General features: G+C 25.3%; 6 protein-coding genes across 6 annotated transcripts; 4 read left to right on the top strand and 2 right to left on the bottom strand.

Annotated features, from left to right (window-relative positions):
* Positions 1–7,544: 7,544 nt before the first annotated feature.
* Positions 7,545–9,472, bottom strand: LOC145833781 (bromodomain-containing protein 7-like). Its single transcript, XM_082940960.1, has one exon. The coding sequence runs from the start codon at positions 9,329–9,331 to the stop codon at positions 7,943–7,945; it is 1,389 nt and encodes a 462-aa protein (XP_082797086.1). The 5' UTR covers positions 9,332–9,472; the 3' UTR covers positions 7,545–7,942.
* Positions 9,473–28,753: 19,281 nt separating this feature from the next.
* On the top strand, positions 28,754–49,755 carry LOC145834075 (uncharacterized). The gene is made up of 13 exons (XM_082941409.1): positions 28,754–28,871; positions 29,832–29,965; positions 30,122–30,201; positions 31,638–31,700; positions 31,805–31,901; positions 34,178–34,340; positions 34,615–34,779; positions 36,502–36,620; positions 37,188–37,373; positions 38,242–38,353; positions 38,866–39,509; positions 44,406–45,907; positions 48,715–49,755. Exons 4-13 carry the CDS (start codon positions 31,669–31,671, stop codon positions 49,082–49,084), a joined length of 3,390 nt encoding a protein of 1,129 aa, XP_082797535.1. The 5' UTR covers positions 28,754–28,871; positions 29,832–29,965; positions 30,122–30,201; positions 31,638–31,668; the 3' UTR covers positions 49,085–49,755.
* Positions 49,756–50,306: 551 nt separating this feature from the next.
* LOC145833747 (uncharacterized) lies at positions 50,307–65,342 on the top strand. Its single transcript, XM_082940915.1, has 12 exons — positions 50,307–50,576; positions 50,854–50,987; positions 51,186–51,250; positions 51,662–51,727; positions 52,019–52,109; positions 54,494–54,662; positions 55,684–55,845; positions 57,580–57,713; positions 58,455–58,649; positions 58,819–58,893; positions 59,808–61,446; positions 61,521–65,342. The coding sequence occupies exons 1-12, from the start codon at positions 50,426–50,428 to the stop codon at positions 64,679–64,681; spliced, it is 6,042 nt and encodes a 2,013-aa protein (XP_082797041.1). The 5' UTR covers positions 50,307–50,425; the 3' UTR covers positions 64,682–65,342.
* Positions 65,343–81,883: 16,541 nt separating this feature from the next.
* LOC145834139 (origin recognition complex subunit 2-like) lies at positions 81,884–84,097 on the top strand. Its single transcript, XM_082941497.1, has one exon. The coding sequence runs from the start codon at positions 82,316–82,318 to the stop codon at positions 83,783–83,785; it is 1,470 nt and encodes a 489-aa protein (XP_082797623.1). The 5' UTR covers positions 81,884–82,315; the 3' UTR covers positions 83,786–84,097.
* A 165-nt stretch (positions 84,098–84,262) lies between these two features.
* Positions 84,263–86,160, top strand: LOC145834912 (uncharacterized). Its single transcript, XM_082942444.1, has 3 exons — positions 84,263–84,543; positions 84,726–84,829; positions 85,730–86,160. The coding sequence occupies exons 1-3, from the start codon at positions 84,419–84,421 to the stop codon at positions 85,852–85,854; spliced, it is 354 nt and encodes a 117-aa protein (XP_082798570.1). The 5' UTR covers positions 84,263–84,418; the 3' UTR covers positions 85,855–86,160.
* Positions 86,161–91,284: 5,124 nt separating this feature from the next.
* On the bottom strand, positions 91,285–114,694 carry LOC145834382 (puromycin-sensitive aminopeptidase-like). The gene is made up of 21 exons (XM_082941799.1): positions 114,532–114,694; positions 113,935–114,094; positions 111,663–111,732; positions 110,835–110,991; positions 108,772–108,871; positions 108,580–108,659; positions 108,348–108,496; positions 107,075–107,189; positions 105,212–105,333; positions 104,792–104,931; positions 98,315–98,433; positions 98,067–98,190; positions 97,734–97,863; positions 95,550–95,694; positions 94,844–95,066; positions 94,683–94,774; positions 94,328–94,426; positions 94,097–94,204; positions 92,062–92,217; positions 91,877–91,924; positions 91,285–91,514 (listed from the first exon to the last, which is right to left on the bottom strand). The coding sequence occupies exons 1-21, from the start codon at positions 114,658–114,660 to the stop codon at positions 91,359–91,361; spliced, it is 2,622 nt and encodes an 873-aa protein (XP_082797925.1). The 5' UTR covers positions 114,661–114,694; the 3' UTR covers positions 91,285–91,358.
* Between the last annotated feature and the right edge of the window lie 7,202 nt (positions 114,695–121,896).

Here is a 121,896-nt window from a genome sequence, read left to right as displayed (position 1 = left end):
AATTTTTAACAATTTCAACATATTAAGTAGTAAAATTTCTATTTGACACAAAAAAGCTATCATATAGGTAAAACTATGGACAGGGTTCGTGCGCGTCAGGCTAAATCAGGCTAAGTCAGGCTAAATCAGTTTTTTTGATAAAAGTTGAAAAACGTCAGGCTAAATCAGTTTTTTATTTAAAAATTTGAGAATCTCAGTTTTTCTCAGTTCAAATGCTTGAAAATTTTTGATGAAAAAAATTTGAGAAATCTTTTTAAGGTCAAATTGAGATGTGAATTTATTTCTAAATAAATATTTAGTTATTAAAGATAAAATCAGTCAGTATTTGTAAAAATAAATGCTTAAAATCTTTTGATCTTTATTATTTTGTTTTGAGTAGAATATATATGCATAATTATGAAAATTCATAAAAAAAAGAGTTTAGTTCAACAACTTAGCTGTTTGTTCGAATTTGTTTACATCAGCTAAGTTTTTCAGAGCTTAGTTGGTTGAACTGTTTTAATTTCCAATTTAAAGGCTTTATACCAAATACTTCCAGATTAAAACTCTTAGCAGTTTGTTCATATATTTTACTGTTTGTTTAAAGTTATTAGAGATATTCACAACACTAAAACTTAGCTTTAACATATAAGTACTATGTTTTGTGGGAGTACAAATTTTAGGTACAATTCATTTTTCTATACAAGAACAAAATATTAAAGGTTTTTTTTTAAATTAAGTGTAAGCTTTTTAAATCTGATATGTCATCAACAATCACTATATTTATTAAGAGTTTAGAATTTATATTTATGTATCAATTTTAAGTATTAATAAAAATACTAGAAATTTTTTTTGTTCACTTATTTTAATACTTGTGTAAAAGTTTCATTTAAAATTTTAATAAAACACGACAATTCACGTTGTTTTATTATAAGTCTTCTGGTTTAATGTTTTTACTTAGTGCTTTATTGAATTGAACAATTGTGTTAAGTAATATATATTAAATTTTTACACTAGTAATAGATTAGATATAACACTTATTTTAAAACCTATCACTGAATTTGTTATATTAAGGGCATAGGGGGGTAATCACCTTTTTACAATTTAGTCTTAATTTATTGAGTTGTAACTAAGCTATGAGTTACTTTTTGCAGATTTTTAAAGCTAAAAATATTTTTGAGATAAAGCTGGTTGAAGTCGGAGACTACAATAGTACTAATCAATACCCCCCAATACCTAAAATGACTTCTAAAGAGAATTTTCGTTAATTTGGAAAAATGTCAGGCTAAATTGGTCTCAGTCAGGCTAAATGAAAAAAGATTTCGCGCACGAACCCTGTATGGATCTCTTCGAGGCAGTTCTTTTTGAAGTAAATGACTTACAGAAAACCTTCCCAGACTTAAAAACTGACCTTGAACTTAAAGTAAATTTTTCCAAAGAACGATATGAAAGCTTTTGGACTCAACAAAAACTAAGGCAAAAGTATCCAATCATTTGAGACGAATTTTGTTTATATTTTTCCTTCTAGCTATGTTGTTGAGAAAGCTTTCGGTTCAGTTATCAACATCTTGAGCAAAAGATCTAATCTAGATATTTGTAAAGGAGGTTTTATTTTACTGATTAAGAATCAGATTAGAAAAAACTTGCAAGCAGTCATTAACCTCATCCTTCACATTATATTAGACTTCAGTAGCAGACATTATTTTATGAAAGTTTTTTATTTTATTTGATCTTTTAAAATACTTTTTATTTAACCTGGTTTGTATTGTATTTCAGTAGTCTTTTTATATTAAGATTTAATTTTATTTTTATTAAGTTATTTATTCTACAACAGGTTTGCATAATGCCTAATAAATATTAATTACAGTAGACTTCCCCTTGAGTTCGTACTTTTTACCCAAAAAAAAGTGCAAATTTATATTTTCTAAAATTTAACTTAAGTAAGGTCTATTACTAACTAAATATTAACAAAACTATAAATACATAATTTTTAATAGCTTATATAGATATATTTTTTAAGTAATGTTTGTTTTATGTTTTAGTTGATTTCATGTTTATTCATAACGTTATTGCATATAACATATTTAAATTTATCATTTTGTAAAAAAAGGGTAATAGTTTTTGAGTTTGCACCTTTTGATTTTGTTCAAAGTGCGGAAGTCTACTGTAGTTAATAAATGGTTTATGTTTTAAATCTGTTAATAGTTTTATTTTGACCTTTTTAATTTTGTAGTTTATATTTGTTGTTTTACATTACACTAAAAGTTTTTATAGCATAGTGATTGAAGTATTTGTTTTGGTTTAAAAAGAATATAGATTTGAGGTCTCTATTTGAAATGACTTCAAATTTTTCATTTAAAAGATTCTTAAACTCAATTTTATTTCCTAACTTGATTTATTATTGTTAAAAAATCTATATAATAATGAATTTTAAACTATTAATACAACTGTTTTTTGTTTTATCTTAATTTTTAATATATTAGCAATTAGAATGTGTTGTTTATTTTAATAGTTCAACACTAGCTTTTAGTTTTTCATTATCTTCTTCCGGTAAATTATTATAGGCTAATAACTAAAAAAAAATTAAACAGTATTAAATAAGCCATCAACAAGACTGCTACAGTTACAAAACAAAATTTAAACCTAATTAAAACAATTTTTTAATAGATTACTTTCTGCTCACAGAATTAACTGTAAGACTTTTGATTTTTTTTTTAATTTAAATTAAGAGAAAAGAAAATGTTAAAATTAAGGTTTAGTTTCCTAAAGGTTATTCCAAATAAAATAATATTTAATGGTATTCTACTACAAAACATATAGTTAAAAAATTTAAAAATTAAGTTTTTAACTTTGCAACTAACTTGCTTATAATGTATCTTAGCATTGAAATTAATAATTTTATTGCATTAACTGAAGCTGTTGATGAAACCACTTTTCATGTGAGATAATCAACCAGTCGGTCAAACTTCCTATAACTAGATCAGAAATTATGTTCCAATATTATTTTATTATGTGTAAAATAAGCTGTTCATTCTTTTGTAGTTTTTTACTCTGGTATAGTAATTTTAGAATATGCCTATTTATAAAATAATTTTAGTATTTTATGTGGCTTAAATAAGTTACTTAGTACATATTAACTTCTAAATCTCCGAAATTCGTTTTATGAAAGATTATTTTAATGTCAGGTTTCAGTTAATATTTCAGATGGGTAATGTACGGTTAAGATCCAGTCAAATTTCGACCCGCTAAGTAACTTGAATACTACTTGTGCAAAATAAACAAAATTTAGTTTTTAGATACTTAATACTTTGAAATACACTTTCAATTTGGTTTTCAGTTCACAATAGTATTTCCTAGATCACAATAATACTAAATCATTTCATTACAGTTTTGCTCGAGTTTTTTAACTTCTTATATGTTATTTTTTTAAATTATGCAGCCCGCAATTACATTTTTTTAACAAGTTAAAACTAGAAAATATTTTTTAGTAAATATGAATTGCTGTCTTCAAAAGTTGTCTACCACTACCCTAAAAGTTCCATTAGTTTCTAAACATTTCATATCTAAACAGGATTGATTACAGATTACACAAGGCTTTTGGATAACTAAGTATTTTAATAAATTTTACTGGGCTTATAAGAAAACGGTTGTAACTTATTTTCTCAAGCCCTGAAAATTACTTTGAACACAGCTCAAAAGTGCGTGCATAAGAAGTACTAGACTAAATTAAATTTGAACGGAATTTTTTCGACTCAAAAGTTTGTACTAAAGAGAAAAACTACTTTGTAAAATCGTGGGGGCGATTATTTTTCAAATTTCTGAAAAGGGGGCGATTTAGGAAATGAGTTTGGGAAACCCTGATCTATACTAACATTTAAATCAAAATTGAAATTCTCTTTATAAAAGTTTATTCTAGTTTTAATCATTTTATAATATTGTTTCATGATAAAAAGGTTAAATTTTTATAGAGTAAGTTAGTTATGTCTGTAACAGTTAAAGAAATAAAAAACATTTGTTTTTAAAACCTTTCATTAATAGAAAAAAATTCAAATATTTTCATATACAATTTGTAAGTTCATAACTTTTTTCTAGTTCTTTTAGTTTTAATTTATCTAAATTTAATACAGTATAATAAATAAAAAAATATAATATTTTACTGTTACTACTCATATGTTTTTGTTTCTATGCAGAAAAAGGCATTTTAAACACAGAGCATTTCGGCTAAATATTGCGTAGTACGCACAATGCGTACTTAACTGGCAGTGCATACCTAATAAATGCGTACTTAAGCGGCAAATTAAGAACAAAAAAATTGTGAATCCCCTTTGGAAAATGTCTAGACACGCCCCTGGTATGTACTGTGCTATGTTATCACAAATAAAATATAATATCTGATTAAAAAGTTCGAACCAAACCTTTTAAAAATAAAACACTTTAGTATTAATTATATATAAATAGTTATAACTGTAAGTTAGTTTATAACTTTTTCCTAGTCCTTCAGAAAGATCTTGCAAGTCTGATTTCTACCTTTAATTTTAATTGATTTTATAGTGAATGTTCAACACTAGAAACAGCTGTTCTTATATTAAAAAAAAATTTAAGATAATGGTAGCCTTAAAATCGAGTTATACATTTTTTATAAGTTGGTGTATTTATTATAAAAACAAATGTTGTAAAATAAAATACACCAATAGTTTTAAACATAAAAGTTTTAATTATTTTTGTTCAGCAGAATACTAAACCAGCCTTTAATAATTTTAAAACTTTACTAACTTTGTTAAAATTCAACTTAAATTTTTACAGCTAGTTTTTTAAATAGCATTTTGATTAAGCTACATGCTTAAAATGTAGCAAAATCATTAAAAGACATTAAAGAGACTAGAAAATTTAACATAGTATTTCTAAAATTAACAATACATTTTAATTATCCGTAAAACATAGAATAACTGGTAAATTACTATTTATCATAAAACTTGTATATAATTCCAATACCATTTATTTACATCTGTTTGTTACCATAACTTTTTTAAAAATATAAAAATTTAATAATATTTTAGCCTAATCTCTATCAGTACATTAGTTTAAGCATTCTATTAAACTTATATCTAGTATTTTTATTTTAAATAATGTTTTATAAATTAATTAGAGATGGGCTATAACTTTTTTGTTTTATTTTTTGGAAGCCTCAAGAAAAAATGTTTAGAAAACCCTGTTTTATATATTTTTTTAAAGATCAATAAATACTAATACTTTAATTTAGATAAAACTTATTACAATGCAAACTTATTTTTAAGCTTTTGGAAGTTTACATTTTAAGACTCAAATAATTTTATTCTTAATTTAAGAACATAAAAACGATATCCAAATATGTTAGTATTTATTATAACTGTTTTTAAATCGATTCTATATTCCGTAGATTAACAACAATTTTCTATTTTCATAAGTTTGTCTGATTATAACTGGTCCTAAGTAATTCTAGTACAAAATATGGGTGGGTGTCACTTTTTCACGAGAGGACAATTCTGCACGAGGACACTTTTTTGCACGGCGTCACTTTTGCATGAGTGGACTATTTTGGACGGCGATTCTTTTCAAAGTTTGAAAAAAATGTTTTTTTTAACTTTAATTAACTTTATTTTTTACTATTTCTATTACTCCTAACCCTTACCCTCGGTTTGTAAACTTTTAATTTTTTTATAATTTATTTTACTCTATTTTGCTTTTGATTAATAATTTTTATTAGGTATATATACTTTTTTCTATCAGTGTTACCCCTAACACTTACCCTCGGTTGTTTTTTTTTTTTTTCCTTTTGGTTTTTTATTAGTTTTTTTTTTTAATTTTTACTATCACTCTTACCACTAACCCTCACCCTCGGTCAGTATTTTTTTTTTATAAAATAATTTCTTTATACTTTTTTCTTGTTTATTTTTTACAATTTTTTGTTTTATATATTTTTTTACTGTCGTGCGAAAATGACCCACCGTGCAAAAGTGTCCCCTCGTGCTTAAGTGACGCTCGTGCAAGTTTTCCACTCGTGCAAAAGTGACCCGTTCCCAGAAAATATAGCTAGGCTTGCTTTTACATATTTAAAAATTTTGGTCATAAATTTTAGAAGGAGCCTGAAATTAAGTCACTTTTGTACAAGTATTAATCAAACTTTAAACTACTTTGTTTCTCTTTAAACTTCTTTAATTAAAAACCTTAAGTAATGGTCAAAATCAAAGATAAGCAACCTACAGTTCGTCAAGGACAAATCTCTTACATATTAAAAGCTATAAAATAAGTTTGATTAATTTTGTATTTTAAGTAATTATAATTATGCTTTTTTTAGGCACAATTTGGTTGTTACCGTAAAACTAAATTAATAACTTAGCGTTTGAACTCGGGCAGGTTTCTGTTATCACATTGAGTTTCAAAAAATTTTTGACCGATGTTTTTCATAAATAGTTCGTTACCAATAAAACAATCCTGAACCTTGGTCTTAAATTCAATAAAAAAAACAGCTGTACTGAATTATGACTTTTTCATAGTGAATTAGTACGAATTTAAAATAAAAAGTACGTTTACTCATACTTTAGGATAAAAATAAGTTTTGTTTTATTTATAGTAAATTTAAAAACTTATTCTGATAAACTTAAGTAAACTTATGGTTGGACAATTTTAAGTATATAAGAATACCTAAACTGTTTATTTCATCGAACCAGTGTAATGAAATTCAAGTTAATTATTTATCAGTCACGTCTTAAAATTGTTTTTTACAACAAATAAGTGTTTTAGCTAGATTAATAAGAAATAAATACAATATTATGTATGCAGTTTTAGAAAATTCGAAATTGTTTTAAAATGGTTACGCCTGTTTTTATTGGCATACTAAAACTTTTGTGTAACAAAACTTCGGGTATAATATTTTTATTAAACAGTACATTTTATAAAAACTTTAGAATGGGGTCAAACAACATTATACATGTGACAAGACAGATCTTAAAGTTTTCTGAGATACAGAATTTTTTATATAAAATAAGTCTTTGATAGCCACCATTATTATGATAAATTTACTAAAAAGTATGAAAAAACTTTTAAGAAGCTAATTTTTGGTGAAATAATTTTGAACTAAGTCACACCAACTAATTAAAATTAAGTTAAGTTTATGGATGAAAATATTTTCTGATTGCTTGCTTAATTAACTTGCTTGTTTCGCACATGTTTTCAAACTTAAAAACAGTATGCAGATCCTTGCTTTAATTCTTACCAAATGTTTGTTTATGCTACAATTACCTCTTCATAGTGGCGCAAATGTTGCAATTATTATAACAACTAAGAAAAGGATTTTTTTTTATAAGAAAAATTTAGACTTAACAAAAAAAAAACTTAAATTGATTCTGAACAATAAGTTTTGATAACTAAAAAAACTTAAATTGAAACTATTAAATAAGTAGACTTATAACTTTCTATAGTTATAGAATAAAATACACTCAGTTTATTTTTTATAGTTAAAAATTTACATATCAAAAGTAAAAAATTAAATTTATACTTAAAATCATAAACTTTAAGTCAAACCCAAAATAAAAAAATTAACAAAATTAGTATACAAAGTAATAATAAAAAATTATTTGTTAGAAAAAATTAGACTAAAAACATCGTTATTTTTATTAAAAGAAAGATAATATATTTTAATTAATGGTTAATAGCTAATTTTATGATAAAAAAGTACCAGGAACATCTAAAACATTTTTTTACAAATATAACTTCAAAAAACAAACATTTATAAAAAATTAGCATTAAAAAAAAAACATTATGAACACTATCAGATAAATTGTGATAATTGAACATAAAGTGCATTTCCTTAAACTATGTTTACATTCAAAAGAATTATTTTAAAAAGTATTCTAATCACTCAAAATTACACTTTTTACCAAAGTTAAGCAAATATTTTTGTTAAATATTACACAAGCACTATTTTTCAGCCATAACATTTTTTTAATGAATCATCATTAACTAAACTTCCAGGAGCTGCAAAATGAGTTGCTTTGAGCAAATTATTCTGAAGGTCCTCAGCAATTTCTACTTCTTCTTTAGATGGGAACTGTAGCTTCATTTTGTTACTGTCTAGTTTTACATTCATTCGAGAGTTCTGCTTGCTTTGTAATTTTTGAAGCAAATTAGCATTAGCATTGAGAGTATTCGAAAGGTACTTGCTGTGTTTACCTTCTGTAGCTTCATCAAGTATCTCATCAACATAATTTTTTACACATGACGAAGCATTTGACACAAAATCTTGCATACTTGAAGCAAACATGTAGCCGTTTTGGTTCTGGTAGGCCTGCATCAGCATGTCTGTTGTTTCTTGTGACACATTTGCTCTTCTAGAGTCATAAGTCGGTGCAAATGATGTATAAGCTCCATAGCTTAGGTAATCCACACAAGTTATTTTGTTTCTCTTGTCTTCCTTAACAACTGGTAAGTTATTTACTCCATCTTTTCCTAAAGCTGCTGTCAAGTCAACTAATTTAAGTCCTCTAGATGGTTGATCACTATTGAGAATTTTTAATTCCAACTTATGTGGATCATTAGTTTGCAGTAAGCAACTCAAACTGTTGTGTGGTCGTTTTCTTTTGAGATTTAATCTAGCTAATTCAGCAGCCTGTTTGGAATCTGGTGCTACTGTGTGTTCACTATCATTATCTGTAAAACTAATAACATTGTTAGATAACTTGTCATTATCATCTTCAAGTGGTAAATTTTGATCAAAATTAATTTCATCTTGATCATTTTTTGATGGAGGACTAAGACCTATCAATGCATAATACTCTGCAATTGGACAATCTTTTAGCTTTGGTAATAACTGGCGGAGGCTAATTAACCTTTCCTTACCCATAATTTTTTTACCAGAGTACTTTATTTTTTTAGCCGCCTTGTAGTACACTGTATCTTCAGTATTATATTTTTTGCAATTCTCCACAATCAACTCAAAGTCTCTTTTAAACTCAGACAAACTTGAGTAGTCGTCATTATCAAGCTTCCTGTGCATTTTGCTGAAGTCCATAGGTTCTTTAACCATGTTCGAGTAGCCAGGGGCAATTATGTCATTTACAGGCCAAGCAAATATTTCTTGTGGATCTTTTTTTTCAAGTTCTTTTAACAAGTACTCAAGAATAGCATTGAGATAGATTTGCTCGTTTTTACTCAATAGAGAGTCTGAAGATGAACCACTAGGTGACTGAATATTTGACATAGTAACAAATGACATTCCATCTGTTGAATTTCTGTTCTTTTTTAAAACTAGCTTTATTGCTGGAGGGGGCCCTTCTTGTGATTTTTCCTTGCTATACTTTTTGTTTTTACCTCCCATATTGTATTAGTTTAGAAACTTATTTTGCTATTTTTAATTGATATGATTACAAACTTAATAATATAGTAATGCTGTACACAGAGTTATGACAATCAATCAATAATTTCTAATAACTATTAAAATGAAGCATTAAGGGCATATGGGGGGAAATCACTTTTTTCTTAATTTGATCTTATTTTGTTGAATCTTAACAGCTATAAGTTGCTTTTTACAGACTTTTAAAATTCAAAAAAAATGAGGTACAGCCAGTGAAAGTCAAAGAGTACAATAGGTTCCTTATGGGAGGTGAAAACTAAAACCAAAAATATTTAGACATCACTTAAGGCCATAGGGGAGGGGGGGTAAAACATGTTTTTACAAGTTGATCTTATTTTATAGAGTTTTTTCTAAGCTTTAAGATACTTTTTATTGTTTTAAAAAATTCAAATTATTTTTTGAGATATGACCAGTAAAAGTCGGGCCGCATAATAGGTTCCCTATGGGGAGGGAAAACTAAAACAGCGAAAAAAGACTATTTCATTTAAAATCTATCTCTCCTACATTTTTCAAGCAATTGTCTTCAAACTTTCACAGTCTAATCTTTATACAATATCAAAAAAACGTTACTTTGGAATTAAAAAAACTTTTGTAAAATTTTTTTTTTTGAAAAAAAAAACACTTTTATTTTAATTTTTGTGACAATTAATAATAATTTTTTTAATAACTAAAATTCTAAAGTAACGTTTTTTCCTTTTATTATAAGGAACCTTTCCTGAAAATTTAAAGAAGATTGCTTGAAAAATGAAGGAGGAGATAGATTTTTAATAAATTTTAAAATTTCCAAGAAAAATGAACCCAAAAAAATTGTGGTCTATACGTTTATATTGGAAAACTTTTACAAAAAATTAAATACCTCAAAAGTTAAATGATATTTTCCATTTCTATAAAAACTGGCTTGTAGTTTGTACTTAAAGCTTTAATATAAAAGCCAAAGTTAATTTTTGTAAAAAATTAGACACGGTGCGTCAACCTTGGCACGGCAACAAAATGACACGGTAGGTCACTCTGGCATGGTGCATCACTTTGGCACAGTGACAAAATAACACGGTACATCACTTTGGCGCAGTGACAAAATGACACAAAGGGTCACTTTAGCATAGCAACAAAATGACACAGTGGTTAATATGGGAGGGAACAATTTGTTGTGAAACTTCAATCTTCATTGGTATGGACAACGATCTTATTTTTCTAGGAAACTTTTTGGTTTCCTGTCTTCTAACCGGTTTTGTAGAATGAGCAACAATCACATTTAAACAACTTTAAAAACAAAGACCGCAGGAATTTTTGGTTGTGACTTCATAAAATAATTGAATGTTTTAAAACCCTTAAAACACAGTTTAATACTCAGAGAAAGCTGTTTTAGAATATTTATATTTAAAGGTGTTTAACTACTTTGAAATAAAATCAAAAGATACTTAAAAGTAGTAATGAGTGATTAAAAAAGACTTAAAATAAATCAATAAACAAATACAATTTCAAAAACATGTTGATTCTAGGCTGCAGCAGCAATGTTGTATGTATAACCTCTAGTGCTTAATTTTCTTAAAAGTGATAGATATATAAATGCGCATGAATGGTTGCATCAGACTCTTAATTTTCTCTCAACTGTTCATAATACTATTTTTAACTTTTTCATAAATTTAGGCTCCAGGACTGTTTATTTTAATTATTTGCTTTTAGACAAGTTTATTATATATTTTCAATACAGAGTTTTAAGTAAACATCCTAACTTATTAACTTTTGTTGAATATTTTTTTGTATGTTTTTGGAAATTTAGGACTTAACATTAAAAAAAAAATTTTTTAACTGCTTGTAATAGATTGTTAAAGCATGTGATTTACGACTCAATAACTGAAATATTCTTTGGTATAACTTTTTGAGCAATAACCTTGAGTCGTTTAAAAAACAGTAATAAAAAAATTTTATATTTAAACAAACTACTAGGTTAAAATATTAAACATATTTAATATAACTGGCTAGTTACTACAAAAGCAGCAAAACTTGGTATTTTAAAAAAATAAAGTTAAAACACGCATGACATAATCTTACAACGAAATAAGTCTGTATTAAATTAAATCTTAGTTATTTTTTAACAATTCCTGATAATTGTCAATTAAACGTACAAAATGTACTAAATTTTATTCATTACTAAAATATGAAAAGTTGTGAAACATAAAAAATAAAACTTAAGAATATTTTTTTTTTTATACTATGACTTAAATTTTAAAGCATTGTATCATATATAGTTTCAAATGTATCAAGCTACTATAGTTTGAAAAAAATACAATAAATCTTTTGTTTTACTAATTACTATCAAAATTTTACAATTAAAAGTTATATTACTAAAGAAGTTTAGTTTTGCTTATAAGTTTGTTAATCCATGCTTTAGTGACGCACCGTGTCATTTTGTGGCTGTGTCAAAGTGACGTATTGTGCCATTTTGTTGCTGTGCTAAAGTGACCCTCTGTGCCAATCTGACACTCACCCATTTTTTAACATGAAATTAGTATAATTAAGTGATATTGAAACTAGTATTCATTTAACTAACAAAACACCTTGCTTAATCAAATTAAGGGTGTAAGACTTTTTTTAGAAGTTGATTTCATTTTAAAGATATTTAAATTGGGTAGGAGTCTAAAATGCACGAAAGGACACAAAGGGTCAAATATGCACAAATCTGATTTTGCACAAAGACATTTTTGAAAAAAGGTCATTTTTGCACAAAGACAAACTTTTTCGCTGGTTGAATTTTTTTTTTTATTAACTCTAGTTAATTACCTTTTTTTACCATCACTTTTACCCCTAGCCCTTACCCTTGATCAGTAACTTTTTCTTCATTTTTGTTTTTTTATTATTTTATTTTTAATTTTTATTTTATCAATAATTTTTATTATGCTTTTTTTTTATATCACTGTTACCCCCTAACCCTTACCCTTGGTCAGTAACTTTTTTCTTTTTTTTTTTTAATTTTTTATTTGTTTTTTTTTAATTTTTACTATCACTGTTACCCCTAACCCTTACCCTTGGTTGGTAATCTTTTTTTTCTTCTTTTTAATTTTTTTAGTTTTACTATCATTGTTACCTCTAACCCTTACCCTTGGTTGGTAAGCATTTTTTTGTTTTCTTTCTTTTTTTTACTTTTGTGCAAATAAGACCTTTAGTTCAAAAAAGTCTCTTCGTGCAAAAATGTTCCTTTGTGCATATTTGATCCTTCCCACTTGAAATGACTATTCTTGGGACTATTATAAAAATCATAACTGTTCTGAGTCATCCTGAACTAAAAAAAATCAAAATATCCTGAGTTACCCTGAGATTTTCTAAAATTTTTAAATATCCGAGTTATCCTGAGTACCCTGAGTGTGTGGCAACCCTGTAAATTACTAAAAATATAGTAAATTGTTAATTAAAAGTATTTTTTAATAAATTAAAATAATAATGTATAATTTTTTAAAATAAAGCATTTAAATTCTATTTAGGCAACATAGAAAAATTTCAAATTTCAGAGGTTTTTTGACTATATTTTCAAACTTTAGATTTTTTTAGGTTTCCAAAAATAATCACTCTGAAATTGTAAGAAAAAATATTTATTTTGTTAACTTAATTAACAGTCTATATTTGCTTAGTAGTCAATAAAATAACAACACAGGATTAAATTTTCAATATATAACTTACATTATGTTATTTGGAAGGACCAATACTTTAGACAAGTTTCAATTAAATAAGTTTCAATTTTATGAATAGACAAACTTTTGGTTAGAAAAAAAAAGTGATAAAACGGAAATCTTTCAATTTAGTTACAATTTAAAAAATTGGAAAAACATATGTCAAAAAGGAAAGTTTTGCTTCACAAGTTGAGAAACTTTTCAACTCTACCGGTTGCTACAAAATTGTGGGTCCTTTTGTAAACTTATGTTTTTTTTTTCAAGTATTTATTTTCTATTTATATCTAGGTGATTGTTCATTAGATTAATCAAACTCAGTAACCTGCCAACTAGTTACGCAGTTCCTAGGTACAAACTGCTGGCATGGTACGCATTTTTGTGTTGTGTTTAAAGTGCGTACCTAGTTGGCAGGTTGTTGTATATAAATTTTTAGTTGACAGTTATAACAGAAATCCAAGACAATAAAAATTATGTTAAATTCAATAATTTTCAATGATTTTTAAAAAAAACTGTTCAAAATTTGAAGATTTTCTATAGTTTTTATACATAATTCCAGATTTCTTCAGGATTTTAGCAAAACATGTCAATTTCCAGATTAATTTTTTGCTTATATTTTTTAATTTTAAGTTTAACTTATCTGTAGACAAATATAAAAACAGTTTTCATACTTTTCTGTAAATTTGATCAAGCAATAGTTTTTTATTCATTTTCTCTGACATTGAAAAAGCTTTTGCTAAAATTAAATAATTTTAGAACATTTTAAAACATGTTTAAAACTTAAAAGCTCAATAAAAATTAAGTGATTTTGTAGTGTCAAAGTGGCCAATTACTTTTTTTAATTATTTACTAGGTCTTCTGAATTTCTTTTAGAATTTTAAAAGTACAAGTTTTTTCTTCTTTTTTAGTAAAAACTGAGTCTAAGATGAAAACCTATCTTGAATAGTATAAAAGTATTTCTAGATACTTTAATGATCCTTGAAATAAGTTTTATATTTAATAAAGTTCTAAAGGGTAGAAAAAAAGTTACTTTATTTGATACATTTTTGTATATAAACCAAGTTTCAATACTTGAAATGAAAATTGTTAAAAATTCCAAGTTTTTTAGTGATTTTTGTTCAAAGTTCCAGTTTTTTTTAAGTTTTATTTTTCTTAACCGTCAAGTTCCAGGATTCCAGGCTTTTTGGCAGACCTAGTAATGTCAAAATACATAAATTCCTACTTCTACATATAGCAGTAGTCTTCTGCTAATAACAATATGTGCACACTAAACTGATAAAAAACTGTGTACCTAAAGATGTAAAATAGCAAGCAGCTTAGCAGAAGAAAACATAAACAATTTTAATTTTATGCTTAAGGTAGATTGAACTTTTTACCTTTTCAACTACAAACCTTCAGTAGACTAAAGCTAGAATTATTAAATGTTTTAATTAGTTAATCCATCTTCCAATCAACCTTTTTATTTTATTGACTTGTTTTTGCAACAATATATAATTTATATCACCCTTATTTTGAACAAAAACATCTTCACAATTCTTAAACATAGTGCACCTAAAATAAGTTTTGTGCTTGTATGCATGGGTGTGCATTAAGAAGATCACTGATAAGGTTTGCAATTTTTTGAAGATAAACAAGCCAGCATAAGGATATGGGAACAACTAAAAATTATATAATACACTTTTTGTAAATTTTTAACTAAAAATTAATATTATATATAAGCGTTAAGATTTATGCATAAACTTATGCAATACTATAGAATTTTAATTTTTTTGATCTAGCAAACAGGACACTGAAAGAAATTAATACCCATAAAACTAAAAAACGCATAATTGAGATTTAAGACAAAAAATATGCCTGTTTTTTAACTGCAGATTAGTGAAGTAAAAAAACATTTTAAAATCTAAAACTATTTTATAATAATTGTGTACATTCTTGCAGTGTAGATACTTAAGTTCTAAAGTTAGTTTATTAATAAAATGACTTTTTTAACACATAGATTTGTCAATATACTTATTTTTTCTTTTAAAGGTTTCTCCTGGAGGAGATCGGTTTTAATGGTCAATATTGGCAGCAATAAGTTAAAAAATAGTACTTACTTTTTTTTTAATTCAATTTATAATTTGGTTTAAAAAACTTAAATAACAAATGTTAACTTTTTTTATTAAAAAGTTAGCTCAAAACAGTGTTTACAAGCAAATGGTGTACAGCTCAATAACCGAAAGATTTTCTCCCCACAAATCCATTGACCATACTTTTCTTTCTTTCTTTACCTGGGAACAAATAATATTCTTGGGCCTAAGTTTTTTTAAACATTAGAAAAAATTAATAAATTATATTGAGTTTTATACAGTGATATTCATTTAAAACCATATAAAGCATGACTGTAAAGCAACAGTTGCCAAGTCTATGCTTAAAAAAAATTGTTTGAAACATACTTTGACAATAGTGTAGAAATCTAGAACTACTATAATTCAAAAGGGTTTACTAAGATTTCGCTATTATTTTAGCTAATCAAAATACTCAAAATAGAAAATTCCCCTGTAAATAACAGTAAAAAAAAGTAAAATTAATGAACCTGGTCAAAAACAAAACCATATGCAGCAATTCTGTTTGGAAAACAGTACCAAGGGGCAGGAAAGTAGCAAGCTCAAAAAAGTTAAAAATCTGCAAAAAAGTAAAGTACATTAGATACAGATGTGTCATGACGTTATAGGGGATATAGTTAAAGTTAAACTATCTTGATTACTAAGTATTTTTTTTTTATTAAAGTATGCAATTATGTTAGCGCTCAAAAAGTTGGGTTTAAGGAGCTGGTGTACAAATTAACTTTTCAGTTATCGTTTTATTTACCACATAAACAGTTTAATATCTTGTCCATCTTAAAACATAAATGAAGTGTTGAGTGTTGACCTATGAGAGATAACTAAACATAAGTCAGTTTATGTTGATCAACACACACACTTATTTACCCCCATAGTATGGATTTTTATGTTTTGCTTTTTATCTACACTTACTAAAATGTGCACATTAAGTAAGAACAAAAAGAAAATTATTAAAATAAAATTAGTTATAATTAAAATTTATAGTTTTGATAAATTTCTTAACGTTTTTCAACTTATTTGCTTGAAGTTGTTGATTTTATCAAAACAAAATACTAATTTAGTCTGTAATAGTAAAGTAAGTAAAAACAAGGTTTAACATATTCGTTGATATTAATTTAGTTATAATAGTTTTTATCTGGATGTTTTAAGCAAAACTGTGTTTTAAAAAGTTACAACTGTTTTACTTGTACTAAAAGTTGTACTGTAAAAAAATTAAAAGTATATATTATATAATTAGTTATTTTATTTACCTATTTTTTTATTTGATTAGATAAAATAAAATTAATAAAAAACGTTTTACTTGTAACGAAGAAAATTAAAGCTGTTTTTTTCATGATATTTAGTAAAGTTTCTATATTTTATTTCAATAATTTTGTACACATTGAAAAAGCATAAACACAAAATACAATAAAAATATTCTAAAAGTGTATAATTAAACTATTGAGATTGAAACAAAATTGAACAGAGTAATCTATTTGCAGAGGAGATTGAAAATTAATAATCTATTATTTTAGAGAGAAAAAAATACAGTGATTCACCGCAAGCCGGAATATTTAATTATTAATTTTTCCAACAAAAAACTTAAAACACAAAAAATTTTATTTATTTGTTATTTCTAAAAAAAATTTAACAGGTTTTCAAATCCTTAAAACGTTGTCAAAAATACAAAATAAGTCGGCGGTTAATGTTTTTATTATAATTGAGTTGTTGTTGATTCTAAGCTGGTTTTTGAACAAATGTTGTACATATTGTTGTTTCTCATTGCTGTTATTAGATCATTAAAAAGAATTCACTAGTAGAGTTACTTATACGGTATAAAATTAAGAAGGAAAATATTTTTGAGCAGAACAAGTTTGGAATTTATAGAGACGATGGGCCATCGTCGATGGCTTAGCGATCGTAGAAAGTAAGTCAGGTCCAGTTATTTAGCGGCTTTCAAAAAGACTCAGAAAGGTCTTCATTAGATTTGTCTTACAAATAACTATAGATTCCAATCTAGTAAGAACTGATTTTTTGGATGTAGAGCTAGACCTTTGCAATAACACTTATGCAACGTACAGAAAACTAAAGTTCCAAGCGACATATGTCAATGTCCAATCAAACCACCCTCGATATGATGTCAACCAAGTACCTAAATCCATCAACAAAAGGTTGACAACTATATCTAAGAATGAGAGCTCCTTTAACAGAGTGAAACAACACTACCAGGAAGCGTTAGTTAAAGGAGGTCACAATCAAGATTTGAAATATAACGCTGGTAGCAAGAAAAAGACCAAAAGGAAAAGGAAAAATATCCTACACTTCACGCCACAATTTTGTTTGTCTGTAAAGACAAAAATCGGTAAACGGTACCTGGAAATCGTTACCTAAAAACTTTGGCCCAACACACCCGAACCATAAAACTTTCAATAGAAAGTTGTTGAAAATTTTGTACTCGTGTATGCCAAACATGAAGAGCCAGGTAATGTCTCATAATCGCAAAATGTTAGAAGATAGGGCAGAGGAACGAAAGCAATGCAACTGCAGAGATAAATGCATGGTGGATGGTAAGTGTTTATTAAGAAATGTTATCTTTAGAGCGACGGTAATAACATCATCAGAGAAAAGTATGCCGTAAGTTGGCTCATCAGATTTATCGTTTAAAAGTAGGTATACACGGCATAAATGTTCTTTCGAAATATATCTGGGATTTGAAGGATAGAAATAAAGATTTTAGCATTAACTGGGAAATTTTAGCACGAACAAAATACAAACTCAATTTAAAACATAGCTGCACTCTCTGCAATATAAAAAAACACGAGATCTCAAAATTAAACTCAAATATAGCTTTAAATAAACCAAATGAACTTTTTAGCAATTGTAAACATTTTTCAAGCTTTTATTTTAAATAATTTTGAACATTATACAAACTTAGTGTGTCTTATATCTTTTAATGACTTATTTAGTAATGTAACAATCCTTTAAGTTTTTGCTTAAATTCATGTACACTTCGACTTATGTTTTAAGACATTTTCACAATAAACAAACTGAAAATCTGTTTTTTAACAGAATAGTGAAACAATTGTATTTGAAAGCGTAGTTAGTGTTTTGATAGTATATATATAGTTTATGCAAGATAAAATAGTTAAATTCTTTAACAACTTTTACAGCCATTTTAACAAGAACTTAAAATATTTTTCAAGCAAACAATAACAAATAATAAAACGAGCTTTAGTTTAGTACCAATTTTAAAATGATCTTATTATAGTTTGCTTTTACTTGCATCCTCAAATAGTCTTGAAGTGTTTTTAATTTTTTGTAAAACTTTGAGAATACTTTTTAGTTTGTTTTTTTAGAAAAATTTAACCGGCCTCAGTCTACCGAGGGCTTGTGGTCTGATGATCGAATTGATATGATCAACCTTTTATTATACTTGAGCTTTGTCTCACGGCATACGAAAGTCCAGGCTTCTGCTTTGCAGACTTTCGCCGATGTATTTTTTGATTGTATTTAATACGAGCGTACCAGATTTCTTGCCTAGTGGACAATGTATTTAACGTTGCACGGCAAAAAAACAATGCTGACGTCACTGATCATTACTAGCAAATGGTTGCTTCATGCTTTCATGTATAAACCGTTTGTAGGTTAACGACTACAATTTCTTCGGTTGAGGCTAACTAATGAATCCTAACCAGGACGATACCGGTCTCAGTCTACCAAGGGCTTGTGGTTTGATGATCGAATCGATATGATCAACCCTTTTGTTTTTTAGTTGCTATCATTACACGTTAACACAGATCGAAAAAAAAGACTTATTATAAACAGTACTTTGGCGGCAACATTATTAATCAAAAATTATACTGATAGAATAATAACTAAACCGAAAGTGTAACTAAATAAACATAAAACAGGCAGCGGTTTACTGACAAGCAAAAAACTGTATGCTTTTCGGTGTAATTATAAAAAGCTTGTGCTCGATTTTACAGTCAAAGTAATTTTTTCAAAATAAAAGCACGGCGCAGATTTTTGCTTTGCGGTTTGCATTTTTTTCGCAGAAAACAGTTTGCCACCCCTGGTTGAAATCGTACAGCATTGAGTTCGAATTTCATTAGTGGTAAATAAAAGTTTTATATAAGTTATGAAGAGAATAATTATTTTCTTATTGTTTTTTTTCTAATGAATTTTAATATCTAGGCCTAGGATCGCTTATATATATTTTCAAGCTGATATTTAGATAAAATTCGATCTCTTATTTTCTTCGACTCAAAATCTATGCATTAAGTTGTTTTCAATCCGTTTAAATTTTTTTAATGTTTATACAATTATAGTTTATTTGACGACAAAAAAAGACGCTCAAAGTATTTGGTACTTGGACACGGTGCACGAAAAAACCTTTCGGTTGTCGAGTCGCACACAACGCACACCTTTTAAAGTCTTGTCCAGGACGTAAATAAATAAAACAATATATTGTTACACAAATTAGCTTCTATAAATTCATCAATTGTAACTTTTTCTATAACATTTGCAATGAAATAAATCTTTTTAAAAGTCATATAAATTTTTGTAAAAACAAATGTAGTTATTACTGTTAGTTAAAGCGTAAACAAATAATCAACAAAAAAGAAAACTTAATTAAATCTTTAATAGTAACAAAACTGACTTATCTCATAAAGAAGCAATATGAAGTTTTATTTTTATATATTAAGTATATATACAAATCTAGGTTATACATATGAATAAATACAGCTTTAACTACAATGTACAGTAACCTTCTAGTTAAATAAAAAGTGCAAAAGTGCGTACTCAGCCGGTAGTACGTACTCAAGAAATCGTGGTCTTTATTTCCCTACAATAAAAACAGTACAAACATAATAAAAGCCACTAAAGTTTACAGATGCCTATTACACAAAATCTCCCAAAACAAAACAAAAACTATCATTGTAAAACAAAACTTTTTTTTTGAGTTTTTTTGAAGTGTTGAGTGATCTTGAGTGCTACTTGATCCCGATGTAACAAGCTGGAAACATCCATGCGTTTTTTGAGTTATTGCAGCTGTCAAAAAGAGATATAAATTCCTGTTTTATTTATTTTTTGTCATTTTATGAGGTGGACAGTAGTAACTAATAATAACTAAAAAAAAAGGTTATAAACTTTATAGAGGATCTATTGGTGTCATTGAAAGACCTATAATTCTGCTACATCCAGATAATTTTTATAAAGAAGAATGGGAAAAAGTTACTGTTGAAACTACCTATACATTTTGATATACTAAAGTAAGAATAACCATAGCTATTTGCGAAAACTTGATTCTTAGCCAAAAGTTTGACTATTGGTTATCTATTTATATCATTCAATATTTCAAAGCTCAAACAAGTTGAATGTTTATTTATATGATTGATGCACTTTTTGTAATATTTTATTTAATTCTAGTTTCTAAGTGCCTCGAAGTTTTACCTATACAGTTGTTGGCTTATAATACAACAACACTTAAATGTGTTAACCACACAACTAATGTTTTTGTTACATATAAAACCTTTATCTTTTTGACTGAGAACATAATTAGTTAAAAAATACTTTAGATTTAGCTGCAAAGCATACTTTTTCAGTCAATGCTTTTATACCTTTTTCAACCTGCATTGATATAAAATCACTTATGGCAAAACTAATAATTACCTTTGTCACTTACCAGGCCGAAAAATCTTTAGTTGCTAGTTCTTATTGACTCCGTTTTTATTACAATATTTCTATATTATTAATAATTCTAGGTCCTGGGTATAACCTTAAACTGTTCTGGTGCATGACTAGATAACAGAAAGGTTTTTTGTACACCAGGTCCTTGGACTAAACGTTTTGAGCGTATTTTTATGTCGTTCAATAAACAATATACGCAGTTCTTATTGACTTGGTTTTTATCAAAATTTTGATCAAAGGGCTAAAACGTCTATTTTTATTATAACTTTTTTAATCATAAAAACTTCTGGTGAGCATATTTTTCAAATTCTGTGATAGAAAGTTTAAATTAGTTAAATTGTTTTTCTAAACTTGTTTGAAGTTCTAATATTTTGCAGCTCATTGCATTTATATAAAATTAAGAAAACTTTTAAAAACACATATATTTTAAAATGAAATATATTTCACCTGTATAGGTCAAATACTCTAGAAAATAGAAGCAGACTAAATGGGTGAAAGTTTAAAACAAAATCGTTATAGTTAATTTTTTTAATGAAAAGTATTACTTCTAGGTATTTGATAGTTTATATACTACATGAACTAAATAATTTGTAAAGTTCAAGCAATGTTCATCAAATTAGTTTAATTAAATAACATAGAAAAAAAAATATCTGCTAGATAAGTAATTAATACTTTTATCTTTTTAGCTTGGAATAAAAATACTGTATAAAGCTATTTAAGTTCAAAAAATGATTCTAAATGGTACGTCATCAATTGGTTAGTTTCTAACTATTAGTAAACATCTTAAAATAATTATCTGATTAAACTAATTATAAAATTTTCAACTAAAAATCATTACAAACTGTCTTTTATAGAAGATTATACTTTGTATATAATCCGTTTATTTGAGTAATAGCTAAACAGAGTAGCATTAGTCGTAAAAGAATAATCAGAACATACAGTTCATGTTTATAAATTTAGAAAATAAACAAAAACATCGAATTTTTAAATTTATGAAAGAAAAGCTTTTACAGCTACTTTTAATACCCATCGATTTCTAGCACAAACTCTTTGATCTTTAACGGTAGTATTATTATGTAGTAATTTTTTCTTTTTAAATTCAAATACTACATTCGATATTTGAAAAATACTAACTACTAATAAATTCTAAATTTTAAACAAAAATGCCTTTTACACAACATTGCTAACTTTTTTTTTAAAGTATACTTATTTACTTACACTTAATAAAACAAACCATAAAGTACATACTTTTACAAACTTTATGCATTTAATTTTCGTTCTATTTTGTTATAATAGACAAATATATTGTTTTTATATCATATAAATACTACTGCATTCATTGCTGTTTAAAAACACTAATTTTAATTCTTTTAAGCTAAATAAGTTTAAAATACAGTTTATAAAAACTTTTAAACTGTTAAATTAAAAATTGTCAGTGTTAAATTACTGTAATTTATTAGTTGTGTTGATAAATTTAAAACATAAAAGCAATAGAAAAATGTAAAACTTTGAAACTAATTTAAAAAGAACAAAAATGCAATAGTACAATTATTGGCTATAAATTTATGCTTTTTACAAGAAAAAATTAAGTTGTGAATTAAAAAACAAAAACATACTCAGCAGTAAAATTACAAAATTTAAATTCTGACTTACTTGTTTAAAATACAAAACTTAAACTTATTTTTGTAGTTAGAAACACTTTTTAGAATGTGTTTTTAAGCATAACTTGTATGTTTTTAAATACTGTTGTGAATGCAGATTACTGATATTGTCTGCTCGACAGCATGTTGCGCTACGGGACTGTTATTTTATTGGCATTATGTTCAGCTTTTTATTTTCAAAGTTTCCTTTGCTTTCTAATTACTCTGCTCTAGCAAAAAAAGTAATGCGTTTAGCTGACTCCCTTTTTAAATAAAAGCTTGCGCTCTTAGCTTATGCTCTTCAAAAACAGCAAGAGAAAACATCGATAAAGTTTTACATTGTGTTTTTACACTTCTTTATTTTAAGCTTAGTTTTTTTTGTAGTTTAAAATTGATAAAGTATAGTATATAAGCTGTATTCGTTTCTTAGCTATGAAAAATAAACAGAATAACATCGAAAAATCTATTCTTCTTAGAACAAAAATCAGCATTGTAAAAAAAATTGCTTACTTTAATTAATTTGTATTTTATAGTGAACACAACAATATTTTTTTTATAATATTTAATTATAAACATTTTCAATGGAGTTTATATCGTTTTAAACTCAATTTTTTTTTTTTTTTTTTAATATTTCCAATAAGCAGAAAATGAACTATTAATAATTTAATACATGTATTTTATTTGTTTAATACTTCTTTGATTATAGATTATCTAAAATATTTGTATAAACTTATTAAAAACAACAAATTATATATTTAACTTTTTAAACCAGCATTTAGTTTTAGATAAAGTGTTAACTTAAGTCTTAAACTATTTTACTCATCATAAAGTATATAAAATAAATTAAAAGTTATTCTCAGAAATGGTGTCATAAAACCTAAAGTCAATTAATTACACGTTAAAGATATCTTAAAGCCAGTGTGTCGCCTTAAGTACTAACTTAGAATAAAAATGCTAAAGCAAAACGTTTTAATAAAAAAAATCACAAATATTTTTTTATAACTTCCATTGTTTAATTTTTTTTATAGATAACTATATTATATGAACATAATAAAAAACTAACAAATTTATTGCATTTAAAAACTTTTGTAGTATAAATAAACTTAAGTAATAGAAATTATTAAAATAGGAAAAACTGTAAGTATAGTTTAAGTAAAGTTATTTTTAGTCTTCATAAATATTATTGAATGCTTTATTACTAACTGTAAAACAACTACAAAAAATAGTGTAGAAAAAACGTTTCTTTACTTATTATTTAATATAAAAGTATTATTAGTATAAGGCTATTGTTCAAATACAATTTCTAACGACAAATTTTAAAATTTACAAAAAAGTCTAGAGAGCAAACTTTAAAAAGACTAAATGAAATATTTATATGCAGAATGACAACAAACCAATAAGTAGTACTGCGTAATTTTTTATTTACCTTTAAAATTGGCTAAACTTTTTTTGACAGTTTTTTAATTTACGTCTAACATATGGTGCATAAATGTTTTTTTTTAATTTAAACTTTTCACAGTAACGGCATACACTTTATAATTTTACTCTAAAATATACTTTTATGCCAAACAAAACGTTCTTGAGTATTAAATTTTAATTTTTTATATCTAATTTAAAATTGAATTTTATCTAAAGTACTAATTTTTATTTTAACTTACTTGATTTCATTTTAATTACGTTATATAAATGCATTGATTAGTACTTTCTAATAGCTTATTTGAAATAGGTTATAAAAGTAGCTTCAGTCTTATTAGAAGAAAGAACAAAGTATTATTGATTTGATAGTTGCGTAATTATTTACTTTTTTGATAGTTAAGTTCAAAAGAGTTTTTACGACTTCTTTAATTTTTGTTTAAGACAACTTAAATAAGATAAGTCTAAATTTAAATCATTTAAATGTACTGAAAATTAAAAAAAAAGGCAATTTAAAAAGGTATTTAAAATCATCCAAATGTAAAAATTATTAGCTTTAGAAGTTATATAAAACGAGTGTGAAGTTAGCTTAGTAACGTTTTTCAAGAATTTTCAAAAAATGTCCAAATTTTAGATCCAATTATTTTCCTTATCTTTAAAGCTAAATAAAAACTTTATTTTTTATTTTAGAGAGCGGTCCTTTGTCTTTAATACACAAAAAACATCCATTGGATTGGGGCTTGACTTATAGTGTGGGGCCCCTTAGAAAAAATGAGTTTTTTTTATCAATTTTTACTTAGCTCGAATAAAAAAAAAAAAAAACAATTTTTTTTTTATTTAAATACTCATATTTATTGGCAAATAAATTTTATTTAACATTTTTTTTTCCAATTTTTATTATTTTGTACTATTTAGCCTTATCTAGATTTCCTAATTCCGAAATAAGGCCAAATAAAACAAAATATTAACAACTGAAAATAAAAATTGTTTAAAATTATTCACATATAAATATTAAAAAAAAAATAATTTAATTTAACCTATTTTTATTTGTTTTTAATTCGATAACAAAACTCATATTTCGTACTGTTTGGCCTTATTCAAGAATTAGGAAATATAGATAATAATAGTACAAAATATTAACAGTTGGAAAAAAAAAGTGTTATATAAAATTTATTTGCTAATAAATATGAATATTAAAAGAAAAAAAAATATGTTCTTTATTTTATTTTAATTCGAGCTAAGTAAAAAATATTTAAAAAAATTCTTTTTTTTCTAAGGGTCCCCACACTAAAAGTCAAGCCCCAATCGAATGAAGTTTTTTTGTATATTAAAGACAAAGGAACGTTCTCTAAAATAAAAGATTTTTTTTATTTAGCTATTAAGATAAGGAAAATAATTGGATCTAAAGTTTGAAAATTTTTATAAAAATTTATTCAAGCTTACTTCACACTCGTGTTATATAAATACTTCATTTGCAAATACTAAATTAGAAAAATGGTTAATTTTGTTTTGAATCATTTAGAATAGTAATGTTAAGTGTTACGAAAACTTAATTAAGGAAGTAAAATTTATCAAAAAAGTTTAAGCTTATGTTTTTATTTAGATAATTTATAAACGAAATACATTGTTGATTGTATAAAATTAACGTGTATATAAATAAATACATTACAAAAACGAAAAAAAAGTTCAACTACAAGTATTATTTATAAAAAAAAACAAGTTAATGAATTAATGAAGTTCTGACAAAAAATGTATTTAAATTTTTATAAAATAAATGTATAGGTATCTCAGAAACAAATGTTAGTTATGTTTTTAAGAAAAAGCAACTTTATGTCAAGGAAACTATTTTTACATTTCAGGTGTTTAATTTTTTTTTTTAGTTTAGGGTGCAACATGTAGTTTTAATAAAATATAATTTAGTTTATAAAAGACTTCTCTAAGTAGAATTTTATTTTTATTCAAATCTTTTTGAACTTTAACATTAATATTTTAACGAAAGTAGAACTCTTCTTGTAAGCAAGCTTTTTTTTGTTTGGAAACTATTTTCTTACAAAATATTCTAATATTTTGCTTAAGATAATGTTAATCCTTAAAATATAAATAGATTATATTTTCAAAGTATTGTAAAGGCAGTAATTAATTTAGTTTTATAGAAAAAACTGCAGACTTTTTTCTAACTAGTTGTAAATTATTTAAACTGTTTTGTTTTTGTTTTAAAGTTTTAGTAAATGTAAACAATTTGCTTTAGAAGTAAAATGAAAACTTATATTTTTGTAAATCATGATTAAATTTAATAACTTTTTTCCTAACTAAGTACTTATTTTGTCGTCTTTATAAAAAGGTTTTAAGCTCATCAAAACTTTGAAAAATTAATATGTTAATAGTATTTACAAGTACTAACTACAAAACTTAATACATATGCAGTTTTAAATTACTTTTAACTAAAATACTAAAAAACACAAGAAAAATAGTTTTAATTAATGAAATAAAAACGTAAAACTAAGAAAAATTTACTGGTAATATATATACCTTGTTATTAGATGTTGATGAAATTACTACTCTGTGAAACTGTTTTACAGTGTCCATATACCAACAATTATAACTTTTTAAATACGATAATAGATACATGTATAAGAGAAAACTTATCTTGTTATTGACCAAACAAGCTTCTCTAAGTTTGAAAAACAGATAGGTTTTAAAGTACTTTGTTTTGTTAAGCTTTTATTTTGTTTTTCAGTCTGTGTTTCTAAGACTAAAAAAAATTGATCATATTATCAAATTAGTAAAAATATGTAAAAAAAGATTTAACTCTAATCATAGTATGTATGTGCTTAAGTTATAATCTTTTTTTATTAATCATATATTTTTTTCGAAAGTTATGAAAACATAAAAAAATTAGCTTCACTTATATTTAGCTTAATAATGTAAAACAATATATTTATGATCTATTCATTAAATCTATCGTTGCTTTTTTATATACTAATAAATCTTATTGAAATAATATTTCATATGACAAACTATGTTAGTTTATTTTTAAATAATGTTTTTTATATATACCTACAATGATTTTTATGAATAGATATATTTTGGAGACCAAATTTTAGGAAAACTTTATCACAATATTTGTTTTTTAATTATATTTTTTATTAATATTTGTTAAAAGTAAGTCTTCCGTAAGAGTTCAAACTTTATGTTAGCAAAAAAAATTCTTGATAAATCAAATTTAGAATTACTGCTACAGCACAACTCAATAGTTTGCTAGTTTTAAAGGTTAATTAAAGCAATCATAAATAATATAACTAAAACTTTTTAGATCTGGTGGAGCATTTTTTTTCTAATTAACATTAAACTGATATTAAATTTGAAATACCAAAAATACAAGTGCTAAAATAGAAGCAAAGTATTCAAATTATTTTGATTTGTAAAAGCTTTTCTTGTTATTATTTAATTATATTTGGCTAGCCTACTTAAAGATCAGTCTTAGCTGAAAAAAAAGCTGAGCCAGCATAAATTTTTCTAAATGTTATTTTTGAATTTTAGTTAGTTTATTTTTTACTTTTTAATTAACTTTTACTATGTTTGAGTAAGGTGGTTTAAAGATAATTTTTTTTAGCATTTTTCAGCTCAGGATGACCTTTAAGTATACTTTAATGCTTTATTCTATAGAATATAACGAAGATTTTTATGTGTACGTAACGTACTTTATGGTCTTAAACAATTTGTTTTTATAATTTTTTAACTTGTATAAAACAAAAAGTTTTAAATTTTATATTTTTTGCTAAAAATTGTCCTGAAAAAGACGTTAAAAGGTAACCAAGTTGTTTGCGACTCAAAATACGAAATATTTTTTGTGCACCAGATCCTAGGACCAATTATTTTGAGCAATTTTTTGTCGTTCATTAAACAATACTTTTAAAGCATTGACTAGTTTTATAACTAAAACTTGTTTAAAGATACTTTTTTTAACTAATAAAGAAATGTTTTAACTTTGATTTTTTTTTGACAAAATAAAGTCAATAAGCGTAATAAAGATTGAATTTAACAATTGTTTTTTATTTATTCATTTATTATTTATAAAACTAATAGTTGATCTTTTAAAGTAGTGCAAATAATTTTATAGGCCACTTTAAAATTTATGTTCTAGAGTTGTATCAAAATTTTTATTTAAGTAACTTTAGTATTGTTTATGTACTTGAGCGTAATTTTTTTCTAATATGATATATGTTGTTTATTGAACGACAAAGAAAGCGCTCATAATAATTGGTCCTAGGGCCTGGTTCACCAAAAATCTTTCGGTTATCGAGTCGTAGACCACTTGGATACATTTTAACGTCTTGTCTAGGATAATAGACTAGACTTTATATAACAAATCTAGTCTGTAAAAGATTTGGAAAATAAGTCTGGTCAGTTATTTATAAAAAAGCTCTTGCTGCTTGTTTAAAGTTTGTTTCATTGGTTAACCTTAACCTTAGTGAACTATGAATTTATTTATTTTTTTGTAAACACCTTTCGTAGTAAAAGAATTACCATCTGTTTACTTACATACTATTGCTACCAAAAAAATCTTCTGGAAAATATTATAGAAAAGTATTCCTACATAAATAAATTGTTATCATTATTGTAATTTTTTTTACAATTTTAAATTTGATAACTAATAACTACTAATTAAATTTAAAGTATAAAGTTGTTCGAAATGATAACTTAAAATATATGTTTGTGAATTATAAAAAGTTAACTTTTTCACATTGTGTTCGGAACAATTTATTGAAACTAATGTTTTGCTTTTTCTACTTATTTTTATTTCTATTCAAATTTCTTCTATAACAGCTAAAGTTATTGTTTTTATTGCTTTTATTATGTTATATAATAATGGGAGCCAAAAGTTCTAAAACTGCAGATGTTTTTATAACTGAAGATGTGACATATACTAAGCTTACAGGAAATGAGTTAAGCATTTATGAAGGTAATTCTTATGAGTATGTTGCACTTGATGTATCATTATACCTACCAGATGAAGGTATGTTTTCTTTATATTTATTTATATTTATTTCTATCAACTTTTTATAAAAGTATAATATAAAAGTATTAAAAAAAAAAGATTGGAAATTATTGCAAAATTTAACTAATCCTTACAAATTACCACACTACTAAAAAAAATTATCCATTTTACAAAACTAGAAGTATTTTTTATTGATTAAAAATTAAGTCAAAATTTTTTTAAATTTAAGTCCATCATTTTATTATTTTCAAAATTTTTAGTTTAAATATAAATTAAAAACTAACATAATTAGTGTTGTTACACTTAATCAAAGTTAATTTTTTATATATGCTAGGTAAATGTAGTACCAAAATGTTGGTATTCTGCTTATTGCTGAGGGCATACAGGAAGGGGTTCAAACATTTTAATTTTTTATTAACATTACTTTTTATATTTAAGCTTAAAGTATAAGTTATAAGTCAGTTTTTATAGAATATAAAAGTTATAATCAACTTATAAAATATATAAGTTTTTGTAAAAAGTTTCCATTAGAAAGATATCAACCAATTTTTTTTTTTTATTATCAGTTTTCTTGGAAACCTATTGAGCTCACCAATTTTGATTGCTTATAACTCAAAGTTACTTTGAACTTTGTCAAACAGTTGAAAATACCTGATAGCCTAGATAAAGTTGTACAAAATAAGATCAATTTGTAAAAAAAAGGTTGAATCCCATGCCCTTAATTGTACAATAACAAGCAATTATTTATAGTGAAAGTTAACTTATACCAAATAACTAAAATTTACCATGAATTCAGGATATTTTATATTGACTTAAATTTTTTTTTTCTTGGAAGATTAATACCCATGAAATGTTAAAATTACTGTAAAAAATACATATTTATCTTAAATAAAATAATTTTAACAATTTAAAAAAATATTTCGTTTATATTTAGGTAAAAATCCATAATTTGTAATTAATTATAGTATTTTAATTTAGATAAAAACTCAAAAGCAATTTCTGTATCAAAAGTTTTAACTGATGCTCACAAGAAAAATTTTAGTGTTTGTTTTTTAACTGCTAAAAAATATGGAAGGACAGAAAATTTTGGAAGAAAAAGAATTTTGACTGAAGTTAGATTTTAACATATTTTAATTATTATATATTATTTATAAATTTTTAATTATACTAATCTTTGTTTTATAACAAAAAGTTTTTGGAATTTTAAAAGTCCAAGTTTTAGCTGATTAAGTAAATTAATAAGAGTTAATTAAAGAAGAAGTTTTTAGGAGGAAGAAAGAGAATATGCTTCAGTTAAATTTTGGAATGAAACTACTCACACTGTTATATTATGCAGACCAAAGCTGAGGTATGTTTATGTATTAGTTTAATTTTGTTCTTTTTAATCAAGTTAAAAAAAAAAGTTAATCCTGAAAAATATAGGCCTAACTAAAAATAAAAATAACTTAAATAAATTTATTGATAATTTATTCATACAATTTTTTTTAATACTTTATTTTCAACTTTTTTGATATTTAGGTTTATAAAAGTTCTTTGGTTTTATGCTAAGTGTTTTTTTACTACTTAAGAACATAAATCTTCAGCCTCAATTTTTTAAATCACAACAAATTTAGTTTGTTTTAAACTATCACATGTAACGTTTCTTATTGTATACTTTTCTAAAAGCTTAACCTGTTTTATTATGAAGTTAAATTTTTAGAAATACTAACTATGAGGCAAGATGATTAAATAAAGTTTTTTACACAAAATATTAAATTTTCTGAAAAAGTAACAAACTAAGCTCAAGTAACAATTCATGCAAAACTTTCATCTGAACAAACTTTGTATGCAAAACTTATGCTCAGTGAAAACCCCGTGCTTTTCACTTTTTAGTAACCCAAATAAGCTAATCGATATATAACTAAAGTTTGTTGTATAATATTAAATGTTAGTTTATTTTTATTCCAAAAGTAAAAACGTAAGAAAATTACTTACTGCAATATCAGGCAAACTACTTTTTAAATCAGCTATCAGCTGACTGTTTAATATATACTTATAATATAGACTTAATAAATATTAATATATTGTTACTGAAGACAAAAAACATTTTGGTTAACGAGTCACGCATCACTTGGATACCTTTTAATGTCTTGCCCAGGACAGTTTAAACCTACCCTATGTAGCTTTGAATAGTTATATATTAATATTATTTATTTAATTATTTGAATAGTTATATAATGTAATGAATATTATAAGTTACAATTCTTTATCTGTTGTTTAAAATAACATTCATATAAAAATAATTACACAAAGAAGGTGTTACAAAAACAAAATGTTTTTTATGATAGACAAACTTTTAGTTAGTTATTAAGATAAAAAAGTTATAAGCAAAAAAAAAAACAAAAAACAAAATAAGTCTTTTAAGTTGTGAAGTATTAAAAAAAAATGGAAAAACTTATTTATTTTATAAATTAAGCTTTTTGCACATTTTAATAAAATTCTAAATTAAGTGGTGTTCTAATCAGATAGTTTTTGATTGTTTATAATAAAAATGTTTGTTAAACTCATTTCAATTCAAAATAACTTTATAAAGTTATGATCGTTTTACTACTGTTAAACTTTTTCAAAACTTTTAGATATTTTACCAAAAAAAAAAGCTAGTATTACTCAATAGGAAGTCATTAAAAATTAAGATTTGCTTACTTTGTTATTTTTAAAAGCTAATTATATGTTTTAAAACTAACATGATTGTGTAGTTAATAAAGAAAAAACATTTATAGTTTAATGATAGTTTGGTTTTTTTAGCAACTCAATTAAACAGTCATCTCTTGAAAGAATGGAGGCACAGAAAACACTTCTTGGTATGATGTGAGAGAATTTTATCATCTATTCATAAAAGTTTTATAAAAAAACAGTAAATTCTCTACTTATTGTATCATTTTTACAACTTAGATGTATAATAAAATCAACAGGTTTGAAAGAAACAAGATAAGTGTTAAATTTTACATACGAGAATTAATAAAGAACAGCTGGGATATTGAAGAAATTATAGATGGTCTACAAAAAATTGTAATTTGACTCAATTAATATTTTAAAACATTTAATTTGAATAAAAAACTCAACTAAAAATGTTAATACATGGTGTATATTTAATTTTTATAATTTTAATCCTATTTTTAAATATTTGAATTAATTCATTCAAATATAAGGTCGTAAGAAGAGATTAAATCACTTTTTTTAATCTTACTTTTTTATTTTTAGGTTGATAACTAAGACAGTAATTGTTTTTTTTACCAACTAAAAAAATTCAAATTAACTTATGGTTTATAAGTTGAGAAGAATTAAGAGTTTCAAATATTCTTACTAAAAAATCTACATATATTTAACTGTCCTCCTACAATTTTTTAGCTATTGTTTTCAAACGTTTAGTCTTTTTTTAGTTAAAAAACCTTTGAAGGAATTGATACCTAAAATAAGTTTTCATAAAAATAAAATTTACTGCTTTTGATCATAAGTTTTTATTTCTAAACCAAAAAAAAGTTAACACACATGTTTCTAAACTCTAAAATAAAAATTTACTTAAATATATTAAGCTCAAAAAGCAAACAAGTTAATAGATTTTTGATAAGTTTATAAATTTATAAAAAAAAAAAAAAAAAATGTGGTCTTTCAGATTGTATTGGAAGCATTTTACAAAAATCAATATATCTCAAAAGTTAATAGAACTTTTATACTATAAAAACGGACTTGTAGTTAATACTTTAATCTTTTGTTTAAAATCAAATATCATTATTTTTGTATTTGACCCCTTCTTATGCCTAAAAACTTAAAAGAAGCTTTAGTTTTAGAAAATTTTGAATACTTAATAATAAATAAAGTAGATTAAATAGTATTTTGTTTAGACTAAATGTTAAATTTTTTTGACAATGTATTCTGAACATTATTTGTTTTCATTTAATCGATGTAATAAGTAAATCAGTTCTACAAATAGCTTAAAAAACTTACACAGGTAGATTAAACGACAAAAAAAACTTCTTGCAAGTATAAATAATTTAAACAAAAGTAAATCATTTTCTCTCACCCAAATTTTTTTTACTGAGTTTATGTATTTATTATGCAGTAGTCTTTTTTTATGCGTTTGCAAGAATTATAATTTAAAACTTTGTTTATGTTTAAAAAAATTTAAGTTGTATTTTCTTTAGTTATTTTATTAAACTTTTGTAACAATAGGATTTACTCTAAAATGTAATCTTTTAATTAAGTAAAGACGTTTTTTTGTATTATTTATTAAAACTAAGTTTATATCTAAAGCAATTTAAGAAAAGTTACATTAATAAAAACGAATTTAAAATCTGATGTAGAATAGAACAAATTAAATTCAAAAAAAATTAGTTTAATTTTTTTTCTAACTTACATATACAATACAGTTTATATTATAATTTTTTATCTTAAAAAGTAGTTTTGCATTACTAATAGCATATTGTTTTTATCATAATTCCTTTTTAATTCTCGGATAAATTGAAATGAAACTAGATTTTGAAAATTAATGCTTTAAGTAAACAAAGTTATATAGGTTTATCTGTTCTTCACTTTAAAGTATGTGTAAACCTTTTTTCTTTGTATATATTCATTAACTTGAAATTGTAGGTTGAAATACTATTTTAGTTTATTTTAAGGGAAGTTTGTTTTGCAGTTGTTATTTTTGTATAATGAGTTTTTTTAAACAAAGTTTGCTGTTACTTTAACCGCATTATAATGTGAACTCTTTTTCACGTAATAATTTATTAACAACTTAGTAATAATTTAGTATTAGTATGTTTGTTTTCTTAAAACTAGAAAAGTTTAATAAAAATGTTGTATTTTATTCTAAAATAAGTACAATAAGGTTTTTAAGTTTTTAACTTTATAATTTAAAAGTTTTAAAAAGAAGCTTTAGTTTTAATTAACAGCAGTTTTCTGCAGAAAGTTTTAGTTATTTGCTTTTTAAACTGGTTTGGTAGTAAATTAAAGTTTAATAAATTATTGGAATATTTAATAAGTAGTTGCCTTTTTTTTAAATGACAAGTTGTTTACATTGTGTTAATTAATATAGTAAATAGTTAAATTAACAGTAAATTTATAAAATTGTAAATTGTTTTTAATTTTTATTTTTTAACTTTTAGCTGATTCTTGTAAATTTGTTGTACATAACTCACTATTATATCTTTATTTTACAAATACACTGTTAAAGTATCAAGGAATTAGAGCTAGTTAAAACCTATTAAATCAAATAATTAATTTTGATTTTTAATTGTTATACTACAATTTTATTTTAAATAGTTTGTATTAATTACCAAAACGATTAGATTATTGAAGAGTCAAGCAGAGGATCACAACTTCAGAGTGTAGTTAAGTTGAACAGAGATGATGAATGCGTCGCTCATATTAAGCTGCTTTTTATTAAGACTGCTGACAAAAATACAGCTGCTGCCGAGTACATGTTTCAACGAGTGTCTATTCCATACACTGGTTAGTTGGTTGTCTTTTATGTACCTTTTCGATAATCTGTTATATCTAAATAAATTTTTTGAAAGTTAAAGGTTAAAAATGTAACTGTAATTTTGTAATGAAATCTTGATGCAAATCACATTTATTTTTAATAAAATGAGTATTTTAAGTTTTTTATATGCAAAATGTATCCAATTTACGCACTAAAGTAATTTGATCAATAATTGTCAACAGTTTGACAGAGTTATTTGTTTTTTGAAAAAAACTGAAAATTTTTTTTTTTTTTTATTTTCAGAAAAAAAGTTGAAAATTAATAAAAAAAAGCATCCTGTCTGTAAATCAAAGCGTACATTTAATACTTATTGCACTTACAAATGGCTTGACTTATTTCGAAAAAAACACAAAATTGTTGAAGTAATTTATTTTGACAGGCCTAAAGTTGACTCTTCTATAACTAAAAGTAAGTTTCAGAAAAATAACTTTGATAAGTTTTTGTTTGTATTCTAAATTTCTACGTTTGTGGTACATACTTGTATTTAACTTTTTTATCTTTTTGACACCTTCCTTTTGAGTACACCCATTTTAGGTTCGGACTTTTCGTTGTGTACGCAATTTTTTCTTTAAAAACATTGCGTTCAATATGCTAATTTAGAAAATTCCATTAGTAAGAAATGTAAATAAAGAAACAAAGTTTTATTTAAGTTTTTCCATATTTGAAAAAAAAAAAACGGAAAAAAATTTAAAAACAAGCTGCAGATTCCTGAAACAATAACGAAAATAATGATTAGTAGAATTGCATCTAAAACGCTAATGATTAAATATTAACTTTTTTTTCTTTCAAAACTTTAAAGGAGTTAGCCACCAAAAATTACTACTATAAAGTTTTTATTAAAATAATTTTAAAATTCCATATTAATCTCAAAATTAAATTGCGATTTTTCTGTTTTAAAAGAAGATGGGTTTTTACATAATTAAATGTATTCAAATAATAGTCAATGCTAGTTTTTATATTAGTAATTTACAAAGTAATTTACTAAACTTAAAATTAAATAGTACAACATATTATAAAAATTTGTTTACATATTCATATTACGCATTAGATTAACTCAGGCTAAAAACGAATATTTTTTTTGGACTAGCAAAATGTCAGTTCAAGTGCTGAAAGATTAGTGAATTATTAAAAAAATCAGATATTTAGGGTAGACTATCAAATTATGAATTTCTTCCTTAATAAAAAATAAATTTTCTACCGTATTTTTACATAGATTTATGCAAATTATATATTTTATTCGCGACCGGTTTCGGTGGCAAAAAATTGCGACCTTTTTAAGTAAATAAAATATATTTTATATAATATTTTATTTTTGCTTGGAAAGGTGGCAATTTTTTGCCACCGAAACTGGTCGCAATTAAAATATATAATTTGCATAAATCTATTTAAGTAACCTCTTTACATCCCAGTAAATTGAGCTTTCTTTTTTAGTTAAGGCAAATAAGTATATAGTGCCTTATTTTTACTAAAATCGAGGCAAAATTGTCAAAATGTCAAGATTTTTTGGCACAAATGCTTGAAAATTTTCTGAGATTCAATTTAATTTTTAATAAATTAATATGTTGTGAATTTATTTTTAAATAAGCATTTGATCTTTTATACCAGCACTCTATGAGTTAGCAGTCTAAACAAAGTTGTGTACAAACCCTAAAATTTATAACACTTAAAATAGTAACATTTGTTAATCCAACAGCTTTTAATAGCTTCATTTAAAATAGTTTTTTAAATGAATGTTTTTTTTTCGGGGATTTAAATTACTTCATAACACTAGAGACTTTTAATATACAAAGTTCCAGACCTTGACTTCTGAGCAAGCACTTCCCGTTGAGAACTTACTTTTGGGCTGTCTTCAAAACGCGTACTTAAGTGCAAGATTACTGTACTAAGTATATCTTTTTATATTAAGACAAAAATAGAAATTGGTAATATGTATACATATATATAGATTACTCTAAAATTTTTTTTTTTTTAATATAAAAGTAGTATTATATTATATGTCTACAAATACAGTATAAAGCTGGTACCTTAATAGCTTTAAAATATTGAAATAAAGTTATATAAAAACAGTTTATTTGTAATTAATCTTTAATTTTATCACATGAATAAACATTAATGAGTTAATATTTAAAGAAAAAAATAAAAAGAAGAAAAGCTACGAAGTAGTGTCTTTGTGGATTTACGAAAAACCTTTAGTTGGAAACCAACACTTTCATGGGTTGGTAAGAGAAGTATGGAATCCTGCAAATAAGGTTCTTTACTACGTTATAACAAACATATAATTGCTGAGTTTTAGATATTTTAATTATTCAATTTAGTTTCTGATAAAATGTGTTTAATTTTTATAAAGTGTACTATAATAATTAAATCAATTACTACTATTTTAATGGTTTAATTTTTTTCTAGTATGTATTTTAAGTATTTAAAATTACTATATTATAATTTTATCTTCATTAAAACAATTTTAGTGAAATTAGTACAATTTCAAACTAACCAAACATACATGAAAGTAGTAAAAGTTAAAATATATAAGAATTTATTTAAGCTATAATAATACTGTTTTAATTACTTGTCGTACTTTCTTATTTATTAAATTTAGAAAATTTTCTTTTTTTAATTTCTACGTTGTTTAAAAACTACTTTGTTTAAGTAAAAAAAAAGCTTTTGCACTTTTTTTGAAAGTTGTCTCTATGTGTCAAATAAATTCAACTGCAATTTTTGAAGAAATATTTATTCTTTTTAAGTATACAGGTAAATTTAAACTACCGTTTGTCCAAATAATAAATATGAAATTAATTATAAAATGTTGTTAAATATAGACGTTGCACGAAGTGATACGCAAGGAAGCAGTTAGTTTAGGAGAGGAAGGCTGGCAACTTTCAACAGTTCTGCCAACACACCAAGTTCGCATGAACCATGATGGTTCTGATCACAAAAAACACGTCTTCTTTTTTCAAAGACAGTATTCAATTAAGTATTCAGGCAATTCTTGCAGTGAATCAAGTGTTTGTTTTTAAACCATTTTTGTTATCAAAAAGTTCATTCTTTTTAAAAATTATTTACGGGATTGCCACAAAACCTGGAATCCTGGAAAAAATTTGAACAAAAATCACTAAAAAACCTTGAAAAACCTGGAATTTTAAACAAATTTTACATGTTAAGTAGTAAAACTTTGATTGAACATGATAAATATATCATATAGATAAAAAGGTTTTGTCATCATCAATTTTTTTTTTATTAAAATGCACATTTAAAGTAGCTTTACAGTATCTTTTCAATGTTGTTATACAACTTAACACATTTTTAAACCTTAAACTTAACTTTAAACTAAAAATAGACCCAAAAACATGTACTTTCAGAAACTTGGAAGAAATTCAGAAAACCTGGAAGAAATTTCCCAAAAACCAGTGGCAACCCTGTATTTATCTAATTTATAATTTTTTAAAATATGAAATGAAGTATTGACACAGTAATATATAAAAGGAAGTCTAATTAAGCGCTTAGTTCAAATTTTTAACTCAATAATTTAGTTTTTGATTTGCCAGTAAAAATGCTTGAATTATTAAACCATGTAATGTAGACTTAACTTCTGTTGTTAATAAATATTGTTTAAAAAAGTTTAGAACTCAATATGCAATTCTTTTGAAGTCAAAAATGTTTATGTCTAACTGACATAAAAATAAAGTTTAACTTTTTTATTTTATTGACAATTTTGTCTCTAATTTCTGTATTAGGTTTTTATCGGAAAACAATCTTTTTAATAATAGTAATTATACTATTTATGAACCTGTCTGTAACAGATTGATGTTAAAGTAAAAAAACTTCATGCTTGTTAAATCAAAAACACTTTTATCAGCTAAATAAATATTACAGTTTGCAAAATGGATAGAAAATAAAAGACAAGAGCCTACAGTTCTCACGGTAGCTCATAAACATATAGATAACAAAAGTTTAAGCGATCTACCAGACTCTGTTTTAGCTGAAGGTTTATTTGATTCTTTATCGACATGTTTTAATGTGTTTTAGAAGACAGGGGTCAATAAATAGTGTCTCGCCGGTCGTATTTGGCCCATCAAGCGAGAATACCCGAATCAAAACTTTTCTTTCTAATAAAAGATATATGCACGACAACCGAAATTAAATAATTTTTGTAATAATTGTGTACAATTTTTGTAAAGTTTAATGTAAGTTACTAGTAGTTATTATTTAATGACTTTTCTATACAGTTTTTTTGAAAAAAAAATATTTTTTTTAACTATACAAACCCAAAAAATAAGCAGTCTGCAAATTTTTTTTTTCTTAATCTGGCTCATGAAATGCTATGTCTTTAAATTCCGGCCCGTTACTGCTGCTGCGCTAGTGTAAAACTTGTGCTTGATTTTAATAAGTAAAATAAAAACTTTATTTTGTATAAACTTACGTTTATATCTTTTATTTAAATGTTCATCTAGCTCATATTATCAGTTACATTCAACATTAATTCGACTAACTTCGCAGGACAACTCACTTACGAAGAGGAAAAACCAGATTGTTCCCAAAACTTTCCCGCCACCATGATTAATCTCCAAGACTTCATTGCAGCTGATGACGTGTGTAGCGATTACGATATGATGACGTCGTCATCGTCATCTTCATCATCGGCATGTGCTTCAGTGTATGATGACCGCAATTTGCTTGTGAGCCAAATCGCCGAGATGGTTGTTTTAGGGGAGTATGCGTCAGGACATGCAGCACCAGATTCAGAAGATGTTGAAAATGTTTCACTGACTAAGGAAAGCGACAAAAGAAGTAGTAGGAATTCTGACAAAGACCAGAGGAGCGCGAGTCTTCAAGAGTACGTTGAGAAGATTGATAGTGGGATAAGTGAGGTTCTAAAAATAGAATCAAAACACCAAGAGCTTCAAAGCGAATTGAATGAAGTGCTTGACCAAAAAGTTCCAGTTTATTGTAGTGATGACGATGAAAATGTGACGTCATCTTCTTCCAACGATAATTATTTTCAACAAGTTGATGAAGACAAAATTTGTTCACAGAGAAGGTTCACGGTTGCAGGAGAAAATGTCGACAAGAGCTGCTTATCGTCCGATAACGAAGTCGCCGACGTCAAATCAGATATTGATTTTAGTGATAAATTTTGTAAGGTAAGCTTTATTTTTTGTTTTATAATAAAAGTATTAGTAATTAACATTTATACTTAATTAATTTTAAATCTTAATGTACAACGGTATTGGATCTATAGAGGGAAATATCGACCTTTAAGGGGAAATTTGGCTATCAGTTGGCGTTATTTAATAAGGTGGCGTAAAAGTAAATGAGTAATTTACTAGTAAATGGGCGATATCTTATAAATGGGGACGATTGTTTTTTAAATTCTGTCAAGGAGGCATTTAAAATGAGTTTAGGAAACCCTGATTTTTAGAATAACCAAGGAATTAGCAACTTTTAATGTCTGTGGTCAAACTTACCAGAAGATGTCTGAGAAAAAAAAAATTGTATTCTATTATATTACTAAGTCTAGTCTTTCAAAGAAAGTTGATATAGTTTTATAAAAGTCGTGCAAATCAGGGTTATTTATAGGTTTGTCCATATGTGATATAGTTTTACTTTTAAGGTTATAAATAGAATTTAGTATGTGAGTAACAAAAGACAAGTTTTTAATATTACATAGTTTAGTTTGATTAAATAAGTTTTTCATTACTTTTTTTTCAATATTTGTTTACATTAGTTCTAACTGCTATGTAAGGTAATAACACAGAAATAAGTTCTAAATGTATTTTTGCTAAAACTTTCCGATGCTTTTAATTTTGTGGTTTTTTTACTAGTTTATATAATAATCAATAAAAAAAAAATCAATGATAAGTTAAAAAAATATTTAAAGGGCTTTTACATAACTATAATATAACTAGGATTTTAAACCTCCGTTTATGTAAGGAAAAGTTGTTATATTTAAGTTTAAGACTTTATACTAATAAACTTAATGTATCCTGTAAAACTGAGAATAATCTTTTTCATATGTTAATAAATAGTTTTATATTATAGTTATTGAAGACTATTTTCAAAGCCACGCAGCGTCAATGTAGTTCATAAAATATGAGCTGAAAGCTTATTAGACAAATGCGACAATTTTATAACCAGCTTGGCATTTTACTTAATTTGTGTGTTGCATAATAGTAATACGTAAGTAGTGTTTAAGGCTCTCATACTAAAATGTAAGCACTTTGTGATTTTAAACTCTATTCACGTGTTTAAAAAGTTTTTACAACATTAGGGTTAACAATTGATTTATTTGAGCCGAATGTTATAAGAGTAAATTCTTCAAATACTTGTCACTAGTAGTATACATAACTAGCCGAAATTGGTTAGTACAAATAAATACTTGGAATAAATTTAGTTAATTAGAAGTATCACGTTTTTTTAAAATTGTTGATAAGTATTTAAAATTTTCAAGCTTTTGATTTAAAGTGCTTATTTTTCATTTTTTAACACTTTCCAATAAATAATTATAGTTATTGTGTATTCAAACATCTTGTTTAGTGTTTTAAATATGAAGAATATTAAACAAATATTTTAGATGTATAAAATAAGTTTTAGTATAGTTTTTTTCACAACTAATTTGAAATACTAGTTGTATGTATTTCTTTTAAGTCCACCAAAAAATCTCAACAAAAATGTATTTCAATAAAAGTTTTATAAACTTTTTTTATTGTTTTTTATTTTGTGTTGTTTTGTACTTAATCAGATCCAGTTATAAATTTTGATACTTCTTCTAACTTTATCTTTAACTGTTTTCTTTATATAAAATGTTCTTTACTAATTAAATGAGTTTGTTTTGAGCTGATGTTGTTGCAGACTAACAACAAAGGCGCTGTATATTACGTCTTAGTAAAATTTGGCTCGTATTTTTCTAATGACGTCACACTTTTATAAATATATCCAGTTTGACTAATACTTTGGATTAAAACTTTTCCAACTCTATTTTTTACACACTTAATCAATAAAAAAACTTACTAGTCTCTAAAGATTGTATGTTAATCTCTCTAGTCTAAGGGTATAAAAATACAAATAAGTTTTTTGTGTTATTCTTTACATAAAACACTAGTCTACCATTTGTTATTTACCGTTTATAACTTCGGGGAAATTTTCTACACACAAGCGATCAAATTTTTAGAGTTTTTTAGTTTTGTTTTTATGAAAAGTCCAAATTAAAATATTATAAAGAGACTATCACTAAAAATATATCTTCTTCTACATTTTTGACCAATCATTTTCAAACTGTTCTGTAAAGTGTTTAAAATAATTTAAAAAAGATACATTTCTCCCAAAAATAAAGACTTTCTTTGTCTCAAAAATATTTGTAATTTTATATTTATGCTAATCTCTTACGACTGGTTTTGCTAAATAATGTAATGAACATAAAAAAAAAGATTTTAAACTCAAAAATTAAAAAAGATGATAGGTTTTTAGTAAATTTTTAAGTTTGTGAGAAAATTTAGGATATAAAGTTTGCGGCCGATAGTTTAAGGGCGTAGAAGGGTAAACACTTTTTTCACAATTTGATTTAACTCTGTTCATTTTTAACTAAATTACTGTTTACCCCCCTACTGTTTACTTGTTGTTTTTTCACAGATTTTAAAAATTCAAAATATTTTTTAAGTTATAGCCGCTCAAAGTCGGAGATTACAATAGGTTTCTTATGAGAGGCTCAAACTAAAAAGGCGAAAAAAGACATTTTCACTAAAAATCTATCTCCTCCTACGTTTTTTGAGATAATTACCTCAACTTTCAGGAAGTGTTTCTTGCAATATTTAGAAAAATCTGTCCGAACAAATAATAAAATAAAAAATTAAAAACCAAAAAAAAAGTGTTTATTTTATTTTTGTTTTTATGTCATAAAATTTTAATTTTTTTTTCAAATTTAGTTCCAACAGAATTTTCTTATTATTGCAAGGAGCATTTCCTGAAAGTTTGAGGTAATTATCTCAAAAAACGCAGGAGAAGATAAATTTTTAATGATTTCTAGTTATTTGCCACTTTAGTTTGCGCCTCCTATAAGGAAGCTATTGTAGTCTCCGACTTCGACCGGCTTTATCTCAAAAGTAATTTTGAGTTAAAAAAATCTGTAAAAAGCAACTTGTAGCTTTGTTAAAGCTTAATAAAGTAAGACTAAATTGTGAAAAAGGTGATTTGCCCCCCTTAATATCACAAAACTTTTACAAAAACTACTTTACCTGTAAAGTTACTTAAGATCAATATGTCATATAAGAATTGACTAATAGTTCATACTTATAGCTAGCTTTAAATTTAGAATCAATGCTATTTTTTGTAGAAAAAGTGTCGGACCCCTTTATGCCTATAATTTTAATATAAAATTGATAACAACATCAATCAACTATTGAACATTAAAACGTAATAGTTATTTTTATATTGTAGTATATATCAAAATATACACTCTTAGTACAATCAAATCAAAATGTTTTGTATGATTGAAAATGTTTATATTTTATTTACGAAATTCTTAAAAAATAAGTTTAAGTTTAGCTCTATTAATGCTACAGTTAAAGTCAGTGAAAAACTTATTATTTTTATTTATGAAAACGTCTTAGAAACTATTACATCGCCTAATTTGTTTTTTTTGTAATAAGAACACAATTTAATTTAATAAGCAGCGCGACATGTTTTCAGAAAATACTTGTCTTGAAAATGTTTTTGTTTCTCATAAGACATTCAACGCAACTCAAGTAATAACTTAACTTGAAATAGTTGTGCGCATTCATACGTTTTAGTTTATAAGTACCGAGGGTAAGTTGCTCACCTCAGTTAATTTTATTTATACTGCTGATACCTTTTATTTTTAATTTTAAATAACGCTAGTTAAATTAGCGTTCTTAGCGGCTATTATTTAATTGTATTTAGTGCAGGTTCAAAAAATAATTTTTTTCGTATCAAATATAAATTAAAGTTTGGAAGATAATTAATTATATGTTTTACATTGTAAAATTTACAGTCTTTGTTTAACTTTTGCTTAAGTTAAGTTGTAAATCAAAAATTATGCTTTGATAAGGATAACAATTCAGTTTTAATTTAGAAATACTTATATTTAAAATGCAAAAAACAACTAATTTTTGATTTGTTTCTACGCTTTAAGCGTTTCATCAGAACAATAATAAAGTTAGCAACGTAGTTTTTTAAAGAATCACAAAAATACATATTATGATATGTCAAATAGAGTTGAATAATTTTAGATAGCTAATCTTCAAAACAACTTCTGTACAAGTTAACTTATGTTTTGTCTTGTTTGTTCTTATTTTTAGTTTTATTTTGTTGCTATTTTTGTTATTGCTCAATATTTTTTGTTTGTTTTAAATACATATTTTTGTTGTGAAGACAAGGTTGCTGTCTTTCTTTTATTTAGCGATGACTCTTTTTAAATTTTTTCAATTTCGTATTTTTCTAAGAAATACTTACTAATACAAAGATTTAGTATTTGAATAATCGAATCGAAATCTTTGAAAAAACGATAAAACTTCTTTACCTAAAATGTCCCAATAAGTTTATCACAAGTACTGAAACAGAGTTATACTAGAAAAATTTAGTAAACATTTGCCATTGAATATTTATTTGTAAAGGAGTTTTTTTGTATGTTTTATTTAAATGCATTGTTTTGGTGCTAATACAAAAAATAATTATACTTGGTGTAGGCAACTTCTTCGAGCCAGATGTTGTTTCTAATGGGCTGGATGTACTAGGCATTTCGAGACCGCTTTACTTTTGTAAACTTATACAAAAGATTTCTTTAATTTTTTTAAAAGCCAAGTTAAAACAAAAAAGTAATAAAAATTAAAACCACAGTTTACTCACAACCAAGTTTATGTCATAATTGTAAATTTTATTAAAATGTTTTACATTTGGCTGTTTAACACAAATTTTTCTTACTAAAATATAATTAGCTGTATGTTGCTTACCACTAGTTTCTAAGATAGTACTTTTAAATAATGATTTAATATTTGAGTTTTTAATAATTTTTTTTTTTAATTTAGGTAGAAGGTTCTTCAAAGACCATTGCAACTTGTGATAATGAAAATGAAAATAATTTAGTGGAAGCTTATTCACTTAATTGCAAAAACGAGTCATTGTATTTAAGCAAGACTTGTTCAGATATAAATTTTATTTCACCAGAAGAAAAAGAAAAGTGTTTATTTCAAAGCTCATCTAAATTTACTAATAAAATTTCTAACAATCATTGTATGTTAAGCAGCCAACTTCCAATTTTAAATCAAACTAGTTCCTGCTCAAACTCTGTATCAAAAACTTCTAGTTGCCAATCTGAGTCTAATTGGATAAGTATTGATTCTGATGAAACCGAAGAAAATGAACTTGAAGCAGAAGAGAATCAACCCTTGGTAGAAGAAAATGCACTTGAACTAAAAGATTTTCAGTTTGAAGCAAAAGAAAATGATCTAAAATTAGAAGAGAGTCAATTAGAAACAGATGAAAATAGTCTCGTGTCACAAGAAAATCAATTCGAAACAGAAGTAGATCAATTTATGATAGGTAAAGATACACTTGACGTAGAAGATTATCAAATAAAAACAGAAGATTATCAATTTGAAACAGCAGATAGTCAATCTGAAACAGGAGAAAATAATTTCAAGTCAGAAAAAAGTCAACTAAAATCAGAAGAAAGTGAATCGAAAAACGAAGAAAATAGTCACGAACCAGAAGAAAATCAATTTATGATAAGAGAAAATACATTTGAAGTAGAAGATTACCAAACAGAAACAACAGAAAGTCAATCTGAAACAGATGAAAATAATTTTAAATCAGAAGATTATACACTTAAAGTAAAATATTCTCAACTTCAAGCAAAAGAGAATAATCTAAAATTAAAAGAGAGTCAATTAGAAACAGAGGAAAATAGTCTCGAATCACAAGAAAATCAGCTAAAATCAGAAGAAAGTAAATTAGAAACAGCGGAAAATAGTCACGGATTAGAACAAAATAAATTTATAACAGGAGAAAGTACACTTGAAGTAGAAGATTACCAAACAGAAACAGCAGATTATCATTTTGGAAGAGCAGAAAGTCAATTCGAATCAGAAGAAAATCATCTCGAATCAGAAGAAAATTACCAGTATGAAGAAGAAAGCTGTTCAGGTGTTTTTCAATGTACTGAATCTACTACAAATGATTACTACCAAATGGATGATAATTTAAACTTGTACGAGTTTGAAGACACTTCCATAGATGAAAGTACCCCTTGTTTGTCTTTTCATGATAAGACTGACCAAGATAATTACACGACAATGATTAGTGGATCTAACAGTAGTCTGAGTGTGTCTGATCAGTCGCAAGTAAGCAATGATTTGAATAAATCCTACAGCTCCTACTACTCGGCATTTGGAGAAGAATCTCCCTCGCCTAACTTAAGTGAAAAAAACATGGACTCAACCCTTGCTAATGAAGACGACGTGATTACAGATGAAAAATGTACTTCTTTTCAAACTGCAGACTGTTACACAACTACCAGCGTATCTAATAGGTAAGAAGTTTAATCTATAAATTACTTATTTTAAAACAGTTTAATCTATTAGGAAATTAAACATTCTCATTTATATATTTGGTTTATGCTTCGAATACTTGTTTCGACTTTTGTATATATTTAGAATTAGAAGCATTTCATAGTTTAAAAGTTTTAGATTAAATCGACCTACAATATTTGCAGGGTTGCCACTCGGTCAGGAAATCAGGAAAAGTCAGGAAAAATTTTTAAAAATGACAAAAGTCAGGAAAAAATGGGGGGTTTTGAAAAAAAGTCAGGAAAAGTCAGGAAATTTGATAAAATTAAAAAAAAAGTCAGTTTAAATTTACAAAATTCCTTGTTTTCCAAAGCCTTCAAATGGTAAAAATTAATTAAAAGTCCTTTAAAGTCAGAATAAAATTACAAAATTTTCTTAGAAATTTACAAAAATATTTATTTTTATTTCCAATGCCTTCACCTGGTATAAATTAGTAAAATATCCTTTATAAAACTGCAAAAATTTTCTATTAACTTATTGAACAAGTACCCTTCTTGAACAAGCAGATTTTGTAAGCTTTTTAGTATTGATGATCTGTAGCAAGGACATTGCCATAGTGAAACAGTGATATATACACAAAAGTTTATCAAGCATAATTTTAGAATCAAAGTGTTTTTTGTTTAAATTATTGAGTTCTTTATAACTAAGCAGTTTGTTTAGTATTTTATGTAACAAGTTGTGTATACTTTACCTCTTTATAATTTTTTAAAAGTTATTTAAATTTATAAATTAAGTTATAAGAGAGGTATATGCCAAGATTAAATTTACTTATTATGTGTATTTTTTGTAGAGTAACTTTTTGTTACAAATTTTATACTAAATGATAAGAGGAAGTATTTTATACAACAGATATATAGTTTATAGCGAAAGGTGTTTACATGACTTTATCTGCCAATTAATTGCTAACAACAAATTTTTTTTTTCATTTAAACGGTTTATTGAGAATGCTTTCAAAATTTAACTAATCTCCTTGTCAAAACAAAATAAATACTCACAAAAATTAATTAATCAAACAAAATACGAGTAAACTAAAGAAGCAATCAATATAAAACTAATCAGACTATTCATAAAAACTAAAATAGATAATTAGAACAAAAATGGACTATTTAAAAATGTTAAGTGTAATTCTAGATCCTTTATCAGGACCTAGTTGGTGGTTAAGTTTAGGTTTAATTTTTTTAATCATAATAGCCTTTACTGCAAGTAAAACATTTCTATTTTTACAAAATTTAATTACCTCAAAACAATTAAAAATATCATTATGATTCTGACAGATTCTACATTGTTCTATATGTGAAAAAACTGCACTATTTGTAGGTTTTGTATGTTCTTTAATTCTGACGAACATTTGTCGCTCCGTTTCTCCAATATATTGGGTATCCAGGTCACCTGGACATTGAAACTTATAAACGATGCAATTTTTGTAGAGTTTGTTGATCTTTTCTTTCAATGAAAAATAATTTCCAACTTTAGATGTTCTGAAAGCTACTTTGATATTAATTCCAATTGTTTCCAAATTTTTTGTTATATTTCTGTTCAATTTTTCTGAAACCTTTTTTATATAAGGAACTGTTAAATACTGTTGTTTAGGAATTTGTGGCTTATCTTCTAATTTTTGAAGTTTTTCTATTTCATTGTTATTGAAATTAATCGGATAACTGTTTCTGAAAAGAAGATTCTTTATTCTATTTGTTTCTAGGTTCTGTAGTTCTTCTGACACTAATCTTTTATTTCTGATGAACAATTGTCTAATCAAGTTTTTCTTCCATGATTGCGGGGTACAAGAGTGAAAATTTAATAGAACATCTATGTTTGATGGTTTCTTGTAAATTGAGGTAGTAAATCTGTTCTCTTCCAGCTTAACACTTATGTCAAAAAAAAGAAGTTTATTTGATGTACTTGTTTCCATTGTGAAAACAAGATCTTGATGTAAAGTACTTAATTTTTGATTGAATTCATTTGCCATTTCTTCATTTGAGAAGATAGTAAAAATGTCGTTCACATATCTCGTGTACATTTTAGGTTGAATTTCATTTAGAAGACCTGTTTCTACTTTGCTAACGAATCAATTGGCCAAAAGGGGGGTCAATGGCGATCCTATAGATAGGTCCATCTATTTGTTTGAATACTTGATTATTAAAACAGAAGATGCTCTGTGAGCAAGTTTTCAGTATGTTCTTGAATACCTTTTTTTGTTATTTTTGATTTTGTAAATACTGAAAGATTTTCTTTTGAGTATACATCGTTTGCTACCATGTTTATCGTTTCCTCTAATGGAACACATGTGTATAAACTTTTTATGTCAAAGTAAAATCAACTTTTCTAAATCAGTTTTACTTGTATAAATTGTTCACTTAGTTTAATAAAATACTACCCAAAATATATAGTTTACTTTTTTATGTCTTTTTTTTACAGTTACTTAAGTATATTCTTTTTTAATTGATTTTTAATTTAAGGATTTAATATTAAATAGTTTGGGTAGTATTTTATTAAACTAAGTGAAAACTTATATAAGTAAAACTGATTTAGAAAAGTCAGAAATTTTTTCTTAGCTTGATGAGTGGCAACCATGTATTTGTAGTAATTAAAATTTATAACTAGTTTTATTTCTCTTGATTACATATTTGACTTTTGTTTTTAGTAAATACTTAAAAAAGCATAATTTTGAACATTTAGTTTGTTTATTTGTTGTTGTATCATCAGTTTATTTGCTAGTAAAACTGTTGTTTGTTTCTTAAATAAAATTTAATAAGTATAATTAATAAATCAGGTTTTCAAGTCCCACTCCAGAGATGGGCGAACCAACTACAGCTGATTTAACACCTCAAGTACTATACAACAAGCACCTAACCAACTTACAACAAAGTGAAGTTTGTAGCATAGACTCGTTTGAAATGAACGAGAGACTCGTGGAAACTGAGATAGAGTTGGAAGAATTCGAGAAAGCAGAGATTGATATGGAACGGCAGTATTCTGCTGACATCAGAGACTCTACTCAAGAGTTTGTTGAAAACGAACAGGAAATTAATTTGATGCAGTTAGGAGATAATTCTGTTAACGGTTTTAATCAGTTAGTGGAAAGTGGTAGTCAACAAAATTTAAACGAAAACTCTAGCTTATACGAAGTTGATACTTCTTAAAACAATTATATGGTGTAAATATAAAATAGGTCGTATTTTCAATACATTAGAATAAACGTAGTATCATTTGTTTCGAAAGTTACTAAAATAGTTTTTTTTAATTATAAAATTAATTAAAAGAGTCAGTGCCTTAAAACTGAGCATATAATTATAAAAAAATATTTAACTTTTTTATCGCTGCTGCATTTTAATATCAAACTATTAACAAAGTTTTTTTTTTTTTTTGAGTTTTAATTAAAATAAATAAACGATAATATAAGTAAAAGTTATATTAACACAAAATCAGGATTCGATTTGTAAGCGAAAACATACTGTTTATTAAATGAAGAAAAGTAATTTTCTAAATTTTTTACATTGCGAATCCTTTAGTGTGATGTAATTATATCTTTTTACTGATTTTCTCTCTTTTTACTTCTGCGAATGCTCTGAACGAGGCAAATTTTATTTCTTGTGTTTGTAAGACTAGGTTTAATTTTTTTTTTTTTTGCGCTGATTTTAAACAAAACACTGTTTTACTATATTGAACTTTTAAATATGCAGTTTATTTTCAGTGCCTTAAAACAAAAGTAAATTTTTACCTCAAATAAATTAATATGCAAGAATTTCAAATCAGATTTTTTCGGAAAATTTCAGTTTAGATTTTGAATGAGATTTCGAAATTGCAGTTGAACTGTTGCTAACAAAAAGTTATTTTATTTGTTTAATTTTAACTTTATCTAGTTTTTTTTACGTTTTTACTGTGTTTTAAGGTTGTCTTATCTAATATATACTGTATAAACTATAAACTAATTATCTTTTTATTATTTGTTTCATTACTATTTTATTTTACAAAACACAAATTTGATTGTTTTAAAACACTAATTATCAATTTACTGTTCTTGTCATACATATATGAGTTCAAAGTTTAAAAAGTACACAGTTTGAAGCAGTTAAAATATAGTTAGTTAAAACTTCTAAGAACTGTTTTGACTTTTTAGGTATCAGCTTGTTTTTATAAGTTTTTAAAGTATTTTGCAAGTGTTATAATTAAAACTGTTATAACTTTTTGTTTGTTTATAATTACTTTTTTTTCTTTATTTAGTTTTAATATTTTTACAAATGTTTTATATTTTAAATGTTACTTTATATTAACATAAGCTAAAAACAAAAGGTTTTGTTTATTTTATAGATTATGTTTTCTTCTAAAAGTTAGTATGGCTCATCAATTTTGTTTTACAGGAAATCAGGCTGAGGTCACAGTCACATTTCGTAGTAAATTAATTGTAGTAACTGTATAAATTGCCTGCCTTGCATCCCACTGCTAATTAATCGTAGTCACAGTGTATAGTTTTTGTCGTAACCATGGGCAACAAAAACTCCAAACCGGCCGATGTACTAGTCACGGATGAGTACACACAATCTTACTTACCTGTCGACGAAATACGCAAGTATCGCGGTGGTAGCTGCGATTATGCAGCGTTGGACGTTGTCATTGCAGACGAAAACAATGATGGTACGCTTGTATTTAATTACTAAAATAAAAAAAACGAAAAGTTATGATAACTTTTTTAGTCGGTTCATAAATTTTATGAAATAAAAGTGATAATGAATATCTACTTAAAGTGTTAAATAATGTAAAAAGTTTATGTATAGGTTTATGATTATGTATAAATAACTTAGTAATTAATTAATTGTTTTAACAAAAACTTTTTTATTACACTTCGTTTTTCAAATTAATGCTACACAGTTTTTTTTCGTTATAAACAAAAATAAATTATTATTTATTTTAGAGGGCAGCATGAAGCCTAAATCAATTAACAAAGTTCTATTAGATGCAAGCAAACAAAATTTTCGACTTTGTTATGTAACTTCCAAAAAGAAAGACCAAGCTTCTAATTTTGGAAAGCGCCTGGTATATACTGAGGTTGCGTTTTTTAATTGGAATTATGAAAGTTATTTGTATATACAAAATTTGGCTGATGTGCTTAATTAATATTTTTTAATTAATATTAGACTATGTTAAGTTTAAAAAATATTTTAGTTAGTTTTAAGTAAAATAACAAAGTTGTAAATTGAATTTTTTCGTGTTAGTTTTAATTTGTTATTCTCAACTTTGTTTTAGGGAGAAGATAAATCTAGCAATAAAGAAACAACTCACACCGTCATTTTAAATAGAGCTAATTTAAGGTTGTTTCAATAACATTAAGTAGTGTCAAATAATTTACGTTTTAGATGCTTAATGTATTCTATTTTTAACTACTTTTTACATCACATTCACAGCTAACCTCACTTAAAAGAGTATTAGTTCAAAAATTTTTAAATTATTTTTACTAAATTACATAATTAAAATTATTACAATTGCAGTTGTGCACTTTATACTGGTTTAAATTTAAAAGTTTTGATATAATAGAACAGTCTACACACTTAATGTGATAGTTTTTTGAATACTACATATTAACTAAGCACTAAGTAAACATATTTTTCACCATAATTAATAAAAGAATTATAAGCGATAAAAAATAAAAATATTTGGAAATTAAATATTAAGAAAATTTTGAGTTAGAAACAATAATTGCTAAGTAATATTGAACTATTTAGTCCTGAGTCAATGAAACAACTACAACTCGAAAAGATGGATGCCCAGAAAACGATTATAAATTTGATGTTAGTGTGTAAACAAGTTTTGTAAAAGTTTTTTCAATTATTTTAAACTAACAAAAATGATAACATTATTAATCTTTTATTTACAACCTTTTGAATTCTTTTTAGAAATAGTTTGCTTGTATAATAAAGAGCTCTAAGAAATAAAAGGTTTTTTGATTTGAAAACGTCTTATATGGGCATTAAAATTCAATCAACTTTAGCTTAAGTTCAGTCCTGTTTTAATGTTTATGTGTTCTAATTATATTTTACTATAGTTTGTGAAAGAGATCTCAATAAAATCAATCAAAACAGGATGGAACCATCAACTAAGTTCTACACGTGCAAATTTTCTCGAAGTATTGATGAAGATGTAGCAAAAACAGTAAAGTTGCTCGAAAGTTTTGTAAGTTGTCGATGTATATTTTAAGACTCTTACTATAAAAACCAACTTTATAGCTTGCTATTCTTTTAGCTATTATAGTTTAGATATTATAATTTAGTAAAATAGTTTTAATAATTTATGTACCAGTCGAAAATTAGAATAAATGTTACAAAACATCTATGCTTTTTTATTCGAAGTCGAAAGTAGTACATAAATAGTACAAAAACCAACTGCAGGAAAAAAAAAAGCAATTTTTAGTTTAAGTTTATTCAAATACTGAAAATATTAAAAGTTTTCAACTAAGTCATTATTAATCCATAATTTATTAATTTAAGATAGGTTTGACTGATTGTGCTATAATCATCTTTTACAAAACCTCACCATATAATTTATACAAAGGTAGTCCATTTCTAGCAGTTTTTAGAAAATTCTTTCGTAAAAGGTAATTAAGATAATAAAGATTAAGAATATTATTAGTTTAAAGTTTGTTTAAAAAAAAAAATTAAAACATCGGAAGATATTTTGTAGTATTAAAAAACTATTTGCAACTTAAAGTCATTACATTTTTAGTTTTTTTTTAATTTATATAATACTTTAAGCATTTTGTACTATTCAATCCCTTATTAAAAGTGAAATAAAAAGTAAAAATGTTGTTTGATATACTTAAAAACGAAAGTAAGTTAATAAGTTATCAATAAAGCTATTTTTCAATTTACTGCTACTTGTGTGTTTAAGTTCTTTTTTTCTTCGTCGCGTACAATCGATTCTAAGCTATAGAGCACACCTCTTAAGAACTTTGAAAAAATTCCTGATGTATGAGTTCTGACACGGCAAACATTCTTGCAATAGATCGAAAAGAGCACTACATTTGTCTCGTCCATTATGATCAGCTATCTTCGAATTATTTGACGCGATATAATCTATTAAGGAGATGCTCTGGTATCGATTGAAATATAAGTTTTATAAACAGCAGTTTTATTCTTGTTTCACTTTTGATAATTTCTTGAATAATCAGCATAACCTTATGTATAAAAAAAAGTTATAAAAATTAAAATTGTTGAGATTTAAAAATGCAAATGGTTTTGGAAAAAAAGTTTAAGATTTTAACAATCCTTTCGAGAGATTTTCTAAAAGCTTTGTAGAAATTAGACTAGGAAAGTTTAAAAAAAAGATTGCTCAAAAATTGTAAAAAGATATAGATTTATAATAAAATAGTTTTTTTTTCTCTTTTAGTTCGAGCCTTCCATGAGGAACAATGAAACTCTCCAACGTTTATTATTTTTATATATATCTTAAAGTTTACCATAAATTAAAGATCTTAGCGAAACAAGCTCACTGGTATATATAAGAATAACAAATTTACACAGTACGCTTTCTTTACTAAAATAACACATATTTCTCTGTTTTAACAAGTTAATACACTTCAACGGAGCTCTGTGAAAAAATAAATACTGTAAGGAAAGAATTGAAGCTAAAGTAGGTGTTTATTAAAAATAAGAATAATTACTATATTTTGTTGTAGAAAAAAGAAAGAGTACTGTGTAAATTTATTATTATTAGCTTAAAAAAGTGATCTATTTCTCCTATACCATTAATAATACTTAAACCCTACTAGTAACGGGTAGGTGTCAAAAATGTACGAAGGGTAACTATTGCACGAAGACTTTTTTTCATGGGTTGAGCAACTTATTTTATTTTTATTTTGCTATCACTGTTACCCCTTACCTTTGGACGGTAACTTTTTCTACTTTTTATTATTATTTTTTTTAATTCACTGTTACCCCTTACCCTAAGTCGGTATATATATATATATATTAATTATTATTATTTTGGTTATTATTATTTTTTTACTGTAACTGTTACCCCTAACCCTCACCCTTGGTTTGAAATTTCTTTTTATTAATTTATTTTATTTTTACTCTCGTGCAAAAGTGTCGTCGTGCATATTTGACCCGTCCCCTTTAGTAATAGTGTCTAATTTTAAACAACATCGCCACTCACTCATGCTAGTTCAAACTCTTTGGAGTTCTTTTGTAAAAATTATACAAATTTGTGTTTTCAAAACTCAGAGCTTTAATTCAGCATTTCTTAATTTTATTGTAGTACATCTGTATTTACTGTTTCCACCTTTTTTGCTAGAACTGCTTCAACGCCTTGATAAATTGAAAAAAATCTTTATTCATAAATTCAAACTTGTTTGTAGTGATTCAGGATAGGTTTTAATCTCATTTATAAATTTACTAGATTTGTTTTTGATTAGTGGTATTTTTCTAATAATGGTAAATGTATTATTTCACACTAATAGAGTAATGAATTTCGTAAAGAAATTAAACTCCAATTTTTAAGTTAAAATAAAATGTTTACAATTGTAAAACAAAACACTCTAACCAATTTTGCGCGTGTAGATATCAGAAGAATCTAGCAAAGGATCAAAACTACGTAGTATAATCCACGATAACAAGGAACATAATCAGTTAGATGTTGTGCTTGTATTTTCTGTGGAGTCAACTGAAAGTTCCGACAAGCCAAACAAATATGAGTACTACGCTGAAGTTATCAAAGTTAATTATAAAGGTTATTAGTATTTTGTTTCTGTATTAATCGCAAAAGAGTTATATTGTCTTTTAAAACCATCAACTTTAGTTTATAATGGGGATTAAAGTTAAGTATTTTTTGTACTTACTCAATTGTACGACTGCCTTATTAATAAATGCATTGCTGTAGTTTTATTTTGAAAGCTAGTTAGTTTACACCTAAAAGCTATATTCAGTTCTTACTATTTAGTCAGATAGTTTTAATGATCGAGAATTCTTTCAATTCCCTTCAAATTTTAGAACAGAAATTCAAGATGGTAGACTTCTCTAAAGACTTCAGTAAAAGTAGAAGTCCTGTTGCTAAAGTTAATGGTGGCAAAAATGGTTTTTTAATGATTTATTTATTGTTTGGTACATATAAATAAATTGTTTGGTTATAGTTTCAGTACTAATAATTTTTGATGATAGATCACCAATGCTAAGTCTTTGTGACTTTCCGAAATGATAAAATTTAAATTTTTTGTAACGTTAATATATATATTTTTTCAAATCTCAAATCTCTGTCAAGGAATAAAAACTTTTATGGCAACAAAGTTTTCTTTGTTTATATAAGTTTTTTATCGATTTAATTCTTGTTTTGTGTTGAAACTTGAAATTATTAAAGTTGTATTTGAAAGGGACAAGCTGTATTTAATGCCATACATTTCGTGTTTCTGTATTAAGTAGAATTAAAACAGTTTCATCTACGTTTAAGTATTTTTCTCACAGAAGTTAAGATAAAATATACTATTATATGTGTTTGTTTCATTAGCAGTCGTACATTTCAAGCCACTAAAGATAAAAATAAGTATCATACTTTTTGCAGCAATTTACATTTTATATTTGTGAAAATTTGTAGTAGTTAGTTGTTAGAGTTATATTATATATTAATATGAAATTCAAAAATATTTCAACAAGTTTTTGATATTGTGTGTTTTTTTATTTATACTCTCGTAAAAAGTATACATTGTATTATTATAAGCTAACAGTTGACCAAGTAGTAAAGTTAAAAAAAACCACAGAAAAAATGCTAAAGATAAACAAGAAGAAAATGTCACTGCCACACTCAAACAGAATGACAAACACAACATGTCATCATGAGTGGCTCGATATGTTCAAAGAAGATGCCTCAATTGTTGACGTTATCAGTCTCACAGACCCTCCAAAACCTTTCAACTTTAAAGGTGTTTGTAGTTTTTATGCTAAAGAGTGTACTAGAATTTAGTTATTTAAAGTATAGAATCTAAAGATATGCACCTTTTAATATGTTTTTTATGAGTAGTAGAAATGTCATTAAAGTAAGTATAAACACTATCTTTTTTAAAGCTACTATTAATAGTTTTTATACCAGGGTTTCCCAAATTTAATTTTCATAATCTCCCCCTTTTAAATTAAAAAACAATCGCCTCAGAAAATATAGTGTAAGTTTCAAATCTTCCGTCAATTGTACATCAAATAGTTTTTACTCTTCATTACAAACACCAGGATATCTAGTGTAAGTTATGATATAGTTACAATGTGCGTAGATTCGCGAGAGGTGACTGTATGTGGGTCTTTAGCTAAATTAGAATTTTTTTTTTGTTAAAAACTATTTTTATTATAATGATTCAGTACCCTAAGTTAGCTTCAATTATAATAAAAATGCTTGAATTTTGAGATATATCTAATATTCTCAATATACAAATTTTACAATTTTTTAAACGAACTAAATCTTAAACTTTATTAGTTTGAATAAACACATGTTTTGAATATTATCGTTAGTAATTTGTAAGTATAAAACATTTTTTTGTTTTTTATGACAAAGAAAGTTTCAAAAAAATCCCTTATTTCTTAGATTATTTTACGAAATTTTAAAATAATTTTAAGCAGTGTTAAAAATAGTTAATTTGTGTTACAATTTTTTTTTACTAATTTGTAATATTTTTTATGTACACAGTAAATTAATTTCTATTCACATTGTAAGACCAATGCTATAACAGGACGACTGCCACTTTACTTGGAAAAACCTGGAATTTTGGACAAAAATCGCGAAGAAACCTGGAATTTTTAACAGTTTAAACATGTTAAGTCGTAAAATTTCGACTTGATTCTAAAAATCTAGCATAAAGACAAAAATTTTTTGTCATCATCAAAAAATTTTTTATTAAAAAACACATTTAAAATAGCTTTAGAGTATCTTTTCAATGTTTTTATACTATTTAACACAGTTTCTTACCTTAAACTTAACTTTAAACTAAATATAGACTCAAAAATTTGTACTTTTAAAAACCTTGAAAAAATTTGGAAAATACGAGTGGCAACCCTGTATAAACGTTGCCATAAAATTTTGTTGACAAAGTTTTCTACAAATTTCCATATTTCCTGTTGAAACAGTAACCAGTTCTTTAGCGTTTTATTTTTATAATTTTTTTTTGTAAAATTTTTGCTATACTGTTGCACAAAATGATACAGATAGTAACGTTAAAAAAACAAAAATTAACATGTATTAGCTGCCAGTGTACGTGACCCTATAATATAGAATAAATAAAATTTTATTATACTGCGATAAATTTTGTACAATTCAGATACTTTTTTATGAGTTTTTTATAAAAGCTAAGTTAAAAAAGTGCAATCAAGCAAAAGTAAAGTCTTAAAGTTATCTTTTAATACGATAGTAAGCTAGTTTTATCTAAGGATGCGACCATTTGTGTTAAAAATTTTGCTAAAATTTCTATTGCACTTATTAAAAATAAATTATATCATTGTTTTTTTACGAATGTTCTAAAAGTTTGGTAATATTTAATAATGTATAGCTTATGATTCATCTGAAAATAAACTCAAAATAAATGACTCGGATTATCTTAATTATTAAGCTTTTGATATTAAGAAAATGAATAAAGAGTAATAGTTATAGGTTATAATATATCTATTTCACAAAGGGTCTACGCTAACTTTAGGACGAAGTAAAAAAAGAAAGTTTCAAGTCAACACAATTTGGGTTTATGAGAAAAATATAAATAAGAAGCCTAAATTTGAAGGACTTGTGAGACAAGTTTGGACTGCTCTTGACAAAGTCAGTTTGAACAACATTACGCTTTTTAGATTAAAAGTTTAAATAAATTTAAAGCTGTTAGACTTATTTTCTTGTAAGCTGCGTTAATAATAGTTTAGTAATATTTTGTTTTTTAATGAAGTATTATTATGTATGCAAACTTTATAGACTATTCCGAGTTATGATTATACTCCACACTACTTTTACACAATACGATTATTTCAAGACAAGTTTTTTTAATATTTTTTTTTTCATGATGACTGTAAATAATTTTTTAAAGTTTTTTTCTTTGATAGCATTTGTTTTTGTTCTGTTCGACTTTTTTTTACAGAATGTTAGTTTGAGAAACGTTTTAAACATTATTTAAAATTACATTTGCATCGATTTACTGAAGAATTTTGCACACTGCATACATCTAATTTCATCAGCATCATTAGAAATATTTTTCAATATTTTATTTGAGAATAGTTGTTAGATAAGTATAAGAATTTATTTACAGTTTTTTGTACATTGTGTTTTTAATACTTAACAGATAGATAAAGTTTATATTTAATTAGTCTTAATGTTAGTTCGAGTATTGACTAAACTTCTTTTTAAACTTGTTAAAATAATAGTTTGTTTTTTAATAGTTTTTATTTTCAGAAAGTATATTAAACTTATTCAAAACTTAATAGTATAATTCGGATTTCTGAATTGAAGTCAACTTTTTTATTGATCGATTATTTTTAATTATAATCAATTCTAAACATTGTAATTTTACAGACGCTGCACGAAAATATAAAGAAGGAGACGCTGCATTTCGGTCAGTTCGGCTGGAACTTGTCCACCATATTGGTGACACCTCACATCAGAATGAAAATGGACGGTTCCGACCACAACAAATGCGTCCTCTTCTTTGAACGAGAGGTCGTTACCGTGTCACCTACAATTGTTCCCGTTGAAACTACTACTACATATGTTAGTTAACTTATGAAGCTAGCATTTTAAAAAGTTGTTTAAAGTCTTTTTTTTGCTCTATAGGTCATATAGTATTGTGCTTTGAATAAATGTTTTAGTTTATTTTAGGGTAATTTTAAGTTGTTTGAATAGTTTGGAATTTTATTTAAAATTAAAAAAATTCCGTCAGAGTACTGAAATTCCTGCACCTAAAAAAATTGTTGATGCTACAGAAACCTCAACCTCTGCTGCTGTAAACGAAGATGTTAGTAGTTGCGTGTAATTATTCTCCAACTGATAAATTAAATAGCTATCAACTAATTTACAGTAACCTGCGGTATACTTTGCTTTAGAAAAATTAAGTTTATCATTTATATTTCTGATATTTTTAAGTTATATCTTGTCTTCACTTACTAAAAAACGTTTTTAATTTGTAAAAAGATTGATTTGTTACAAATATTAAACGTATATGCCGGTGTGTAGTTTTCTTAATTTATATTTAGACATATTGTATTTTATAAGTTGACTATTAGAGTAAAGAGGCCCAAATGTATTTAAGTTCGCAGCTCATTTTATTTAATATCAAAAACTTATACTGATTGTAAAAACTAACACTTTTTGTCTAGTAGTTATATTGATTAATTATTAATAAAGCTATGACTGTATATACGGGAGTTTTCTAATCAATATTTCTGTCCAAAATAAATTTTAGCTAATATTTTTTAATATTTTTATTTCAAGTTATTTTTTTTAAGAGTTCCAAAAAGTATATATTTATAAAATAACTTTTATAATTTATTCTTATTAATAAAATTTTTATTGTTTGTTTTATCAAATTAAATAAATGACAACATATTTAATAAAGGACATATTTAATAAATGACAACCAGACATGTTTTTCATAAATTTAAAGTCAAAGCTTGAAGCTGCCAAAAGTTACTTACGGACTGTGTAACTTAGCAACTTTGACCCCTGATTAGATATGTGTAGCTTCGCGGCAGGTTACTGTAATTACTCACTTTTATATTTTACTGTTCCAATCCCTGATTAGACTAAGTAGTTTTTTATCTTTAATCTTTTAAAGTACTTCAAAATTAATCTTTAAGTGTTTTAGTTTTTTCCCTAAATTAATACTAGTATAAGTTTTAGTCATAAATTTTATTAAAATTTACTTTTTAGGAATCGACCGTCAGACTAGGGATGATCTCGAAAGACGAATTGTCTCGAGCAAAACTAAAAAAGGTTGAGCAGTCCGAATCTCAAAAAACTCCATCTCTGAATGTCCAGCCCGTCACCACTAGTATGATTTCTCAAGTGCAGCTCAAAAAAGTTGATCTTGAAAAAATCCAGCAGGAAAAACCTAAGCAAAATGAGACGCCTGTTTGGTTCAAGAAAACAAAATCTGATGAAGAGATTGCCGTGTCTGATCTTGCTGAAGAAAAAGTATCCGAAAACACTGACGACCAGCAGGTAGTTGAAAATTCTGTTGAAAGAACTTTAGAAGAGTCTAGTCGCCTCCAATCTTCACCAGAATTAATCGAAAAAGTTTGCAAAGCAAACGTGGTTGTCGAAGCTGATGTAAGTACAGTTAAAGAGGCTGGAGTTGAAGAAACTGCTAAAGTTATTGGAGATCAAGTAAATAAGGAGGTAGAAGTTAGTGAAAACCAAGTTTGCAATGAACATGTGTCTGAATCTATACTGTTAGTTAAAGAATCTGATAACAATATTGCCACTTCTACAAATGAATCACAAACTGTCGCCGATCCAATTAGCGACAAAGTTGATCAATCAAAGTGTGAAAATGATGATCTTTCAGAAACAAAAGCGATAAAGACGGGAGAGAATGCAATTATTGAACAAGTTGAGGAAGATGCGTCTGATATAAAACAAATCTGTAAAAATAATGAATTGAATTCAGAAAAGGACGATACCGAACTTATGCTCGATATAGATTCAACATATGATTTGAAACTTAACACAATTCACTCTAATAATGCTGATACTAATTTACTTGCAAAAAAAGAACAGTTGGTCCTTGAAGGCTCCTGCGAGCAGTTACATGTTGTTTCAACCCCAGTAACCAGTGAAACTTTCACACCTAATGAAGAAGCTGGAGAAAATGAAGACTTTGCTTCTGTAGATGGTTTAATCGTCGAAGAGATAAGTGAGATTGCTACTGAAGATACAAATGCTGAGTTAAAAGAAAGCTCCAAAACACAGATTCTTGTACACAAAAATTCAGAAGATGAAGGTATTGACACAACTTCTCCAGAAAATGAAGTTTCTGCTTCTGAATTTTGTGTAATTAAATCAAATGAATCTATTTTAGATGAAGTCAGTAGCATAATTAAAAATGATATCGATAGTTCTGTAACAGTTAACGATTCAGAAAATGCTGTACAAACAGTCAATCCTCTGGATTCTCAAATGCCTGAAGAGTTTATTGAACTTTCAGATGCAAACTCCTTAGATGAACCCGAAGAGCTGAAAATGATATCGCAAGTGGAAAGCACAAAATTTGACCAAGTTCATGCTGAACCAGCTGCAATTAATTTATTAGAAAAGTCTAGTCAACCTTGCGAGCAAAAAGTAGAAAGTGCTGTATCTGCAAACTCCAAAGAGTTAGCTGAAGATTCAGTTTCTACTAGTGACGAAGTTCAAAGCTCACTTGCACTTGAAGAAAGCTCTGAAAAGGGCAATTCTGCCCAAGACACGTGTGAAAATACAATTGAAATCTGTGTGAACGACGGTCCTGCATTTGAAGTTCCCAGCTCATCACTGCAACTTAATGAGAAAATAATTGTCGACGACGAACCAGGTGAAAAAGAAATTAGAAAAAAAATTCAAGTAAGTTTGTTTTATTAACTTTTTTTTAACAATTGTTTTTCGCAGGTGAAATTCAAAACGATGTAAAATCACCTCAGAACTTAAATTACAACAACAATACTCCACCGACATCGCCAGAACCCAAAGACATCATAGAGTTAGAAGATACAAAGATTGAACTAGTTAATTCAGAAGTTATTGAAAAACCAGTTGTTGATAACGCAATAGAAAAAGAACCATTAGTTGAACCAACTATTGAGATAGTAAAAAATGTAGAACAAAGTTTGAATAAAGAACAAAATATCGAACACGTTGATTCAGAAGTTATTGAAAAACCAATTGCTGATAACACAATAGAAAAAGAACCATTAGTTGAAGTAACTAATGAGTTAGTAAAAGATGTCGAACAAAGCTTAAATCAAGAAGTGAATATTGAACAAGTTGATTCAGAACTTAATGAAAAACCCATTGTTGATAACACAATAGAAAAAGAACCATTAGTTGAACTAACTAATGAGATAGTAAAAGATGAAGAACAAAATTTAAATCAAGAAGAAAATATTGAACAAATTGATTCAGAGATTATTGAAAAACCAGTTGTTGATAACACAATAGAAAAAGAACAATTAGTTGAATTAACTTATGATATGATAAAGGATGTAGAACAAAATCTAAATCAAGAAGATACAACTATTGAACAAGTTGATTCAGAAGTTATTGGAAAACCAGTTGTTGATAACACAATAGAAAAAGAACAATTAGTTGAATTAACTTATGATATGATAAAAGATGTAGAACAAAATCTAAATCAAGAACATACAAATATTGAACAAGTTGATTCAGAAGTTAATGAAAAAGCAGTTGTTTATAACACAATAGAAAAAGAACCATTAGTTGAATCAACTAATGAGGTAGTAAAAGATGAAGAACAAAATTTAAATAAAGAACAAAATGTTGAACAAGTTGATTCAGAGATTATTGAAAAACCAATTGTTGATAACACAATAGAAAAAGAACCATTAGTTGAACCAACTATTGAGATAGTAAAAAATGTAGAACAAAGTATAGATAAAGAACAAAATATTGAACACGTTGATTCAGAAGTTATTGAAAAACCAATTGCTGATAACACAATAGAAAAAGAACCATTAGTTGAAGTAACTAATGAGATACTAAAAAATGTCGAACAAAGCTTAAATCAAGAAGTGAATATTGAACAAGTTGATTCAGAAGTTAATGAAAAACCAATTGTTGATAACACAATAGAAAAAGAACCATTAGTTGAACTATCTAATGAAATATTAGAAGATGTAGAAGAAAGTTTAAATGAAGAACAAAATACTGAACAAGTTGATTCAGAGATTATTGAAAAACCAGTTGTTGATAACACAATAGAAAAAGAACCATTAGTCGAATTAACTTATGATATAATAAAAGATGTAGAACAAAATATAAATCAAGAAGTAAATATTGAACAAGTTGATTCAGAAGTTGTTGGAAAACCAATTGTTGATTACACAAAAGAAAAAGAACCATTAGTCGAATCAACTAATGAGATAGTAAAAGATGTAGAAGAAAGTTTAAATGTAGATGAAAATATTGAAAAGGTTGATTCAGAACTTATTGAAAAACCAGTTGTTGATAACACAATAGTAAAAGAACCATTAATTGAATCAAGTTATGAGATAGTAAAAGATTTAGAACAAAATGTAAATCAAGAAGTAAAGATTGAACAAGTTGATTCAGAAGTTATTGAAAAACCAGTTTTTGATAAGATAATTGAAAAAGAACCATTAGTTGAACTAACTAATGAGGTAGTAAAAGATGTAGAACAAAGTTTAAATGAAGAACAAAATATTGAACAAGTTGATTCAGAGATTATTGAAAAACCAGTTGTTGATAACACAATAGAAAAAGAACCATTAGTTGAAACAACTTATGAGATAGTAAAAGATGAAGAACAAAATTTAAATCAAAAAGTAAATGTTGAACAAGTTGATTTAGAAGTTATTGAAAAACCAGTTGTTGATAACACAAAAGTACCATTAGTTGAACTATCTAATGAAATATTAGAAGATGTAGAACAAAGTTTAAATGAAGAACAAAATATTGAACAAGTTGATTCAGAGATTATTGAAAAAACAGTTGTTGATAACACAATAGAAAAAGAACCATTAGTTGAAACAACTTATGAGATAGTAAAAGATGTAGAACAAAATATAAATCAAGAAGTAAGTATTGTAAAAGTTGATTCAGAAGTTGTTGGAAAACCAATTGTTGATTACACAAAAGAAAAAGAACCATTAGTTGAATCAACTAATGAGGTAGTAAAAGATGTAGAAGAATACTTAAATCAAGAAGTAAATATTGAAGAAGTTGATTCAGAAGTTATTGAAAAAGCAGTTTTTGATAAGATAATTGAAAAAGAACCATTAGTTAAACTAACTGATGAAATATTAAAAGCTGAAGATCAAAATATTGAACAAGTTGATTCAGAGATTATTAAAAAACCAGTTGTTGATAACACAATAAAAAAAGAACCATTAGTTGAAACAACTTATGAGATAGTAAAAGATGTCGAACAAAGTTTAAATCAAGAACATACAACTATTGAACAAGTTGATTCAGAAGTTATTGAAAAACCAGTTGTTGATAAGATAATTGAAAAAGATCCATTAGTCGAACAAACTAATGAGATAGTAAAAGATGAAGAACAAAGTTTATATGAAGATGTAAATACAAAAATATTTGTTTCACAAGTTATAGAAAAACCAGTTGCTGATAGCACAAAAGAACTATTAGTTGAACCAACAGAAACAATAAAAGATGAGCAACAAAGTATAAACGGGGACAAAAATATTAAATTAGTCGATTTAGAAATTACTGAAAATCCAGTTGTTGATAACACAGTTGAAAAAGAACCATTAACTGAACTAACTAATGAAACATTTAAAAATCAACATATTTTTCAACCTAAGAATTTAAACCTCTCACCAGTACAAAACCCACACATGCCTTTTGGAGAAACTAAAGGAAATTCACAAAAGGTTGAAAATTTCGATGGAACCGTAGATGTGCCAACCAACGGTGACGATGTGAAAGTTGATGAAATAAGTAATGATGTTTTGATAGTCAAAAATTTACTAGACACAGTCAAAAATGATATTGAAAGTATGTTATGTAAGCAAGCCGAAAACGAGAGTTTACAAAACATTCCTAAAAATTAAAATATGCGGGTAGGACCTCTGAACCGACCGAAGAGTTTTAATCTAATTTTTTATATCGTGAATATTTTAAATGAAAGGTTTTAAGTTTAAATTGCTAATAAGTATAGCAAAAATTATTGCTTTACTAAGCAAGACGTAGTATTTAACTTCAAGCTAAATGCTATTCAATTTTAATCAAACATTTTTTGAGTGTTAGCAAATGTTGCTGACGTGTTTTGCTACATCACCGGTTATTAACTCCTTTTGATACGTTTATTTAATTGGTAAAATATAGGAAATTCTTCCTAGCAAATGAACCGGATCTTGTTGTAAATCATGAATTTTAGCCTGTTCGTCTTGTTTAATGTTTTATTGTACGTATATTGCTTTTTGTTATTTTAAACTGCTGCTGTGAAACTTGAGTATGTCTATTTTGTGTCACTATAGTCGATATGTTTATTTATATTAACGGAAAAAGTAAATTTAAAGACTTTTTAGCCTCAAATTTAGTTTACTTACTATTTTGAGTTAATATTTTGCTGCTTTAATTTCAAAATATCTATGTATTTTTGTTCTAAAGTCTTTTTTGAGACTGTCATAGCTTGGGTTTTACTGCATTTTATAGAACCTATTATTAATGTGCTTTGAAATAATTGTGTTTTTTGTGTTTTATGTTCTAATAAACTACTATGACTTTAATTAAAGCTTCGTTTGTTTTTTAACTATTTAATTTCAATATGTGCATATATTTATTTTGAACTTAAGGACTTCAGTTTTATTAAATAAGTTTAGAAAGCTTATTTTAAATAGTTACAGTTAAAGTTTTCAGGAGTAGAGAAAACTTAGAAGGCTTTTCTTTTCAGTTTTACTAAAAGTGTATTATTCTAGATAAAAATATTTGATATATAACTATATTCTTGTTCTTTCAAGTTAATATGTTTAGTCTACATTATAATTTGTTTTACAACACAATACTTAATTAGTTTTTGAGGCAGTTATTGAATAAATATTGTTAATAAAGACCATTTAAACAATTGTTTTGCACAGATTGATTGCAATGAAACAGAGCATAAATGTTTAGAAGAAGCTTAGTTGAAAGAAAATAGTTTGTCAGTTAAATAGTTGTACAGAAGATTTTTATTGATAATCATTTATTTAATGAGTTAATTTTTGTATACTAGTATAAAATTTTTACGAGACAATAAACTTAAATATATTGAATTAATTACAATTAATTAACAACACTTCTTTAGTATTTCGAATATAAATAAGTAAACATTTAGCTTTTCAGTTTGACGTAGTAGTTTAGTATACTAGCAAATAATTTATGTTAAAGCACAAAAATACAAGATACTTAAAATTCAAAATTACATCAAGAATTTGTCTTGTTAAGTTTAAGGCATTAAGATAATATGCCCTTTAAAAAGTTTAGTAAGAGAAACTTTTTGTACATTTAAGTTAGAATTCTTTAAATTAATAATATATTACTACCTAGTATAATAGTTGTTTGCTTTTAGAATATAAATTGCATGTTTAATTAAAAATTTATAAATATAGTTATTCAGAAAATACCATATAAACATTTTTTAAATTGTAAAGAAAATAACTTTAAATCAAAACTAATATCACTATCTTTGTTATTTATAAAAACTGTTTGTAGGTTGAATAAATATGTTTAAATAGTCTATGTATTCGGAAAAAACTGGAATGATTGCTTACAACATTATTTAGATTATGTTGAATTGGGGGTATTGACTAAACTTAGAGATTGGTTAGCAAAAAAAGTTAAGAGTAGTTCCTTGTTGATATTTTAAAAATAATAAAAATTTGTTCTTAATTGTACTCTCTTCAGGATAGTGTGCATAAATCATATTTTAAGTTAAAGTATAACAGCAAATTTTCAATATAATTTATTCAGTGTAATAATATACTCAATTTTCCCGATATTCTTCAGATTGAATAAGTAAATCATAGAACTAAAGTTAAACATTAGCTGTCAATTTTGTATCTCTTTTCTCAGAACACAACTGATTTTGAATGATAATTGTTAGTTTTCATTGTGTCACTGTATTTTTCTTTAAAGAAGTATACAATATTATAATAAAAATGACAATGAATATCTGTAAAAATTTTTAAAGACCGATCGTACTGATTTGTTACTGATACTAGTTTTATTGAAAGTAATTATATATAAATTCCTGACACAAATGTCCTGAAGATCCGTATTATACACTGAAATATTGTTAAATGTTTTTGTTGAATGAACAGTTAAAATAAAAGTTGTGATCAAGTTAGGCTTTTTCGCATCCTATAGTTATGTAAACATAAAATTTCATGTATTCTAGGTTTTATTGTCAAATGGTAGTTAATAATTTTCAACGACCACAGTATGCATAAAAATATATATTACTATTTTATTGAACGACAAAAAAAGCGCTCAAAAGTATGGGCTAAGGACCTGGTGAACAAAAGAACCTTTCGGTTATCAAGTCGCACGCCACGGATACCTTTTAACGTCTTGTCCAGGACATAAAGTTGGCCATAAAACGTGCAAAAAATCGGATTTTAAACAATAATATTTTTTTAAATTTTGGAGTAATTGATTTTATTATTTTTACATTTCTAAATTGTTATCCGTAGATGTGAAGTTACATACTTTAATGTTCTAATAAGAAAACGCCAATTGATAAACAGAAACAAATATGTTTTTAAAAACTATTCTAAAATTCTTTAGTTTTACTGTTTTAACATGATATTGCAATAAACCATCTTGGATAGTGAGTAGTACATGAGAATATTAAATAAATTATAAACCTTTATAATAGACAAAAGAATGTTTCCAACATGATAAGCTGTTGTTGTTTTAAAATGAATTTTATCGAAACTCTTACAAAAAGATTTCAGTAAGTTATAACAAAAAAGTAATTATCATATTCTTTAGTACTTTTTTTTTAAATTAAAATCTTTTTACTAATTAATCTCAGTAAAAAAGTATAAATTTTGTTTTTACAATTAACTTAAAAGATTTAAGTTTTGGTTATTGAGTACGAAACGTCCGCACGCATTTCATTTTAATATTATATATATTCGTTATTTCATTATTTGCATAATACCAGGGTCAAATAAGTAGACTTTATTACTACATGTAGCCAACTCTCATCAAATTAGGATAGTAAAACATATTTTAATGTGATATCATTTAGTTAAACTATTGTTTATTTAATTTTAGTTAAATAAAATAAGCACTCAAAGTATTTGGTCCACAGACCTGGTGTACGAAGTTGCCTCTCGGTTAATGATTTGTACACCATTTAGATACAGTTTAACGACAATGTTCTGAATTTTTTTTAACTTAGGGCTAGAAAGCCAAGACACCACCCTTGGAATAGTCCAACTCTCTACTGACTAAGTGAGACGGGCACATCAATTTAAACAATTATCATCATAAAACATATAAAAGAAATACTAGAACTAAATAACTTTGTTTTGTTATAGTAAATTAAGTTTCTACAAAACAAAAGTAATTTACATGCAAAGTATTATAAAAAACTAATTAGTAAATGTTTAAATTTTGATTTTATTGTGTTGTAAGAGTATTAAAAAATTTACAAGTTTAAAGTAATTAAGTTGCAAGGTTTTGAAAAATATTTTCAATTATATGTTAAATATTTAATTTCCAACTGGTTTTTAGACTTTCTTAAGTAAAAATACTTGTTTTTTAAAGGGTGTTTTATCATTGAAACAGTTAAAGTTTAGCCGTTTTAATGAAAATTTTGATAATTATAACGTCAGCAGCTAAAATGTTATTGAAGTTAAAATAACATCAAGTTCTTTTTAAAAGTACATTAAGCTTTACAGGTAGCAATAAATTATGCTTTTTTGACCATGGTATTAAGTAAATAATGAAATAACGAATACCAATACAAAACATTAATAATATTAAAATTAAATGCGTGTAGACATTTCGTACTCAGTAACCTAAATTTTTAATAATTTGATTTTAAATAATTTCGAAAAAAAAGCATCTTGTGAGCTAGTGTTTAGAGACTTCAAAAAATTACTTAAGATTCTAATAAAAATTTATTCTTTAGAATAGAATACAGTTATTCTTAAGTGACTAATAATTACTCATAACAGGGTTGCCAAAAACACTTTGAACTTGATAACTTAGGCACAAAAAACTTAGAGTTGAGAAACTCTGAAAAAAACTAGAACTCTAAACAACTTTTATATGAAAAGTAATACGATAAGATACAAAAAATCTATCATATGTAATAGCAATATCTTTTTTTTTATTATTTATGTTTTTTTATTATAAAACACATTCAAAGTAGCATTACATTGTTTTTAGAATGATTTATCCTATTTAAAACTTTTTTTGTCTAAAATTAAATTTTATACTAAAAATGACAATAAAACTTCTACTTCTATATTCGCAAAACAATGATATGGGCTTTAATCATAGTTTTGAACAGTTTACTATCATTTCTAACCCGATCACTTCTAACCCGATCATTTCTAATCCGATCATCTTTAACCAGATCATTGCTAACAAGATCATTTCTAACCAGATCACTTCTAACCCGATTTAACCCAATCATTTCTAACCCGATCATTTCTAACCCAATCATCTCTAACCCGATCATTTCTGACCTGATCATCTCTAACCCGATCACTTCTAACCCGGTCATTTCTAACCCGATCTTTTCGAACCCGACAATTATTAATCCGACCTGTATTAATATGTTTGTTTATTATTGTTTTAAAATTAGGGTTTGTAATAATATTAATCTCAACAAAGTTGTTTTTTTATTAATTTTAGTTTGTTTTGTTTAAAATAAAGCTTAATATTCAGATAGCTTTTTTTAGAGTTTAATTTTTGATATTTATTGCTATTGGAAGTTTGTTATCCTACACTAGGCCCAGGCATCAAAATCTGAGCACTTAAACTGAATGACACTTAACAAAGAGACAAAAACTTATATACCTTAAAATTAAAAACTTTATTTTTTTAAATCAAAATCTAGTTTTTATAGATTGACAGCAAAAAAAATCGACACTTTAGTATAATACTAATTGACTTATTTATGATTTGAAGGAGAAGGTTTTTTTTTTAATTTGTTTTTAACTCCATAATAAGCAAGTTTAACATCAATTCTTTCATCGACCAGTGAGTTCCAATAAAACCAAACAAAGCTGCACAATCTTTTTTTTCAACAAAAAAATCTTCTCTTAAAAATTCAGCAATACATATTGAGACGATTTAGTAAATTATTTTAATGACTTTATCAGCAAAATAGTCTGAATCGCGCACTTCTTCATTAAAAGAAGGTTCATGGTTACTTTTATACAATTCATTTAGAATATACTAGAATGTCAGAATTTAAACAAACTACAAAAGTTCATGAATAAAAAATTTTCTTGTTCAAATATCAACCGGATATACACATCCTGATTTTAAGAGTTAGGTTCTGTACATTTGTACAACCGTTTGTTATTTCATTGTTTTTTGTCAACTATTATTGTAACTTTTCTAAAGCACAATCGGTACAATTAAAATAAACATTATTGGAATTAAGGTACAGACAATTGTAAAAAAAATCAAAAATTTAAGTTCATTGACTAACCACTAAATTTAAAATTTAAAGTCCAAAGCACATTAAGAATAAAGGTCAAATAAATTTCTTACGAAAATATTGAAAAACCTTTTATTAATTACAGAGGAAAGGCGCTATTAATAAAATCAAATTATAGAATGAACCAAATTCTACATATTAAATCAATGGTTTATAATTGTTTATTTTCGTTAGGTTTATATATCAATGGTTTATATTCGTGGTAATTAATTATTTCAATATAGTTCAAAAATGGATTATTAATTAACTGTAGTTAATAAGTTTTAAAACGTATTAGGAAAAGTATAAGTCTTCTGTATTCTAAGGATTAAATATTAATTTTTGATAGTCGTCAATGTAAGAAATATAATGAGTATTGCAGCGATTTAAGACTATTCTCTACTTTTTCTTTGAAGATATTCTATATCCAAATTGGCGACCAGATTGGCAGGTTGCATTTAAATTTAGGGCGAATTTATATGAAATACAACTTTTAAAGAATATTAATATCAGAATATATGAAACTTAAATTAAAACAGTTAATAAAATTTAGTAATCGTAATTAGTATGGTGGTTTCATTTAAAGTTATCATTATTAAATTCTAAGTTCTTAAAACGAATGTGTATACTGTTTAATAAGTCAAAAGTAAAGTTAGACGTTTTTTTTTAATATTTAGAACCCGTCATTCACTATAACTTAAATTTAAATATCTTTCTTTTAGCCTATAAAGTTATTGTTTCACAGGTTTCCAAAAACACAAAAACTTAAGATTATTTGCAATAATTAAATATGAAATGTAAGTATAAGTTATTTGATTAATTTATATAACTTAAAAACTTATAATAAAATTTGTTTCTATTGTAAAACTTTAATATAGGTTTAGATTTCTAATGAAGATAAAACTCATGACATTTATAGAAATTTAAAGGTGCAAAAAAAAAACCGAGAATAAAGTCAATAGACTTCAAGCTAGCTTTACTGTAATGAATAAAAAGTTAATATGTTGCGTGTAATAATCGTCTGAAAAAATAGTTGATTAAAGGAAACAAAGAACTTGATGGAGTTTTTATAAACTTCTGCTCCTAGTTATATTTAATATAACTATAATTAATTTATTACTCTATTTCAAAGTGTTTTTTCAGTACTTATTTCGTTTTTACTTACGTTAGTCAACTGTTCATAATAAAATTAACTTTAAAGAAATTTTTGTCAACTAAAATATTAATTTAAGTCGTAATTGAAACATTTTGTATATTATATAGACTTAAATGAAGGTTTTAAATAAGATTACCAAGGCGAGATTTGATTAATCTCAGACTTGTTATACAAATAAACATGTCTGTTTAATTATTAGTAACTTTTTTGCACTAAGATTAAGTAGGAATTTATTAATGATGTAAAATCAAGACGGTCAATTGACGTAACATACTTTTGCGGTTTGTTATATGACATAACATTTTTAATATCTACGTTACACCTAAAAATCATGCTTTTTCACTTAATATAACAAAAGTATTTAATTTCTCCTAGTGTTTGTTTGAATTCCATTATCTTAATAGGCCTATGCAAGTTGTATAATAATTTGTAAAAGTTATCAAAATGAAATTTAAAACTTACCTACTATAAAACGTTAATACATTAGTCAGCAATAATACAACAATTACAATGTAGTTTTTAGACCGTAATATAAAGGTTTTTGTATCTATATTACAATTGTAAAGGTATACTTTTTAAAATTTGCTTATGTTAAAATCAGTATAGTCACGTGAATTATTATAAAATTCAACTTAAAAATAGTTATAACTGCTTACTTTAAAATCCAACAAAGAATAATTAAAAATATTGTAAAATAAACGATTTATTGAAAAGTATAAGATTAGTGAAAAACGTCTCTTGAAAAAGTTTAAATTATGTTTAGGATGAAATATCAAAAAATGAGCTGATAAAAATAAATTAAACTTATGTTAAGTTAATATTAAAATTTTAACTTATACTAACAATGTTTTTTACGTAACACATTAAAATCATAATGTTTTAAAGTAACTAAAAATAAAAAATAAAATAACTTTATTCATACTAGTTTGTTTTTGCATAAAATCCAGATTAAAAAATAGAAATAAAATAAACAAGTATAATGGGTTAGAAACGATCGGGTTAGAAGTGATCGGGTTAGAAGTGATCCGGTTAAATCGGGTTAGAAATGATCTAGTTAGAAATGATCGGGTTAGAAGTGATCGAGTTAGATATGATCGGGTTAGAAGTGATCGGATTAGAAATGATCGGTTTAGAAGTGATCGGGTTAGTAATGATCGGGTTAGAAACGATCGGGTTAGAAATGATCGGGTTAAAAATGATCGGGTTAGAAGTGATCGGGTTAGAAGTGATCGGGTAAGAAGTGATCGGGTTAGAAATGATTGGGTTAGAAGTGATCGGGTTAGAAGTGATTGGGTTAGAAATGATCGGGTTAGAAGTGATCGGGTTAGAAATGATCGGGTTAGAAATGATCGGGTTAGAAGTGATCGGGTTAGAAATGATAGCGGGTTAGAAATGATCGGCTACCGTTTTGAACATTGGTTTCTTTATCGTGTTCAGTAAGCTCAGCAACTGATAATAAGTCTGCAGGGAAACAAAAAACACTAAAATTATTACCTCAGTGAATTATTTTTTCAGGTAAGATATGTATATAACAAATAAATCTCTTGATTATGAAAAAACAGTTAACAATTTGGTTCCCTGAATGAAAATAAAAGCAATAATAAAGAAAGACATGTTTTAACTTTCAAAACTCTCCAGTTGTATATACTACTAATTTCAAACTGAAGACCTACTCGTAAGGTATTTCAGTCTAATTTTTTATAACTAACACAATCACTACTTTTAAAAGCTAATTGAAAGGGAAAGAAAGTTTAAATTATAACTTTGAATAAATTTTTAAAATGTTAAAGCGAAAGCAGGAAAGTCTAATTTTAGTAATCAAAAAAGTGATAGTCAAAATAGAGGCAATTTTTTCTTTTATTTTTCTACTGTTTCCCAAATTCAGTGTGTGATATCTTTCTTATTAAAATAAATAGAGCAATTGTTTTTTTTTTTCAAAGAATAACCCTTTGTTTTAAAAAATTGATAAATTCTAAATATATTGGGTTTAATTTTAGCTTTTTTTAAAGTTTAATTATTCTATTAACGTTTATTTTATTTTTTTTTAATCAATTTAACTAGTTAAAACACCAAATTAAAGGAAAGTAATTTTTTGTAGTTGTACTTTGCTTTAAGATAAAGCTAATCTATGTTTTGACCAAACTTAAAACCACACTGTACAAAGTATAATATTGTTTATCAAACGACAAAAAAGCGCTCAAAACATTCGGTCCTAGGGCCAGGTGCAAGAAAAAAAAATTCGGTTATCGAGTTGTACACCACGGATACCTTTTAATGTATTTGGTTAACTATTTTAAACTTGATTACAGTTTTATATTTTTCCTGTTTTTCAAGATTTAATCAAAAAAAAAGTTTATTTTTCAATTTATTTTTTTTAGTTTATCTCTAAAAGTTTACCTTTTTTAGTATTTCTTTATTATTTCTTATAAAAAAGCAACTTATTAGCGAAAATATTTAAGTAATTATAATCAATATTTTAAAAGTATGTACATAATGTAGAAAACTTATGAAAAAGTATAGCAAAGATTCAAACTGTAAACAAGTTACTAACATAAAATACATAATAAAGCAAAACAAACGTTTGAAACCAATCCTTTAGAATGATACTGCAGACAATGTATTAATAAAAAATATAATTAATTAAAATTATTTAATTTATTATTTAACATAAACAAATTTTTTACAAAAAAGCGCTCAAAAAAGTTTGTTCTAAGCACCTAGTGTACAAAAAAACCTTCGGTAATCGAGTCGTACACTACTTGATATACTTAAACGTCTTGTCCGGGACTGGGCTACAACTATTTGTGTTGACTAAAAACATTGCTTAGTTTATTGAGTAAAGACCTAATTTAAATAAAGTATGTGCTAATCTTTTTTTTTTCTTTTGTGATCGGTTTGGGTGATAAAAAATACGTTGTCAAACAACTGACAAAGAAACAGTTTATGTTTATTCCTAAAAAACAAACATTTTATATTGATTTACAATTTATCAAAACACTACAAAATATTTTTAACATTGATTTTTTATTTATAAAAAAACAAATTGTACAGTAATCTTCCTTTATTGTAACCAACATATGTTTCTGAGTGTTAACGAATCAATACACTTCAACTGGGTTCTGTAAAAAATAATTACTGTAATGAAAGAATAGAAGCATAAAATAAAGTAGGTGTATACATGTTTTCATTAAAATAAAATAATTTCTACAGGTAATAGTTAATAATAGGTAAAATACTTAATATTAAATCCGACCGTTATAAAACTATATAATATTTGTAATTATTAAGTCTAAAATAAGTAAAGTAAACTAAAACACACAACAAAACAACATATCATAATATAAACAAACCACTCACGTTAATGGAAAGAAATACTGATTCAAATTATTTTACTGTTGTCAATGAATAAAAAAATACATTCATTACATCTAATAATTACGTCACGATATAAATGATGTTATTTCAACTGTATTGCAAAGTTTGTTAATTTAGTTTTTATGTTTGTAATCTATTTTGAACAGAAATAAAACATCAACCATTAGTTAGTGAATTAATAAAATTTAATAAAACTTAACAACGGTGAAGACAATAAAAGTCACAGAAACTCGATGTAACATGTGTATTATATATTAAATGCTTGTAATGATTAAATCAAAGTTATATACAATTAGGAATCAGATTTAGTTCAAATGTAAAAATCGAAAATGAAAAAACTTAAAATTTAATAAATCAAAACACAAAAAAAACTAAACTTATTATTGAGCTTACAAAGTACTGACCGAAAATTAAGTTACAGCGACATACATAAAATCACAATGACTTAAATTACATGTATAATGTATTTAAAAATTATTAAAATAATTGATCGATAAACTAGCAGTCGGGTATTTAAATTAAATATTTTACAACTGTGTTATGTATGAAAGTTAAAATGTAAAACAACAGGGTGGTCATATGCTAAGTATAAACCTGCAGTAAAAAACTTACTAGCTCTCTTGGGTGTAGTAGGTAAAAAAGCACGGTTTATCTGTGATTTGAATACAGATTTCCAAATAAACTTGGAACTTAAAACATAAAGGTGTGAAGAATTATATTCGGAGGGTAAAGTGAATATATGAAATGTCGGAGAATAGGAAGTGACATGTGTGAAATAGATATATAAATAATAAATGAATAAAACTATATATTACTTAGGATATATAATTATATGAATATATGTTAAGTGAATGTGTGTGTGTATGTGAAAGGTGAATAAAAAATATGGAAGACTAGAAAGCGCCAAGGTGTTATTTGAAGAAGAACCGTCGGTTGTGTACAAAGTTTTTATTTATATTTATATGTTTTTAATTTTTTTTTTATTTATATGTTTTTTTTAACAGTATACCTTTTGTACATATGTTTTAAGTTCTATGTATATATGTTTTTATTTTATTTTAAACATAGAGGTAATTAAATTATTTTAAAATGCTATACCACAGTCTTTCTACTTAAAAAGTAACGGTCGCTTCAGTGCATGCATGTGCACTTAATCCGCTTAGTTTAGATCTCAACAGCGGTTTCTTGCTACTATGCCTGCCTAATGAGTCCTAATAAAGACGAAACCGTTCGTAGGTTGTCTCGGATACTGTTGTTGATGGTCGTGTGGAAAGTTCATTATTTATTATACCTTAATAGTAGAAGTAAAGTAAATTATTTACATGTGAGACATTTGTTTATAAAAAATAAGCTATGGTCGTGCTATACTTTTCAATGATCGCATCAGAAATAAAATGAATATCATTCGCAGGCTGGAATTGGTAAAAAAATATAGTTTTGAAAATTGTACAACATAAGTTGTGATAAACTTTTTAAAAGTATTAATATGATTAAAATATTATTTTACTTGTATATACTTCGGGCTTTTTCCTTACCCACTCTACCCTTAATAACTACATGCATTGTAACTTAAGTAAATAGGATTTTTAAATATTCCAACTGTGGTAAAGTTCTTTAGGCTTGGTTATTTGATAGTCGTTAAAAAGATTAATCTTATCTTACTGGTTCAGGCATATGATTGTCGTATTATATCCTTTTTCGATTAATAAGAACAATGTAAAGTATGAATAATTGTAATTAATTGGCTTTTTTGATAAAATTTATTTATAAGTTATTTGTAAAGTAAAAGCTAACAAACTAAAAATATTAGAAACTTACTGTGTCTCAACCTAACTTCCAAAAAGTATATATATAAAACAAATACTCAAAATTCAAAGCTAATGAAAATCCTAGCAAAGCAAATTCGCTGTAACATACAATAAATAAAATACTTTGTTTAAGAAAATTGCGCAGTACTTTAGTTTATAGAACTTATTATAGATTCCTATGTTTTAAACAAGATTACACATTTCAGCGGAGTTCTGTTAAAAATAATAAGTACTGCAAGCAGCAAATAGAAAATAAAATAGGTGAATGTTTGTATTTACTAAAGCTAAGCATAACTAATATAGATTAAAAGTAAATATTATATTCAATATATGTTATATAATCTGACTGATATAAGTTTAGAAAAAAGGATTAAATAAATTAGTGTAAATTATTGAGTTTATAGATTTAATTATAAAACTGAAACTAAAGTACAATAAATGTTATATATTTATTATTTATTGCGTTTTTTGTTTAGTAATCGTAGTTTAGTTTTTGGTAATTGCGTTATAGTAGTTTGCTAACTTATATAAAAATTTTTACTATTTGATTAAATCAAAGTAACCGCATATAAAAATTCTGTAACCTAACAAAAAGACACTGTTTAACACGACGAGAGTTAATTCATAAAAGAAAATAAAAAGAGCTTATTTTTTGTTTACCTCTTGTGATTAAAGTTATGTAGAACTGTTTTGAGCTACTGCGTTTCTCTTCTTAAAGTTTATAAAGGATCAACCAGATAGATAGCAGGTTGTTTTCCTCAGCAAAACTTCTGACGCTTCAACCTCGCCGCCATCTATATTAGACTAACAAGTTAAAAATTCGATGAAGAAAAAAATAATATTTTTATCCGATTTCATACCTTAAACGTAACTAATTTCGAAGCAGTTAAAGAAATTCACAAAGAATTGATTTCGATCGATAGCTGACATATCAAATGACAATATTGTTTCATAAAAACAAAATTAAATATAAAAAAAGGGGTTTATATATTTACCCGATTTTTGGTATCAGACATTATTGTTTCCAGTATTACATTATACTTAATTAGGGCCACATACAAACCAGAATCGTTCCAAGACCAGAATCGCTCCACCCCCAACGTATGTTTAACTAGTTTTGTAAAAAGTAAAATTAAACTTTTTTTTAATTGAATATTTTAAATATCTTATTAGCTAGGTCATCAGTTTTAAGCTTAATTGTCAGAAGTCCAAAAGTAAACATTAAATATAATATAACATTGAATGTACGTTTTTATTTAAATTAAACTGTTGTGTTCAAATAAACGTGTGACTACTTGCTGATTGAAACATGGTAACTATGGTTCACAGTACCACACTTGTCATAACAAACTGTTCCTAGTTTTACTGGTACTTTCTTCCAAGTTCCAACTCTAATTTACTATAACTCTTAGCAAGTTCTGCGAAGATTCGCGTTTCAATACTGTTATACATGTTTATTATAAAAACTTTATGGTCTAAAACCTCAATAAGTCGTTAGCAAACAAGTTTTTTGTTGTAGCTTAAATAAGTTACTTGTTACAGTTCTAGTGTGTTTCAATACTTTTATTTACAAGAAAGTCAACTTTAACTTATAAATAATTTTTGTTGAACACATAATAAAAATAAAAGATGTTATTATTTTAAAAAAATAGATAAATTATTCAAACATATCTACTTATGTTTTAGTAAAATAACGTTTAACTTTTAAAATTTGAAGTAGTACTAAACTATCTAAAAACAAGTTTTAGTTTTTTGTATTTATTTTCCTATCAAAGTATTTAAATTTCATTATTTTAATTTTAATTTTAACAGTCTATTTTTATCATAAATCATAATGTCGTCGCACTCACTTTCAAAACAATATTGAGTTTAACACAGTGTGGAAATTTTACCTGGTAGGCGACAACAAAAAAATACTGAAATGAAAATTTAAATGTTTTTATGAAAATTACAGTCCAGTGACATGATTTTTAAGTTTTTTTCCGAAACTTGCATAACTTTTTTTAATCAATTTCCATCGATTTGTTGTACTTTATTTTAAAAATAAACTTAAATTAGCTTTAAGTTATACTTAGTTTAATCTATTTTTGGTTTGAATTATTTCAAATTTACTTAGGAATTTATACTAAGTCTTGTTTAATTTTGTTATTTAGTTTAGTTTAATTTTTTTTAACTTTTTCCATAATTATATTTGTTTAAAATACATCACAGTTGAACCTTACTTGTATTATTTTGTATAAATTTTCGTTAAATTAAGTTTTTCGTAATTCAATTACACAGAAGTCAACCGTTCAAAACTACCACCTGTATAAAGTTGACGCCAGTTAAACGTTTTAAGACTCTTGAAAAAATGAATAATGGTAAAAAACTGATTCCTTGTGCAAAAGTGACGACTTGAAAAAAAACAAGACTACAAAACTGTCGCCAAGCAAAAGTACTGTTATGCAAAAGTTACGACTTCTGCAAAAAATGATACCCCTAGAAAATTGATGCTTTGTGTAAAAGTAACGTCGTCCAAAGTAAGGGATGAGCAAAACTAACGACTCATGCACAAATGACTCCATCCACCATCTATTTTCGCATATGATTTAGTTTTTAATCTTTGTTATTTCTATTAGTGTTTTTTATTATACTGTTAATTGTTGGGGATTTTTTTTGAATGTTTTTATAAACTAAAAATTGGTGGCAAACTCAATAGCCCTCATAAATATACAAACACATAAATTTTTCTATAATCATATGATCAGGGTTGCCAATTTACCTGGAATCCTGGAAAAACCTGGAATTTGACAATTTAGACAAAATAACCTGGAATTTAAGAAATTTTGAAAAAAACCTGGAATTTTAACATGTTCAGTAGTAAAATTTGGTTTGACTCAAAAAATTTATCATACAGAAAAAAAAAATTGTCTTCACCAAAAAATTTTTATTAAAAAACACAATTAAAGTAGCTTTACAGTATCTTTTCAATCTTTTTATACTATTTAACACAGCTTTATATATAGAAATTAACTTAAAACTAAAAACAGACCCAAAAATGTGTACTTTTAAAAACCTGGAAGAAATTTGAAAAACCTGAAAAAAAATTTGAAAAAACTAGTGGCAACCGTGTATGATGTACTATTAAAGGAAGGTTTTTATTAGTTTTAAGATGCCATTTGCAATATAAGTTGTATAAGCAAAAATTACTCATTTAGTTTAACTTTTTTTACACAAATATTTTTAGCATATAAAACTATATGTCTTTATTTACTTTTGTCGCTATAACTATTAATTTTTTTTAAATTCTTTTCAACAGAATTTTCTAAATATATCAAGGAACACTTCCTTAAATTTTGAGGTAGTTTTTTTAAAAATTGTAGGAGAAGATAGATTTTTAGTGAAGTAGTCTATTTTATTGCTGCCTCCAACTTTGACAGGCTATATCTCAAAAATTATTTTGAATTTTTGAAATTTGTAAAAAATATCTTGTAGCTTAGTAAAAACTATATAAAGTAAGATCAAATTGTGAAAAAAGTTTTTTACCCTCCCTATGCCCTTAATTTATTTAAGCTACAAGCTTTCATTTAAGATATAAATTATAAGTCTACTACATGTATAAGTGATTTTATTACTTTTTAAGTCCAAAAATATGTGATTGTTGGGATTGAAATTAGTTTTTTGGGCAGCAACTTTTTTTGTTTTGGCAATTTATGTTTTTTTAGATTCTTCCAAATAAAGCGAAGACACATAAAAATCATATCTCTTCACATGGATTTTATAATTTGAATAAAGAAATGTGCGTACTCCCCACCCCTATACAAGCTTAGGCCTTTTTAACCATTTTTTTTTAAACATAGGCTAGTTTGAAAATTTTTACATAACCTCAGATTAGTTTTTATAACTAACTTTTTTTTTAAACTGTTTTATTTACTCCTTCTATTGTTTTGTAATATTTACTTATTTGGTCTAAATTAATAATAGTACTTTTAATTATTGTGTCAGAAAATTATTTTTTCAGATTTCTTTTAAACTCTAGCTTAATATTACTCAGACTAGTTTTTGATCACTCAGGTTTCCTTATTTGGCTCAAAGAGTTGCAACCATGAAGATAACTGCTAGCTAAAATTACTAGCTAAGTCATTTAAATTATAGCTTAGCAATTACTATTGTGCACATTATATTATAACCTGCAGTAATGAAAATATCCCTGATCTTTTATGCCCAGAACCTTTTGAAAAACAATCCCTATGTAAACTGTATGGGAGATATAAAATGTAAGCTTCAAGTTTTTGCTTTGAATTGTTTACATGTGGCAATTATCACAAAAACACACTATATAAAGTTTAAGAAGGTTGAAAAAAAATTTCACAAAAGAACTTCTTGAATTTTTTATTTAAAACTGTAACTTACAAAAAAATATACAACATTAAAAAAATCAAAAAACCTACTGTACTGTAAAAGTTTCTTTCAACCCACTTGTATTTTTTGTGACCTTTAAAATATATTTGAAACATTTTTAGAGAGAATGATACCCACCAAAGCTGGTTGCTGGGTAATATGCTTAGAAGCTGCTTGTTTTGTATCCTTAGACTTCTTTTTGGTCATGTGCTCATAATCTGATAAGTACTTTGATAATAACTTTAATGACAACTAAAGTTAATACTAGTGCAATAACTTACAACAAAAGTTTTATATAAAACTGTTCAATAAAAAGCTGGCTAGCAAAAAACATAATAAAGTTAATAAAAGTTGTACAAAAATAAAAATTTTAAATAATTTTTTAATTTAAAAATATTTCTTTTAATCTTAAAACACAAGAAAATTATAAATCAATAAAAGTCAATTCCTTGTCTGCTATAGCACAAGATAAATTTAGTATACTTCGGACAAATTATTTTTTTCTTAAATTAAATAAAAAGATTTATAAAGCTTAAAAATTATAATTTAGATTAGTTACAATCTATGTATATTTTAATGAAATAGCAGTATTGCTTGCTGTTTTATTTAGTTAAAAATTGTAGTGAGAGATAAGTGTCATTAGAAGCAAGTAGAAATCAAAAAAAAATAATAAATTTTAAATAGTATATTATAACAAGTTTTATTTCTGCATACTTGTTAAATTTTATTTCAGTTCTATCACTTACCTCTAGGAATTAGTTCTTGTTTAAAAAAATAATAATGTTTTAAGTAATTATTGCAACTTTTGAAATATCAAATAATCATTAAATAAAATAGTTTAACTAGAATTAATAAAAGATAACATGCTCAAACTAAAAAAATAACTAAGTAGACTTTAAGCTATTTGTGTTAAACCAACATACAGTATTGAACAACCATCTTAGAAGAATTTAGTACTGGTTCCAACATAAAAAAATAAATTGCAATACTTAAATAATTTATATCTTTTGAACAGCAGTTTTTTTAATTAAATAATAACTTACTACTACAAATTATCAAAAAAAAGTGCATCAAAAACCTAGAAGAAAATCTGACAAACCTGAAGCAATTTAGAAAACCTGGAAGAAATTTGGAAAACCTGGAAAAGTTTTTGAAAAAACAATTAGCAACCCTGTAAAAACATATCTTATTTTTTTTTAGTTGCTTAAAAAGCCTTTTTAGGTAGTGTTTAAAAAAATTAAAACAGATAACTGATTATTTTTTAATTTGAGTCTAAATATTTACTTGTTTAATTTGGTATTATAAACAGTTTTTAGATTCTATGAAATTGATTATGCCACTGTTGGAAAAAAAGTCAAATGTTGAAATTGTATACATTGATGGTAACAAAACAAGCAATATCATAAAAGCATATAAGAAAAAAGTAATCCCTCAGCAAGACCTAACAGTATTATCAAAAGCATTTAAATCTGAAATTAAATCTAAAACTAAATCTTTGAACAATATTGCTTTGGACAATGTGTCTAGGTTTTGTGATGCTGTCAGTGGTGATAGCAATCAAAACATTTACTCATTCAAAACTTTAAAGAAAAAAAATCAGCTGCATAACTTTGCCGTAGGTTCACTACAGCATAAATGTAGTAAGTCAGAAAATGATGAAATTGATTTGGAAGAAAGTGAAAGTGATAATGAAGAAATAAGTACCAAGCAGTCAATAATGCCTGTTTCTTCCCAAAACTTGTATTTTAGTCATGTAAGCAACATTAAAAGTAGGTCAAAAACTACTTCTGATCATACTTTAAAGAAACTTAAAGGGAAAAAGCTTAATAGAAAACAAGTAAGTTCTAAATTGTCAAGCTTGTCTTTAAATCAATTTACAAAAAAATTAGAATCAGCTAAAAATGAATTAAACAAAGCAAATAAAAAAATAATTAATGATTGGACTATTTACCTTGATGAAGGCTATAATGTTCTGCTTTATGGACTTGGCTCAAAAAGAAGCTTGTTACACTCTTATTGTAACCAAGATTTACAGTATGAAGATAAAATGATTGTAAATGGCTTCTTTTCTAAAATTTCAATAAAATCAATACTTTCCGATATTTGCAGTGACATTATTGGTCTAAAATCATTTTCATTAGAAGTCGAAGAAATGTTGAATACAGTAATAAGCTATTATTCTAAACTTAGCAACAAGTTATTTCTAGTAGTTCATAATATTGATGGGATAAACCTAAGACCTCATTATTGCCAAGTAGTTTTATCAAAATTAGCAAATGCCCCTGGAATAAACATGATTGCATCCATTGACCACATCAATGCTTCCCTGATATGGGAGCAAAAACTTGCTTTGAGTTTTAATTGGCTCACATTTGATGCAACTACTTTTCAATCTTACAAATATGAAACTTCTAATGAAGGCTCTTTAGCCCTTCAAGGAGGATTTGTTGAAGGCCAATGCAATGGTGGATTAGTTCTATCTGGATTACTTCATGTCACTGAAAGTTTGACTAGAAATGCTAAAGCATGTTTTAAATTATTGGTTGAAGACCATTTAGAAACTGAGAGCAGCAAAAATAATGAAGAACAAGGTATGTCATTTGCTGAACTTTACCGAAAATGTCGTGAAAAGTTTATAGTGAATAGCGAAATTAATTTGCGGGCACATCTAACAGAGTTTTTAGATCACAAACTTTTATTGATGAAAAAGAGTTTAGATGGTTCGGATTTTTTAGTTGTTCCTCTTGCTAAAAATGTTCTTGAAGAGTATTTGGAGCAAGAAAATAACTAATTGCATGTGTTTTTAGTTCTTTTATAAATTTTGTCAGTAAATTATCTATTTTAAGCTTATGGCTCATTTATAAATATCTAATGCTTAGAAATGAATATTTACGTTTAAAATCATAATTTCTTGTTATACTAAAACTCTTATTTTAATTTTCAATAATTTTTAAGTTTTATTTTAAATTATATATACAGCCCTAATGGAATAAGCCACATTAAATTTTGCTATAATAACTTTGGTTTAACTTTGTTTTTAACTAGGATACTTAATAGTTTTAGTTAAAGTTTCGTATGTGAATTCTTTTTTTTAGGGAATGTTTAGATATAGCCAGTACTTTTAGAATTTGTTTTATGTTTTTATAAAACTTTTTGTAAGTTTACAATTAAAAAAAAAGTAACTTTTATAAATTGAACAAAATTAAATTGATATTGAAGTTCTTAGTTTTATATATATTCATAAATTGAAAAATTTAAGAGTTTATTAGTATACTTAATAGCTTAGTTTATGAAACCAAAATATACTTTCAAGCAAAACATGGTTTGATAACTTTTGTCAACCAAATAACTTCCAAGAAGTAGTTGTACAAAGAGTTGCCTTTGTTATTTAAACTGATATTTCTGTAGAACTTTTGACTTAAATATGGTTATACAAGGGAACGAGTTTCCAGAGTCCAAGTTAAATGATCTTCAAGGATCAGATGTCAATGTTCAATTGAACTATTCATCTAGTGATGAATCTGATGATGACCAAGTTGAATCAAACTAGTATGTTTTTTGTTATAAAATGAGCATAATAGTAGCGTACAATAATACATAAGCTATTTTAAGTGTCTCTTGTTGCTATCAAATAGTAGATTTATGTATCATATAAAATAAGTTTTAGTTAGAAGTATGCTTATCAATGTATTTAACAAGTTTTTATAACAAATTAATTTTCGTTTTACTAGTTATCAAGCTTTGCCTTCCCATGATGTTGAGGTCAAAAATGAATTAGAAGAAGAAGAGATTGCTGACAATGTGAAATGTGAACGTAAATTAGAAGTTAACAAAGGTAGTTACATTTTTTAATAAGTATCTTAATAGGTTTGTTAATTGAATTGATTTAAAATGTTTGTAAGTTAACAAAAAAGTTTTTTTATTAAATTTTAAATAAATATATTTTAACTCTTGTTTTATTCGATGTTTAGGTATTACAATGCTGTCGTTCCATCAGACAAACTTATTTGATTTGAAATGTTATAACGGTTTCAAATAAGACTTGAGTTTAAGGTTCAAGTTTTTATTTTCAAGAAAGCTAATTTCGACCCTTATTTGAAAACCCTAAGTATAAGATAATTTTGTATAGACTAAATAATATCTTAAGGTTAGGTTTTTTAAATTTACAAAAATTCTATAAATTGTGATAAATAATGTGCAAATGATTTTATATTTAAGCAGGGTTCCCACTTCCATATAAATTTGCAATATTCTGAAAAATCCCTAGAAAAATTGAAAAGTATGTGGAAATCGCTAGAAATTATTTTTTTGCTTGGTGATTGAAATTTGAAAGCCATAACACCAACAACGCGTAATAATAAAAAACACATTAAAAAAAAAATAATTATTTTTTAATCAAAATCTTTGCAATCTCAGTACAAAAATGTTATCTATTTTGCCACATAGAGGATAAAAATAGTGGAAATTTTCCTTTTTATATTAAATACAATTTATCTAAAGTTTACTTATTTAATTAAAATTAGAGCTCAAAAATCCTTGAACTTTCGTAAATATCTTATTAAGACTGTGCTTATAAACTGTTAATAACATATTTTACTTTCTGCACCTTAAAAACATATTCTTAACGTTTAAAATTCATTGTTTTTTTTTGATAGTTTCCCTATTAATTTTTTATTTTAAGTATTAGTTGGAACCCTGTTTAAGTTGTTCGTTATAAAGCCTATAATTATAACAGATCTAGTACTGGATGCTATGAAGAATGTAAAGCTTGAACCTAATGCGATACCTGAATGGGCTAAAAATTTGTCAGAAGAAAACTGGAAAGAAGTTTTAGGAAAATTACAAAATATAAAATCCTAAAATTACTTTCATTATAATTATACGTACATTCAACAATGTATAATAGTATTATTTTTTACTATTATAAACTACTTTTCTGTAGAGTTATATTGATTTAATAATTTTAAAATTATTATATCCTCTTACACCGCTTTATTCTAATTTTCCTGTGCAATATATAATATTTTTTATTAAGTTCTATATATTATTTTATTGTAAATTTTTTTAAACTACAACGTTTTTTTACTCTTAATAAAGAAATGTTTTAGATTTAGATGATTGTTTACGAAAAAGTTTTACATCCTTTGACTATGAGTTTTTTTTCTACACAACATTTTTGCTGCTTTTTACAGGAAGTTTAATATGTGATGAAAATATTAATAAAGTAACTGATTTTTTCATTTACTTATTTTATAATACGTTTATAATATACATCAGAAATAATAGTTTATTTCATCTATTTCAAAAAAATAATGAGATATTTTTATAGATAAAAGGTTTTTTGCAAAATTAACATTGGCTTATTTATAAAGTTTAAATACAAGTCACTTTTTATAGTGTAAACAGTTTAAATTGGCTATTTAATAATTTTTGTAAAATCTTACTGATACAAACTTATAGACCGTAGTTTTTTCATTATTATTTTTCTAAGATTTCTAAAGAATCACTCACTTTTTTGAGCTAAACGCCTTTAATTTTTAGGAACTGTAATTTAAACAGTTTAAAAGAATGACAAGTTCAAATTAAAAAAACTATTTTTACATAAAAAGTAAAACAAGAAAGACTTTTTTTCTCAACTTTTTTAGTTAAAACTTTTATTTATTAATTTACGGAATAACTGTAAAAATGTAAAGAAAATTGCTTAAAAAGTGTAGGAGAAGAAATAACTTTAGTTAAATGATCTCTTTTTATTTTTTTGACTTCCATCAGTAACTTTTACTCATCAATTTATCTCTATCATAGATCTCAAAAGTTCCTTTGAGTTTGTATAATCAATAAAAAATTGATAACTAAGACAACACTACAAAGTAAAACCATGTGAATAAAACTAGGGGACATGTTAAATATGCTTGAAGTCACTTTTGTACGTAGGTTAATTTTCCACGAAAGTAAAAGGATTGAAAAAAAATATTAAAAATAATTTCAAAAAAATACCGACAAAGTGTTAGGGGTAGTAGTAAAAAAATAACAATAAATACTAATAAAAAAACTTTACAACGATTAAGTGTAACTGTGACAAAAAAAAGAAAAAAAATCATTAAAGGGTTAGAGGGTGAAAGTAAAAAAAAAACCACCCGTGAAAAGTGTCACTTCGTGCATATTTGACACCAACCCAAAAAACTAAGTAGACCAATTTGTTTTTAGTTTCATTATATTTTTCTCTAGGTATTTAAGTTTGCACAGTTTTAAAGACGATTAAGAAATTTCCGTTATTTAGTCAAATACTTTAAAATTTTATAACAATGAGTTAGTATTTTTAGTAAAATATTCATAAAGCTGTTGAATAGCAAAAAGTTTTTGTTTATTTATAATTCTGTATAATATAGCTGTTGTACTAATATATTTTAATGAATTCTGTAAAACGTTCTTTTATTAAAGTAAGAAGATTTCTTATGAAGAACAATTTAATTTTATTATGCAAACAGTGTTTCCATCATCATTGTTAAACTAAAATTCTGAAAAATACAAATTTTTAATCATAGAAAGTAGGTATTACTTCAAAGATTTGTAAAAATACTGGTATGTAAAACACCATTTTTAATGACTTTTATATACAAGTACATACAATTTTCATGATTAAGACTCGAAACTTTCTAAATATCATAAGTTACAATTTCTAATTTACTTGTTTTTTTTTACTTTTTAGTATCTTCGATGTTTTGTTGAACTTTTATTTTTCAGATTTAAACTGTAACTGAAGATACCTTAAAGGTTGAAACTAAGTTTTAAAAATAAAATTTTGATTAATTAATGTTATATACTTTTATATATATTAGGTGAAAACTTTAGTTTAAGCACTGACGAGTTTTTTGAACGAAACATTGTTTGCTTAGTAAATTGTATTTATTATCTTTGTATACATAAAGATTTTTTTTTCAATTGTATAATATACTTATGATTTAAAAAAAAATTGTAACAAAGGATACTATATATATTAACTTTCTAATTTCACATAAATTATTTTACAAACTTTAAAGAATGACTGAAGAACAGATTATTGTAATTTCAGTAATCTGCTCATAATTTTAGGTAGAAAGCTAAACTTTGTAAGCAAGCAGGTTCTATACAAACGGGTTAAGTTTTGCAAAATTTGTAATTATTTTTTGTAATTTACAGGATTTTCATTGTTCAAAAAAAAGTACGTATGACTGTTCTATAAACTTCTTAAAGTATTTTTTAAATGTTCTAAAAATATATCAATAATGACGCTGAACTGATTTACTTTTACTACCAAAAGTTAAGAACAAATACGCGCTAAATAGGGCAAACTTATTTCATTTTTTTGCTTAATATTGGTTAAATTACGTTTACAGTTACTTTTGATAAACTTTTTTATTTTGTGACATATAGTTAACTAAGATTTCTAAATTTAAAAAATAAGAAAATATTGTCAATTATACGAAACCATTGGCAGAGTTTCTGAATAAGTCGAATTCGCAACTCTTTGAAAGCTTAACACTCTACAGTGAAAGACAGAAGCAAATTAAAAATTACCTTAAATTGAAAATACCTATGTTTTTTAAGGTTTTATAAATTATTATATATATTTTTTTGTCAATTTAATTTGTAGTTTTATTACTAGAATAAAAACAAAAACTACGCATTTTTTGGTCAGAAATTTAGCAAAATTTTTATAATTTAGGTACTTTTAGCCCAAGCAAAAACTATGTGTGTTAAACTTTTTCAATTATTTAAAGGATATAAATATGATTTTTAAAGTTTTGTACAAAAGCTCAATTTAGTTTTTTTACATAGTTTTAGCCAACGAATTCTTTAAAAGCAACCTAAAGAATTTTCTTTTTTAATTGAGTAATATTCAGCTATATTAAAATTTATTTTTTGAAAAGGTATACAAACACTGATTTTACGTTAAATTTCATTCCTAATTTTTAGATAAGCGCGATTTGTGTTTACTGTTTACAATGAAAAAGTTTTATCAGAAATATTTTTACTTATATTGTTTAGTATTTATACTTTTTCTAATTTTTCTTTTATAGAACAACACCTGTTTTAAAATATCATTTTTAGTAGATAATGATACTTGTATTCTGAAATATAAATTCAACAACTGTTTTTAATATCTTTGTAGAAATAACAACATGTTCCAGCTTCCATATCGAATACAAAAATATGTCTAGTTTATTAAAAGACCTTCCCGCTAAGAACAATTCTTTATATATATTTGAAAAGGGTTATGCCAATCTATAACAAATTAAAAAACTTCCGTGTGCAAATTTTACTCTTTAGTAAAAGTGTTGGAGTTATGAAAGCAGTTTGTGATAAAAATATTTTACACTACAAAAAAGAAACATACCATAAGTAAGAAAAGATCTTTATAAACAAATTGTTCTAAATAATACAAATTTTTCTGTGAACTAATAAATTAATAATAATAAATCGCTTTTACAGCTTTGAGTAAAACAAGATATAAAAACTTTTTACAACTAAAGCCCATAGTTATTTTCTGTTGTAACAGCTAACATTGAATATCAAGCTTTAAAGTTAAGTTGTTGTTAATAGTAGCTGTTAGTTAGAATTATCTTACTTTTACCGTAAAAATTTACAATTTTTTCATTGTCATGCGTTTTTTAAAGCCACTTTTAGATGAAACCGAACTCTTTAAAAGCATTACTATATAGTCCATAAATTCTTTCTATTCTAAGCAGACTTTAAAATAGGTTTTGATTTACTTTCGAGCTTCTAAAATATCTCTTACTAGTTTAAAAGGTATCACGTTTGTCACTAAAACAAAAACAAGTTAATTGACTAGAAACTAACATTAACCTATCTCAAGTTTTTTATTTATATATACTAGCTGGAGTGTATAGGAAAATTGAGGTATAAAAAGAAAAACTTATACGTTATAAACGATCTTAAAATAAATTTAACTACTTAATTAAAACTTATGAATGTTAGGTACTCAAAAGTAGTTTATGTTTAAGGTATTTTTGATAATTGGATTAAAATAATTTATTTAAAATTAATAAAAGTTGTGAACATAGTAGAGCTAGTCTTAAAATATGCATGAAATATCCATTGGACTGTAAATATTGATAATTTTTCAATTTTTTCTTAAGCTGAAATCAAAAATTAATTGTTCTGAAAAAATGCATCTGGAATACTTCATAGTTATTGTCTATTAAAACTTTATAAGTGTTTTAATATAACTATTTCGACTTTAATTTTAATAAAGTATATAAAAAAGAAGTTTTTTGGCCGAAGTGAAATTAAATTTCATGAGAAATCCAGTTTTAAAAAATTCCGTCATTTGTAGGCTATTCTTTAACTACATCATGTTTGTAAACTACTTAAACTGTTTTTAGTGAAAAAGTTGCAATACTTCTAGGTAAAAAAATTCTGAACTATAAGTTTAGAAACTTAGAGTAAAGTATTGCTAGCAGAAAAACACAAGCAGTAAAGCTAAAACGATTGCATTGTTTTTTTTTATTTACTTACATTTTTAAAGCTTATTCTTTTAAGCAAGAGATCGTTTGTAAAGTGTTAGTTTCATATGACGCTATAAGAGTATAATGCTAAGTCGTTCCTTTTTTTATTGTTATGTGTGGGAAACTTCATATTCTTTTTTAACATATCATATATTCATTTTAGTTATCTTACTCTTTTAGAAATATAAAAACATTTGAGTTACAGTTTCTAAAAAAGATAAACTAAATGAGTTCATTAGATTTTGGTTCATGGGTCTACTAATAAATACTAGTATACTAAGAAAAGGATCAAAAACCTTCAGTTAAGTAATATTTTTGTTATTGAAGACCGAAAGAAAATATAAAAAAAAATAAAAAATATATTAAGTAAAAAACATTTTCAACTTTCTTATTAGATATGATTAAATATTATAAAACTTATAACTTTCTACTCTTCATTTATGAATGATCTATATACCAAGAGAATGCAGCTATTTTTCTCAAGTGTGGTAAGAATGTTCAACAACAAAGCTGTAATGAATTGATCATTTAGCAGCACTAACTTATTTGGGAACACAATTTAAACAAGAGAAAATATTTGATTAGATCTAAAACAACTGAATCCGGCCCGCGGGCCGTAGTTTGCTGACCCCTGAGCCTACACAGTAGACATAAAAAAAAATTGAACTATAATTTATAACCTTAAAAATTTGTTCTGTCCACTAACTTAGTATTTATTAAAAGCGAAAACCTTACAAAAATTTATCTTGCCTATTTAAGTTAATTTCAAACGTTAACTATATAATTTATTATGTTTAATTTATCAAAGAATTTTAAAGTTCATTACATAACACATAAATAAATAGATATGAAATTTATCTAGTTCTTAAATGATTCTGTTGATTGGGTTGTATAAAGAAACTTTGAGATGGCATCTTTATCTCTCTTCCACCATTTAGTACGATCTCCGATCATTTCAAGCGCTTGTTGAACTGCCCTCTCTGCGCCTGGTGCTTCGTGGTTGCTATAAAACTCCTGTGTGGTTGTTTCATAAATTTATCGTAACCATTTTACTGGTGCGAAAGTGAAACAATTGCTACATTGAACTAATATAAACACGAAACAACCAAACTCAATTTTTTAGTCGTTTTTACATCCAATATATTTCACTATTCTTAGGCAGGAATTTACTGTTTAGCATTATTATAATATAATATTATAGATGTTTAAATTAAGATAAAAGTAATTAACGTGATAAGAAAAAAACACGTAATAAAAGTGCACGGCTAGTTAATTATAGTAAAAAGAATCATAATCAAAAAACAAAATTAATTAAGTAAACATTTTTTTTATTAAATAAAAACATTTAAATGGATGTAAATAGGATGTAAACAAACCTTTACATCGTTTAAGACGTCTTCACCTACTAACGCATCTGTCGTGTACTGTTTAAAAAAAACAATGCTAAGAAAATTTATTATTTTCAGATTTTCATAGAGTTTCAGTACTCATTCATAAAAACAACTTTATGCTAACATATAAACTTCATCTAATAAGTTTTATAAATTTGACCGAAACCAACTTGTACAAATCTGCTCATTAGGAAACATCCTTTGTACTTATCTAGAAACACCTGATAGTTATTTTTAGCATACTTCCAAACCCAATTCTGTACTTGATTACTCGCAGAAGACAAGTAAGCGATTGCATGACATCTAATGTTGTCTCTCAAATTGTCCTAAAAAGAGTATTTAATAGTTAATAACACTTGAATTTTTTTTTATTATTTTACGTGCATATGAGGTAGGTATAAAAACATTTTCCAATCGTTTAATTGGCAAGAAACAAATGTTTACTGAGTTTTCAACAATTATCAATTGATATATTAAAAAACTTCTTAATTGTTTAAAATAAACTATAATGTTTTGTGTTGAAAAACTAAAATAACTTTATAGTTAGATTTGAAACAATATTAAACTAAATAATATTTGCATATCACAATAGTTAATAATAGTGAATAGTTTTGATGTTAAAGAAAGCAATTTAAATATATTTAAGTTTGCAACTCACTATATTCCGGGAAACTTTAATATGATGTGAATTAATATATAAGAACTAGGGAAACATATTTATAAAACTAAAATGCAGATGTGCTCTATTTTAGTTAAAACAGGGTTGCCAAATGTTTTTGGCAAATTTTCTCCAAGTTTTCAAAATTTTTTAAATGTTTTTAAAAGTACACATTTTTGGGTCTATTTTTACTTTAAACTTAAGTTTAAGGTAAGAAACTGTATTAAGTAGTATTTAAAAAATTAAAAAGATATTCTTAAGCTACTTTAAATGATTTAAAAAAAAAAACTGATGATGGCAAAAAAGTTGTATTTATATAATAGATTTTTTGAGTGAAATCGCAATTTTACTACTTACATGATAAAATTGTTCAAAATTCCAGGTTTTCCCAGGTTTTTTTCAAAATTTCTCAAATTCCAGGTTTTTTAGCCATTAAATTCCAGGTTTTCCAGGCAACCCTATTTAAAAAAAATAATAATAATACTTAAATATATTTTATGAGGACACAATTTATATAATTAAAACATTTACTATATCTTAAGTAAACTGGCAATAAATAAAAACCTAATTTTGTTCTAGAAACTTTTAAATACTTAACCAATTAAAATAAATACACAATGAAATGCGTATTATCTAATTTACTTTTTTTTCGTTAACCACAAAATTCTAACTTATGTGCAATCAAAAATATTAAATAGTTTATTATTTACTACATTTTAATGTTTTAAATATCGCTACACAGCATATCATAAAAAAAATTAAACTCAAGAACTAAAAAAATATTTATGGAAGAGATGATTTCTTAAACTTATCATTCAGATATAATACACACAACTTTAATTTTATAAAACAGTAATACCAATGTTTTAGTTTAAACCTAAAATTTATAAACTTATTAACTACTTTACGAGTTTGAAGTAAACATAATTTTCAACTTTTTTTTTAGGTTAGGGTTAGTCAATAAATAATTATTTTTAATTTTTTAACTTTCACGTTAATTCAATAAATAAAAGTGGCACAAGAAGGCGCCAGTGAAACTAGTTGTTTTGTTGTATGTATATTTAGTAGATTAAGTAAACAAATAACCAACCAGACACATTCAAGTATTTACAAATTGAAAGTAGTATGTACTAACTATACAAAAAAAAATAAAATTAATTTATACGTTTTAAATATTGAGAATATAATAATTAAATTCACAGAGAGCTACATATTGAAGGAGCCAGTAAAAATAAAATTTAAACAAATTTTATTGAGTTTATTTTAATACTTTATAAATTTTTCATAAAACGATGTAAATAATGAAATATTTGTAAAGTAATAAACTCAATAAAACATTTGTTTAAACTTTACTTGTTTACTATTTTAAATAGTCTTATCATTGTTATACTTAAAGAATACTGCAGAATTATTTAGCTGAGTTTTAACATGCAATATAAAGTTGTCATTAGATTTTCATCTATAAAATGTGAAAATTATTAAAAAGGAAAATAGTCGTACAAGCAAACTGTAAGCAAAACTTTTGAACATCAAAAAGCTAAACTAACTGATAGTATATATTTCATAATCATATCGAAAACTTCTTTGTTTGGGCAACCTTTGAAACCCATCATAATTCTGGTTCTTTCCTGGTCAGATTCTGCTTTTTCGTAAAGCTGCAATTATAGTAAAAATATTAAAAGATTTCTAGAAAAAATAAAGCTCAAGTCATATATAAGTTTTACTGCACATGGATTTAAAACTTCTATTTTTCATATAAAAATACAAGTAAATAAAACCTTGAATAAGTTTTGGCATCCTTCGACTTCTTTATACTTGACATACTTAGCAAACACTGCTGTTTCTAAATCAACTGGAATTTTTTTCTTTCCTTCCAACTAGAATATTATTTGTAACAAATTTATAAAATTAAAACTTAATAATAACAAGCATTATACTCTGTATTGTTGTATGTATAATTAAACAAAACATAAGACATTTGATTTAAACTTGTACAACATGAATTTGTAGAAGCACATAAATCTTTAGAAAGAAAGGAAACACTTTAAATATCGAAAATACACAGAGCTTAACCTTGATAGTACATTATAATCTCACATAAAATGTACTTAAAACATAATTTAAAAAACAAACATGGTCAAGAAACTTTTTACAGCATTCTTCATCAATATGTTTTCCACTTTGAAATGATAAAGCAAGTCCCCTAAACATTGGAGTCATGTGATCTGATATCAATATTAAATAAATTTAATTAACTGTAGATAACTGCAAAACTCAACTATCAAAAGTACAACCTTCGTTACTACTTGCTTCCCAACCCAGTTTTTCCCAAACGTTGGTGAAGAGTGATCTTGAATATTGCGAAAATTTTTCACAAATTTCATCATTGTGCCACAGCACATGCTTGATCATTGTAAGACCTGTCGCAATTTCCTTCAACACCGAGTAAGACATCTCGTTTTTGAAGTGTTTCAAAGCATTTAGATATTCAGAAACTGAAAGTTGACCCGAGGAAGCCTAAACAGTATAAATTGAAGCTATTATAATCTGCAACATTATAACGTTTATAGTTGAAGACGACTAAAAAAGTGTATAAAATTGATGGTTTAAAATAAAACAAAAGATTTAAAAAAGTTAAACAGGAGTCAATATGCAACTTATTATTAGGTATGCATAAACAAAGTTTCAATTTAAATCGTTTTTTATTTGATGAAAGAAACTTTTTAAATGAAAATCATAGTCGTAATTGAAGCAAAAGACAACCCAGAGGTTTTGATTAAATGTTTGTACTATCACACTGTACAACATAATAAAAAAAATTTTTACTGAAATAATTGATTTATAAGAAAATTTATTAAGCTTGGGTAATAAAATTAACTACAATTTTTTCTACCTTTTCAATATATTGACAGTCGTGTATTGAAATAACGCCTAACTGCACCGAAATGCCAATAAGCTTTAGATCAGTCAACAAAACATTTACACATAAACAAAACAGACCATAGCAAACAAGTCATTGACAACGTTCAGCCGGTCTATCATATCAAGCTGGTTATTTTCAACTGCACCCATTAGCCTTTCAAGCAGTTCATTGGAGTAGTTAATGCGGTAGAATCCTTTAAGACCTGGATTAAACTTCACCCAACTATAAATAAATTTATAATTAAAAGAAAAAGTTTTTTTAGTCAGCTTTATTTTACAAAACACAACAATTTATTTTTTAATAAATTTTTGTAGCTTTAACTTTTATTTTAAAATAAATCATTTTTGAATCGTTCTAGATATATAAGACAAAACATTTTATTAAAATTGATAAAAACAACTATTAATTAATAACTTAACAGGGACGTAGCTGTAAAGTTATTTAAAAGCTCACCTATCTAAATTTGCATCAAAATGAACACAAAAGTTCGTATTTTTGATAAAACCAAGTTACTTAGCCCTAATTAATGTAATTATATTTTGAAGGAATCTTGAAATTTTTGCTATGTCATAAAAAAATCTAATTTTTTAGTACCTTAGTGTAAAATAAAAACACTTAATGCATCTAAAACAATTAAATAATCATATAATACCTAACAAATAAAACTTACAATTTTTACATATTAAGCCATATAGATATAAGTATTTTACTTATAACAAAAATTTAATTATAATAATTTTCGTCGAAATTTTTGAAAAATTAATAATCAATGTCGTTAATTCAAGCAAAATTTTTATGCGATTTAGACTAAATTGAAATAGTTTTCACCAACTTGATTAGGTACCAATTTAGCTTAAATAAATAATTTATCAATTTAAATCAAATCTTATAAAATAAACATAAAAATTATGATCCAACTGTGAAAATAAAAATTCTTAGAGAAGTCCTATCAGCAAAAATTATGTTTATAAACATATTTTGTTGTAAGAATTATGAAAGAGGTAAAACCTAAGCAAAATAATGAAAAATCAAGTATCTAAAAATCTAACAATTAGTAGTCTAAGCCCACCACAAAACAGAGTATTATTGATAATATCACAGTTTTTTTTGTAAAAATTACTCTAAATTTAAACTGTTGTGTTTTTTTTTACATTAGTTTTTAGAATTGTTATATAATTTAGTTGGACTTTTTAAATCTTATTGATTTCACAAAATTCTTTGAATTTATTGAGAACTAAAATGAATTTTGGTACAAACATACAAAATAAGACCAATTTGTAAAATCAAGTAAGACTTTCTTATTGCCTAAGAAGTACCTTGTTTTATATATATAACTTAAACAAAATTTAACTAAAATATGGTAATAAATGCAACAACTTTTTGATAAAACTTGAAAGACTATATAATAATAACATTACAAAAAACTGTTTAAACTCCAAGTTGAATGATTCTTTTTTAAGCATCAAGTTCGATGTGCTTTTCTTATTTTTTAAATCTTAAGACATAAACAGATTTTCATAACCTTTTTAGCATAATTTGTAACAACTTTTCTAACATTAACATAATTGCTCAAGCAATCACTCTGTATCTAAAATTTTTTCATCTTTTATTTTCTTTATACAAGTCAGTAAATTTTGTTTTCTATTTATACATTATTACTACTAGTAATTAAAGATTTTTTAAATCATAAAAACAGAATTAAATTTTTTTTGATAAAGTCCTATTAGTTCACAATTATTTTAGATTAACTGTATTTATATGATGAGGTCTCGCTGAATAGTAACTCTTCAGGCATAAAATAGCTGATAAGAAACACACAGCGATGATATAAAAATAAGAGAAGAAAATTAGTTTTGTATCATTAACAATATATATACTTTTTTATTTTTATATTGTCGCTGTGTATTGCTTATCAGCTTTTTTTCGTCTGAATAGCTGTTACAATTACGTTATCACATTGACAAAGTTTTTAAAAATAGTTGTTTATATTGTATCTTAGGAATTGATAACTCTACTTTTATATAAAACAGTCGGTTTTATTTTTTAACAACTACCTTTACTATATATGCTAAACAGCTAATAAAAACTTTTATTTTCTTGAACTATCTTTTCTTACTAAACTAAGTATAAATGCATATTAAAGCTAAAAATCAAATTCTATCTGAACTTAATATTTAAAGCTTTTTTTTTACAAAAAATATACGTTTCTGAAACGCAAGGCAGATACTAAATCAAAATAATATTACTCAACTAAAACTAACCCTTCTTGTGACACGTTTTCGATTTTAAATTCCAAAGACTCATTAGACATAATTGATACTTCACTCCATGAGCTTTTGCTTGAGGTAATATACTGAAGTGGAATGTTCCACAACATAGTGTTTTTATCATCTGTATTAAAAAGTATAAATTCTTTTTTGAAAAAATGCTTGAAATTCGTTCAAAAGATTGTGTTCAAGAATACACTGCTAACTTAAATTACTATCAATTTCGTTTATTTTAAGATCAAAAGTTTTTTTTTTGATTGTATATTTAATGCTTGTTTATTGGATGTTAATATAAGAAAACTATTTTAAAATTTAACAATTTATCACTTGTATTAGCTTTTCCAGAAAATTTTTTTTGCGTGAGGTGTAAAGTTATGCAGTCATTTTCAAAACTTTTTATTTCAACATTTAGTTGAGGAAAACCCATTTGTTTAGTCCATGAAGACATTACCTAAAATAATATTTACAATATTATCATTAATTAAATTAATTTGAAGTTATCTTTAATATAAACTAAAACATTATTTCTTAAGTTTATACATTAACAATAAAAAAAAAATTTTTAATCAACAAACTTTATCAACTGGCAACCCGCTTTCATTGCTAAGTGCTTCCCAAAGATCTTCGGTAAATGTGTTTTTATAAGAATGTTTTTTTAAATACTTCTGCAGCCCAGTTTGAAAAAACTTTTCACCTAAAATTTGTCGTAAATTGTTTTAATATAGTTTATTTTAGAATTTTATAAAAACAAAAACTTTGAGTGAACTTGTTTTTTAATGTGTTTATGAAGTTAACATGGAGCAGTAATTCTTATTATTTTTAAAAACTAGTAATATTTAAAAGAGTCAATTTAATCATTTTTGTAACAGATCTTGAATGAACTTTAATTTAATGTAAAATAATTTTTATGTATTAAGAAATTAATAAATAAGTAGTGTAATAACCACAACTAAATATTTATAATGAGCATTTAATTTGTAATTTCTTTACATTGTTCTCCAATATAAATTCTATAAATCTGCATTTTCTGAGAAGAATTAAGTATTAATCAAAAACTTTAAGCTTCTTACATTTTTGATCAAATTTACTTTTTGAAAAGTTAGAAAAAATATTGTAAAAGAAACTGTATTATGCATACGCATATTAAAAAAAAAGTTAACAAAATAGTTTTAAATTTTTTTTGTAAAACTATGAGATGCCCTGTAAGAATTCTAGTGCTATTAAATATCTGTTTCATAAAAAACTAGAAAATTTTCATTTACCTCATAAACAGAAGTTATACACAGGGTTGCCAAATATTTTTGGCAAATTTTCTCCAGGTTTTCAAAGTTTCTTCCAGGTTTTTAAAATTACATGTTTTAGGGTGTATCTTTAGTTTAAAATTAAGTTTAAAGTGAAAAGTTGCGTTAAATAGTATAACGACATTGAAAAGATATGTTTAAACTTTTTTTTTAAAGTGTTTTTTTATAAAAAAAATTTGATGGGGACAATTTATTTTTATCTAGAGTCTAGACCAGGGTTTCCCAAAGTGGGCGAAATCGCCCCCCTGGGGGCGATTTTAGTATTTTGGGGGGCGATAATTAGTAAGGGGGCGAAAGGGTGGGCGATAACTAGTAAGGGGGCGAAAAGGGGGCGATTTTAAAATTTTGGGTTGTCATAAGATTTTTACTTTTTTTCTTGCTATTTTACTATTTTTAGCTTGATATTAATTATTTGACCCTGAGGTAAAACTTAAACAAAAAAGTTTATTTTATTTATGAAAAAAAAAAAAGAAAAAAAACCTTGTGCTTATGACTCCTACTTTATAGTAAATATTATATTTTCATTTGTATATTTCCATATTTAACAATTACATATATCATAGACGATTGGAATCCCTCTCACTATTTTATAACCTGACATATATGTTATTTGGGGTTATAAATTGTTTGTAAAAATCTATGTTATTTATTACTAACTATCACCTCATGATATTTCCAGTTGCTTTTTGAAAAGTCACTAAGTTAGACTAAGAAATAAAACTATACAGGGTTGCCAATTTACCTAGAAACCTGGAAAAACCTAGAATTTGACAATTTAAGCAAAAAAAAACCTGGAAAAAATCTGGAATTTTTAACAATTTTAATATATTAAGTAGTAAAATTTAGATTTGACACATAAAAGCTATCATATAGATAAAAGTATGGATCCCTTCGAGGCAAATACTTTTGAAGTATACGACTTACAGGAAACCTTCTCAGACTTACAAACTGACCTTGAACTTAAAGTAAATTCTTCCAAAAAACGATATGAAAGCTTTTGGACTCAACAAAAACTAAGGCAAAAGTATCCAATCATTTTAGTGGAATTTAGATTGTTGTTTATAGCTTTTCCTTCTAGCTATGTTGTTGAGAAAGCTTTCAGTTCAGTTATCAACATCTTGAGCAAAAGGTCTATTCTAGATATTTATAAAGGAGGTGACTTAAGGCTCTATTTTACTTATTAAGAATCAGATTAGAAAAACTTGCAAGCAGTCATATTCCTCATCCTTCACATTATATTAGACTTCAGTAGCAGACATTATTTTATGAAAGTTTTTTAATTTTATTTGATCTTTTGAATTATTTCTTATTTAACCTGGTTTGTATTGTATTTAAGTAGTCTTTTTATAATAACAACTTTATTAAGCTATTTATTCTACAACAGGTTTGCATAATGCCTAATAAATATTATTTACGGTAGACTTCCTCTTGAGTTCGCACTTTTTACCCAAAAACAAGTGCAAATTTATATTTTCTTAAATTTAACTAAAGTAAAGTCTATTACTAACTAAATATTAATAAAAGAAAATATATATAATATTTAATAGCTTATATAGATCTTTTTTTTTTTTAATGAAAGTTTGTTTTATGTTTTAGTGGATTTCATGTTTATTCATAACATCATTGCGTATAACATATTGAAATTTGTCATTTTGTAAAATAAAATATGGTAATAAATTTCTTAGATTTTTTTCAAAGTGCGAACTCAAGCGGTTTATTAAATGGTTTATGTTTTAAAGATTTTAATAATTTTATTTTGACCTGGTTAATTTTGTAGTTGATGTTCGTTGTTTTACATTACACTAAAAGTTTTTATAGCATAATGATTAAAATATTTGTTTGAAAGACCTTTATTTGACAGGTTTTTGTTATTACTAGTTTAATCTGTGTACAACTTATATCACTATAAAACTATTATCTGATTGTAATATTTTGACAACCATTAAAGTTTTTATTTCTAAAAAGATTTTTTTGGTTTTAAAAGAGTATAAATTTGAGGTTTCTATTTGAAATGACTTCTACTTTTTCATTTAAAAGTTTCAAAAACACAATTTTATTTTCTAACTTGATTTATTATTGTTCAAAAGTTTATTATAATATAAGGAGTTTTAAACTATTAATACAAGCTTTTTGTATTAATAAAACTTTTTGTTTTATCTGAATTCAATATATATTAGCAATTAGAATATACTTAGTTTATTTTAGTACTTCAACACTAGCTTTTAGTTTTTCACTATTTTCCTCTGTAAAATTATTGTAGGCTAATAGCTAGAAAAAAAAAACTTTCTAAACAGAAATAAATAAGCCATCAAAAAGACTGCTACAGTTACAAAACAAAACTTAAACCTAGTTAAAAGTTTTTTTTAATTGATTACTTTCTGTTCACAGAATTAACTGTGAAACATTGGAATTTTTTTTGAATTTAAATAAAGAAAAAAAATTGTTAGAATTAAGGTTTAGTTCCCTAAAGATTATTCCAAGTCAAATGCTATTTCATGGTATTCTACTACAAAACAAATAGTTTAAAAAGTTAGAAATTAAATTTTTAACTTTACAACTAACTTGCTTACAATATATCTTAGCATTGAAATTAGTAAATTTACTGCATTAACTGAAGCTGTTGATGAAACCACTTTTCATGTGAGATAATCAACCAGTCAGTCAAACTTCCTTTAACTAGATCAGATATAATATTTTAATATATATTTTATTATGTGTAAAATAAACTGTTAATTCTTTTATAGTTTTTTAATCTCTGGTATAGATACTTTAAAAAAGCCTATTTATAAAGTAATTTAAGTATTTTGTGCGGCTTAAATAAGTTACTTAGTATTAACTTCTAACTGTCCGAAATTTCTTATATGAGATATTATTAAAATGTCAGGTTTAAGTTAAGATTTCAGGTGGGTAGTGACGGCTCAGATCCAGTCGCAGATCCAGTCGAATTTCGACCCGCTAAGTAAATTGAAAACTACTTGTGCAAAACAAATAAAATTTAGTTTTTGATATCTAATATTTTGATATACGCTTTTATTTCGTTTTCAGTTCACAAAAGTATTTCGTAGATCACAATAATACTAAATCATTTTATTACAATTTTGCTCGAGTTTTTTAATTTTCTTATTTGTAATTTTTCTAAATCATGCAGCCCGCAATTACATTTTCTAACGAGTTGAAAATAGAAAATATTTTTTAGTAAATATGAATTGCTGACTACAAAAGTTGTCCACCACTGACCTAAAAGTTTCAATAGTTTCAGAACAGATCATATTTAAACAGGATTGATTACAGATTACTCAAGGCTTTTTAATAATTAAGTATTTTAATACACTTTACTGGGCTTCTAAGAAAAAAACTGTAAATTATTTTCTTAAGCCCTGTAAACTACTTTGAACACAAAAGTGCGTGCATAAGAAGTACAAGACTAAATTACATTTCGAACACAACTTTTTTTAGCTCAAAAGTTTGTACTCAAAAGAAAAACTACTTTGTAAAATCGTGGGGGGCGATTTTTTTTTTAAGTTAATGAAAAGGGGGCGATTTAGTAAATGAGTTTGGGAAACCCTGGTCTAGACAATAGATTTTTTGTGTTAAATCGAAACTTTACTTTTTAAAATGTAAAAGTTGTCTTAAATTCCAGGTTTTTGGCAACCCTTTATACATGTCATAAATAGTAAGTAGCATTCAATATATCATAGTTTAAACAAAAGAGCAGCTTTACTTTTTTTATATATAATTTACTTACAGTAAATATTTATTTTTCATAAAGGTAGGTCTATATAACTCAAATAAAATTTAGATTAACAAACTTTAATTTTTATTTTTTCAAAAATATTGTTTTATTCAATAGCTGATTCAAAAACTACTATAAAAAGAACTAAACTTTCATAAAAAATTCGAAACAGTACAAACTTAAAAACAATTTAATGTGTTTTTTAAGACTTTAGTACGACTTTATAGTTGTTATAAGCTTTAATTGTGTTTAGTTATCATAAAATTTTGAAATTATTCAAATTTATAGACACTATAATGTATGTTTTAAGAGTTAAGTACGAATTTATAGTGGTTATAAAATTTAATACACTGTATGCTAATATAACTTATTTCTAACAGTTATTAATCAGAAAGTAATTAAACTATTTATATAGCAAAAGTAGAACATTTACTTAAAACTTTTTTTTTTGATTAAAATGATGATTATGTTATATTTTTATTTAAAATTAGAACGTTATTGAATAAAGACTTCTAGTGAAATAAAATAAACACTTGTATTTTATTTACAATTATCTAAGTAAAAGTATACTCTAATTGAATTTATTTATATCTATTCTATAGAAAACACATTAAAGGTAGCGTTTTTTTCTTTTAGATTACCAAGAAACTTTACTTAAAGATTTAAAGCCCGAGTCTTTTAAACTTTAAATAGAATTAGCTTCTAAGGTAAGACAGTTTTAAACAAAAAGTTTATTTTTAATTTACATATAGTACCCTAAAACTACAGTAATCTTTCTATTTCTAGGTACGCTTTCCGTTGAGTTTTAAGATTAAAAGTTAAGTTTAAAGACCAGCTCATGACATTTGTGAACTAGCGTTTTTTGGACTTTTTTTAGTGCGTACTCAAGAAGAAGACTATTGTAGTATGTAATCAAGTTCAAAACTAAAACTTTGTAAGGTTTTTTTCTCAAGTTTAGGTTGCTTTAAAAATAAACAATATATAAATTCTGTTTAAAACTAGGGTTCTTTAACTTTCCGTTTACAAATATATGATTTGAAAGAAGTAAAAACTTACTTTATTTTAAAAACTTATTTTTGTCTCAATACTATTTAAAATAATAAAAATATTTTAAGTTATTTTATATTGAATATAAACTTAAACAGCTGAAACATTTTTTTTATTAATTTTAGATAAATAAAAATACTGTAATCTATACTAACTTTTTAATTTATAGAATATAATGAACATAAATTTTTCTCTTGTTTTTAAATTGAATTTTAATTTAGTTGACTTCAAAAATTCCGTTTAAGTAACAGGGTTGCCACTCGTTTGTTCAAAAAATTTTCCAAGTTTTCCAAATTTCTTCCAGGTTTTTATAAGTACACATTTTTGGTCTATTTTTAGTTTAAAGTTAAGTTTAAGGTATGCAACTGTGTTAAATAGTATAAAAACATTGAAAATATACTCTAAAGCTACTTTAAATCATTTTCAGTAAAAAAAAAATTTCATGTATAAGATAGACTTTTCAAGTCAAATAGAAATTTTATTACTGTACATGTGAGAATTGTTAAAATTCCAGGTTTTTTTTTGTGATTTTTGTTCAAAACTCCAGGTTTCCAGGTAAAGTGGCAACCCTGAATTAAGAAGAAAGAATTAAATTTACAAACTAGTGTTAGCCATATCGTAGAAAACCTAACTGATAATTGCGCTTAATGACAAAAACTAGAAGTCAAAACTAAACTATACAGCATTACAACACAAGAGAAAAATATTAAATAATAATACTAAATAAATATTAGTTACAAAAAAATTAATCTGAACTTTTTAAATAAACTAGTCCAGTTATTCACAGAACAATTTTAGACTAACTTAACTTGGTTATTTTTATTTAAAAATTAAAACTACACTAAATAAATAAACGAAAATTAATACTTTTATGAAGAGAGATGTTACAAAATTTGCTACCAACCTAAATACATTAAATCAAAACTTTTATTAATCTAAAAACTGCACAGTTAAAACAAAAAAAAAATTACCAATCCAGTTATTTAGCATTCTGATTGTAGATGAGCCTTTACAGTAAGATATAAGATCAAAAATTTCATCAACTTCGCTGGGATGGTTGATTGGCACTTCAATGGGATGACTACTGTCTAAAGAATCCAAGTCTAATGCTCTGTTTTAATATTTTTAATAATTTGAAACGTTTTCAAACAAAATTTAATTATTTTAGTTTGATAAAATATATTTTTTTAGTGGTTTGAGAAAATATACATTATAAAAAAATAAATTAAGTGTAAATAAGATTAATTTAATAGACTAAAAAACTTTTTTTTTGAAATTTCATCTTAACGAAATACTTTTTTATTGCTTTAATTTAACAGTAGTTTGAATAAACAACTATATGAGATACTAGCTAGTTACTTTAAAAAACAAAAATATCACAAAAAACTTACCTAATTATGACATCATTTATATAAGTTTCCCAGATATTGTAACTAGGACAACAATGGTCAGTACTAAGATACTGCATGAAATTCGCAAAACCTTCATTCAGCCACAAATGCGTCCACCATTCCTTGAGAATTCATTTATTTTTTAAAAAACAATACAGTAAGGTGTAAAACTATTTTAAACAAAACACAAATCGAGATATGTTGTTATATAGTTATGTGGCTAATTATAGTGTTAATATGTGTACTTCACAGTTAGTTCATTGTTAAAAATAAAAGTAAGTAGAGTTTATTAACCTATTTTATGTAGGCAAAAATATATCGATTATACTGTTTCTTTATTTTTTCTTGTTCATAATACCTTATACTTTTAGTTGTGTGATTGTTATTATACTAATCTGTAGTTTTATTAAATGTTAATTATATATTTCTAAGTAAATTTAGTTAGTTTTATTTGTTGCTAATTGTTTTTTTCTTTTATTACTCTTTTGATTATTTTATGATTACTATTTTACTATATAAGTTTGAAAAATTTTAACTCTTATTAGCTTTGAACTCTCTTGATGAGAATTGCTCGAAATATATTATGTTGGATAGTGTGTCTTGATTATTGTGTAATTTTAAATGGCTAACTCGAGGATGAGAGTATCACACCCAAAGTGAATCAGGTGATAATGTTTAAAACCTAAACAAGGTAGTGCATGTACAATCTTTTAACTCGTCCAGTCACGCAGCAATTCCAAATTCACCCCACTGACTCTTACATAGGGAACTATTCAAGTTTAAATCAAGTATAAGCACTGGAAAAGTAGAAATTTAGTTATTTGAATTTGTGTAAGACAAGCTAGGTGATCTTATGCCTGCTAACTATCCTTAACTAATGGCATAGTCCAAAATCTATGCTGCGAGATTTATGAAATCAGCTATTTCAATTGAAGTCGCCATTGGGTGTAAAAAGAGCAAAGCTTGTTTCAGATTTATGACAAACCTTTTACATCATTTGCCTATCGTAGTAATTTTTAAATTCTAAATGTACATGTAAAAAAGTTAGGGGAGTTGCAATCACATTATATCCGTATCTGTTGACTGTTACAAAATCAGAGCGGTTCTCTTCCGATAAATTAGGATAGGAGCGAAGTGATGGCAAAGACTCACACAAAGAAATAGAAAGTTTCGGAACTAAACCAGTATTGATTTGAAAACGTTCCATGGTAGCTATTAAAGTCTATCAAGCTACATTAAAGAAATATCAATATTTTGAATCCAAAACGATGTTTACGGACATTCAAAACATACCACTAATGTTGGTAACCTATTTCGATTCAAGTTAAAGAACAATGCCCTCTTGTTCCAATGGGTCAACGAAAAGCAGTATGCAACTTGCTTTATGTCATTATAAGGGAATTAAAAGTCACAAGAATTAAGTTTGAAATAATCGGTAAAAGAAATACTCAAAGGTAAAGACTGGTTGATTTTGTAAAATTGCCTATTTCTATTATACGTTTGTTTACTTTTCAAAGTAAAAATTATAGTTGATTTTTTAGTTTAATTCACTTTATTTTAATCCTTTATCAAAGAGGTATTTTGTTTTTGTAGTTCTTAAAGAAAAAAAAAAACACTTTTTTCTTAATCTCTCTGAACAAATAATTTTTGCTAAGTATAAGCTAGAGGAATGTACAGTTATGTAAAATGTACGTGTATTGCACTTAGCAGACCATTTATTTAGCATTATAAAACTAGATACAAACAAACATTCTTTCTTTATATACCTTATTATACAGTTAAATTTATTTTAATATACCATACTATATGCTTAAGTAATCTTAAATTAAAAATACACCAAGAAACAAATTAAAAACAACCTACCATAGTAACAAGATTACCAAACCACATATGGGCAAGTTCATGACAAACAACCATCGCCACCCTGTTATAATTGGATTTGGCAGAAGTTTCAGAATCGATCAACAATGCTGTTTCCCTGACAAAAATAAGAAATAAATTGTCTGTAAAACTGATAGAACTTCTTAATTTTCTTAAAAATATCCATGAGTATAAAAGGGAAAGTAGGGGACACGATTCAAATTTTGACAATTTAAACTATATCTTAAATACTTACTAGTTATTGTGAATTATCTCTTTTAACAAATATATTTTCAACTTTTTAATTATCATAATCTTATTACTTTAGAAGAATTTCAGCCTTTTTTCAAATTTAAATTATGATACAGTATAACTAAAAGAAGTTTTAAAACTTACTAAAATATGGCTTTTTTAGTAGTTAAGACTTTTTTATTGAAAAAACTTATGTTTTAGAAAAAAAACTTATCATTATAAATTTTTTAGCTAGACCTTCTAAAACTTTTTTTTAATTTTTGAATTTAATTTTACTTTTGGAGATCTTGCCCTAAAATTGAATTTTCATGTTACCAGTTAAGTGAATACTCTCTGTTTTCAAAAACTAATTTTTTACACTAATTTGATAGCTACTACACAAAGATTAGAGCTTAACAATACTTAAGGGAGATATTGAAGAAAAAAAAAAAAAAAAAAGAGAGGATTAAACAGGTTCCTCTGGGAAATTGGAAATTAAAAAGGGAAAAACTGTACATATTTCAAAATTTATTTTCTTGTACCGTTTTTATTTTAAATGAATTATTTAATCTTAATAGTATTTTAATGAATAAAAAAGTTTAAATTTCAATATAATGTTTTATTTAATTTCTTAATGAACATTTCCCGGAAATTTAAGGTCAATGTTAGAAAAACTTTTTTTTTTAATACAAAAAAAAAATGATAAAAACGTTGCTTTCTGAATATTTCCTCAAAAACATTTTTTAGAAAACTGACTACTAACTTTGAAGGCTAATAGAATTATTTTTGAGAAATGAATTTCAAGTTTATGCATTTTGTCAATTTTTTCAAAAACAATTGCTTAAGCCTTAAATTCTCAGTCATTGACTTAATGTACATAAAATGTATTAAAATATATTCATTTATCTTTAAATAAAATTTTATAATATTTGTTTTTAATGAAAAACAAACTTACTTGTTTACACTAGAATAAAATTACTTTTAAAATAGATATCACATAAAAAAGCTTAATGTTTATTATAACCTTATAATTAAACTTCTAAACCTGTAAGTTACTAGTCCCCAATTTTCCATGGCTCCTGCAGAAAAATCTGCAATGGCAATCAAATCTAGTTTGTCTAAAGGATAAGGAATTTTGAAGTATTCAGTAAAAAAGTCTAAAGCTTTTTTAGCCACCTCAAGTGAAAATTCTCCCTAAGTTTTATATATTAGTATTGATACAAATATTCTTATTTATATTAATTGAAAATGACAGAAAATATTTAGGACTGCATTACTTGTTTAGTTTTTCCTAGAGGAGTGTAAGTTCTGATTTTCACTCCATGATTAGAAGCACCCTCAATATAGTCATACTCACCTACAAAGTTTTTTGATAAAAATAAAGTTTTTATAGTTGTTATTATTATTATAAAATTTATATCAACAAATTTCTTTAAAACAGCTTATAAATACGTAAAAAATTAACTAACCAACTACAAAAGCAAGCAAGTAAGTTGACATTATAGGAGTCTTTGCATACGTGTAAGTCGTTTTGCCTGAAGTTTTATCTTCATCTTGTCTTATCACTCCCTTTTAAAAAAGTTTAAAAAAATTTAATATCTTTAACTTAATTCTCCGCACAGGCTAATTCTAAAAATTAAGAATCTATGGTAATTAAACGCAAGTCCATCTAAATAAGGGTTTTACAAAACTGGTGTATTAAGTCGCCAACTTGGCAGAGTTTAAAAAATTTTCGCTTCTGAACGAAACTTGCTTAAGATTATATATATAACTAATTAGTTATCTGTTCATTTATCGAGTTATAATTTCAAGAAGGTTAGTTAAAATAAACAGTTTAATTTTACTTAATTTACATATGTCAAGTTTTAATCGTAGTTAATGTCAAGTTTTTAAAGATCCATTTTAATCTATTTCAAAATATCATTTGTTAAAATATTTCTATGTCATTTAAATTAATTTCGTTAAATCCTTAACTATTTATGCATGTTTGACATATGACAGTTACAACTGTTCTACTTAACGTTTTAAATCCCTCTATGACACTTAAAATAACATAAAATTCAAATAAAATAATTTGAATAAAAGGTAAATAATGTTTGAAGAAAAACTATCGACTTTTTAACTCAACTAAGACATGGGTTTTTGATTCCAAAAAGATCATTAATTTTACTCTGATCAATAGCTTATTTGAAAAATGTAAAACCATTATATTTGTGTGTGGTAATAAAAGTACATATGTAATGTTATCTATAAGCAAATATCAGTATAAGCATGTAACTTACTAAAATCATAAAAGTCTCTTTAAATAATCAAATATCATAGTGGGTTACAAGGCTACCTTTTTTAAATTAGTACAAGCCCAAACACATTAAAACCACCAACTTATATTATAAAAATATATAGTTATGCAACAACAGATAAAAGTAATTAAATATTTTCACAAATCGCTTCAGATAAAAATATGTACAAACATGTATGTGCATTTAAAACTACATGCATATGAAGGACTTTTATTTTTTTTATTGAATAGAATAAATCAACAAGTACCAAATAGTTTACTTAAAAAATTAGAAATGCAAATCAAAAGAGCGAAAATGGTCATTTGAATAATAACTGCACAGTACATCATTTATTGGACAACATTTAGCTGATATTCTAAAAGAGCTGTAAGCTTAATAGGTTTTCGATATTAGCTATTAGTGAATTGATTATCATTTAAAAACTCTAGAAGAAGTTAATATTCTTTTCTTTAAACTAGACTTGTGTAAATAGAAGAAATTTGTTTATACAATCGTTTTGTTTTAAAATTTTTATTGTTTTGTGTTGCATAAATCATAACACTTTAACATAATTAACATATTTAACATATCAATCCTCTGCCTTCAAATTAGAAAGTTTTAGTTTATTATCTAAAAAATTTTGCGTAATATTTAATTTGTTTTCTACTTATTTTTTAATTATGATTATGATTTTTTCTTACTTAAATATTTATAATACTCATATTGTGTACTAATAGAAACACTAATGAGTAGTGGTGAAAATATTTATGTTACATTAAATTTTTTTAGATTGTATTTTATTAAATAAACTATACTTATTGTACAGGGTTGCCAAATGTTTTTTAGAAATTTCCTCCAGGTTTTTAAAAGTCTATTTTTTGGGTCTATTTTTAGTTTAAAATTAAGTTTAGGTAAGAAATTGTATTAAATAATATAAAAATATTGAAAAGATACTGTAAAGTTACTTTAAATGTGTTTTTTGATAAAAAAATATTTGATGATGAAAAAAAAATAATGTACATGATAGATTTTTTGTAACAAATCGAATTTTTACTACTGAACATGTTAAAATAGTTAAAAAATCGAGGTTTTTCCAGGTTGTTTAGCCTAAATTTTCAAATTCCAGGTTTTTCCAGGTTTAAGTTTTTTGGCAGCCCTGTATTGTACTTTTATACAAGTTTAATTTTAAATAAATTGTAAATAGGAGCAGCAAAAGTTTTTTAATAAACGTAGTCTATATTGCAGGAACAAACCATGTTTGAAAGAGCTACCATATGGCTTGGCACAACAAGAGAGCAATCAAAAGTGGCCTTTATTGCAGGTTCATCCCAGCATGGAAAACATCTCCGAGCATCAGTAGGCTCAAACTGTGTACATGCAAAGTATTTAGTGACACCATTTCTCACTGATCTGTAATTGTTTTTGTTTTATTTAAACATCATTGGATTGCTAAACATATTTTTTCTAAAAGATTGCAAGCTCTTAGAGAAAGAAACAATTCTAATTATGACTTTTGTTCAGTGCTGATTCACCTTTAAATTTTTTTTTTTTACGTTTCATTACAAACTAAATATGTAGAGCAGGGTTTCCCAACTCATTTTCATAATATAAACGCTTCTTTAACAGAAAATTTAAAAACTATTGCCTATTCTTGAACAAAGTTCTCATGAAATGTATCTAAGCACTTCTTTTCAGACCGTTAGTAGCCATGGCTCCCCTTTTTGGCTTATTGCCTCCTTACTTGGTAATATTACCAATTTTGGTCAATAAATAGAATAAGTTGGTTTTATACTACTAAAACTCTATAATTCCTAGAAATTTTAAAACTGCCCTCTTATTAATATTGCCCCCTTACTTACTAAAAACGCAAAAATTGGGAAAAATTGCCTCCTTCTAGTAACCCTGGTCTATGCATTGCACATTAACTGAAAATTTCAGTTTAAGAAATGATATGAGCTAAATATAATGTATGAATAAAATAAAAACATTTAATACTATAGACAAACTAAATATATTCAAAGTAACAATAAATAAAATAAATTTATTGTTTTAATTAATTGCTAAATAGTTATGTAACTTACTTAGTTCTGTAGAATCCTTTCATTTTGTCATTGAGCTCTCCTGAAAACTGTAAACTAAGTACAGCAGATCCTACAATGGTGTGGAATGTTTATTATTTGTAAAAGTTCATAAATAAAATATGAGTTGACTTAAATAAGTACAACTTTTAATTTTGGTTAATTTTAGTTTATATTAAGGCCATAGGGGGGGTCCAACATTTTTTTTTACAAAAATTAACTTTGTCTTTAATATGAAAGCTTTAAATACAAACTACAAGCCTGTTTTTATAGAATTCAAAAAAATGATTTAACTTTTGAGGTATTTTATTTTTTATAAAAAGTTTGTAATACAAACGTATGGACCGCAAATTTTTTGGGGTCAATTTTCTCAGAAATTTAAAAATTCACTAAAAATCTATCTCCTCTTTCATTTTTCAAGCAATCTTCTTCAAATTTTCAGGAAATGTTCCTTATATTAAAAGGGAAAAAAGTTGCTTTGGAATTTTACTAATGTAAAAAAATAAAAATTTTATCAAAAAAATTAAAAAAAAAATTGTTTTTTTTTTCAAAAAAATATTATTTTTACAATTTCTTTTTTAATTCCAAAGTAACATTTTTTTGTTATTGTATAAAGATTAGACTGTGAAAGCTTAAAAAATATTGCTTGAAAAATGTAGGAGGATATAGATTTTAAATAAAATAGTCTTTTTTCGCTGTTTTAGTTTTCCCTTTCCATAGGGAATTTATTATGCAGCCCAACTTTGACTAGTCATATCTCAAAAATAATTTGAATTTTTTTAAAACAATAAAAAGCATCTTCAAGCTTAGAAAAAACTCTTTAAAATTAGATCAATTTGTAAAAAACATGGTTTACCCCCCCCCCTATGGCCTTAAAATAAAAATTTAATTAATAAACTAACTGTGTTACCTATTTACACTACTATGAACATTAAGGCCATAGGGGGGTCCAACAATTTTTTTATAAAAATTAACTTTGGCTTTAAAATGAAAGCTTTGAGTATAAACTACAAACTAGTTTTTATAGAAATCAAAAATATCATCTAACTTTTGAGATATTTTATTTTTTGTAAAAAGTTTCCAATACAAAAGAATAAAGAGCAAATTTTTAGGGGTCAATTTTCTTGGAAACTTTAAAAATCATAAAAATGTATTTCCTCCTAAATTTACAAGCATCTTCTTCAAATTCTCTTAAAATGTTACTTATGAATTTTTATAATTTTTTAAAATAAAAATTTTATGACAAAAATTAAAAAAACTTTTTTTTTTAAGTCCAAAGTAACATTTTTTTAGTTACTGTATAAAGATTAGACTGAAGTTTTAAGAAGATTGCTTGAAAAATGTAGGAGATAGATTTTAAATAAAATAGTCTTTTTTGCTTTTTTAGTTTTCCCTTCCCATAGGAGGGAACCTGTCATGCAGCCGACTTTGACAGGATATATCTCAAAAAATAATTTGAAATTTTTAAAACCATAAAAGCATCTTAAAGCTTAGAAAAAACTCTATGAAATAAAATCAACTTGTAAAAAACATGACTTTAAATACTTTTTAAGTTACTTTAAATGTGTTTTAAATATAAAAAAAATTTGATAATGACAAAAAATTTATCATACAGATAAATTTTGAGTCAAATCTAAATTTTGCTACTAAGCATATTAAAATTGTTTAAATTAAATTAAAATTGTTTTACAAAAATTTTTCTTAATTCCAGGTTTTTCCAGTTTTTTCTAGGTTTCGAGGGTTTTGGCAACCCTGTTGTATAGAATAAACAAAAAGTACAAATTCAAAAAATGTTGATGACAACTTTTTTAACAATCTTGTTAAAGTCAAAGTCTAGTTATTTCAAAAACAGCTGAAGTTTGCTAAATTCTTCATCAAGTTTAAATTAGTCTGAGTGAGTGTATATAAATGGCAAACAATTTAATTTAAAATAAATATAAACTTAAGATAGAATAGTTTGTAAATAACAACAAGGTTTTTGTAAATAAATATTTTTATGTTAGTTAGTATACATGATTTTTTTTAATGATATTTGAGATAAGTGAATGTACAAGAACAAGTCCTCTAGTTGTGGAACAAAACTTAAGGTTATAAGTTTAAAATAATTGTTAGTTTATAAAATACTAATTAGTCTTATAGTAACTTTTTAAATAATGTATATGATGAATGAAAACGTACAACATTAGTTTTTATCCACTTAAATATAAAATAAGTTACTAGGTGTTTTAAAATTATATCAAGACACTGAACTATTGAAAATAATTTATTTACAAACCTTTATCAAGTTGTTCACTGAAAGTAAGTCTAACTGTTTGATTTTTTTCATTAAATGATACATCTGTAGGACTCATAGATTTTTCTCCTACAGAAACTTTAACTGCTTTTAACTTTAGGTCAACACTATTCATCATGAATGTATTTGTTGGGTTTTTGACCTTAAATGGGAATTAAAAAAATTAATTATTATACTGAACTGACAATTTAATTCATACAAACTTGTTTTACTACATAATTGTTTTAAATAATTTTTTTAAACAAACAAACTAAATAATATTCTAGAAATTTAATTTTAATTAAGTTCTTAATTACACAACTTTTTAGCTGGTTTAAAATAAACAAAAACCTTGTTCAATTTTTTTATAAAATAATAATTTTTTTGACTAAAAGTTGAAAATAAAAACTATCAGAATATTTAGTAAATAATTGTATATAAGCTGTTTTTGTCTTACAGTACAGTTTTAAATATATATTTATCATTTTCCGGTACAGCTATTCAATGATTTAATAGATGTGTTAACACTGTTATTCTGACTAAAATATATTTAAAAAAATAATAATTTTTAGTTACTTGTCATTGCTATAAGAAATTTACCTCAATATTGACATCCAGATCACCATCAAAAGTGAAATTAATGACATCAGGAGTGATGCACATTTTGTAGTTGACAGGAACAATATCTAAGGGAAGGCGGCAAAACTTTTCCGAATCATTCAAGCTCATTTTATTTATTTTTTACAAAATATGGTGTTCTTCTTACAACTATAAGTGCATAATGTAACATAATGTGGTCAAGGTAGTTGTTAGGAGTTAATAATTTTTAACTAGTAACAATAATGCCTAAGCTGACCTGAGTAACTAAAATATAGCTTAAGAAATTTGTGTTTATAAAAAAACCTTAAGTAAATATTGCATGTCTACATAGTTGTATTTTATTATAATTATCATGTATATAACTGTAAATATTTACCAGCACATTCTATATCTACAAATTATGTAAAATATACCTTTATAAAAAGATAAAAAGCTTTAAAAATTTAAGATTCTTTAAAGTATGCAAAGTTTTATTCAGTTTAAAATGATTATAAACAAGTCTAAACCCAGAAGCAAGAAATATTAATTAAAACATTAGAAATTACAATGTATCAACAGCAATATATATTTCATCACTAAAAAAAAAGTTTGGAAGGTTAACCTAAATAGACAAAATAATTATCTTGTAATTGAAATATTGCACTATATGTACACTTTTTGCAGTTTAAAAAAATGTACCTCACTACCATTTCAGGAAAGCTACTTATTTATTATACATGAAAAATTTAATTTTGTCCCTTACAGTCAAGTACCAATGGAAATAAAAATAAACTCAATTTTTATACCATTTTGACGTTTAAACAGAAACTAAGAACTTTGACTTGTAACACAATCTAAGTAGATTTTATCAAAAAGCTAGTTCTACTAAATATCTTTTAATTTATAATATAACAAAAAAAAACATTTTAGCTAATAAATTATCTTTTTGAACTTCATACTTAAACAAGGAGTACTTTCCTTTTTTGATTTGATATGTTTAAAATATCTTAATTTACAAATTTGTTTTTTGTAAGATCATGCAAATACAATTTTGATCTAATATAAATTAAGTTATATGATTTTTTGACTTTGTAGAACAAAGATGTAATTTTTTAAGGTTTTAAGTTGTGCAAAGTTATTGCATAAAATAAAAAGTAGTTAAACTATCAGAAAGTGTAGAATATACTTAAAACAAAGTTAAAAGAAAAGTTATGTCAAATTCTTTAATGAACGACAAAAAAAAGGTCTAAAAACATGTGGTCCTAGAATCTTGTGCATCAAAAATATTTCAGTTATAGATTCGCACAACACTTGGATACCTTTTAACATCTTATCCATGACAGGTTAGTTTATTTGTGTGCAAATGCATTATAAAAACTAGAAGTTTTTTAAAAAATACTAAATTACATTTTTATTTTTAAGTATTCTATATTTACTAGTTTGTGGCTTTAACAACAACTTTATTAAACTAATCAAAGTGATAATCTTATAACTGAATAGAATACATAGAAAGATAAAGATACCAATGTCTGCTAAACACATGTCCATGAATATTGATGACACTACTGCATATTATAAAAGTGTGACAAGTTGTTTTAAATAAATAACTTTCCCTAAACTAAAATAAAATTACTACAATTTGTAATTGAGATTTAAAACTTTGCAATAAAAATATCAAAAAATTTTATAATCAAAAATAAGCAAAATCGTGACAAATTTTTGTACTTGAGGCGAAAAACTTTACATAAATTTTATTTACCAACGTTCTAGTAAAAGTTTAAATAAAAAAAGTGATAGTCTTTGTACTTAAAGTTAATAAGTTCTACAACAAAGTTTTGATAAAATATTAAAAAACTAGTATTAAAAAATGCACTTAACTTTTTTTAATTCTAAAAATAAACTAGATAAATTAATACAAAATTACTAAGTAAAAGATGTTATCAATTAAAAGTAATAATGACAAAATAATGACATAATAAAGAGTCAGGATTAAGGACAATGATAACAAATTATATAGGTTTGCCAAATCATTTACGCAAAATTTCTCCAGGTTTTCAAAATTTCTACCCAGTTTTTAAAATTACGAGTTTAAGGGTATATTTTTTGTAAAAGTTAAGGAGTTAAGTTTAAGGTAAAAAACTGTGTCAAATGGTATAACGACATTAAAAAGATATCATAAACCTTCTTCAAATAAGTGTTTTTTAATTAATCTAATTTTGATGACGATAAGTTTTTTTATTTATACAATAGAGTTTTTATGTCAAATCGAAATTTTACTACTTAACATGTAAAAGTTGTTTAAAATTTCAAGTTTTTTAGTGACTTTTGTTCAAAATTCCTAAAATTTCAAAATTTCTCAATTTTCAGGTTACAAGGATTCCAGGATTTTTTGAAACCCTAATTTTGTTTTTTTAAGTTTAATTGTAAAAATTGACGAAGGAAATTAACTTTTTTCATTGAAAACTTTTTTCCTGTAAAACAAAACAACAGCTTGGTAGTTTTAGCTTTTTATTTAGCTAGTTAATGAGTTTTAATAAGCAGTTTTACTAAACTTTATTTATTTATTTTTTTTAGTTATATTTAAAATAGTTTTTAATCATGCTTTAGTTATATTTAGGTGTATTTTATTTCTAACTTAGTTTAATTTGTGTTTAAGTTTAGTTTTTTATAAATACGTAAATGATTTTCAAACAAATTAGAATAGGTTTCAGTATAAAACATTTTTTATAAATAAAAATACAAAAATTTGGTCGACTTGTTTTATCTTAATTTTTAAAAAGACAACCGTGCAAAACTGTCATTTGTGCAAAAGTGACGACTGTCGCAAAAAATGGAAGTTGTGAAAAATTTACGTCATGAAAGCACATGTTTTGTGCAAAAGTGCAGTCATGAAAAAGTGATGATTTGTAGAAAAGTGAAATATATGCAAAACTGACACTGTAAAAAAATTAAACTCTATTTAGAAGTGATGCTTTGTAAAAAAAAGTTCAAAATTGATTGGTTGGGGACTGATACGGGTGGGATTTATCGGTTGGGAATTGATTAGGGTAAGAATTAATTAGGTTGAAATTTATGGGGTGGGAATCGTGCTCGGATTGGAGCAGAGCGTATCCCAACTTTAGTACATAATTTGCAACTGTAGTTTAGATTTATGATCTGACACCCAGTTTATTAAAAAAATAGTGTTAAAAAGAAAGAAAGCTAAAAATAATAACTGACTAAACAATTTTCTACGTAGATCATAATAAGTCTTCGCTTATAACTTTATATACCGTATATTAGTTTTCTTTTTAAAATAAATGTTTATTTTTAATTGTGTTGAATTATATTTTCGTACATAGTTTTTTATATGAAAAACTTAAGGAAAATAATTTTTGCAGATACTTAACTGAAAGAATGCAAAATTCTATTTCACTTTTTATTTTCTCTAAGCTTTGAGTTAGATAAAATTTATTTTAAACAAAAACATCTAAAAACAATTTCGGACTATCATTGTCTAAAATATTAATTAGATTTTATAAAAAAATTAAAACAAATTAACTACAACCCAAAAGTATGGCTAAAACTTTATTTGTTAATTATAATAATGGTAAGTACGTTATACTTTTTAAATTCACGCTGTTTTAATATCAAAAAAGAAAACAAAATTAAATTGATGTTATTTCTTCTTTAATTTTAGATACTTAGCCTAATTTTTCTCTTTTTTTTTCTTAATTCCTGTTTATAATAGTTTGAACAAAGTTATTACTATAATGTTCAGTACTATAGTACTTTTAAAAATATATAAACTTTAAAATGTTAAAAAACATGGGCGAAAGTGATTAAAGCCCAAGCCCGGACCTAAACTTTCTTATAACGTAAGACAAGCTTGAAGTTAACATAAATATTTGATAATACCATTGTCAATTTATTAAAAATGTCAATGTAATACATTGTCAATGTGTTAAACGTTGCGGAGCAAAAGACAAAGCTGACATCAATGATCATACCAGCAAACGGTTGCTTCATCTTAAAAGATAATTAACTGTTTGTAAATTGACGACTGCAAGTTTTTCGGTGGATCTGACTGACGAGTCCTAAAAAGAACGAAACCAATGTATTAGTCTACCAAAAGCTTGTAGACTGATGATCAAAGTGATATGATGAAATCTAACTGCTAAAAAAACGTTTAAATTTCATATGGTTTATTACTTAATGTTGATGTACTACTTAATTTTCTTAAATAGGAGTTTGGTAATAATAAGCCTTCAGTATAAAACAAAATTAATTAAATCTTAATTTTTATACTTAAAATATATATTTAATATTCTCAACTACATAAATACTACAATTTTCTTTCTCTATTTATTTTTTATTGAATAAAGCCGTTTTTTCTAATATTTCTTATATTTTAGCCGTTTTACATTCCAATATGTTTGTTTTTAGTTATCTATAAAAAACATAACAAAAAGGAAGGTTTATGTTAAAAATAATAAAAAAGAAAAAAAAATTAATGGATATTTTCGAACTTGGATTTCTTTTTATCGTAATATACTAACCTAAGACGTAAATTCTTTTTTTAATTAAGTTACGTACTTTAAAATTTGAGTTCTTTATAATAATTATTTTTATACTAAACATTTTTTATTTAAAATTATTCTCTAATGTCTGTCTTCAAGTAAAAGAGGGAAGATTCCGTCATAAAAAATAAAAATAAAAGCAACTGTGTTAAAAAAGCTTTATTCCAATTGTAATAGTTATATTCTGAAATGAATTAATTTAAAAAGAACAAAAAAGTAAACTTTTGCTCCACCATAAGATTATAGAACTAATAAATCGGTTGTAATTTAAAAGTAAACACGTGTTTCTGATAGTTGAAATGATAAACAACGCGCCAAGATATTTTTAAATAAATTAGGAAAATTGTAAGTGGGATTCATTGAAAGAACGTAGATACTTTTATAAAGCACAAACAAGTAAAAATTGGTCTCGAATTTAGAATTGTAAAAAAATATAATTAGATTTTTATATTCAAAATCAAAAGTATGTCCTAGGGTTTATAATTTTTGTTATATTTTCAGTTTATAAAACTGCTCATCAACATTTGACTTTATATGTATAATTTATAAATAACCTAAACAAAACATTTAGCTCGTACTCAAAAGTTTTCTGATAACTTACAACAATTTGTAATTTTTTCTTAAATAAATTAAAGTTTTTTACCAGTCATTATTTTTTTACCGTTTCATAATTCAAGTTAATAGTTTATAAAAACACGAAGTTATAATTAGCAATAAAAAAATAATTTTAGCATAATCTTTAAAATTTTTCTTAAGTTATTCATTAAGTTCATTTGATTGTTTTTAGCAAAATTATTTCTTAGTTTCATCTAAAGTAGATTTAAGCTTTCAAATAGTTTTCATAAGCTTTTTTCAAATTGGTAAATACTTTTTAATAAATTCAAGTAAATATTCTTTTAAAACACAAAGATATCATTTTAAAATTCAGTTTAAATAATCAATCAAATTCTCATTTGAAAACATTCACAAGATTGGTTTTGTACATAAATGTTTATAGCTTCTCGATAGTGTTATTCTTATTGTTAGTTTAAAGTAAATGCAAACTAAATTTTAAGTTATTTATTAGATAGAATGTGTAGTTACTCTTAATTAACAGGCTCCATCACCCTGTTTAGTAAGGTTTTGTAAGACTAAGATTATTTGATGTTTTTTTTTAGATTCTTGATTAATTTCTTTATATTAAACAGCATTTAAACCAGTTAACTATTATAGTACTATAACTTTTTATTACTTCAGATTTTTTAATTTTATTACCAAAACGTTGTTTCACTCGTTAAAACAATTTAAACGAAACCTTAAGTTGATTAATAAAAACTTATTTAAATAGAATCATTTTGTATAAGATTTTATTATTAATTAAAGATCTCGTTTAAATAGCCGTCAAAGGTATCCAAGTGGGTTGCGACTCGATAGCTGTAAATTACAAATTGTTTAAATCAGTAAAACATTGTTCTAATAAAAAAATTGGAGAACTTAGAACCATGATGTTTTCCTTATTTAAAAATTGACAATTCTTATTGTAATCTTTAAAGCTAAAAGTATGCAATATAATTTTTTAACGAAGCTCTATATTTGCAAATTTAAGGTAAACCTTAAGGTCTTTTCATATTTGTGTTTTTATTCCAGGAATTTTATTATAAATGCTTATCTCATTAATCTCTATATATAACTGAGTAAAAAGAAACTTTGTTCTATAAAAAATTCTTCAATAAGATTATTTAAACTACTTGTTTAAGTTTATTTTCTAGTTAAACTAGAATACGACAATCATTTTAAAAAAGGGAAAGTTTAAGTAACTTTTCATGAACTAAAAATTTCAAAACACAACAACTTATTAGTTCTTAAAATACATTTTTTACAAAATTAATAGCTAAATGATAGAGTTAAAATAAAATATTTTATTTTTGAGTTTGGGTTTATTGATTTAGTGCTAAAGCTCATAGTTGGGACATTTTAGCTTTTTATTAGTCCTCGGAACATACCTCAAAAGTAACATTTATTTTTTAACTACTCAAACTTTAAATTAGTTTAACCGTTTGCTAATTTTCTAAAATATTTATAGACCACTTTGTAATTTTTTAGTTCTCGAAAAATATTTTATAAAATGATTAAAATATTCATTTTTTCTTAATGTTTAACAAAGTATCTTCATTAGTCAGTGAATTTAGATTTTCTTAAAAAAAATACTTTTTACTAAGAAGCAAGATCAAGATTAAGACCAAAACTGAAAACAAAAAAGATGGTCTATATCTCAAAAAATATCAAGTTCATATAGAAAAACAAAGACACTAACTAATAAAGTTAATTCACTGAAGAATAAAAAAAAACACATATAGTTAAGAAACATATGTAGTTTTCAAGATATGTTCCGATGACTAAAATAAACCAAAGTGTCACACTTTTTCTATGGGCTCTAGCACCAACTAAAAAAACCCAAACTCAAAAGAGTAATAAATTTAATTTTTGCCATATAACTTAACCATTTAATTCGTATAAAAACACTTAAAAACCAAAAATCAATGAAATTGTTGTTTTTGAAATTTCGGACTTAATATAAATTACTTTATTTCCCCTTATTTTAGAATGATTGTCGTAATAAGAATTGTAGTTGTGATTAACCAAAGAAAAAGCATACTCATTAAAAAAAAAAAAGTTTATGGCTAAAAAACAGATTTGAATTTTCTATTGAATATAAATAGACTGAGTGTTACAAGTTGTAACTTACAACGTAGGGACGGCTGTAGATATTTTTAAGTGGGGTAGTCGTTGTATAGAATAAGGACTAAGGAGTATTTATTTAATACAATTAAAAAAGTCTAGAAAATTA

Source organism: Thalia democratica, chromosome 4 (genome assembly GCF_965202585.1).
Source record: "Thalia democratica chromosome 4, ktThaDemo2.hap1.1, whole genome shotgun sequence".
Lineage (NCBI taxonomy): Eukaryota > Metazoa > Chordata > Thaliacea > Salpida > Salpidae > Thalia > Thalia democratica.
Note: the sequence above shows the minus strand (reverse complement) of the source record. Positions and strands in the feature narration are given on the sequence as shown.

What these genes read in the sequence shown, in the direction of transcription:
- LOC145833781 (XM_082940960.1), bottom strand. Translation starts at nt 9,331, where the DNA reads ATGGGAGGTAAAAACAAAAAGTATAGCAAGGAAAAATCACAAGAAGGG.
- LOC145834075 (XM_082941409.1), top strand. Translation starts at nt 31,669, where the DNA reads ATGGAGGCACAGAAAACACTTCTTGGTATGAT. An exon ending in AGACTCTGTTTTAGCTGAAG is followed by an intron (nt 38,354 to 38,865) that starts GTTTATTTGATT and finishes CTAACTTCGCAG; the next exon opens with GACAACTCACTTACGAAGAG. An exon ending in ACTACCAGCGTATCTAATAG is followed by an intron (nt 45,908 to 48,714) that starts GTAAGAAGTTTA and finishes TTAATAAATCAG; the next exon opens with GTTTTCAAGTCCCACTCCAG.
- LOC145833747 (XM_082940915.1), top strand. Translation starts at nt 50,426, where the DNA reads ATGGGCAACAAAAACTCCAAACCGGCCGATGTACTAGTCACGGATGAG. An exon ending in TTAAATAGAGCTAATTTAAG is followed by an intron (nt 51,251 to 51,661) that starts GTTGTTTCAATA and finishes TGAACTATTTAG; the next exon opens with TCCTGAGTCAATGAAACAAC. An exon ending in TAAAGTTGCTCGAAAGTTTT is followed by an intron (nt 52,110 to 54,493) that starts GTAAGTTGTCGA and finishes TTGCGCGTGTAG; the next exon opens with ATATCAGAAGAATCTAGCAA.
- LOC145834139 (XM_082941497.1), top strand. Translation starts at nt 82,316, where the DNA reads ATGAAATTGATTATGCCACTGTTGGAAAAAAAGTCAAATGTTGAAATT.
- LOC145834912 (XM_082942444.1), top strand. Translation starts at nt 84,419, where the DNA reads ATGGTTATACAAGGGAACGAGTTTCCAGAGTCCAAGTTAAATGATCTT. An exon ending in GACCAAGTTGAATCAAACTA is followed by an intron (nt 84,544 to 84,725) that starts GTATGTTTTTTG and finishes TCGTTTTACTAG; the next exon opens with TTATCAAGCTTTGCCTTCCC. An exon ending in TAAATTAGAAGTTAACAAAG is followed by an intron (nt 84,830 to 85,729) that starts GTAGTTACATTT and finishes TAATTATAACAG; the next exon opens with ATCTAGTACTGGATGCTATG.
- LOC145834382 (XM_082941799.1), bottom strand. Translation starts at nt 114,660, where the DNA reads ATGAGCTTGAATGATTCGGAAAAGTTTTGCCGCCTTCCCTTAGATATT. An exon ending in ATAAATGATGTCATAATTAG is followed by an intron (nt 104,932 to 105,211) that starts GTAAGTTTTTTG and finishes ATATTAAAACAG; the next exon opens with AGCATTAGACTTGGATTCTT. An exon ending in GATGCCAAAACTTATTCAAG is followed by an intron (nt 94,205 to 94,327) that starts GTTTTATTTACT and finishes CTATAATTGCAG; the next exon opens with CTTTACGAAAAAGCAGAATC.